Source organism: Artemia sp. Qi Xiang Cuo, chromosome 17 (assembly GCF_049724085.1).
Source record: "Artemia sp. Qi Xiang Cuo chromosome 17, ASM4972408v1, whole genome shotgun sequence".
NCBI lineage: Eukaryota > Metazoa > Arthropoda > Branchiopoda > Anostraca > Artemiidae > Artemia > Artemia sp. Qi Xiang Cuo.
This window is the reverse complement of record NC_142810.1, coordinates 27,042,877-27,187,055: the sequence shown is the minus strand read 5'-3', so window position 1 is coordinate 27,187,055 and position 144,179 is coordinate 27,042,877. Positions and strand designations below refer to the sequence as shown.

At 36.1% G+C, this 144,179-nt stretch overlaps 3 protein-coding genes across 3 annotated transcripts; 1 reads left to right on the top strand and 2 right to left on the bottom strand.

Annotated features, from left to right (window-relative positions):
- Positions 1-7,266: 7,266 nt before the first annotated feature.
- On the bottom strand, positions 7,267-15,732 carry LOC148942062 (uncharacterized). The gene is made up of 2 exons (XM_089103225.1): positions 15,596-15,732; positions 7,267-8,056 (listed from the first exon to the last, which is right to left on the bottom strand). Exons 1-2 carry the CDS (start codon positions 15,730-15,732, stop codon positions 7,267-7,269), a joined length of 927 nt encoding a protein of 308 aa, XP_088959351.1.
- A 13,860-nt stretch (positions 15,733-29,592) lies between these two features.
- On the top strand, positions 29,593-34,666 carry Atg12 (Autophagy-related 12). Its single transcript, XM_089103024.1, has 3 exons — positions 29,593-29,731; positions 32,287-32,423; positions 34,341-34,666. The coding sequence occupies exons 1-3, from the start codon at positions 29,635-29,637 to the stop codon at positions 34,461-34,463; spliced, it is 357 nt and encodes a 118-aa protein (XP_088959150.1). The 5' UTR covers positions 29,593-29,634; the 3' UTR covers positions 34,464-34,666.
- A 6,958-nt stretch (positions 34,667-41,624) lies between these two features.
- Dic1 (Dicarboxylate carrier 1) lies at positions 41,625-130,640 on the bottom strand. Its single transcript, XM_089103745.1, has 7 exons — positions 130,487-130,640; positions 96,466-96,621; positions 78,646-78,812; positions 67,786-67,993; positions 52,930-53,010; positions 44,817-44,873; positions 41,625-43,655 (listed from the first exon to the last, which is right to left on the bottom strand). Exons 1-7 carry the CDS (start codon positions 130,628-130,630, stop codon positions 43,554-43,556), a joined length of 915 nt encoding a protein of 304 aa, XP_088959871.1. The 5' UTR covers positions 130,631-130,640; the 3' UTR covers positions 41,625-43,553.
- Between the last annotated feature and the right edge of the window lie 13,539 nt (positions 130,641-144,179).

Genomic DNA, 144,179 nt, shown 5'->3' with positions numbered 1-144,179 from the left:
GAACCTCTATATTCTTATATTTTTAATACGTATATTAGAGGGTTCGCCCCCTATTCAATACCTTGCTCTTTTTAAGCTAAAGTTCGAATTTTGTTCCAATTCTTTGAAAATGACCCCTTAATCACAAATACCGTTAATTAGAATAAATAGCTCTTATGAAAGTACTAAATAATCTTCGACAAAGAACGAGGTATTGACTAGGGGATGAACCCAATCATATACGTAATGTTTTCTGTCGTTTTAATTTTTTATGTTGCTCCTTACTTTCAGTTAAAAAACTTGTTTTTTTACATATTATTTCTTATCTATTTTTAAATAATGCTGGGAAATCCGGCGCCCCCTTCATAGCAATGTCCCTTCTCCCATGAAAACTTCCTTCATGATAAAATCCTCCCACATAACCCCCGACCCACTCACCCCCCCCCCCACTACTAGAAAAAATCCCCTCTGAAAACGTCTGTATACTTCCCAATAACCAATACTATATGTTAACATTGGGTAAAGTTCATAGCTTTCAGCCCTCCCCCCGAGGACTTTAGGGGATTAAGTCATCTTAAAAGACGTAGTTATTATATTTTCAACCATGCTGAACAAAATGGCTATCTCAAAATTTTGATCGGGTGACTTTGGGAAAAAAATGAGTGTGGGAGGGGGCCTAGTTGCCCTTCATTTTTTTTGGTCACTGAAAAAGGTCACTAGAACTTTTAATTTCCGTTCGAATGAGCCCTCTCACGATATTCTAGGACCACTGGGTCGATACGATCACCCCTGGAGAAAAAAACAAAAAAAAAACAAACAAACAATTAGACACGCATCCGTGATCACGATATTCTAGGACCGCTGGGTCGATAAGATCACCCCTGGGAAAAAAAAACAAAAAAAAACAAACAAACAAACAAATAAACACGCATCCGTGATCATTCTTCTGAAAAAAAAAATGCAAAATTCCACATTTTTGTAGATAGGAGCTTGAAACCTCCGCAGTAGGGTTCTCTGATACGCTGAATATGATGGTGTGATTTTCATTAGGGTTCTAAAAATTTTAGGGGGTCTTTTCTCCTTTTTTCGAAAATCAGCCAAATTTTCTCAGGCACGTAAATTTTGATAGGGAGAACTGAACTTGATGAAACTTATATATTTGAAATCAGCATTAAAATTTGATTCTTTTGATGTATCTATTGGTATCAAAATTCCGTTTTCTACAGTTTCGGTTACCATTGAGCCGGGTCGCTCCTTACTTACAGTTCTATACCACGAACTGTTTGAAAACCAGAAATATTGAAACTATTATTTTCTTTTTCTTTGAAAAAGACTATGTCAATATAAAACGAACCGAAATTAAAATAAAAACTTTTCCCACAAAATAAATTTCAAAGAAAAAGTCAAGAATTCCATTAAACCAAAAATGAACAAAAACAGAATCAAATAATCTACCAAGCATACAACTACCACAAATCAGTATCAATAAATAAATAGAACCCAAAACGAATTGAAATTAAAATAAATAACAGAGTAAAGCTCAAAACGAGCAAAAATTAATAGGAGTTGGGCTCAAAACCCCTATGCTTTCAATAAGCCAGAATATAACTTGTACTTTACTAAAAAATTCTTTTAAATGTTTTCACTTTTATAACTTTAAGAAATCTAAAATTAATTAAGATTTTAAGGAATAAATATCAGCAGATGTACATTGAACTGACAATGTACATTTTTTCATTAAATTCATTTGAATTTTTTTCAGTAAAGTACAAATTATATTTCGGCTTTTGGAAAGTACAGGGGTTTTGAACCCTACTCATATTAATTTCTGCTCGTTTTGAGTTTGACTCTGTTATTTATTTTAATTTTTGTTCGTTTGGGTTTCAATTATTTGTTGATACTGATTTGGGGTAGTTGTATGCTTGGTAGATTATTTAATTCTGATTTTGTTCATTTTTGGTTGAATAGAGTTCTTTACTTTTTTTGAAAAACCCATTTTGCGGAAAAAGTTTTTTTTAATTAATACCATCAAAGGATAGGACCTTCCCTCAAGCTCATCTATCAACAGAATCAAACGCCTACTCATATTATATAAAACTGAGGACCAAAGGTGTTTGATAACGCAGGCGCTTCTCAATTATTAACCTGAGAGTGAAAAATTTGGTCGACACATCATCTACCTTTTTTAAAACCATACTGTTCTGCATTTTATGACTTTGTGTACAGCATCTCTCAGTCCAAAAAGTGTCATATTACTAAGTAATTTCCTACATACATAGACCAGACTAATGCCTCCATAATTACCAGATTTATTCTTATCACCTTTATTATACAGTAGTAGCAAATTACTTAGTAATATGCTACCCCTGTAGCATATTAAGGTTTTCGTAAATTAAGGTTTTCCCAAAATCGCTTGGCACTTCCCCTTTTTCTAAAATTATGTTCATAGTCTTCACTAACTTATTTTCTAACCTTAAAGTTTCTCAAATGATCCTCATTGGATGTTGTACTTTTATGTAAAACAATATTTGAAATTTTCGCAATTTGAAACATTGTGGTTGTGCAAAACATTGATTTTAAAAGCCAGTTACAATTTTAAAATAAAATTTACCGTTATGTAGATGTTTAAGGTGATTTCGAAGATAGTTAAAGTCATGGCCTCTATTGTGCTATTTGAGGGGTTATATTTCAAATTTCAAATTCATTTACTTCAAAAACAAGACAGCTCTTTTGGGCAAAGCCCAAATATGATGTCTCTTATTCATAATTAGCAAAATAAAGTTGTCTGATAAAACTTTGTCAGGATAATAAAATTATTGAGAATTATTGAGAAATATTGAGAGATTGAGAATAAAATTATCTGATAAAACTTCGTCAGGATAAAATAAACTAAACAATAAAAACACTAGAGATCATTATAATATTTAACAAAGCTTGACACAAAGCTATTACTGTAGCGCATGGTGTTACAGTGGACTGGGGTTAGTTTCGGAACCTTCAGAGCCACTTCCCTGGGGGGACGAGATCTTATAGGGACAAAAGGTGGGGAAACGAATGATCGGTAGATGGGATGTTGAAGGAGGGAGGAGCCAAATCTTTGGCATAATTTTTCTCGGCGGGAAGAAAGGGATTCAAGTTTAAATTCCTTGAGGCAAAAGGAGTAATGTAGAGGGGAACCACCATTAATGATTTGCAGTGATCTCTTCTGAACTCGTTCTATTTTATCAATTTCATCCTGGGTAAGGGCAAAGTGCCAAACCGGACAAGCATATTCAACTAAGGGGTGGATGAAAGTGTGAAATATTGTTTTCAGCTTGTCCTTAGGAACTCGAAATTTTTTCAATGTTTTAAGCATTTGGATTGCGCCGTTAGCTTTTTTTTTACAATTGTCTTTGTATTCTCCCGCCATGAGAGGTCAGAAGAAATCACCACACCAAGTAAAGTTATTTTATGGCTTATTAGCTTGGAAGCAATAGGAGGTTCGAAAGTCAGTAGAGTATTCTGAAGAAAAGAAAATGTTGTGACCAAGGCTTTGTCTTTATTCACGACCATATTTAGTTCCTCTGCCTATGACGTAACTTGGTTGAGAAACCAGCAGCATTGGTCTTTGAATCCTTATATACGATTTCCGTTAAGGACAAGTCGTCAACGTATTTCCATCTGTCCCCCAGCTTAGCAGCAATATCATTTATCATGAGGAGGAAGCCCAGCGGTCCGATCACAGTTCCTTGTGGAATTCCAGAAAAAACTAGTAGAGAAGTGGAAAATTGGTCTTTATGCTTCACAATTTGCTCACTATTTGTTAAGAAGCTCTTGATGATTTTAATAATAAAGCTGGGTATATTTTTTCCGCCATTTTTTGTAAAAGGATTTTGTGATCAACAAGGTCAAATGCTTTTCTGAAATCAATTGCAATTAAATTTATCCATTTTCCAGGTTCATCCAGGTGTTTTAAAATAAAATCAATTAAATTAACGAGGTAATGAATTGTCAAACACTTAGGGATGTTACCAAATTGCTTTCGATCAGTGACTAAAAATATCAAAAGATATTTTTTCAGCCATGCGGCAACAAAGCTTTCGTATATTCTGCTAAAAACTGACGTAACTGTGATCGGCCGGACACCAGAGAAATCATTAGCTGCTCCTTTCTTTGGAATGGGAGTAATAAACCCTTTCTTCCGTTTCTTTGGAAAATATCCTGTTTTTGTTATAGTATTGAAAATTATTTGAAGGGGAAATGATAATTCTTTAGCAAATGCTTCAATGAGAGCAACTGGAATGTCAAAAGGGGCAACAGAAGTTCTTTTTAACGAAGAGAGTTTACGGATTATAATTGCCGATGAAATATCAGCAATTAAATTATTATCTGAAGGAGTAGTTAAATTTACTGGAGGATACTCGGGTGGAAGAGGGGGGTAAGACTGAACAATTGTAGCCAAATGGGCATTTAAACCATTCGCGGTTTTCTCTAGAGGCTTCTCCTTCATGAAGTCAACTGGTTGAGAACTTTTGTCAGTCAGACTTTTTATTTTACTGAAAAACTGCGACGGTTTGGACTCCAAAAGATGGTCAACTTCATTTTCATAGTAATTTGCGTGTGCCTTTTTGATTTTCCATGTTATTTGGTTTGCCAACTGTTTTGCTTGGTTTACTTGACCTTTTCGTATTAGGTGCAATTTATGTTTTATCAGTTGCTTTATTTTTGAATTTACGTATGGTTTATCACTAGAACAGAATTTAGTCTTACGTTCGGGAAAGCACTCGAGAAATTTTGAATTTACCTTATTATGGAATTCTTCTACTTGGGAATCCAAGTCTTTAGCTGAAGAGACCACGACCCAGTTTTCTCCCGTTATCCAGTCACCAAATTGCAGCAGACCATGGTCAGTGATCGGCCTTGAAGAAACTTCGGTTACTGAATATTTAATTTTTACTTTTTCTAAGGGGTTCCACTGTAACATATAATGATAACTTCCACCAAGTGGTGCTAGTTTACTTGGATTCTGGTAATATTCCGAAAGATTTGTCAGGATTACATCCAGAGAAGTATTCCCCTTAGTTGTTAGACCTTGCAAGGGGAGATAAGGGTATTTTTTAGGCCTTTCGGATAAACATATTGTTTCAAAATTAAATCTTTAGTATGCATTGGACCTTAACGCCCAGTTTCACTTCTTTGATGAGTTTCAATTAAAAAAAAAATGATTTTCTTGTATTGTTTTTAGGAAATAGTGTATATTAGAGAACGGCTACAGGTGTGACCCCCCCTCAAGATTCTCATAAAAGGGAAAAGGGGTGTTTGTATGCAAACCCTTAACAGGGAAAACGTCACTGTCAGGGTAGTGATAGTAGCAATGCTCGAATTTAATCAGAAAAGGTTTTTGTTTATCCAGACCACACAGGCAAAAATAAGGATCTAGAAGATCAATAGAAACTTAGTTCGGCATGGAAATAACATATCCGAGCAACTACTTTTGGGAAATATTATGTATGACTACAAGGTTAAAATTTGATTTTAGCCCCTGATTTGTATAAAGATCTTCATTTAGGACGAATTTCTGGCCGGTTCCAGATGTTTATGGTGCTAAAAACAGTCATAAATTCCGAAAAAAACCTACATCTTTTTTCGACTGGAATAGTATGTTGACTTGACTTGACTTATGTCCCATCCATCCTGGAAGGTCGTTTTAGGGCCTCTTCTTTAACCAGTTCATTGATATATCTCCTGTAAGTGCTTCTGTTGTCGGCCAGGCGGCAGAGTTGTGGCAGGTTGTAGAGTGAGAAGTTTTCTTTCCATCTCTTCGGAGGGCGACCTCTGGGGCGAGAACCGTGTACTCGTCCATCGAAGGTTATCTACGGGAGAAGAGTGCTAGCAATGCGTTGGTTATGTCCAAGCCATTTGAGTTGTTGAAGTTTTATTTTGTCCAGTATTGTAAATTTGACTTTCAGATTATGGAGAAGCTTGGAGTTGGAGATTCTGTCGTGGTAGGTGATACCAGCGATGCGTCGTAGGGATTTGGTTTCAAAAGCAGCTAGGCGGTTTTAGCTAGGTCTGTTTTAAGCGTCCAGGATTCGCAGGCATAGATGGCGATCGGAATAATGAGGGAGTAGAAGAGTCTCGTTTTGAGAGTTGTTGTTAAGTTCTTATTCCTCTAGATGGGCATTAGGGCTTTAAACTGGAGTTCCCAAGTGTCAGGCGTATCTCGATGTCTTTGAGTTGGTTGTTATCAGAAGTAATGAAGCTCCCTAGGTATGTGAAGTCTTCAAACCACTCAATGGTATCTCCACCAAGCTGAAGGCTGAGATTTACCTGTGAATCGAACTTGCGTGAGCAAAGCATGGCTTTCGTTTTTGAGGTGTTGATGGCCATCCCGAAGAGGTTGGTGGACGAGTGAATGCTGTTAGCCTGAGATTGTAGATCTTGAAGGGACTCGGCTATTAGGTCTATGTCATCAGCATATGCAGATGATATAGAACATGATACGAGCTTCTTATACATGTCTTTGATCAGCGAGATCAGGTAGGATGGGGTGCCAAAGTGAAGAAGGATATGCCATAGACCTTCTCTCCATATCCAATCGAAAGCTTGTTTAAAGTCTCTGAAAAGGTTGTAGATGCTGCGGTCAAGTTTGCTATACCTTTCCTTGATCTGCGAACAGTGAATATCTGATCAATTGTTGATCTATTAGGTCGGAAGCCGGCTTGGTATTCCGAAATGACCATTGAGGAAATGGCTCGTATAGGCCCAAGTATGACTCTTGTGGGGATTTTTGCTGCGTTGCTGGTAAGACTTATTGAGCGGTAGTTGTCGCAGACAGCTTTAGAGAATTTTTTATGCAGGGGGATTATCATGGCTTTGCACCAGGGTGAGGGGAATTGACATTTTTCCCAAGCAGCTGTTGCAATTTTAAGGTAAAGGTCAAGGAGTGGTTTGCAGTTTACTTTCAGTAGTTCAGGCTGGATTCCATCGGGGCGGGCAACTTTGTTTGTTCTTAAGTCTTTGATAGCTGTTTCTATTTCAGAGTGAAGAGGGGGAGGACTTGGATCTATATGGGTTATGGGAAAAGTGTCGAGAATTGTTGTCTGGGTGGATGTCCAGATTCATTTTATTTTTAAAATGGTTTTTCCATCGAGAGCAGATTCCGTCTGTGGATTGTATTTGGTTTCCATGTTCGTCGGGAAGGGAACAGGCTTTGATGTACTTCTTTTTGGCCAATTCATGCACTCTTCTATACATGTAGTGGGGGTCTCCTTTCTTGAAGGCCGGTTTACTTTGATCACACATTTCTTAAATAAAAGCACGATGAGCACGTCTGATGGTTTTCTCAACAGCTCGTTTGAGTTGCTTGTATCGGTCCCTACTTTCTTTATCTTGCTTGTTCGTGAGTTGGCACTTTTCGTAACAGAGGGAGATGATCTCGTCTGTTATCCAAGGTTTTTGAATGTTTTTTTGGGTACCCAGTGTGGAATGAGTGACATCACATATGATATTTGTACTTCTAGTCACCAGTTTGTCAATATCTTCCTTAGACAGGATAGGTGGAGAGTTCGACGTGAGCTCCAAAATTTTTTCGGATAGAATGGTGATATAGGTCATACGTGTGTTCTCGTCTTTCAGTAGATCTACTCGAAATTCGGGGGTTTTCTTCGACAAATTTAATGCTTTTTTAAGTCTTGTTTTGAACCTAGACATGACAAGCGAGTGGTCGCTGTCAAAGTCACCATCAGCTAGCGTGACTGTGTTTAGGACGGACGTTTTCCAACGTCTAGAAACGAGGGTGTAGTCTATTAAGTTTTTATTTTTTCCATCCGGTGAGGTCCAGGATGTCTTACGGTGAGGTCTGTGCTTGAACAGTGTGTTTGTAATGACTAAATCGCTGTCTCTGCAGATTTCGATAAAGGGGTTCTCCTCTTCTGTTCTTTTTTCCATTTCCAAATTTGCCCATTCGTGTCCTGTGTGGTTGTTTCCAACGATGGCATTGAAGTCGCCAATGACAAAGATTATGTCCTTCTTAGGGACAAAATCAACTAGACTTTGAAGCTGGAGATAAAAGTTTTCAGACTCTTCGTCGTCTCTGCTGGAATCCGGAGCGTATACTTGGATAATTGTTGGTGGGTGAACCTTTCAGGCGGATCATAATGATTCGTTACGTGAGGGGGGTTAAGGAGATTAAGGATTTCCTGGCTTTATTAGACAGTAGGAAACCTACGCCTTGTTGATGTTTCCCATCATTACGTCCCGGAAGTAGAAGGAAAACATCTCCATGTTTCTCTTCACCAGTGACTGGAAGATGGGTTTCGGTGAGACCGATAACGTCCCAGCTGTACCGTGTTATCTCTTTTAGGAGTAGGTCTAGTTTTCCTTGTTTAGCGAGGGTTCTAGTGTTGATGGTACCTATTGACAAAGTTATTTTTGGAGAAACAATGGCCTCCAGGGTTGGAGTTGTCAACGTATATATATTCGCGCGATTCACGGTTGTCGAGTCGTCGGCTGCCCCGGACGCAGTAGCTCTTAACGCATTATCGTCGGTTACCCCGGATGCGGTAGCACTGGTTCTCATATTTGATCTCTTATTCATATTCATCATTAAAGTTAAAGAAGGGGTTTCTTGGCTGGCTTCGGACAGTGGTAAGCCACTCCTCTCTGTCCCTAGCAGGGGCCGACTGTATCTATTACCGATAGTGCGCCCTTTTGGTGTCCTGCAACACCAGCAATTTAACCCATTGCTGGGGGAAGATTTGTGACTGAAGGGACGTTTCCATACGCCGATGGGCCCTGCCCAGTGCACATTAGAGGGGTCATCCTCCTCCTCCGTCTGAATTTAAGGCTCCCAGACGAGGGTGCTCCAGGTATGTTTCAAGACCCCCAGAGACTCGGTCCTCCCTCGGTCCGCACCTCACTACCCATGAGGTACCCTACATATCTGCAGGGCGTTCCCATATCCACCACCTGGGGACGCTCTGAGTGGCCTGGGGGAGGCCTTTACTGAGAACTCAGTAGTTCCTTCAAGTCCTGTGGAAGCATATGTACTCCATTGAAGGGAAAAGAAAAACTAGGGTTTTGGAAAAAGAAAGTGAAATTAAATGTGTGATTCAATATTTTTCTAGATAGCACTGTATTTTGTCGACGATCTGCGTGTTGAGCTTCGCGCAAAACGTAGGAAAAAACTTGGGACGTGGTATAATTTTTTATTGTTTGCTACAGTTTTCGGATGAATTGTGGAAATTGTTCTTTTGATGTGTTAACAACACCCTTTCAGGGTTGCCACCGGTGATACTTTAGTGTCACTTTTTTTTAAATGGCACTTTTCGGGACGCCTGACACTATTAGGACACTTTTTAGCAAAAGTGGCACTTTTTTTTGCTAAGTAGCACTAATTTACAAAAAACGGATTTTTTCAGACAAAAAACCGGAAGAAAAACTGTCAATGTAGATATGTATGGATATCCTTTTTCTGTCAGTTAAGATTCTTATCTTAACTCCGCACGCGGCAATTATTGGATGCAAGAATCTTTCTGTGCGGTGAAAAACGTAAATTTGTTTGTCTCTATCTGTGTTTCAGAAATTTTTATATTCTTTTTCTTATCACTGATAAGCGAAGATCACCCACTGATCTTCGGTACGAAATACTTGGCAATGAAGAGAACAGAGAAAGACATTTAACTGCAATGTGGTGGAGAAGCCTTCAATTGTTTTCAGTTGTTTAGTTCAACTATTTTGTGTTGTTGCAATAATTTGTAGGCTCATAGACGATAAGTCAGTCAAGCGGTTTGCAATTCTTGAGTGGGTGCGAATTCAATTTTTATGTTTTATTAGTTGAGGGTTGACTACAATTCAAAGAAGAAAAGAGCAAGAAAAGCTAAGAGTGTATGTTTGCGCCACTATGTTAATAGCTGTTACTATGTTAACCAATCACTGGGCCAGTGACTGCTTAACTTTACTCGTCTTTTCATCGATTTCCGTGACTGGAGTTCTTGAAGCCCAGTGACTGAAAAGCTCACTGGCGACATCACACAACGACTCAGCAACGCAAAAACATCCACTGAGCTCACTGGTGTCCCACAAGAATATCTAGTGACCTCTTCAGTGACGCAAAAATGCGCTCTAGCATTTCCGTTCATATTTTTCATATTTTTTCTTTGAACTCTTGGCAATGGACAAATGAACAGTCATACATAACCATCATACTAAAAACAAAATTGATACCAAAACTTCCGTTATCTGAAATCCTATGCATCATTAGCAAAATCACAATCTAATTTCACTTTTTTTCTTACTTAAATTTATGTTACATCATTACATAAATTGAATTTGGACGCACTTCCTCCTTTTAGTTATTTCATTCCCACTAATTTTGGATTATAAATGAGCTTTCACGTTGATACTCTAAATTCTCGTTTTTTACTATAAGGGTGCTTTCATATTGATACTTAAAATACTAATTGACTGTTCCTATGCCCTAGTCCCTGGAGGCATCGTAAAGCAAAATTTACTGGGAGTTGCGAGAGTTCTCGTGAAACTCATTCTATTCAGATTGTGATAAACAGATTAGAAGATATAGCTGTCTTATTGTTTTTCCATTACTACTACTAACAACTCACCGCAGCACCAAGTCGCCTGAGGCCAACACAGCTACGCACGTTCCTCCTCCATCCCAATCTTTTCAAAGCCCCCCTTTTTACACCCCACCATGAAGTTCCCATTTCCTTTAAATCTTTCTTTATGACGTCCTCATACCCCTAACGAGGAAGACCTGCTTTCCGTTTAGACCTAGATGGTTGGCCGAAAAGAACAATCTTCGGCAATCTGTCCTAGGCCTTGTCTTCGGCAATATGTCCTGTCCTTCGGCCCTAGAGAGTGGTATTGAACCACATTTTTCATATAGCCTATTGTTTGAAATACAGTCAGTCAGCCGGGTACCCAGAACAATCCTTAAGCAATTTCTCTGGAAAACATCTAGCAAATCTTCATCTGCTTTTCGGACTGCCCATGCTTCAGAGCCATATTTGACCACTTTCACCTTTGTAGCTTCTAATATTCGAATCTTGGTTTGCAGACTTATCTTCCTATTCTTCCAAACTTTTTTTAACTGTAAAAAAACACCCTGAGCCTCGGCTATTCTACTTTTTACATCTTCACTGCTCCCACCATCTTTACTAATAATAATACCAAGGTATGTGAAACTGTCCACCTGATCAATCTTTTCATTACCTAACTTCACCTTTTCATCTTCACTTATTCCTAGCCTTAGTGACTTAGTCTTGTTAACATTAATTTTCAAACCTGTTCTAGTACCCTCAACTCGAAAAACCTCTAACACTTTATTCATTTTGTTCACACTGTCATCTCGGATGCTTAAATCATCAACATAATCTAAGTCCAGGAGGCTTTTTCCTCCCCATTCGATTCCGTGGTCTCTCATTGCCTTTCCTGTGCTCCTTAAGACAAAGTCCTTCAAAATAATCCATACAAAGGGGGATAGAACACAACCCTGCTTAACTTCTGATTTAATACGAAACCAACTACTAACCTCATTTCCTACCTTAACCGCAACTGTGTTATTCTCGTACATAGTACTAATCACTCTAGTGTATTTTTCTGGTATACCACACAAGGACAAAACCTTTACCAAAGCTCTTCTATCAACAGAAATGAACGCTTGCTCATAATCTATGAGACTGAGGACCAAAGGTGTTTGAAAACTCAGCCACTTCTCAATTATTAACCTAAGGGTGAAAATTTGGTCGACACATCCTCTACCTTTTCTAAAGCCACACAGTTCTTCTCTTAAAACTTTGTCTACGGCATCTCTCACTCAGTATCGTATCGCCAAATAAATTATTTGAAAGAGTTAGTGTCTGAACCACTATTAATTGGGTTTATCATAGGGTCATCAATAGCTACGATATCTTCAGCATTTTCGGAGAAAAGAAAAGTTTCAAGCACCTGAATACACTGTAATAATCCAGAAAAGCTGGAAAAGCTGGATGAAAAACACTCAATGTAGACGAGTACTGCTGTCCCTTTTTTTCCGTTTTCTCAAAAGAAAAAAAAAACTGAAGGTTTTTCCCCTTTTCTTTTTCCGTTCCTTTTTCACGCTATGAACAAAGACTGCTCAGAAAAAAAGAGAAGTAAGTACTCTGTGGGACGAGTTCCCATTTTACACAGTAAGCATCATTTGCGTTTGAGCGGGGTTTTTTAGGAGGGGGGCTGGACAATTGACAAGAGTGGAAGTGCTGCGCAAAGCCGGAAATCAGCACCGACTATGTAAAATAAAAATTTCTTTTTTATCGTTGATAGATGGCAATAGATTCGACATTTCATGTTGGAGAATTTAAAGATGCGGGAAACCACGCGAGGGTGATCCCAAGTGGATTGACCAATATTTCCAATTAGAAAATATTGTTGATATGAGTGCGAGCGACGCGAAGCGTCGCGAGCGATAATTTTTTTGAAAATGACTCTTTTTATACAAAATTGACACTATTTTGCCACCCAAAGTGGCACCAAAAAAATATGCCGAGTGGCAACCCTGCACCCTTTGCGCTGGTATTCAAAATGGTAAAGTGAGACACATTTTCTTCAATGGGTTGATACTAGATTTAATTCATCAGTTCTGTGTTTATAAAAGCAACTAGTTTAAATTACTTTAATACTACAGCAATTAAAAATCTTCAGAAGAAAACTCAACTGTAGCCTGACAAGATAAATGTAGGCCACAACTAGCAAAAACTCTAGACTATTTGGAAAGTCTTGGTTAAGCAGCATGTCTAGCAATCCCATGTCTAGAGACCTGTCTAGCCAGAATCCAATGTCTAGGCAACAACTGTTCACAAGTAAAATTTGGTGCTTAGCTAGACATGCTAGACAAGGCACTTGGCTAGACATTGAGTTCTAGACTGTAGAACTCAATGTCTAGGATTTTCAATTACAACCAATCAGAATGTGTCAAGTTCCACTATTTTCATCATTTTTGTGGTCAATATATACCAAATCATATTATTGAGTTAGGACTAAAGTGAATACACCATTTGATGCCTTTTTTTTATGCTGATTATGAATATAATAAGCATTTCTTTCGGAAATGAACTTCAGCCCCCCCCCCTATATATGCCAATTCAGGGTTAGGTTTGGTTTTGCCTATATAGGGGGGGGGGGGCTGAAAAGGCATCAAATGGTGTATTCACTTTATTTGAAATTCAATAATATGATTTGGTATATATTGACCATTTTTGTTTACATTTGTAAACTGAAATTTAATTTTTGTTTTCTTATTAATTGTTTTTTTCATTTTAGGCAAATATACAACACCAGACATAATAATGAAGCACACTAAGGCAATTGTTTTGCTTATCACATCCATTAGCTTGTGACAGTAAAAATAGCAATTATAATATTTGAAAGTTTTGCCCACATAAGCTCTGTTGATTGGCTAGAAATAACAATTTGAAACTAATTTGTAGTTTTAGCTAAGCATCAAATTTTACATGTGAACAGTCATTGCCTAGACATTGGCTTCTGGCTAGACATGGGATTCTAGCTAGACACGCTTGTGAATGCTGCTTTAGGAAATTAAATGGCAGCCTGCTCTGACATTTCAACCCCTTTTAATTTTTGCTGGAATAATCTTAGACTGTATTCAAAGCTAAAGTAAGATACTATAATAGTAGGTTAATGAAATTCTTAATTTATAGTATGTAAATTTTTTTCTATTAATCAGGTTTTCATATTCTCTTCCATTATTATTGATATAAAGTGCATCAACTGTGAAAAAATAAAGGGTAAAATTCTACTTTAGCTACATTTGGCTATCTTGGAAATGGGTTATGTTAGGAAAATGAAACTTTCAGGGATGGGTCTACAGGCTAAAGTATTGGTAAATTTTTTGCAGTTCATATTATTGATTTACAAATAAAGTAAATCTTGGCACAATAATTTAGCTAGGATGAAAGTGAAAATGTCATTTGACGCCTTTTTTTATGCTCTTTGGGGGCCCCAAAGGTATTTTATATGAATTATGAAAGAGCATAAAAAGCATCAAATGTTGTTTTCACCTTTGTCCTAGCTAAATTATATGGTCCACTGCAAATTTAACTTGAACTTTATACTCCTACCCCCCTAGTGCCTGTGCAAATATATACCCTGAATTGTTGACAGCAAAGTTTTGAATTGCAAAATTTGGCACTATTTTTGTCAACAGCATTTGAAAAACTTGAGATGGTAGGAAAATGGTTTGAATTGATATAAATAAGTATTTTTGGAATGTATTACTCTTAAAAAACTTGTTTATAAACTAATGATATGTTTTTAACCACTTTTCAATAACTTAACTAGTGTTGATAACTTCTTTGTGTGGTTACAAAATGAAACATCTTTGGGCCCCTTTAAGGGCTCAAGGTGCAATTTGTGACAGAAGTAATTATAGTACTATGAAAGAGCATAAAAAAGGCATCCAATGATATTTTCACTTTCATCCTAGCTAAATTATTGTGCCACCTGCAAATTTACCCACTTTTGTATATTATGTATTATGAATAAACACTTCTTTCTGTAGGTATTTGTAAAGACAATTTTGATGCTGTTTAGAGTTGGTGCCAACACTACTTCTTCAAGTAAGGAGTTCTAGGCTTTAACTGCTCTAACTGATCAGAAAGAAGATCTCTGTCTAGTTGATGCTGTTTGTTTCTGGATTTTTGAAGAATGATCCCTAGTATAGACACTAGACTGACTACAGAAGAATTTGTTGAACTTGGCTCTATCTAGGTCCTTTCTTGATATGAAAATCTGGATCAGGTCCCCTCTTTTTCTTCTATAGTTTAGGCTTGGTAGCTTCATTTGTTTCAAGCACTGTTCATGTGACATTTCTTTTACTCCAGGGAGTTGCTTGGTGGCATGTCTCTGCACCTTTTCAATTTTGATAGTGTTGCCAATGTATGAGGGGCCCCAGACTATATTTCCATACTCAATGGTTGGTCACGCAAGGGCTTTGTAGAGTATGGTGAAGGTTTTAGTGTCTAAATGCCTGATTTGACCAGCCTGCTTGCCTCATTTGCAAAGAGATCAGTGTGTTAGTGGAATTTTAGCCCCAAGTCTATAAAGATCCCCCAGTCTCTTTCACAATCTGTGTGTGAAATGATTAAGATGGTGTTTGTTTTGCTAATGTGAGGGTGTTATCGATGTTTTTGGCTTGGGTCCAATCCTTAATGTCATGTACTTTTTAGCATTGAAGCTTAACCCTAGGCTCTCATCATTACTAGTCAACTTGTTAATGTTGCTCTGCACGAAGGTTATATCTTCTTGTTTTGCCACTGGCCTGAAAAGCTTTTTGTTATCTGTAAAGAGCTTGACATGGCTGGTGATACCTTCAGTTATGTTATTTATGTAGAGGATGAAGAGTAGTGGCCCTATTACAATCCTCTGGACAGTGCACTTGGTACACTAGCTTTTGATGACAATGTGTCTTCCAGTTTAACAATCTGGCTATGATCAAGTAGCAAGGAAGATATCCACAAAATCATCTGCTTGCTTATACCAAAGGTACAAAGTTGTGAGAGCAGGGTGCTACAGGGGACTTTGTCAAAAGCCTTTTCTACATCAAACAGAACCACCAGAATACTTGTACTGTTGGTCAATACAATACTGTTGTCCACTTCCAGGAGCCAAAACTTCCAGGAGCTGATTTGTGCAGTTGCTTCTTGGCAAGAAGCCAAACTGTTCTGCGCTAATCACTTGATTTTCAGATATAGAATTCATAATCTTGTTGCAGACTAATTTTCCCATTAATCTTGGAGAGCAAAGTTAGGCTTATTAGCCTGTAGTTGAAGGCACTGCATTTGTCTCCCTTCTTATGTATGGGCAAAATATTAGCTTTTTTCCATTTAGCTGGGACTATACCATGCTGTAGGGATGTATCAAACAGGTGTGTAAGTGGCTCTGCAAGTTCTTCAGCAGCAATCTTCAGCCACCTGGCTGCTATACCATTGGGTCCAGGTGATTTGTTTGGATATATTCCCCTGAGTACTTTGAGCACATAACCTTGCCCAACCTTGGTTTCCTTCATCTGGGGTCGATTTTTTGGACTTACAGGGCTGTAAGTAGTAGTGCTGGCTTCTGGGGATTTGGTATTGTATACTTAGCTGAAGAACTGGCTCAGTACTTCTGCTTTTTCAGCCAGGGTGATGGCTATATTGCCATTTTCTTGCTTCAGGTGAGGGATTCCATTTCTACCTGTGAGCTTTTTGTTGATGTTTCCAAAAAAATTTTGGGTTGGTTTTTGCCTTGCCAGCAACGTACTGTTCCTGCTCCTTTTCAACTTTTCTGGATTCACTGCAGACTTTATTGCTAGCTTGTCGGTATGCTTTTCCGTTCTCCTTGCTCCTGAATTTTTTTAACTTCTTTAACTTCCTTTGTTTAATGTTAATCAGTTGCTTCATATTGGGGTCTAATTTTGGTAGAGTTTTGGGGACTGTTTTCTCACTAGTGACTGAGCAGGAAGCAACTGATGTTTTGATGATGTCAGTGACTAGTTGTAGCTAATTGTTTACATCATCTCCAAGCCTCATGCTTTCCCAGTCTACCCTTTACATCATGCTCTTGTACTTAGCTGCATTTAACCTGGTTATGGTTTTCTTTGTATATTTGTTGGGCTTTGCAGAGTTTAGTGTAATCTCTACTGATGTGCTGCAGTTGTCACTTCTCCCTAAGGGTGCTGTGACTGCTATTTCAATAATTGTCTCTGGCTGGATGGTTAGGAACAAATCAAGAATACTTTCTTTTTGGCCTCTCTGGAACATGTTGGCTCTTGGATTAATTGTGACAGGTGGCACTCATTTAGCACATCTTTAAAGAGACGGGTGTCCACATCTGCAGCAGTCCATGTTAATTCTTGCTCTTTCCAAATATAATAATCATTTTTGTTGGAAATGAATTTCACCCCCACCCCTATATATACCAATTCAGGGTATATATTTGCACATTGGGGGGAGGGGGTAAATTTTATTTTTGATGTAAATGAGAAAAAAGTTTAAACTTTACCCCCCCCCCCCCCCCCCCTAATATGCAAATATATAACCTAAATTGGTATATATAGGAATGTGGGAGTAAAATTCCTTTCTGACAAAATGATTATTATATTTAGAAAGAGCATAAAAAAAGGCATTGAGTGGTATGTTTACTTGAGTTGTAAGTCAATAATACGAACTGTGAAAATTTTAAAAAAGTATTTCCTAGGGAGGTATTTTGAAGTACCTACCTCCACTCTGGTAAATTTCTAGGTGGCACTATAATTTAGCTAAGATGAAAGTGAAAGCATAATTTGATGCCTTTTTTCAATACTTTTAGCAAGTTACAAACACAAATAACCTAGACTTGTTACAAAAGATATACAATTTATCAAGCAATGAGAAAGAACCAAACCAGAAATAGGCATACATATTATTAAGGTCTATAAGTTAACAGTTAATATATTTAGAAAGAGTGCTAGATAAATTTGTAGCTGACAATATAATTTAGCTAGGATCAGTGTTGGTACTAGCCAAAATGCTTGGGGGAGGGAAGCTAGAGATTTTACCAACTGGCGGGATAACCACAAGTTGGTAAAAACGCTGCATTTACCAACCAAGATTTAGATTTCAGTTCATACCATGTCCCTGTTTGAATGCTATTTCTTTAACCAAATGGAAAATTGTGGCACCATCTGTAAAATCATGGCAGGAGTCAGTAAAACTGCTGTGTTTACCAACCAAGTTTAAATTTTTTTTAGATAATGTGTTAACATTCTTGTGGTCTTTATTGAACTGAACAAAGAATTTTAGCAGTGTTGGAAAAATTGTGGCACTTTGCACCACAATTTTACCAACTTATTTTTTTTTTTACCAAGTGATCAAAAACATTGGGGGGCATCCCCCTTCCCCGTATGTGACGGGCCTGGCAAGGATGAAAGCGAATAATCTCTTGATGCATTTTTTATCCTCTTTCTTTATTCAGTAATTGGTTTTTGGGAAAAATATCCTTAAAGACCTTAATGAGGCCCCAAAGGGTGAAACAGCCAACGCTAATGAAAAGTTTAAAAACGTGTTTAAAAAAAACTGTCTAGTGAGAAAAAATTGCCATTAGCTCTTCAAGGATTATTGATCAGTGTTGGAATGTAATTATGTCTCTGTTACTTTAAACATCGATTTTCTTGCTGTGGGCCAACTTTTTAAATATCATTACTAAGGAGGAAACAAAGGGTATGCTGAACTCTAGTTTACTTAGCAAGTAGAAATTAGGGAATTATTAAATTTTAGAACACAAATGTGATACCATTCCGCTGCATAAATCCTAAATGCTAAAACCAAAATTCCAAACAGAAATGGCTAGTAAAAGTAGATGGCACTACTTTCTAAGATGAAACTTTTTTTCAATGCCAATAACTAGTATAGACAAAAAAAAGAAAATGAAGTATAACAAAGACAACAAGATAGTTTTCAGCCTGTAAAACAAGAAAAAAAAAGTTGCTTCTTCTTGGAGTCTCTCCACATTGACCATAGAAGTTGCTTCTTCTTGGAGTCTCTGCATCTTAAGCACTTTTAGATTTTAGTCTAATTTCAATTTAACCCTGATACCTGCTTGCTTGCCTGTCTGAATGAAGTTTACTTCTTAAAAGCACAAACATGGCTTGCAGAAACAAAAAATTGGCAGAACAACTTCAGATAGCCCTCTCTAACATAGACTATAAAACTCCACTTCAAATCTCACACTATAAGCTCTGGCTCAAGGATGGGTAAAAATCATCCTTTTTGGTCTTATTCAAGAATTGTATGCAGCTTTCCAAAATATAATATTATAGTCATGTCATCAGTCAGGCAAGAGTTCCACAGTTTCCAAAAAAACAGTGAACATTTAATCCATGCAGCTTTTTCCCATAAAACCATAGCTCACAGCATGGAAAAAATTTGAAGAGTTCCACAGTTTCCATAGAAACTGTGAAGGTTCATCCTGCTGCTTTCTCCCATTAAACCATTATTGGCATCATAGAGGAAAAAAAAAGAAGAAAAATCAGTAACCAGCTGTTGTACCAGTTACACACTTTCCATATTCTTCAAGAGTTCCACAGTTTCCATATTTTCTACATTTTTACAATTTTCTCTCATTAAAACATTATTTGCAGCATAGGGGGGAAAAAGGGATAAATGAGTAACTAGCTGTTGCACCAACTACACGCTTTCTATATTTTTGAAAAGTTTCACAGTTACCATAGAAACTATGAAGGTTAGATTCTTACAATTTTCTCCCATTAAACCATTATTTGCTGCATAGGGGAAAAAAAGGGACAAATCACTAACCAGTTGTTGCACCAGCTTCACACTTTCCACATTCTTGAAGAGTTCCTCAGTTTCCATAGAAACTGTGAAGGTCAGATTCTTGCAATATTCTCCCATCAAACCATTATTTGCAGCATAGGAAAAAAAGAAGACAAATCAGTAACCAGCTGTTGCACTAGCTACACACTTTCCATGTTTTTGAAGAGTTCCACAGTTTCCATAGAAACTGTGAAGGTTAGATTCTTGCAATTTTCTCCCATCAAACCATTATTTGCAGCATAGGAAAAAAAGAAGACAAATCAGTAACCAGCTGTTGCACTAGCTACACACTTTCCATGTTTTTGAAGAGTTCCACAGTTTCCATAGAAACTGTGAAGGTTAGATTCTTGCAATTTTCTCCCATTAAACCATTATTTGCAGCATAGGGGGAAAAGGGACAAATAACTAACCAGCAGTTGCTCCAGCTACAGACTTTCCATGTTTTTGAAGAGTTCCACAGTTTCCATAGAAACTGTGAAGGTTAGATTCTTGCAATTTTCTCCCATTAAACCATTATTTGCAGCATAGGGGGAAAAGGGACAAATAACTAACCAGCAGTTGCCCAGCTACAGACTTTCCATGTTTTTGAAGAGTTCCACAGTTTCCATAGAAACTGTGAAGGTTAGATTCTTGCATTTTTCTTCCATTAAACCATTATTTGCAGCATAGGGGGAAAAAAGGAACAAATCACTAACCAGTTGTTGCACCAGCTTCACACTTTCCACATTCTTGAAGAGTTCCTCAGTTTCCATAGAAACTGTGAAGGTCAGATTCTTGCAATTTTCTCCCATCAAACCATTATTTGCAGCATAGGAAAAAAAGAAGACAAATCAGTAACCGGCTGTTGCACTAGCTACACACTTTCCATGTTTTTGAAGAGTTCCACAGTTTCCATAGAAACTGTGAAGGTTAGATTCTTGCAATTTTCTCCCATTAAACCAGTATTTGCAGCATAGGAAAAAAAGAAGACAAATCAGTAACCAGCTGTTGCACTAGCTACACACTTTCCATGTTTTTGAAGAGTTCCTCAGTTTCCATAGAAACTGTGAAGGTCAGATTCTTGCAATTTTCTCCCATCAAACCATTATTTGCAGCATAGGAAAAAAAAAAGACAAATCAGTAACCGGCTGTTGCACTAGCTACACACTGTCCATGTTTTTGAAGAGTTCCACAGTTTCCATAGAAACTGTGAAGGTTAGATTCTTGCAATTTTCTCCCATTAAACCATTATTTGCAGCATAGGGGGAAAAGGGACAAATAACTAACCAGCAGTTGCGCCAGCTACAGACTTTCCATGTTTTTGAAGAGTTCCACAGTTTCCATAGAAACTGTGAAGGTTAGATTCTTGCAATTTTCTCCCATTAAACCATTATTTGCAGCATAGGGGGAAAAGGGACAAATAACTAACCAGCAGTTGCCCAGCTACAGACTTTCCATGTTTTTGAAGAGTTCCACAGTTTCCATAGAAACTGTGAAGGTTAGATTCTTGCATTTTTCTTCCATTAAACCATTATTTGCAGCATAGGGGGAAAAAAGGAACAAATCACTAACCAGTTGTTGCACCAGCTTCACACTTTCCACATTCTTGAAGAGTTCCTCAGTTTCCATAGAAACTGTGAAGGTCAGATTCTTGCAATTTTCTCCCATCAAACCATTATTTGCAGCATAGGAAAAAAAGAAGACAAATCAGTAACCGGCTGTTGCACTAGCTACACACTTTCCATGTTTTTGAAGAGTTCCACAGTTTCCATAGAAACTCTGAAGGTTAGATTCTTGCAATTTTCTCCCATTAAACCAGTATTTGCAGCATAGGAAAAAAAGAAGACAAATCAGTAACCAGCTGTTGCACTAGCTACACACTTTCCATGTTTTTGAAGAGTTCCACAGTTTCCATAGAAACTGTGAAGGTTAGATTCTTGCAATTTTCTCCCATTAAACCATTATTTGCAGCATAGGGGGAAAGGGGACAAATAACTAACCAGCAGTTGCGCCAGCTACAGACTTTCCATGTTTTTGAAGAGTTCCACAGTTTCCATAGAAACTCTGAAGGTTAGATTCTTGCAATTTTCTCCCATTAAACCATTATTTGCAGCATAGGGGGAAAAGGGACAAATAACTAACCAGTAGTTGCCCAGCTACAGACTTTCCATGTTTTTGAAGAGTTCCACAGTTTCCATAGAAACTGTGAAGGTTAGATTCTTGCATTTTTCTTCCATTAAACCATTATTTGCAGCATAGGGGGAAAAAAGGAACAAATCACTAACCAGTTGTTGCACCAGCTTCACACTTTCCACATTCTTGAAGAGTTCCTCAGTTTCCATAGAAACTGTGAAGGTCAGATTCTTGCAATTTTCTCCCATCAAACCATTATTTGCAGCATAGGAAAAAAAGAAGACAAATCAGTAACCGGCTGTTGCACTAGCTACACACTTTCCATGTTTTTGAAGAGTTCCACAGTTTCCATAGAAACTGTGAAGGTTAGATTCTTGCAATTTTCTCCCATTAAACCATTATTTGCAGCATAGGGGAAAAAAAGGAACAAATCACTAACCAGTTGTTGCACCAGCTACACACTTTCCATATTTTCGAAGAGTTCCACAGTTTCCATAGAAACTGTGAAGGTTAGATTCTTGCAATTTTCTCCCATTAAACCATTATTTGCAGCATAGGAAAAAAAAGAAGACAAATCAGTAACCAGCTGTTGCACTAGCTACACACTTTCCATATTTTCGAAGAGTTCCACAGTTTCCATAGAAACTGTGAAGGTTAGATTCTTGCAATTTTCTCCCATTAAACCATTATTTGCAGCATAGGGGGAAAAAAGGAACAAATCACTAACCAGCTGTTGCACCAGCTACACACTTTCCATATTTTCGAAGAGTTCCACAGTTTCAATAGAAACTGTGAAGGTTAGATTCTTACAATTTTCTCTCATTAAAACATTATTGGCAGCATAGGGGGAAAAAAGGGATGAATCAGTAACCAGCTGTTGTACCAGTTACACACTTTCTATATTTTCGAAGAGTTCCACAGTTTCCGTAGAAACTGTGAAGGTTAGATTCTTGCAATTTGCTTCCATTAAACTGTTATTTGCAGCATAGGAAAAAAAAGAAGACAAATCAGTAACCAGCTGTTGCACTAGCTACACACTTTCCATATTTTCGAAGAGTTCCACAGTTTCCATAGAAACTGTGAAGGTTAGATTCTTACAATTTTCTCTCATTAAAACATTATTGGCAGCATAGGGGGAAAAAAGAAGACAAATCAGTAACCAGCTGTTGCACTAGCTACACACTTTCCATATTTTCGAAGAGTTCCACAGTTTCCATAGGAACTGTGAAGGTTAGATTCTTACAATTTTGTCCCATTAAAACATTATTGGCAGCATAGGGGGGAAAAAGGGATGAATCAGTAACCAGCTGTTGTACCAGTTACACACTTTCTATATTTTCGAAGAGTTCCACAGTTTCCGTAGAAACTGTGAAGGTTAGATTCTTGCAATTTGCTTCCATTAAACTGGTATTTGCAGCATAGGAAAAAAAAGAAGACAAATCAGTAACCAGCTGTTGCACTAGCTACACACTTTCCATATTTTCGAAGAGTTCCACAGTTTCCATAAGAACTGTGAAGGTTAGATTCTTACAATTTTCTCTCATTAAAACATTATTTGCAGCATAGGGGGGAAAAAGGGATGAATCAGTAACCAGCTGTTGTACCAGTTACACACTTTCTATATTTTCGAAGAGTTCCACAGTTTCCATAGAAACTGTGAAGGTTAGATTCTTGCAATTTGCTTCCATTAAACTGTTATTTGCAGCATAGGAAAAAAAAGAAGACAAATCAGTAACCAGCTGTTGCACTAGCTACACACTTTCCATATTTTCGAAGAGTTCCACAGTTTCCATAGAAACTGTGAAGGTTAGATTCTTACAATTTTCTCTCATTAAAACAATATTGGCAGCATAGGGGGGGGGGGGAAAGGGATGAATCAGTAACCAGCTGTTGTACCAGTTACACACTTTCTATATTTTCGAAGAGTTCCACAGTTTCCGTAGAAACTGTGAAGGTTAGATTCTTGCAATTTGCTTCCATTAAACTGTTATTTGCAGCATAGGAAAAAAAGAAGACAAATCAGTAACCAGCTGTTGCACTAGCTACACACTTTCCATATTTTCGAAGAGTTCCACAGTTTCCATAGAAACTGTGAAGGTTAGATTCTTGCAATTTTCTCCCATTAAACCATTATTTGCAGCATAGGAAAAAAAGAAGACAAATCAGTAACCAGCTGTTGCACTAGCTACACACTTTCCATGTTTTTGAAGAGTTCCACAGTTTCCATAGAAACTGTGAAGGTTAGATTCTTGCAATTTTCTCCCATTAAACCATTATTTGCAGCATAGGGGGAAAAGGGACAAATAACTAACCAGCAGTTGCGCCAGATACAGACTTTCCATGTTTTTGAAGAGTTCCACAGTTTCCATAGAAACTCTGAAGGTTAGATTCTTGCAATTTTCTCCCATTAAACCATTATTTGCAGCATAGGGGGAAAAGGGACAAATAACTAACCAGCAGTTGCCCAGCTACAGACTTTCCATGTTTTTGAAGAGTTCCACAGTTTCCATAGAAACTGTGAAGGTTAGATTCTTGCATTTTTCTTCCATTAAACCATTATTTGCAGCATAGGGGGAAAAAAGGAACAAATCACTAACCAGTTGTTGCACCAGCTTCACACTTTCCACATTCTTGAAGAGTTCCTCAGTTTCCATAGAAACTGTGAAGGTCAGATTCTTGCAATTTTCTCCCATCCAACCATTATTTGCAGCATAGGAAAAAAAAAGACAAATCAGTAACCGGCTGTTGCACTAGCTACACACTTTCCATGTTTTTGAAGAGTTCCACAGTTTCCATAGAAACTGTGAAGGTTAGATTCTTGCAATTTTCTCCCATTAAACCATTATTTGCAGCATAGGGGGAAAAGGGACAAATAACTAACCAGCAGTTGCGCCAGCTACAGACTTTCCATGTTTTTAAAGAGTTCCACAGTTTCCATAGAAACTGTGAAGGTTAGATTCTTGCAATTTTCTCCCATTAAACCATTATTTGCAGCATAGGGGGAAAAAAGGAACAAATCACTAACCAGATGTTGCACCAGCTACACACTTTCCATATTTTCGAAGAGTTCCACAGTTTCCATAGAAACTGTGAAGGTTAGATTCTTGCAATTTTCTCCCATTAAACCATTATTTGCAGCATAGGAAAAAAAAGAAGACAAATCAGTAACCAGCTGTTGCACTAGCTACACACTTTCCATGTTTTTGAAGAGTTCCACAGTTTCCATAGAAACTGTGAAGGTTAGATTCTTGCAATTTTCTCCCATTAAACCATTATTTGCAGCATAGGGGGAAAAAAGGAACAAATCACTAACCAGCTGTTGCACAAGCTACACACTTTCCATATTTTCGAAGAGTTCCACAGTTTCCATAAAAACTGTGAAGGTTAGATTCTTACAATTTTCTCTCATTAAAACATTATTTGCAGCATAGGGGGAAAAAAGGGATGACTCAGTAACCAGCTGTTGTACCAGTTACACACTTACTATATTTTCGAAGAGTTCCACAGTTTCCGTAGAAACTGTGAAGGTTAGATTCTTGCAATTTGCTTCCATTAAACTGTTATTTGCAGCATAGGAAAAAAAGAAGACAAATCAGTAACCAGCTGTTGCACTAGCTACACACTTTCCATATTTTCGAAGAGTTCCACAGTTTCCATAGAAACTGTGAAGGTTAGATTCTTACAATTTTCTCTCATTAAAACATTATTGGCAGCATAGGGGGAAAAAGGGATGAATCAGTAACCAGCTGTTGTACCAGTTACACACTTTCTATATTTTCGAAGAGTTCCACAGTTTCCGTAGAAACTGTGAAGGTTAGATTCTTGCAATTTGCTTCCATTAAAATGTTATTTGCAGCATAGGAAAAAAAAAGAAGACAAATCAGTAACCAGCTGTTGCACTAGCTACACACTTTCCATATTTTCGAAGAGTTCCACAGTTTCCATAGAAACTGTGAAGGTTAGATTCTTACAATTTTCTCTCATTAAAACATTATTTGCAGCATAGGGGGGAAAAAGGGATGAATCAGTAACCAGCTGTTGTACCAGTTACACACTTTCGATATTTTCGAAGAGTTCCACAGTTTCCGTAGAAACTGTGAAGGTTAGATTCTTGCAATGTGCTTCCATTAAACTGTTATTTGCAGCATAGGAAAAAAAAGAAGACAAATCAGTAACCAGCTGTTGCACTAGCTACACACTTTCCATATTTTCGAAGAGTTCCACAGTTTCCATAAGAACTGTGAAGGTTAGATTCTTACAATTTTCTCTCATTAAAACATTATTGGTAGCATAGGGGGGAAAAAGGGATGAATCAGTAACCAGCTGTTGTACCAGTTACACACTTTCTATATTTTCGAAGAGTTCCACAGTTTCCGTAGAAACTGTGAAGGTTAGATTCTTGCAATTTGCTTCCATTAAACTGTTATTTGCAGCATAGGAAAAAAAAGAAGACAAATCAGTAACCAGCTGTTGCACTAGCTACACACTTTCCATATTTTCGAAAAGTTCCACAGTTTCCATAGAAACTGTGAAGGCTAGATTCTTACAATTTTCTCTCATTAAAACATTATTGGCAGCATAGGGGGGGGGGGGGGAAAGGGATGAATCAGTAACCAGCTGTTGTACCAGTTACACACTTTCTATATTTTCGAAGAGTTCCACAGTTTCCGTAGAAACTGTGAAGGTTAGATTCTTGCAATTTGCTTCCATTAAACTGTTATTTGCAGCATAGGAAAAAAAGAAGACAAATCAGTAACCAGCTGTTGCACTAGCTACACACTTTCCATATTTTCGAAGAGTTCCACAGTTTCCATAAGAACTGTGAAGGTTAGATTCTTACAATTTTCTCTCATTAAAACATTATTGGCAGCATAGGGGGGAAAAAGGGATGAATCAGTAACCAGCTGTTGTACCAGTTACACACTTTCTATATTTTCGAAGAGTTCCACAGTTTCCGTAGAAACTGTGAAGGTTAGATTCTTGCAATTTGCTTCCATTAAACTGTTATTTGCAGCATAGGAAAAAAAAAGAAGACAAATCAGTAACCAGCTGTTGCACTAGCTACACACTTTCCATATTTTCGAAGAGTTCCACAGTTTCCATAAAAACTGTGAAGGTTAGATTCTTACAATTTTCTCTCATTAAAACATTATTGGCAGCATAGGGGGGAAAAGGGGATGAATCAGTAACCAGCTGTTGTACCAGTTACACACTTTCTATATTTTCGAAGAGTTCCACAGTTTCCGTAGAAACTGTGAAGGTTAGATTCTTGCAATTTGCTTCCATTAAACTGTTATTTGCAGCATAGGACAAAAAAGAAGACAAATCAGTAACCAGCTGTTGCACTAGCTACACACATTCCATATTTTCGAAGAGTTCCACAGTTTCCATAGAAACTGTGAAGGTTAGATACTTACAATTTTCTCTCATTAAAACATTATTGGCAGCATAGGGGGGAAAAGGGACAAATCAGTTACCAGCTGTTGTATCAGTTACAGACTTTCCATATTTTCGAAGAGTTCCACAGTTTCCATAGAAACTGTGAAGGTTAGATTCTTGCAATTTTCTCCCATTAAACCATTATTCGCAGCATAGGGGGAAAAAAGGAACAAATCACTAACCAGCTGTTGCACCAGCTACACACTTTCCATATTTTCGAAGAGTTCCACAGTTTCAATAGAAACTGTTAAGGTTAGATTCTTACAATTTTCTCTCATTAAAACATTATTGGCAGCATAGGGGGAAAAAAGGGATGAATCAGTAACCAGCTGTTGTACCAGTTACACACTTTCTATATTTTCGAAGAGTTCCACAGTTTCCGTAGAAACTGTGAAGGTTAGATTCTTGCAATTTGCTTCCATTAAACTGTTATTTGCAGCATAGGAAAAAAAGAAGACAAATCAGTAACCAGCTGTTGCACTAGCTACACACTTTCCATATTTTCGAAGAGTTCCACAGTTTCCATAAAAACTGTGAAGGTTAGATTCTTACAATTTTCTCTCATTAAAACATTATTGGCAGCATAGGGGGGAAAAAGGGATGAATCAGTAACCAGCTGTTGTACCAGTTACACACTTTCTATATTTTCGAAGAGTTCCACAGTTTCCGTAGAAACTGTGAAGGTTAGATTCTTGCAATTTGCTTCCATTAAACTGTTATTTGCAGCATAGGAAAAAAAGAAGACAAATCAGTAACCAGCTGTTGCACTAGCTACACACTTTCCATATTTTCGAAGAGTTCCACAGTTTCCATAAAAACTGTGAAGGTTAGATTCTTACAATTTTCTCTCATTAAAACATTATTGGCAGCATAGGGGGGAAAAGGGGACAAATCAGTTACCAGCTGTTGTATCAGTTACAGACTTTCCATATTTTCGAAGAGTTCCACAGTTTCCATAGAAATTGTGAAGGTTAGATTCTTGGAATTTTCTCCCATTAAACCATTATTTGCAGCATAGGGGGGAAAAAGGGACAAATCACTTACCAGCTGTTGCACCAGCTACACAATTCCGATATTCTCGAAGAGTTCCACAGTTTCCATAGAAACTGTGAAGGTTAGATTCTTGCAATTTTCTCCCATCAAACCATTATTTGCAGCATAGGGGGAAAAAAGGACAAATCACTAACCAGCTGTTGCACCAGCTACACACTTTCCATATTTTCGAAGTGTTCCACAGTTTCCGTAGCAACTGTTAAGGTTAGATTCTTGCAATTTGCTCCCATTATACCATTATTTGCAGCATAAGAAAAAAAGAAGATAAATCAGTAACCAGCTGTTGCACTAGCTACACACTTACCATGTTTTTGAAGGGTTCCACAGTTTCCATAGAAACTGTGAACGTTAGATTCTTGTAATTTTCTCGCGATAAACCATTATTTGCTGCATAGGGGAAAAAGGAACAAATCCGTAAACAGCTGTTGCACCAGCTACACTTTCCATATTTTTGAAGAGGTCCAGAGTTTTATAGAAATTGTGAGGGTTAGATTCTTGCTACTTTCTCCCATTAAACCATAATTGGCAGCATAGAAAAAAAGAGGATAAATCAGTAATCAACTGTTGTACCAACAACCCAATCAAACTTTTTCAACAGGAATACTTTGGCAGAAAAGGAAAATGAAGCATAGCAATTAAAAACAAGGTAATTCACAGCTAGTGAAATAAAGAAGCAAAACGCAAATGATTTCAGCCAAAATCTCTACTCAGCTGTCCTTAGTGCAAGAAGGAGAATAAGAAGTACATGAAGTCCAAGGGGCAATATGAAAAGACAAACCTTAAAATTGCAAAATAATAGAGAAGAAGTCCCTTTTTAAGTAACTGTGAAAAGACCATAGTTGGTTTTCACTGTTGTACTCATCAAAGAATATTTACATAGAATCAAATAGGTTGACACATAATCATTCGAAATGTGACTGAAATATCCAGAGATTTCGTTATTGTTTTCACTGTCAAAGAAAAGAATTTGTCACTATTGAACTGTCATTTGTAAAATACATAATCAGAAAAGTTTTTTTCTGTTTTATTTTGCGTTATGAACGTTGATCCTTTTATGTTGCCTTGCTTTTATCCATGCTTTTTTTTGCACTGAGGATGACTGAGCAGAGATCCTAGCATAAATACTTACATTTTTCTCCTTTTTTCATTGGTTGTGAAGTATCTTGTTCCTCTTTATCATCCTTTATTTTTTTATCATCCTCTTTTTCAAATGCTTAGGCACTGTGGTGTCAAAAATCGTTTATGGCATTGTCTAAAAACTAGTAAGACTTGTAATTGGCAAAGGCTTTTTACGATTCTTTCAATAATACACTGCTGATGGGGTATAGAATATGGTGTGAAGAAAATTGTACAGTTAAAAGGCATTAGCAAAGGTAACATATTTGAAAAAGTAGTGTGAACAGTAGATGTTTTGAACAAAATGTTGATCCTTGCTTGCTTTCTAGGGTCTTCAGTGTTCACTTTGACACAAGTCAAAATATATATTCTGTGTTTTATGTTAGCTTAACGTTTGTTTTAAATCATTAACGTTTAATTTAAAATCATATGTTTGTTAGCATTAACGTTTGTTTTAAATGAACAATTGAACACCTGAGATTGTCTGACTTAAACTTTTGTGTACTGCATTGAGCCTTGATAGGAATCGATTTTTATCCTTTTTGTCTAGATAAGTTTTATCCTACTGGAAAGTGCCCTGGTGTGAGAAATCATGGAGGAGAGTCAGGTTCAAAATGGAACAAAAATTTCATCCTCAGCAACTGAAGAAGAAAGAACCTCAGCAGAAGAGGATAAAGGCAAAAGAAAAGGTAAAATTTTGTAGTGTATCCCAGAAGTCATAGAACAATGAAATAAGAAAAAAAGCATTAAAAGAGCAGAAGAAGAAAAAAAACAACACAAGAACTTTTGTCTTCTTTATTAAATTTAAAGGCGTTTCTTAATCATCTAATAATGAGTATGGCTCCAAACTGAAGATGAGTATTAGTAACACAGTTTTAAAAGTAATTCATCTAAGAGGAATGGTGGACCAAAATACAAAATATTGTGTCTCTGTGTCATTATTTCTTCTTTTTATTGGTGTACACATGGGGGTATGGGGCTGGTCTGTGGGACCAATCTGCATGTATGTCTCTAATCTTCTTCTCCAAGATTGTTGACATAGGATCAAATTGGTTAACAAATAAACTGCAGGGAGAATATGGCAACTTTTTCTCATAAATGGCTCTTCTTAAAACAAGAAGATAGTTGGATGAGAAGCTAATTACTCATGGAATTGTTTGGAATCTTAATATTTGACTATCAGAATCTGTTCTAATTCAGAAGATGAGATAATAAGATGGCAAAAATCTTAGTCACGGGTTTTAGATTTTTATACTTTTATTTATGCTGAAGTGGCACTATATTTCTTTTGAAAATAATCTTCCTTCGATGTGCTATGATTTAATCAATCAAACAATGCAAAAATTAAGGATTTTCTACGCTAAAAATTTTATCAACTGGAGAATAGTCAGTCGACTGGGTCTTGGTTTGTTTTTATAGTATTAGCTTCTGCCCACCATTGGTAAACTATCTTGGTGTTTTGTAATATTAAAAAAAAAAAAATCACCATGCCATAAATGCCAGCGAAGGGGGTAAATGGTGCTAAGCTTAATATCGACTGTCGCTTAATTTGCTATTTTCAGTGGTTTCAGGGGTCAACCTTGGTGGCTTTTAATGTGGCTACTGTAAGTTATATCTCGTTTTTGAATTCTATCTCAGTCTAATGGTAATCTGAATTGTTCTTTTGATCTTGTCTTCAAGTCTTGGAAGTTTCTTTGTATTGTAATTTGGTTATCGTCTCATAATTAGTTTCTTTGTACTCTTGTTCCTGAGTACCCTCTTCTCCTCCTTCTCAATTACAGTGTTCTTTTCTCTTTATAATTTATGTTTCTCCACATTTCTCTCTCTCCCTGTAATTTTATTTTAATTTGATGGGTTAGGTAGTTTCTATTTTTTTCTGTTTCCAACTATTTGTAGGGGGATTGATAATAATTTTAAATGCTATATTTGTCTGACTATAAAAAACTATCAATTTTCTTTTCAGATGCAGAAATCCAAAGAATAAATTGAAACTGAATTTCTAAAATATAGATTTTAAAAACAAAAATTATACATTAACAGCCAAAATATTTGAAGGAATAAAGAAAAGTAATTATCTCATATTATTTTATTAAATTGTACTGTATGTGCATGATATGAAAAGAAAAGAGACGCGGTGAGAATGGTTATGGGTTCAGTGTTGAATTTAGTCCTGCCTTCAGTGGGACCCCTTTAGGACTGTAAAATCGTATTTTGCAGTATTAGATTAAATTATAATGTAAGAGTAATTGAATAAAATGAAGAGACGTTATGAACAGAGCTGTACAGTAGATGTTGAGATTGGTATTAATATCACGCTAAAGGAGTAGGTCTCCTTTAGGGACAATAAATTATTTTATATTTAATGCTAACCTAAATTAGAATATATTAGTTCTTAATAAAAATAATAGAGACATTATGACTAGGACGATGGAGCCAATACTGAAATTAGTACTGATTTCTCACTAAACAAGTAGGACTATTTTAGGACTATAAATTATATTTTGAAGTATTATATTAATTTATAATCTATGTGTATTTACATGAAAAGAAAAGAGACATAATGACCACAGCTCTAGATTTGGAGAAAATGTCAATATTGATTCCCTGTTGAAGGAGCAAGACTTATTTGAAACTAAGAATTTGGAATAGGGAACGTAACCTGATATCTAGAAGTTAGTATACCCTAACTTGGGAGTCAGTAAAAAAAACTTCTTTAACAACTATTTTAATGTTTATACAAAATGTTTCGGATTCATTACCTCACCATTAATATTGCGTATATAAAAGCTTGTTACTTTTAATTCTCTAAAATATCTAAGTTCAAATTGGTGTTTAATGGATTTGGATTGTTATCCTTTTTTAGTCTCCATTAAATTCCTCATGATTATTTTGCTATTAGCTACTTTTCCACTGACAAACGGGTTTGTGAATCCATAATCTGGATTGTAAATTTGCACTATACTGACAGTCTGGATAATAAACATGTTGTTCTCTTGACGATTAGGACCATGAGCTAATAAACTAGATTATGAATCCGATAACTTGGTTTGAATAAAATTGTGGATTTTGTTGCTTTATGGGTTTGCAAAATTTTGCTTTTCCACATTTTGTAATTGGACAATTCAGTTTTGTAAATCGGTTTATACGTTTCGAGAATCTGGTTTATCAGGGTGAAAGGCGTATTGCCATCTTGGGAAGTAGTAAATTGATTCTCACGCCTGAGTAATGTTTTATGTGTTTATAGTTGAGATTTTGCTGAAGAGTGTGGGGGATACGCCATTGGTAAAGAAAAAAAAATGGATGGTTGAGCCAGATAGAACTATTGGATCAATTATTACTTTTGTGAAGAAACTTGTTTTCCAAGATCAGAATGAATCTTTGGTAAGTGTTGACAAAAGACCTCTTATTACTAGACTTCCAAGTTTTAATAAAATTACATTAATAAATTTGGGAGGATTTATGTCTCCCATGGGCAGACTAGTCGATCTCTGTATTAGTATTATCGAGCCCAAGTCTTTGCTAGGAACTGTTATCCCCCATAAGGTGTAATCTGTCAACAAAGAATGTTGTAACGTGTATTTTATGGTATTTGGGTGTTGTAGTCGTAGATGCCTTTATTCTCCCTTTACAGGGAGATAAACTCTGGCCCTAAGGTAATTAAACTTTGGTAGCTTGCCTTAGGCTATGACCGAACTAATGAAGCGTACCGACTGGGTATGTTCGAGGGGCTAAAGGTAGAACGTAGAGAGGTTGTCTAAAATACAATACTTTTATTCAATTAACATATAATAATTCCAGATATAGATATTCTACTGGGACTGGCTGTCCCAAGTAGACCACAAGTCTCAGAAACTACAATAATATCTAATAAGATACTTAGACACTTACAATGATAAGACAAGATTTTGATTTTCTGTAAAATTCTCTCAAAAATATGTTATTTCACTTTGCTTTGAATTGAAGAAAAAAAAAAAAAAAAACTGCAAGAGTAGCCATTCATTATATATATATATATATATATATATATATATATATATATATATATATATATATATATATATATATATATATATATATATATATATATATATATATATATATATATATATATATATATATATATATATATATATATATATATATATATATATATATATATATATATATATATATATATATATATATATATATATATATATATATATATATATATATATATATATATATATATATATATATATATATATATATATATATATATATATATATATATATATATATATATATATATATATATATATATATATATATATATATATATATACATACACACACACATACACATATACACATACACATATATATACACATATATATATATATATATATATATATATATATATATATATATATATATTATGACTCATTTAATCTATTGACCGTGAAGCAGCATATGCTGCTTTAATATTTTTTGTGTTGCTATTTATTCATTTTTTTAAATTCTTGTTTTGTGTCTTCTTTCTTCTTTGTGTCATGGCATGCTCATGTTAGCTCCAGCTATTGTAGTGACTAGAGCATATTCTATTCATTAGAGAGAGAGAGAGAGATATATATATATATATATATATATATATATATATATATATATATATATATATATATATATATATATATATATATATATATATATATATATATATATATATATATATATATATATATATATATATATATATATATATATATATATATATATATATATATATATATATATATATATATATATATATATATATATATATATATATATATATATATATATATATATATATATATATATATATATATATATATATATATATATATATATATATATAGGTTTTTGGATCAAATTGTACCTTGAAAGCACTTTTAGTTTTTCGTGTATTAATATGTTTTTTTGTTGTTTTTTGGGCAAAATTTCGAGAATAAAGCAAATAAAAATGGGAGTATCCCAGCTTGGCTTATACACAGGATTTTATTTCAAGGGGGAATGAAATCCAATATGTAATATGTACGGAAATAAAAGAAAAAATTGTAGGAACTTCCTGATTTAGAGGAGGAACGATCCTTTTCCCCCTTCCTTGTATACATGGAAATTGTATATATCAGGTCTTGAATCAGGGCCAATTTAATGTATGAAAATCAGCTTCTGAATCCTAAGGTACGCATAAACAATTTCTCTTTTTTTCTATCTGCTATTCTTTTTGTTGTGTATCCCCCTAGATGGATGTAAAATAGATATTATTTCTATTTCAGTATATTTATGTCAATCAATTCTTCGCTCCTGCACCAGACCAGATAATTTCAAATCTTCTCAATTGCTTTGGCGCTGACGGAAGACTTGTTTTACACTATAGTCGAAAGCCTGCTTGGGGATGAATAACTGATCTGAAGCTCACCAAAAATTCTTGTTAAACTTGTTAAGACTGGGAAAATTGTTAAACATCATGAGCATTTTAAAAGAAGTTGCTTATTTTCTGTCTTTACTATGGGCTGTTGCCGACCTCCTTATTCACTGTCGTTGAAGCTTTCCTTTTATAGATATTACTTTGAATAAATAAATGTTTTTGTGCATACAAAAAGCATAAGAATCTCATATGCTCTACACTTAGAACAGAAAAGAGATGAATTTGGTTTGCATGATCTACAGGACAACTTGCTAAATGTTCGTTCACAACGTAGGTTAAAAGCACGGCTTACTGTACCGTTGCAGCTTTTCGCGTCTAGAGTATTCAGCCAATGCAAATTAACTGTACGCGTACATAATAAACCCAATCATTTTAAAAATTCTGTTACAATATGTGATAAATATTAGCGTAAGGCAAGGCCGTATCCAGGAGGGGGGGGGAGGTGTGAACCCCTTGGCGAAATATTTATCCGATTCGTGAAAACGTAACAAAAATGAATACCGTATAAACAAATTTTTGATGCGCTTTTAAAAGTTTTTTCGGGTCTCGAGTATTCAGCCAAAGCAAATTAACTGTACACGTACTTCGATCTCATGAAAATATTTATTTAATCCCACGAGAGACCACAGAGACGTGTACACAAAATAAACCCAACCGTTTTAATAAGTCTGTTACAATATGTGATAAATATTAGCATGAGGCAGGGCTGTACCCAGGAGATGGTGTGAACCCCCTTCCCGAAATGTTTGTTCGACTCGTAAAAACGTAACAACAATGAATATAAACTTTTTTTGATGCGTTTTTAAAAGTTTTGTTTGTACCTCCCCCCCCCCCCAAAAAAAAAATCCTGAATACGGCCTAGACGTGAGAGTACTAGATAGGCTCATGAGTTTTCTTCAATAAAACAAAGACTAATATCTTTGTTTGTAGAACCAGTCTTTGTAGGTATGTAGAACCAAATCTCTCAAACACGCAAATTATTATAGGAGGAGGGTGTTCTGGAACCCAGTCCAACAAGGGGAAAGAGGATCGCCTTGCCCCATTTTCGAGATATTCTTCCCGAGTATAGGTGTGACTACGGAAATAGTAAATTCAGAGTTTTCGTACACATTTAATCTGTGTTCCCAGGATTTTCCTGATAAGTCTTATATTTAGGACTAAGCATGGGCACTGTTTCTGTTTTCTGTTCTGTTTTTAAAATACCTGTTTCTGTTCTGTTCATGCAAAAAACCAGAAACAGATGACCTGTTTTTATTTACCTGTTCTGTTCTGTTTTTATAATAGCTATTTCATCCTGTTCTGTTTCTGTTTTTTTCCTACCTGTTTTTCTTCTGTTTCTGATTTTATTTAAGTGATACGAGAATGAGATATTTGAGAATTTTGAACTTACAAATTGATCTTTAAATCATAATTTGAAATTGTGTAGAAGCGTGGTTACGTCTCATGCGATTTCTAGAATCGGAACGTAAGTAAAATGATGGAACTCAGTCTGTCAAGCGTATCAAATAGTGCTGCTTGATTGTTTCAGCTAGGCAGAGTTAGGGACTAGAATTCAGATGATAGTAGGTATTTGCGTAAGTGTTAGCAGTGGCGAATCCAGGGAGGACCTGGCTCCCCACTCCAAGATTTTTTCTGGCACCCTCATTCCTTACTTTTTTTCATTCTTTTTTTTAGAATAAATTTGTCAATTTCGTCAATTATTGGTACCTTTGTCACATTGGGTCCCTCCAAGATTTTGCTCATTGGTGGCCTTGTCACATTAGGCCTCGCCAGAGATTTTACTTTAGATTCCGCCCCTGAATGTTAGGACGGTAAAGGTGCAATTTAATTCCACTAAAACGACGTATTGCTTACAGTATATTATTCCATCAATTGAGCAGGAAAGTTGCACAGTTACTGTCCAGGAGAAGCAGGATACAAACAAATCACTTATTACTGTGTATTCTGGTTCTAGTGGCAGGGATAGGGCATGTGTCTCCTACATTACATGGGAAATAATTTGCACCTTTAGCCGCGAGAACTTTAATCTAACTGTTTTTATGAAATTTATGCTGCTAAATAACATTGACTTGCTACGATTACCGTGCTGACCTATACATGATAAATACTGATTATTAATTGGTAAAATTCTCTTAAATGCTTAGTAAGAGAGCAATGTAAATGTATTGAAGTCTTGTCCAGTAGAAATATATGTTTTTACAAATCTTTGTTGCATTAACATAAAAAGAAAGCCAAATATACTTTTTCTCATGTGACTAAAATCATCTCTAAAATCAATAGAAATCCTTTCAAGGAAAAGTCTAGAGTTGAAACTAGCTGATTTTCTAGAAGGGACAAATTCTTATAAAATGCTGATATATTTTTCTCATTTAGTAGGATACCAATCTTCCGGTGAACACAGTATTTTTTACCATACAGAAGAAAAAATTCAAAAAATTAACACTAAGCGGTGAATTATTTCATGTATCTGTCTCATAAATACCAATTATAGACAAGCTTATTCCCGTAAAAATTAATACTGAGCTTCAAATGGTCTAAGTTGTTATGAAACCGTAGTTGGGATATGTAATTTTGCTTTTATAAGCAGACAGATGCTTTGGCTTATTGTGCCAACAAAACTGCTCAGGAGGCAATTGGTCCCTTTCCCCTAGTTGTACCAGTGAGGTGAAGGAGGTCAGGTATTCGGGTGGAGGTGCAATTTTTAAAATAGTAGGCTACTGGAAGGTTCTTCTAATTTTGTAAAAAAAAAATCCTAAAATCAACCTTTGTGCTAAGAAAAGCATGATGTCATTTTCTGATGACGACTTGGATGTTCCAACTAAAACTTCTAAGCTATCTCTCTGGGTATCCCATTTGAAAAAGGAATCACAGAAAGTATCAGGTGCAATTTCTGCAAACTGTCTCTAAAGGCTAAGGGAGTCTCTACCACGACATTTATATACCATCTTAAAAGGAAGGATATAATTGATGTGCACAAAAATAAAGTATATGCGGCTGGTGCAGTAAATAACAATTTCTATATTGTGTATCGAATAGGTGAATTCCAGAAACAGTTGGTTACTTACAATTTTTCATAATTTCTTGAATGAAATCTCTTTATTGTGCATACAAGAGGTGAATTCAAAAAAGAGTTTGTTACTTACTTACAGTTTCTTCATAATTTCTTGAATAAAATTTTTATATTGTGTATTCATGAGGTGAATTCAATTTTATCATAATTTCTCGAATGAAATTTCTGTATTGTGTATCCAAGAGGTGAATTCAAAGAAAAGATTGTTACTTACTTACAACTTTTTCAAGCTATTTTACATTACAACTTTTTAAACCCAAACCAACTCAAAGAAATATATATCAAGTCAGGCTGCTGCCCTAAAGAAAGCTCGCAATAGCAAAGCAAGTGACACAGAGGATAATGAATTAGTGAAATATAGAATAAGAAGAGTAGACATACGACCATTCCTTATTTCTAATCAATCAAAACAAACTTCTCTATGGAAGCTCTGCTACAAAACCTTGTTTAAAGACAAATCGGCACTTACTGTGTGATAGGCCAGATCTGAAACAGCTTATTTAAAATACAACAGGGGGCTTGAAAGCACCATCCTGGGGAACTGTGCATCATCACATAAATGTTGCTGCAAAAAAAAAGTTAAACAGAAGGCTGGTGAAAATGATTCAGCCTGCTTTTCTGTTCCTTTTTCTGAAAACTACGGAAGTGAAGAAACTTTTGCGGAAGAACCTGATTAGATTGATGCAGTGTCTACGGAAGAGGGTGGCGAAAGTAATGGAGAAGAATAGTGGGGAGTTGGGAGTTTCTCAGAAAACGAGGTCGCATAATAGGCTATCCGATGACATGTTACACAGTTTATCTGGATCCTTCAACATTTGGAAGGTTTTCACTTGGGGGACGTTGTCTGGTCTTTCAGTCTTTGGCACCATTACTGTAGAATATATTAAGTAATGGTGCAGAGACTGCAAGAGACGCCACTCCAACTCGCGTTTGTACTGCTGAAGTCCTTGAGGCTATGGTAGAGTCCGATGGGGAAAGCTAATTCCAGTGGTTTTTGGATACAACAGGTCTCAAAATCGTAAGACGCTCCTGCAGTGTTAGCAGCTCTGCCGTAAATGCCTTAAGATCTTTTGAGGAGAAACTGCTAGTCTATTTTTTAAAGTGTTGTAGAGCTTTCCCGTAAGGTTTTTCTTCTTCATTAATTTACATAAATACAGTAGTGCAAATTTATATAAATCCTAGTGCAAAAGTGCAATTTTCTTATATTACACCTTTGAATTATTGTCAGATCCAGATTTTCTTAGGCGGGGGGGGGGGATCGACTAAGAAATAAAATTAGTATTATTGGATTTTGTGATTATAGCTAGTTATAGTTGAGGATGTCACTATCCTTTCTCCTTTGGGAATGGATTATGAAAACGAACCTACATAATCAAAAGCATGGCTACTCTTATTCTTAAAACAAAATTTTAAACAGTAACAATTTCTAAGATAGAGCAAGTGCATGCGTTGGAGAAAGTACTTTCTGCCGCAAAGCAACGGACATTTTAAAAATAGATTGTCAAAAGCTACAATTGTCGTTATATTTGCATCCCTTTCAAAACCTATTCAAGAGAAGAGAATTATTAAAGAAAGTATTATGTAGCAAAGAGTCTAAGTTCCTTTGAAATTCAGAATTTGAGAAATTTCACATTACTTATTTTCTTAAGAATGAATTTGGTGGAGGGCATAGAACAATATTTTGTAGCGCAAAGCACCGTAAAAATTTCCGAAGTACCCTTAAACCATTAATTTGTCTTTTGAAAAATGTTTACACAAATTGGCTTGGAAATAATTAATCTTAAGAGGCTGTTTTAAGCTGCAAAGTAACAATTTTTTTAATTGGCAGTAAGAAGTGTCATTTTCCCGTGCATTTTTCTTCTTTCTTACTTTTGTTTAAGATGACTTCCACACATCTGGATAGAGTAAGGGGGAGGGAAAGCATGGTCTGGAGGAGAAAATTTTCCCCTCCCAAATCAACTATATGCTCTGCTTAAATACTAATGACTTTGAGCTGACTGCGTAATTTCATGCTGAAAATAATTTTTTTTTCAATTGTCTCGAAGTCTCGAATAACTAGTATGTATTATAAATATAAAAGTGTATTTTAGGAACGGGAAAAGGGAAGAAAAATAACCATAAAGAAAAAATTATAGCTATATTTATGTGCGCAGATAACTTTTCGCCCCTGTATTAGAAAAACTGCTCTTTTTTGCGGAAAAAATGCTGCAAGAGTACTAGGTTTTCTCGAAAGTGTTACCGCCACAGAAAAGCACTACCCATTTCAAGTGTAGTTTTTGATCAGAAACAACTGTTTGAACAGCTGTTTTTTTTATCAAAAACAGCTGTTTTCTGTTTTTGGCAAAAAACAGATCAGGAACAGAAACAGGTCTTCTGTTTTTTGTTGACCTATTCTGTTTCTGTTCTGTTTTATTCAAGCCTTGTTTATTTTTTTTCTGTTTGTTCAAAAAACAGAACAGTGCCCATGCTTATTTAGGACCCCCCCCCCAAAAAAAAAAAATGACGCCATGATTATTTTTTGCAACACATGAAGAAGAACCGGCAGATCTGCTATCGTACTTTACCTCAGATCAGCTAATCATTTCTACGTCAGTTTTATTCAAACAAAGCTAAACAATATAACAAGTGATGCTTGTTGAAAGGCACAAAAGTTTAACAATAAGTCATAACAAAGCTTATCAACTAAATAATATCAGAGACGCACGAATAGCGCCATGCATTCAAATTGACCAACTCCATATTTTGTTTTAGATTTTAGACTCGAACAGCCTGAACAAGGATTACTACGCTGAAAAACCAAAAACAAAACAAAAAACACTTACTTTAGCCATTGATTGAAAAAAAAATATTCCAGGCCCATTTGACAATTTCCATAATAAATTCATCTGAATACATTCTTAATGCTCAATTAAAAAAGAAAGAAAACACAAATTATTTTTTAAAATAAGATCAAAACTAGCAATAACTTTATGAACACTTGTAAATTACTTAATGTTACATGAACTTGACAACTAAATCATTAGTTGTCAGTTCGACTTAATGTTGGCACTGATTCTTTTTAAAATTTATTAAAATTGGCATTCATCTGATTAATTATATCTCTGATCGTACAAGAACAGAAATAAATAAGAAGCAAAAAGCAGAAGAATAAACCAACCAAGAACTTTAAGATAGAAATCAATCCGTGTCCTCGAATAAGGGAACTCGATAGTTACAAAACACATATAAAACAACTAAACTAAGCAGCGACTTATAAAAGTATTTAGGCATCACAACCGTTTGTATTTTCTTATGCTAAAATGGTTCCACCTAACTTTCTAAAATCCTGTGATTTTTTTTTTGTAAAATTGGGCGTCTTTTTCTTTTTCAGAGATATCCATTTATATTGAAGAAATGATTTAAAAAAGAACTTCGAGGGCCCGGTGGCATCTTCATGGCGGCATCTAAATATTCAAAATGGCAATAATGATGCATATTTTAATTTTTTGGTGAAAATAAACTATGCTCAACATTTAGGTTTGATTAAAAAAGTCTTGTCATAGTAACAATTACTTCAAAATCAAGCTTTTAATCAGTTTTTAGTTTGTCAAACTATTTCTATCAAGTGCTTTCAACTTTGACAGGTGCATTATAAAAAAAATTATATATTATGACAATCCAACACATTTACTTCATTTCATTTTAGAATCGAATATATAATATTATGCTGTAAAGATTTTCGAGAACCCCAAGAAGTAAGACTGGATGCCCTTAAAGGCCATTTTTTTATACCCTCTAAGGTCAATAAATAGTAATAATAATAAACAAAATTTCAGGTATCGAATTTCAAAGACACACGCTGTTTTTAAGACACCCTGAAATTTATCGGCCTACACATTTATGTCAACAAATACTAAACTGTCAACAATATACTAATGTCAACAACATATACTAAAGCTGTCAACAACAAATACTTTATGTCAACAAATATATATATATATATATATATATATATATATATATATATATATATATATATATATATATATATATATATATATATATATATATATATATATATATATATATATATATATATATAGTTTTCGAGAAAGAGTATGTGCAAACTAAATGTCGCAACTTTAGTATATTTTTTCTTCCGAGCACACATTAAAACCCAGAAAAACAAATTGAAAAATATGTAACATCAATTTAACGCATATATGCATTTTTTGGAGGGGGTGGGGGAGGGGGGTATACAATCCGAAAATGTAGACAAAAATGGACAAAGTATTCGGAATTTACACAACTTTTGGGTGAATCGTAACAATCTCAAGATCTCAGGGACCTAGCCGAGTAGTAGGCGTGCTAGACTTGAAATCCTTTGTCCGCGAGGAGAGGTTCGAGTCCTGGTGTCACTGATTATTTGGTTTGGACCGGGGGCCAATAGCGTGACTGTAAGCTCAGCCAGAGTCGACCCAGCTCTAAATAGGTACCTGGAGAAATCTGGGGAAGGAAAACAAGAAGGGTGAGCGAATGCATAGGATGGTCCTTAACTCCCCATTTCACTTCCTGGCTAAAGGGCCATGAAACGGTGGGGATTCAGCATCACCGGTAGGGACTGTTAAGTCCCAGTGCCATATTCTTTACCCTACCCATTGCATACAACGTGAAATATCCTAAGTGAAAGGGTATTTATTCCTTAGAACATGTTGTGCACTACAGGCGATGGAAAAAATATATATTAACTCAAAATAGTTTTGCTAAAATAATTTTTAAAGTAAAAGTGAAAAATTTACTATAGTTTTAAGTAAGAATACTTTACTAGCTGTTTTTAATCCTTGCAAGGCTTAATTATGCTAGTCTACATCTTTCGCCTCAACCCCGACTTACGCTCTTTTTCGGAGCAGTTGTCCAGTTTGATCTTAGTAGGGACCAAATGGTGACTACCTATACTTAATTTTGCGAAACCTGCCGCACATTTGCCACATCAATTATGCTGATTTTCTTGCTCGCCCATCTTATGACCATTTTTGACAGATATTTGTGCAAATTTTCTTCACTAATTCGGTGCCAAAATCGAATAAAATATCAGTAATTGGTTGCTAAATAACAGAAATATAACCTAACACAAGCTTGTACTGGACAACGTGTACACTGTCTTTGAGCTTAAATGGCCCTTTCTTTATTCTTTCATATTTTGAAGGTTGAAGAATCAACTGAATATGGTTTTCCCAACAAAAAAGCCACAACTCATTAAAAAATACTATTTAAAATCAATCAGAAATAAGATGCATTTTATGCGGGTAAGATAGATGACAGAAATAGAATTCACATTGCCAACTGTCATATTTATTGAGATATGTCTTTTAAGCCTAGAAGGGCAATGTACTAAAACCTGAAATCACGTCAGTAATGCCCATGTCTACTAACACCATTAAAATACAGATTACCAAAAAACAAATTTCAAAAGATACAGCTTTTACGGCAAAGAAGGTAGTTTAACGGGACATGAAATTGCCTCATTTATTGTTGAAGACTGATTTTCAGGAATTCCTTATATTCTTACAATGTCAGGCAAGACAGGCTGGCCTATGTTGGGTCATTGAATAGTTCTCCCAATTTAGTTAAGTTTATCACATATTCATTTTTACAGTCTAATGTAATTTTTTTAAAGGTGTCAAATTAAAGTATGGAAAACCTTGCCAGCCTTATTAAAAGCTGAGTCTGTATGCAAGAAGTCAGCATAAATTTCTTAGATCACATACATTTTGGAAAGGTGCATGACCGTAACTATTTTCATGAAACTAAACTTTTTTTTGGCTCTACTCCGCCTTCAACTTTCCGCATATAAACAACCAATCTTGAAAAGCAACGTTTCCTAATTGCATATAAGGCAAGGCTCAGGCCTATTCAGACAGTTCACAGGAAATAAATTAGGCACACTAAAGCTAAAAACAACCACTAAATCTACCCTTCAAATAATACAACTAATTCCCAATAACGGAATGCTTATTTCTGCTGCAGTATTCCAAAGTTTAATCTAAGCTGCTCCAAGAATACAAAAGTCAGAATTGTATGTGGTCCTAGACGAACAAACGCAGGAACAAATCCCTAAAAAATAAAGATGAAAAAAAAGTTAAAAGTTTTCAATAAGCATAGTCGATAAAGATCATGCCCTGGGGAAAAAATTATTCGAGAACCTCCTTCCACACGTGTTTAGGGTAAGAACCCGTTCTCTGGAAAAAAAAAATCTTTCTTTGACATTAAAAGAAAAAATATTAGAGACAGGCGAATGAGACCTGTCTCTATTTCTATTTCGTTTATGAATAAATATTAGAATTTAATCATACAAGATTGAACCGATGGTGAACTATTGGCCATAGAATACAAGATTTAACTGTTTATAAAGCCATTAATTATAAAAATATAGACTAAGAATTAAAAACTTAATTGGTTTTGTGCATGCCAAAAAGAGATGGTAAAACACATACGTCCTGTGGATGGTTTATCTCCCAACCAAAGTTTTATTAAAAAATAAAAAAAGAATAGAGATATTAAATAGGTAAAAAAAAATATTCCTCGTCACAATGTGCACACACGCTCAGCCCCCTAAATTTATTCCCAAAAATCCTTCAAAATTCAACCATGTTTTTATATAGGTTAAAAAAAAAAAAAAAAAAAAAAAAATGATTTAAGGAAAATATTGGAGCAGTTGATCTTGAAGGAAAACTGAACGATGTTTTGACAGTGTGAAAGATGACCGACGTAGATTTAAAAATCTTGTCATTAGAAGTTAGTACTAGTAACCGTGTTTCTCCCGTGATATCTCACTTTAATGGTTTCTTGTGGATTCTATACAAGCTTTTCTTTTGCATTTTAGTTGGAATTTTCATGGATATTCTGTTTAACCCTTTAGGTTTTGGTGCAAAAGTAATTTTTAGGAAAAAAAATTATCCCCAGAGGAAACCTTTCGGAAAGTTTAAAATTCACTTGAAAATTCAGATGATTCAACAATCCAGACGAATACGGTACATTTAATGGATTTACGTTTTTAGTAATTTTTGTTTCTAGTGCGTGAATTTTTGGAGGATTTGTCTTGCGAATTTTCTTTTCTTGGGCTATTGGAAAGCCAGAAGAGGCATAAATATCTTATAATCCTTACGGTAATCTTAGTTACCTTGTATTTATTGTGAATAAAATGCTGTCTTAATTATTTGAATTAATACAATGCCAGTAGATTAGTAACATCAACAAGAAGAAATTGTAACAAACCTTGAAAAATCCAAGAGGCCCAAGTCTACCAGTGTATCGAACTATATGCCAGACTCCCTAAAAATTCAGAAAGAAATTAATAAATTTGAGCTCACCACATCAATACTTCAGACACATCAATAATCTATAGAGACGAAACGAATTATGCCGTTGAAAATAGAGCAATACTCTGCACAGTCAGTTTGATTTCTACTACAACTTATAATAAACAGCTGCGCCCGCGCCAAAACAGCTGCGCCCGCTCCTCCTCCAGCCCAATTTATTCGAAGCTTCAGTCTTAACCCCCCCCCCCCCTAAAGAAGTTATAATTTTCTTTAAATCCTTCCTTATGAAATCTCCCCACTCCATTCAGGGACAACCTGTTTTTCGTTTGGCCCCAGACGGATGAGCAAAAAGCACAATCTTTAGCAGTTTTTCATCCTTCGCGGTATAAGTATGTATGAACAGTGGCGAAAAGTCATATACTCTCCATTAAATATTTTTGACACACATCAATCTAGACCTCCCTTCATGACTCCACCTTCACGCACATGACAAATGTTTAGTGCAATACGACGGGGTTATGGGAAACTATTGCTGTGACGCAGACGGATTTCCGTTCCCTAGCCCTTTAATCCGTATTTTTTTCTGAAGAAACTTTTCGCTACTCATCATATATACTTATACTGTGGTCCTTCATCCCTAAAAAGTGTCCCAGCCATTTCAACCTTGATTTCATATTAGCCCTGAAAGGAAAATCGAATCACATTTTTGTAGAGCTTGTTGTTTGACATACAGTCGATCGAACGGAACCTAGAAATATCCGTAGATAGTTTGATATCAAGTGCTCAACACGTAAACAATCACAGAAGAATACTGAATTAGTGCTTTTCAATTATACAATTGTCAAAACAAATAAAAATCAGAAATGTACTTCCCTTGCCGATTTTTACCAATGATGAGCTAATGAAGTTCCTCATACGATTTCACAAAGTATAAATGGATGGAAAATTTTCAGAACAGTGTGAGAAGAGTTACTTTTTTCTATTTCTTTTTTTTAGAGTGATATCGTGAGGAAAATGAAATTCCGGGTACGAGATTTTCTTCCTCTAATTTGGCATTCGATTTGCAAAAAGAAAGAAAGAACAAAGATATTAAGGTAATAATCAATATTTTTTTTAAATATTTGTTCAGAAATTCTCGCGAAATAGATTACGTTTTACAATTAATTCCAATGAATGCATCACTGCCCTTGCTTCTTTTTTTTCCATTTATTTCCATTTGCATAGCTAGAGCGTTATTTAAAAGTTATCCAGAGCAGTCATTTAGGATGTGACTCATTTGGATCTGCATGCAGCAGATGTTGTATACAACAAAACATGTTACTGCAACTTTGCATCTGGCAAGAACCTCCCTTTGAAACATGCAGGAAGACTGACGACTCGAAAAAAGGAAGAGAGGTTGGAAAGTAAACATGAATCAAAAGCAAGCATAGGAAGAGGTGATGTAGTTTCTTGAAGCGAATGATGACAAACAGTTAACAGTTCGCGATTTGGAAAACATGATTAGCGAGTTTCTCGGTGATTCGGAAGAGCCTGTGTATAGCCAATTTTACATGAAGAAGCTCGCCAAGGAGAGGTTTGTTGATGGAGTAGTGATTGTAGAGGCCGGCGGTAAGGCTAGTGTTCTCACATTAAGGCCCACGGCTCATACTATACTGCGAAACTTTAACGCACAACCCAATAATAGCGACGAAAACCAGATGAAAATGAACAGTATTATTGCGGCTGCTGAGCTATTGAAGAGCGACATAAAATGTATCACTCAACATATGACTGAGTATGTTAAGACGGACAACCTGAAAAATCTCGAAGAAAATTTGAACTACCTGCCACAGACTCTGAAGTTCTTCCTGGAGAACTTGTCCGTGGACAAACATGCTAAAATGAAAATAGCTGCAATTGGTCAAAGCATCATGCAAGCCACTCAACCTAGGGCCATTAAATTTCCTCTTCCAGAATCGAAAATTCGATCTTCCAGAAAATTCAGAAAGAAATTAATAAATTTGAGCTCACCACATCAATACTTCAGACACATCAATAATCTATAGAGACGAAACGAATTATGCCGTTGAAAATAGAGCAATACTCTGCACAGTCAGTTTGATTTCTACTACAACTTATAATAAACAGCTGCGCCCGCGCCAAAACAGCTGCGCCCGCTCCTCCTCCAGCCCAATTTCTTCGAAGCTTCAGTCTTAACCCCCCCCCCCTAAAGAAGTTCTAATTTTCTTTAAATCCTTCCTTATGAAATCTCCCCACTCCATTCAGGGACAACCTGTTTTTCGTTTGGCCCCAGACGGATGAGCAAAAAGCACAATCTTTAGCAGTTTTTCATCCTTCGCGGTATAAGTATGTATGAACAGTGGCGAAAAGTCATATACTCTCCATTAAATATTTTTGACACACATCAATCTAGACCTCCCTTCATGACTCCACCTTCACGCACATGACAAATGTTTAGTGCAATACGACGGGGTTATGGGAAACTATTGCTGTGACGCAGACGGATTTCCGTTCCCTAGCCCTTTAATCCGTATTTTTTTCTGAAGAAACTTTTCGCTACTCATCATATATACTTATACTGTGGTCCTTCATCCCTAAAAAGTGTCCCAGCCATTTCAACCTTGATTTCATATTAGCCCTGAAAGGAAAATCGAATCACATTTTTGTAGAGCTTGTTGTTTGACATACAGTCGATCGAACGGAACCTAGAAATATCCGTAGATAGTTTGATATCAAGTGCTCAACACGTAAACAATCACAGAAGAATACTGAATTAGTGCTTTTCAATTATACAATTGTCAAAACAAATAAAAATCAGAAATGTACTTCCCTTGCCGATTTTTACCAATGATGAGCTAATGAAGTTCCTCATACGATTTCACAAAGTATAAATGGATGGAAAATTTTCAGAACAGTGTGAGAAGAGTTACTTTTTTCTATTTCTTTTTTTTAGAGTGATATCGTGAGGAAAATGAAATTCCGGGTACGAGATTTTCTTCCTCTAATTTGGCATTCGATTTGCAAAAAGAAAGAAAGAACAAAGATATTAAGGTAATAATCAATATTTTTTTTAAATATTTGTTCAGAAATTCTCGCGAAATAGATTACGTTTTACAATTAATTCCAATGAATGCATCACTGCCCTTGCTTCTTTTTTTTCCATTTATTTCCATTTGCATAGCTAGAGCGTTATTTAAAAGTTATCCAGAGCAGTCATTTAGGATGTGACTCATTTGGATCTGCATGCAGCAGATGTTGTATACCATAAAACATGTTACTGCAACTTTGCATCTGACAAGAGCCTCCTTTGAAACATGTAGGAAGACTGACGACTCGAAAAAAGGAAGGGTAGGAAAGTAAACATGAATCAAAAGCAAGCATATGAAGAGGTGATGCAGTTTCTTGAAGCGAATGATGACAAACAGTTAACAGTTCGCGATTTGGAAAACATGATTAGCGAGTTTCTCGGTGATTCGAAAGAACCTGTGTATAGCCAATTTTACATGAAGAAGCTCGTCAAGGAGAGGGTTGGTGATGGAGTAGTGATTGCAGAGACCGACGGTAAGGCTAGTATTGTCATATAAAGGCCCATGACTCATGCTATATTGCGAAACTTTAACGCACAACCCAATGACAGCGACGAAAACCAGAAGAAAATGAACAGTATTATTGCGGCTGCTGAGCTATTGAAGAGCGACATAAAATGTATCACTCAACATATGACTGAGTATGTTAAGACGGACAACCTGAAAAATCTCGAAGAAAATTTGAACTACCTGCCACAGACTCTGAAGTTCTTCCTGGAGAACTTGTCCGTGGACAAACATGCTAAAATGAAAATAGCTGCAATTGGTCAAAGCATCATGCAAGCCACTCAACCTAGGGCCATTAAATTTCCTCTTCCAGAATCGCCGGACTATTCCTAGGTTCAGTTTCTACAAAAGAAGACATCAGAAAAGTTGGAGAGAAGGCCATGCTTATCTCGCTTAAGGCTGCAGAAAATGAAACAAGTCTTGACCAGGTCCACTACAGGAAATTCCTTGAAAAAGTTGGAAGTTCTGGGAAGTATGTAGAGGGAAAAACGCTCGCACCAACAAGCGATGTTTGCAAGTATCATTCGCATCGAGCATACTTCCAAGTACAATCGTGGAAAAATGTTGAGTGTTGATTGAATCCTTTGGAGTATGGCTGGGTTGTGCGGAAAGGAGAATTACGAGTTGTGCATTCAGATTGATCACCGGCACCGCCTTCCCTTCTTTCAGTTTTTCACTGTAATTGCAAGAGCGAGTGTTCAACGCTGCGATGTTCTTGCAAAAAGTATGGATTAAAATGTGCTTGGGCTTGTGGCAATTGTAAAGGAACATACTGTTCTAACTGCGAAACACCTGGTGCCGGAAACCTTGAAGACGATGGTAGTGAAGAAGAAGACTAAATTTTTGAATAGCTTTGCCACTATCTAATGAATCTCTGTGTTACTGTGATTTTTATCTGCCTTATTTAATTGATCTCTGTGTTGCATTATATCCGAGTATATTGATCTCTTTTTTGGAACTAGTGTTTTGTCTCAGCAGTCTCAGCTAAGGGAAGATCTTTGACAGAATGTTTTTTTTTGTTGCTGCCAAATATCCCCTCCTCCTCCTCATTCTTACTCACTTTCACAAAACAGCTTTTCACAAAGCTTTAAGCCCCAAACAATTTTTTTGACTTTAAACATTTAGTTTCAAGTTCATCAGCACAAAAAGAGCGTAGAAATGAAATATATAATCACATTTGTTGGTATTTTCTCAATCAACATTTTTTGCCTCAGCCTCAAATTCAACCTAAAAAAACTCAAATTTGTGAAAGAACTAGAGCGGTAAGTTTTTTGGATTCGGAATCAGCACATATTTTTTGGTCGGGTAGTGAATGAATCTTTTGTATAGCAATTTGTTTGAGGTTGACCCTTTTTTTTCACAAATTTCCTAGAACCTCCTCCCCCCCACCCTCTCTCTCTCTCTCAACTCTTTCAGCGCTAAACAATTCTTTTTACTTTAAACATTTAATTTTATGTTCATCAGCAAAAAAATACTGTAGAAATGATATATCTAATCACATTTACTGGTATTTTACTCAATCAACAATTTTTGCCTCAACCTCAAAAAACTGAAATCTGTGAAAGAGCTAGAGCGGTAAGTTTTTCGGATTCGGAATCAACACATTTTTTTGGGTCGGGTAGTTAAAGAATCATTTGTATAGCAATTTATTTGAGGTTGACCCCTTTTTTTACAATTTTCCTAGACTTTGTAAAGCCACAAAAACCCGTTTTCAAGGTCATGAAAAAAAGAAAGAAAACATACAGTCAATAAGTCTCATTTCAAAACAAAAAATGCCCAAAAGAGACTGTTAAATGGATGAAGGTGTTACCATCACGAATTCAGAATAGCGCAAATTTTTGATTTACTCCTGGGTTTACTACTCTAAACTAAGGAGAGCTTTCTTAACATTATTCCTACTCCTGATTTAGCTTATAGAAATATTTTACATCGTTGCCATATATCTCGTTAGGCCATTATTCTGAATTAACATTATACTGTGATTATATGGTAATCGCTAATCATTCAAAGGGACCTGACTGAAGAGCATGAGAAACTTATTTGGTGCCTCAACATGGTTTCGAATGAATTAAAAATAACAGTCTGGTGTCACCTACCAGAACTAAGACAAAGAAAATAAGCTCAATTTTCATATACTAAAATTTGAATTTCAATTAAAATTACAATGTTATTTTAATTAACAGGAGATTCTGTAAAAGCAGGCAATTTTTATTAATTATAAAATAGTCAGGAGAAAATTAGCATGCCGAACAGTGTATCCAATTTCCTCCAAACATTGTGAAACTGTATTGTATTCTAAAATCATGATGATATTCTAAACATAAGTACATTACTATATTCTAAGCATATTTTAAAAACATATTCTTGGCTCTATATTCAGTTTTCCCCAAACATGTCATATAAGCAGGCAATTTTTTATTAATTATAAAATAGTCAAGAGAAAATTCGCATGCCGAACAGTGTATCCAATTTCCTCCAAACATTGTGAAACTGTATTGTTTTCTAAAATCATGATGATATTCTAAACATAAGTACATTACTATATTCTAAGCATATTTTAAAAACATATTCTTATCTCTATATTCAGTTTTCTCCAAACATGTCTTATAGCTATAGTCCGTAGAATAATTGTGCATATATTAAGATTTCAAAATATCAACTCGTCCATGCCATATAATAAACAATAATAATAATAACAAAATATAATAATAATAATAAAAATAATAATAAATCAGTCAAACGTAGCTTCCGAGCTTTGGGTGCGCACGTTTCACAACAACTCTTTACAATACCAACACAAAACCAACGTCCTCGCATAATTGTCACATATACCTCCACCAAGATTTGACCTATCAAATTTAGAGCTTTATGCTAAAGTGATGAAATATCTAACTTCAATATTTTTTTACATACACTTGATTGTCTCTATCAAGCTTTATCTGGAATACGTATTGAAATTGAATAGCAGTTGCAAACCAAGAATCGATTGAAGTGATGGTAAACCTCAAACCAGAGACATTGCCACAAGGAACATTGCTATGAAGGGGGCACCGGATTTCCCAGCATTGGTTAGAAAACGATCAGAAATTAAATAAAAAAAAACTTTTTTCAACTGAAAGTAAAGAGCAACATCAAAACTCAAAACGAATATAAATTATTACGTATATGATTGGGTTCGCCCCCAAGCCAATACCTCGCTCTTTCCGCTAAAGTTTTTTTTAGTACTTTCATAAGAGCTATTTGTTCTGATTGACGGTCTTTGTGATTAAGGGGTCATTCTTAAAGAATTGGAACAAAATTTGAACTTTAGAGTAAAGAGCGAGGTATTGACTACGGGGCGAACTCCCTAGTACACGTAATAAAAATATACTAACATAGAAGTTCGTTACGTAAGTAACGTATATTTATTACTAATAAAAATATTCGTAAATAAAATTAAACAACTTTCAAGAAAGCCATTTAACCAAAAAAAGTAAAATTAATATGCGAATTTCGTTTCAATTATTAATGCACTGTGAGGCAAAATCAAAACCTGCATTAATTCAAGAACGTTCAGAAATTAAATAAAAAAAAACAAGTTTTTTTTAAACTGAAAGTAAGGAGCGACATTAAAACTTAAAACGAACAGAAATTATTCCGTATATGAAAGGGGCTGTTGCCCCGATCTTTACGCTAAAGTTCGACTCTTTCTCACAACTTTATTTTTTAAAACAATAAAAAACTTTAGCGCAAAGAGCGAGGCATTGAGGAGGGGACAGCCCCTTTCATATACGGAATAATTTCTGTTCGTTTCAAGTTTTAATGTAGCTCCTTACTTTCAGTTTTTTTTTTATTTTATTTAATTTCTGAAAGTTTTATATTTTTAACACAAAGTTTGCCTAATTTCATCAAAGGTCAGTGCCCTTAGGAGGAAGGAGTGGAATTATCCCCCGAAAGACAACCCCCCCCCCCCGCCCCTACCGGGACACAGTTTAGAATACGGATGTATTTCTAGAACTTCTATATATCTGACTCAAGTACTTTCTAAGATAAAACGAATTCACCATCTAAGATTGTTGTCTAAATTTTCAACACTAAATAACCATAAGACATTACGCATTAAAATTAATTTTATTAAAGCTCCTTTTTCTGATCATAATAACTGGAAAGTGATTTATACTGAAATTATTTTGAAGCTTTTCTTCAGTTACGAATGGTTTTGATCTTTTCAAGTCTGAAAAAGACTTTCAATACAAAGTATAGCCTATCAGATTAGAGGCATAGACTTGATTGCAATAATAAGCCAAGAATTTGTTTTGATCTTTTCAAATCCGAAAGACTTTTTCAATTCAACTTGCCGCTGAAGTTTCAGATTAGATGTACGGCAATATCTATATTTTAAAGCAATAGGACATTTAATTGCAACTTCTAAATCCGGCCAGAAATTCAAGATGCGACAATTATGCAGGTCTCTGCCCATATATTTTCAAAACTTACCGTAAATTCACCCGGCTTGGCATTCATTGCCCTTGTTTTAACAACATCTAGTGGTTGAGTTATTGCAGTTGCAATTGTGCCCTAGAAAAGAAATATGTCACAGTAACAAACATACCCACATGCAATAAGAGGTCGAGCGTATGTGCAGTTTTCTAGACTGAGATTGGAATCAAAACTACTTTCTCACCATACGAGTAATACTACTACTACTACTAACAACTCACTGCAGCACCAAGCCACCTGAGACAAAAAGAGCCACGCACACTCCTCCATCCCAATCTATTCAAAGCCTCCCTCTTTACAGCATCCCAAGAAGTTCTCATTTCCCTTAAATCTTTACTTAATCCACTCTCGCCCCATTCGAGGACGACTTGCTTTTCGCTTGGCCCTAGACGGTTGGCCAACAATGACTATCTTTGGCAATCTGCCATTCTCTCCACAAGATTCACAATAAATATTTTGCTTCTGCATTCGAATTTCAAAGTTTAGAATCAGACTGTCAATTAAAATAACTGACAAATTCAAAGTTTCCGCTAAGCCTCTTCCCCTTAATTTCAATGAAAATTCATGCAAATCAAAACATTAGAACAACTTTTTGAGAAAATAGTAAAATCATACTCGTTTGTGATTTTTTGGATACAATTTTTACAGACGTTGTAAGTTCATACAGAAGATATATAATATAATGAGGATCAACAACGTTCACAAACAAGACCCAAACTCGTGGGCACCTTATGGTTTCCTACATGCTCCTATAATTTTATTTTTAATTAAATAGTTTTATGACGTTCAACTAATTCGATCCCCATCCCTCGGATATCAATTTGTTGGTACCTGTACGGTGGGAAACGGTTTCACAATTATCAAAAAGACAAAAATAAAACCAAGCAATCCATTAAGTCATCAGCTTTGATGACAAGTACAGGCAAGATTCGCTAAAAAAAGATCGTGCACTTTTACAAAAACTCAGCAAAAGTACAAAATAGATCAAACACAATCAAATACTACTACTACTAACAACAACTCACCGCAGTACTAAGCCGCCTGAGCAACACAGCTACGCAGGCTCCTCCTCCATCCCATTCTATTAAGAGCCTACCTCTTTACACCCTCCCAGGAAGTTCCCAGTTCCTTTAAATCTCTTTTATGACGTCCTCCCACCCCAGACGAGGACGACCTGCTTTCCCTTTAGCCCTAGACGGTTGGTCAAAAAGAACAATCTTCAGCAATCTATCATCCTTCATCCGCACAACGTGCCATAGCCACCTCAACCTTTCTTTCATTATAGCCCTAGAGAACGGTATTGAACCACACTTTCCTTACAGCCTACTGTTCGAAATACGATCAGTCAACCAGGTAGCCAGAACAATCCGTAAGCAATTTCAATGAAAAACATCTAGCAAATCTTCATCCGCTTTTCGGAGCGCCCATGCTTCAGAGCTATACCTGACCACTGTCATCACTATAGCTTCTAATATTCTAATCTTGGTTTGTAGACTTCTCTTCCTATTCTTCCAAACTTTTTTAACTGTAAAAAACAACCCTGAGCCTTGGGTATTCTACTCTTAACATCTTCATTGCCCCTACCGTCTTTACTAATGATACTACCAAGGTTACTGAAACTGCTCACCTGATCAACCTTTCATTACCCAACGTCCCCTTTTCATCTTCATTTATTCCTAGCCTTAGTGACTTCGTCTTCTTAACATTAATTTTCAAACCCATTCTAGTACCCTGAAATCGCAAAACCTCTAAAAGTTCATTCATTTTGCTAACACTATCATCTAGGATGCTTGAATCATCAGCATAATCTTAGTCCAGGAGACTTTTTCCTCCCAATTTGATTCCGTGGTCTCCTATTGCCTTTCCTGTGCTCCTTAAGACAAAGTCAGTCAAAATAATTCATATAAAGGGGGATAGAACACAACCCTGCTTAACTCCTGATTTAATGCAAAACCAGCTGCTAACCTTATTTCCTACCTTAACCCCAGCAGTGTTATTTTCATATGTTTCACTAATCACTTGAAGGTATTTGTCGGTTATGCCATACAAGGATAAGACCATCGATAAAAGTCATATGCCATTTAAACCAAACACTTTTCTGTAGTCTACAAAACTAAGGACTAAAGGTCTTTGATAATTAAGACATTTCTCAATTACTTACCTCAGAGGGAAAATTTGTCCGAAACATCCTCTACCTTTTCTAAAACCGCACTGTTCTTCTCTTAAAACTTCCAAACTAAACAAATAGCAATGGGCATGCAAAGAATATTGTAAATGATTTGAACTGTGTAAGGAGAAGAACAAGCACCACACAAGAAGTAGTGGAAGAACCACACACCCTTGAGTTATTCATGCCACCTTTACCTGATCATTGGGAGGCAAAGGATTTTTAAACGAAATAAAAGGAACTACCACATTTATAGTTAAAAAAAACCGTCTACAGAAGAATACCATTTTACTCATCCACCTAGAATAAAATATGAAACCTTCAGAGTTTAATTTGACCTAGTCCATAAAACACAGAGCTCAGAAAATGAAAAAAAGGGACATCAGTTTGGTTTTGATTTTAATGGAAAAATTACCTGGTGGGGAAAATAGGATGTATTTTTTTGATGCTTACCCATGTGACTGAACATCAAGCTCGATGGCGTAGTCTTTGTAAGTAGAAGAACCACATCCTGTTTAATAAAAATTGCATAAAATTTTATCTATGCCTCAAACAAGATCGCATAAGCAACTTTTATATTTATTCAGCAGATATTCGTAGATAAATTAGTTGGCCAAGAACTTTTGGTTCATAGCTTTGAAACTAATATTCATCTTTGCAAAAATATGGGAAAGACACAACACATAAGAAAACCGCAAGTCTAATAATGCGTCCTCAAGAATGCAAACTCCATAATTATGTTATGACTTGTGACGCCAATGTATTGTTTTGGTGTCAGCCGGTGGTATGACTTTATGTCTCAAAATTGAACTTCAAACGGACTAATGCGTTTTCAGGTACTCTTAATCATGAATTCTTCCAAGAAATCTCAATCTTATTCAGTAGCTTCGTGTCTTTGAATATTTTGGCTCTCCACAGTCTAGTAGCAATCATCCAAAAACCAATTATGTTGTTTCTTTTTTGGCTAAGAAAGCGTAAGTTTTCTAAGTGGACTTTGTTCACTGCAAAGAAGAGCAACTACAATTATACGTGGGATAAAATTTCCCTCAAATGTCCAATGACTGTGCTAGAAAGCAGCAAAATTTCCAAAGATTTTAAATATACTATAGGGCTTGTATTGTTCTTTAGTTTATCCCTATTTGTACGCTATACTGCAGTTACCTGTTTTTCTTTAAAGTATATAGGGGCTGAAACACGCAGGAAAGCATTAAATAACGTTTAATAGTTGCGGGGCGATTAGCAGTAGGCTAATCGAGGACAAAAACGCAAAATTTAATTAGAATACACAATTATAAGCAGATTACTACCAAAGCTACTGGAAAGCAAAAGTTGACGAGTCAGCTTAATTCATAAATAAATGGAAAGCAAGGCCCTGTAACAGAAAGATCTTCAGACAAAAACAAAATCGAACAAGAAAAAAAAGCAGAGGGGAAAACCAGAGAGAAATTACCAGAAAAGATAGGATTTTCTTTTGAAAATTTAAAAATTAAGGGATTCCGATTGCCTGAAAATATATTATAGGCCCCAATTCAAGAACCGATAAGCGCAAAAGTTGATTTCTAAAACTGTAGTAACTTAATAGTACAAGCTAGGATGGAGAATTTTTGTTCTATCTTGTTGGCTTGATACCAACTATTTGAAGTTGTTTTGCATTTTGTCCTATGCTTTTAATTTTCAAGCTTTTCAATCAGTTTTGGAAAATAACAAAATTAGCTCCTCCTCCTGCCAAAAAGTGTGAGCGCATCGTTATCAAGGAGAAGCCAGCCTTAGGTTATTGGTTTGGATAAAATGTCAAAAGCCCATAACCACTTTTCGATTGTGACTTCAAAAGAAATTTTGAAACTGGACAATTTTTTACCAATTCTTTATTACGTTTTCTGTCTTACTTTGTATGTAGCTCCTTCAATGGATTTATAAACACCCATTAGTCTAATTGATCCCAATGTTTCCAAGCAAATCCAGATCTGCTGTAAGTCTATTTTCAGAGGAAATAAATTGGGTACCCCCCACCCAAAAAAAAACAAACGATTTTGGTAAACCTCTTCCACTTTTTTTGGTAGATTTTCCGATTAATGTAATAAATATAAATATCTTTAGAATCCGAATTTTAGCTTGGAACCAAATATAACATTCACTTTGGTCGGAAATTACTTTACCCCTCCCCCTAATGTGCAAATATACGGACTGAACTTTCCGTAAGTCCCCCTTTTTTTAATTAATTTAAAAAACTTTCCACAAAATAAGTTTTTCAAAGAAAAATAAAGAACTCCATTAAACCAAAAATGAGCAAAACTAAAATCAATAAATAAGTGAAACTCAAATGAACAGAAATTACAATAAATAACCAAGTCAAACTCAAAACGAGCAGAAATTAACATGAGTAGGACTCAAAACAAATGAATGTGCATTGTCAGTTTAATATACATATACTGATATTTAGTAATCAAAATGTTAATATTATTTGACTTATTGAAGTTATAAAAATAAAGACATTTATATTTTTTCAGTAAAGTGTAAGTTATGTTCTGGCCTTGGGAAGGAATAGGGGTTTTGAGTCCAACTCATGTTAATTTCTGCTCGTTTTTAGTTTGACTCGGTTATTTATTGTAATTTTTTATTCGTTTTGGGTTTTATCTACTTATCGATGCTGATTTGTGGTAGTTTCACGCTTCGTATATTATTGATTTTATTTTTGCTCATTTTTGGTTTAATGGAGTTCTTTACTTTTCTTTTAAAAACTTGCTTTGTGGAAAAAGTTTTTTTTATTAATTTCTGTTCGTTTTACATCGACATAGTCTTTTCAGGGAAAAAGAAAATAACTCTTTAAATCTTTTCGTTTTTTAAGACTATATAGTTTGGCCTGCTATTTGTATGCTGTAGAAAAATTTTCAGCAATTTTTAACAACATACATCCTTTTAAAATCCGGACACAAATAGTAGTGTTTAATTTAGTTTCATACCTCCTCTAGTTGACCTGAAGTAGAAAACTTGATACAACTCGCAAAAAAAAATCTGTTTACTTTCTTTGATAGCTTGGATACACTTACGCCATTTTGATTTTGTAAAATTTTAAGATCAGAAGTAGCCCCGAAAGTTAGAACATAATAACCTCAGTCGTTCTTGTGATACTGCTGAGATGCCTTATTCGGAATCAGCATTAACACAGTGCATTTTGATTTAATCTTAAGGCAACATTTAGTTTTTAAACATAATGGGAAAATGGGAGGGTGAGACTGCGAGGGGGAATACCTGCCCTCCAATCATTTTTGTCTATTAAAAAGGGCATTAGCCCTTTCTATTTTCAATCTAATGAGCCCTTTTCGGAGGTCCTAAGACAACTCCTTCGATACGAAGTGCCCTGATCTAAAAAAAAAAAAAAAAAAAAAAAAAAAAAAAAAAAAAAAAAAAAAAAAAAGGAAAAACATAATAATACATTGTACCTACACGATCTTAACTATAAAAATGTCAAGCCTTCCAATCACTTTCAACTATTAAAAAGGGCGATAGCCCTTAAAATTTCCAATTGAATGAGCCCCTTTTGAGTTTCTATGACAACGCTTTCTATAAACACCTTATATGCCCCCAGGGCATAAATTACAATCCTTGCCCTGAGGGCTGTGGGGGGGGGGGGAGATTGTCATCCTCAAAAACCTAATTTCCAGAACTTTCAACTATGTTAAACAAAATTACTATCTCAAAATATTGATTGGATGTGTATGGGAAAATGGTGGGCGTGAGAGGGGCGTTAGTTGCTCTCCAATCACTTTCAACTATTAAAAAAGCCACTAGCCCTTTCAATTTCCAATCGAATGAGCCCTTTTGAAGTTTCTACGACAGCGTTTTCAATAAAAAACCTTATATGTCCCCAGGGCATAACTTACAACCCTTACCCTGAGGGCCGGGGGTGTCACCCTCAAAGACCTAATTTCCAGAACGTGAAATTGCGTTGAACAAAATTACTATCTCAGAATTGTTATTGAATACGTTTTGGAAAATGTTGGACGTGACAGGGGAGTTCGTTACCCTCTAATCACTTTCGAATATTTCAAGGGGCACTAGCCCTATCAATTTCCAATAGAATGAGCCATTTTTGAAGTTTCTACGACAACACTTTCTATAAAAACCTTATATGCCCAGGGCACGACCTTATATGCCCAGGGCTACAACACTTGACCTAAGGGCTGCGAGGGGGTTGTCATCCTCTAAGACATAATTTCCGGACCTTTCAACTACGTTGAACAAAATTGCTTTCAAAACTTTGATTGGAAGTGTTTGGGGAAATGGTGGGCATAAGAGAAGGGTGACTTGCCATCCAATCACTTTAAACTATTAAAAAGGGCAGCAGCCGTTTCAATTTCCAATCGAATGATTCCTTTTTGAAGTTTCTACGACAAAGCTTTCTATAAAAAAAAAACCTTATATGCCCCCAGGGCATAACTTACAACCCTTGCCCTGAGGTCTGTGAGGGGAGTGTCATCCTCAAAAACATAATTTCCAGACTTTTTAACTACGTCGAACAAAATGACTATCTAAAAATTTGATTGGATGTCTTTGGGGAAATCGTGGGTGTGAGAGGGGTTTTAGTTATCCTCCAATCGCTTTGGACTATTAAAAAGGGCACAAGCCCTTCTAATTTCCAATCGAACGAGCCCTTTTAGAATTTTCTATAGCATCACTATCAATAAAACCTTATATGCCCCCAGGGCACAGCTTACAACCCTTGCCCCGAGGATTCTGAGGGGGTTACCATCCTCGAAGACCTAATTTCTAAGACTTTTAACTACGTTGAACAAAATGGCTATCTAAAAATTTTGATTGGATGTGTTTGGGAAAATGGGTGGCGTGAAAAGGGGATTAGTAGCTCTCACATAACTTTTACCTCTTAAAGAGGGCGCTAGCCCTTTGAATTTCCAGTCGAAAGAGCTCTTTTTCAAGTTTTTACGACAAAGCTTTCAATAAAAACCTTATATGCCCCCAGGGCATAACATACAACCCTTACCCTGTGGGCGATGGAGGGAGTTTCATCCTCTTAGATATAATTTCCGGACCTTTCCACTACTTTGAACAAAAATGCCAGCTCAAAATTTTAATTGGGTGTGTTTGGATAAATGGTGGGCGTGGAAGGGGTGTTAGTTGCCTCCCAATCACTTTCGACTATTAAAAAGGGCACTTGCCATTTCAATTTCTAATCCAATGAATCCTTTTTGAAGTTTCTACGACAACGCTTTTTATAAAAAACCTTATATGCCCCCAGGGCATAACTTACAACCCTTGCCCTGAGGGCTGTGGGGGGGGGGATTGTCATCCTCAAAGACAAAATTTCCAGAACTTTCAACTACGTTGAACAAAATAGCTATTTAAAAATTTTGATTGGAAGTGTTTGGGGAAAAAGTGGTCGTGAGAGGGGGGTTAGTTGCTCCAATCAATTTCGACTATTAAAAAGGACACTAGCCCTTTCAGTTTCCAATTGAATGAGCCTTTTCCGAATTTTCTATGACAACATTTTCTGTAAAAATCTTATATGCCCCCAGGGCATAACTAACAATTTTAACCCTGGGGGCTCTGGGGGGGGGGGGAGGTGTCATCCTCAAATACCTAATTTCCAAAACTTTCATATACGTTGAACAAAATGGCTATCTCAAAATTTTGATTGGATGTGTTTGGGGAAATGGTGGGTGTGAAAGGGGTTTTAGTTATCCTCCAATCGTTTTGGACTATTAAAAAGGGCACAAGCCCTTCTAATTTCCAATTGAACGAGCCCTTTTTGAATTTTCTACAGCATCACTATCAATAAAACCTTATATGCCCCCAGGGCACAGCTTACAACCCTTGCCCCGAGGATTGAGAGGGGGTTACCATCCTCGAAGACCTAATTTCTAAGACTTTTAACTACGTTGAACAAAATGGCTATCTAAAAATTTTGATTGGATGTGTTTGGGAAAAAGGTGGGCGTGAGAGGGGGGTTAGTTGCCCTCAAATAACTTTCGACTATTAAAGAGGGCGCTAGCCCTTTGAATTTCCAATCGAATGAGCCCTTTTTCAAGTTTCTACGACAAAGCTTTCAATAAAAACCTTATATGCCCCCAGGGAGTAACATACAACCCTTACCCTGTGGGCGATGGAGGGAGTTTCATCCTCTTACATTTAATTTCCAGAACTTTCCACTACTTTGAAGAAAATTGCCATCTAAAAATTTCGATTGAATGTGTTTGAATAAATGGTGGGCGTGGAAGGGGTGTTAGTTGCCTTCCAATAACTTTCGACTATTAATAAGGGCACTTGCCATTTCAATTTCCAATCAAATGAGCCCTTTTTGAAGTTTCTGCGACAACGCTTTCTATAAAAAACCTTATATGCCCCCAGGGCATAACTTACAACCCTTGCCCTGAGGGCTGATCCTCAAAGACCTAACTTCCAGAACTTTCAACTACGTTGAACAAAATGGCTATTTCAAAACGTGTTTGGGGAAAAAGTGGACGTCAGACGGGGGTTAGTTGCTAAATCAATTTCGACTATTAAAGAGGGCACTAGCCCTTTCAATTTTCAATCGAATGAGCTTTTTTTGAAGTTTCTACGACAATACTTTGTATAAAAATCTTATATGACCCCAGGGCATAACTTACAACCCTTGCCCTGAGGCCTGTTGGGGAGTGTCCTCCTCTAAAACATAATTTCTATCTGGAAATCAACTACTTTGAACAAAATGACTATCTCAAAATTTTGATTGGATGTGTTTGGATAAATGGTGGTCGTGGAAGGGGTGTTAGTTGCCTTCAAATCACTTTGGACTGTTAAAAAGGGCATTAGCCACTTGAATTTCCAATCGAACAAACCTTTTCCGAATTTTCGACGACAACGCTTTTGATAAAAACCTTATATGCCCCCAGGGCATAATTTACAACCTTTACCCTGCGGGCTGCGGGGAAGGGTCCTCCTCAAAAACAAAATTTCTATCTGGAAATCAAATACGATGAACAAAGTGGCTATCTCAAAGTTTTACTGAATGTGTTTGGGAAAATGGTGGACGCAGATAGGGGTTTAGTTGCCTTCCAGCACTTGCTGAATATTAAAAAGGGCACTAGCATCAATAATGTCCAATCAAATAGGCCCTTTTCGAATTTTTTACGACAACTTGTTCAATACGAAGTGCTCTAGCCTAAAGAAAAAAAAAAATAGATAAACATTGTGCCAATATCGTTCTTTACTTAGGCAGTGCTATTGCACTGCCTATGATTGATTAAACAGTTTGTCAAAATAATGAAAAATTCACGGTATATATTCAATTCGGGGCATATAATTGCACCCTGGGGGGCGGGGACAAAGTTCATTTCCGACGCAAGTGAATGTCATATTTGGAATGTTTTGCAAAAAAAAAAAAAAAAAAAAAAAAAAAAAAAAAAAAAAAAAAAAGCTGATTTTCACTATTTGTCTAAATATGAAGAAAAATTTCCGAACCTAAAAGCAATAGGAAAAAGTAAAAAATACCCCCGTATAGCCAACGATAAGAAAATAAATTAATAAAAAAAAATCAAACGAATTTACTTTTTCGCATTAGGCTTCAAAATTTTGGGATTATCAGACTGTACAATAGAATAAAGTTGGAAAGCTCCTATTTAATTTAAAAAGAAAGATTGTAATAAAATTGGAGTAAATGAATGCCATACAACGTTAAGTCTATATCGTAGCCTTTGTATAATCATACAGTTCAATTCTGGTAGACCCGAATTCTATCTAAAGTTGATGTTAGACAAAGAGCAAATAACTCGAATTCAGAACGTTAGCAGCCAGGTTACGCAAAAGTAGAAGACCGTCTATATCATAGGCAGCGCAATCGCGCTGCCTAAGTACAGAATGATGTTGGCACAATGTATTTTTTTTTTGGTTTTAGACCAGGGCACTTCGTATCGAAGGATTAGTCGTAGAAACTTTGAAAAGGGCTCTTTCGATTAGAAATTGGAGTTGCTAGTGCCCATCTTAATGTTGAAAATGATTGAAGGGCAACTAACCCCCCCTCTCACGCCCACCTTTCCCTCAAACACATCCAATCAAAAATTTGAGATAGTCATTTTGTTCAACGTAGTTGAAAGTTCTAAAAATTAGGTCTTTGAGGATGACCCCCCGCCCAAAGCCCTCAGGGCAAGGTGTTATAAGTTATGCCCCGGGGGCATATAAGGTTTTTTTAAAGAAAGCGTTGTCGTAGAAACTTCAAAAGAGGCTCATTCGGTTGGAAATTGAAATGGCTAGTGCCATTTTTAATAGTCAAAAGTGATTGGAAGGCAACTAACCCCCCTCTCACGCCCACCACTTTCCCAAACACATACGATCAAAATTTTGAGACAGCCATTTTTTAAACGTAGTTGCAAGTTTTGGAAATTATGTCTTTGAGGATGACAACCCCACACAGCCCTCAGGGCAAGGGTTGTAAGTTGTGCCCTGGGGGCATACGAGGTTTTTACAGAAAGCGTTGTCGTAAAACTTCAAAAAGGGCTCATTTGATTAGAAATTGAAAGGGCTGGTGCCCTTTTTAATACTCGAAAGTGAATGGAGAGCAACTAACCCGCCCCTCCCCTCACGCCCACCATTTCCCCAAACACATTCAATTAAAATTTTGAGATGGCCATTTTGTTCAACGTATATGGAAGTTTTGGAAATTAGGTCTTTGAGGATGACACTCCCCCCAGAGTCCCCAGGGTTAAATTTGTTAGTTATGCCCTGGGGGCATATAAGATTTTTACAGAAAATGCCGTCATAGAAATTTCGGAAAAGGCTCATTCAATTGGAAGCTGAAAGGACTAGTGCCCTTTTTAATAGTTGAAAGTGAATGGAGAGTAACTAACCCCCCTCTCACACCCACCATTTCCCCAAATATATCCAACCAAAATTTTGAGATAACCATTTTTTTTCAACATAGTTGAAAGTTCTGGATATTATGTCTTAGAGGATGATCAACCCACCACATCCCTCAAGGCAAGGGTTGTAAGGTATTCCCCTGGGGGCATATACCGTTTTTTATAGAGCATTGTAATAGAAACCTTGAAATCCTCGAAGGGCCAGTGCCCTTTTTAATAGTCAAAAGTGATTGGAGGAAAACTAACGCCCCACTCACGCCCACCATTTCCCCAAAATCCTCCAATCAAAGTTTTTAGATAGCCATTTTGTTCAACTTAATTATAAAGTTTGGAAATTATGTTTATCAGGATGACACTCCCCCCACAGCCCTCACTGCAAGGGTTATAAGTTATGCCCTGGGGGCATATAAGGTTTTATAAAAAGCGCTGTCATAGGAATTTCAAAAAGGGCTCATTCGATTGGAAATTGAAAGCGCTAGTGCCCTATTTAATAGTCAAAAGTGATTGGAGGGCAACTAACACCCCTCTAAAGCCTACCATTTCCCCAAACACATCGAATCAAAATTTTGAGATAGACATTTTGTTCAACGCAGTTGAAAGTTCTAGAAATTTGGTCTTTGCCAGCGTTGTCGCAGAAACTTCTAGAAGGACTCATTCAATTGGGAATTGAGAGGCCTAGTGCCCTTAATAATAGTCAAAAGCGATGGGAGGGTGAATGTCCCCCCCCCATACCCATCATTTCCCCAAACACTCCCGATTAACATTTTGATATAGCAATTTTGTTGAACTTAGATAAAGGGTCCGGAGATTCTGTTTTTGAGTATGACAACCACCAACAGCCCTCAGGGCTAAGGCTGTATGTTGTAAAAACTTCAAACAGGGTTCATTTAATTCCATATTGAGAGTGCTAATACCCTTTTTAATAGTTGAAATTGATCAGAGGGAGAATCTCCCCCTAACGCCCATCATTTCCCAAAATATTCCCGATCAACGTTTTGATATGGCCATTGTTTTCAACGTAGTTGAAAGGTCTGGACATTATGTCTTTGAGGATGACAACCCCCCCCCCATAGCCCTCATGACAAGGGTCGTAAATTATGCCCTAGGGGCATATAACGTTTTTTATAGAAAGTCTCGTCGTAGAAGCTTCAAAAAGGGCTCATTCGATTGAAAATTGAGAGGACCAGTGCCCTTTTTTATTAGTCAAGAGTGATCAGAGGGCAAATGTCTCCCTCCACACCTATCATTTCCCCACAGACTTCAAAAATTTTTTTGATATAGCCATTTTGTTAAGCCTATCAGAAAGGTCTGGAAATTATGTCTTTGAGGATAACCAATCCCCCCAGCCCTTAGGGCAAGGGTTGTAAGTTATGCCCTGGGGACATACAGGTTTTATATAGAAAGTCAGGTATTATAAACTTCAAAGGGGGCTCATTGAAGTGGAAATCAGACGCTCTGGTGCTCTTTGTAAGAGTCACCGTAATCAGAGGGAAGCTACCCTCTCACCCCTAAACATACGTCGTATTGTCCTGGAATGCATATAATGGATAATTTGAGATAGCCATTCTATTCAAAATAGTCTAAATATCGTATGCAATGGCTTTTTAGGTTGAAACACCTCCCAGAGATGAAGGGCAAGGGCTGTAAGCTATTCCCAGGGGGTATTTAAGGTTTTTTTGGAAGGGGTGGTTTTTTAACTTCAGAAGATTCTCCGTCTTTCTCCCTGAAAAAGACTATGTCAATATAAAAAGAAAAGAAATTAATAAAAAAAACTTATTCCACAAAATAAGTTTTTCAAAAAAAAGTAAAGAACTCCATTAAACCAAAAATTAACAAAAATAAAATCAAATAATCTACCAAGCATACAACTACCATACATTAGTATCAATAAATAAATGAAACCCAAAACAAACAGAAATTAAGATAAGTCAAACTCAAAACGATCAGAAATTAATCTGAATAGGGTTCTAAACCCTATGCTTTCTAAAAGCCAGAGTATAATTTGTACTTTACTGAAAAAAATTCTTTCAAGTGTTTTCACTTATAACTTTTAGAAAACAAAAATTATTTAAGATTTTAAGGAATAAATATCATCATATGTATATTAAACTGACAATGCATATTTTTTCAGTAAATTCATTTCAATTTTTCTTTCAGTAAAGTACAAATTGTATTCTGGCTTTTAGAAAGCATATGGTTTAGAACCCTACTCAGATTAATTTCTTCTCGTTTTCAGTTTGAATTATTTTAATTTATGTTTGATTTGGGTTTCATTTATTTATTGATACTGATTTGTGGTGCTTGGTAGATTATTTAATTCTACTTTTGTTCATTTTTGGTTTAATGTAGTTCTTTACTTTTTTTTTATAAACTTATTTTGTATAAAAGCTTTTTTGATTAATTTTGTTAAATGATCCGACTTTTTGGATTAGTAACATGTTTTTAAGGTTCAAGGTACCTTTTAAACTTTGGACAAAGAAATCAAAGACGACCTTCTAGAATTATTATCTTCGGGAGTAGGGTGTAAAAGGAAGAAAAATATCAACAGGTTTCAGTCTGAAGAATGCGATTAGTCTGTATATAAGTATCACCCCCCCCCCCCCCCTGTGTGTTTATATCAGAGGTTTGCAACCAAGTAAACCTCATGCCTCAGGAAGTACTCAGGTCGCTCCTATTCTTACCTTACCACTCGAATAATACCACGATACCCCCGATTATTTTCGATTGCTAAAACGACTTCGACGTTTTTGGGGAAAAGACGACTTTGGGGGGAAAGGCATAGAGGGGAGGCTAGTTACCCTCCAATCTTTCTGGTCTCTTAAAGAGGACACTATAACCTTTAATTTCCATTCAAATGAGCCCCCTCCTGATGTTCTACCAATATTAGCTCGGTATGACCACCCCTGGAAAGAACAAAAAAAAAAAAAAAAAAAAAAAAAAAAAAAAATTTATATTTTTCCTGCCAAAAAGAATCCATAGAATTCCACATTTTTGTAGATGAGAGATTGAAACCTCTCAATAGGATCTCTTATACGCCAAATCTGATGGAGCGATTTTTAATAAGATTTCTTGACTTTTAAATGTTTCCCCCTTTTTCGAAAATCAGGCAATTTTTTCAGGCTCGTAGCTTTTAGGCAAGTTTTCTCAGGCTTGTAGCTTTTGAACAGTAACACTAAGCTTAACAATCTCACATATTTGGAATTAGCACAAAAAGCCAATTCTTTTCATGTAACTTTTGTTACCACAAATTCTGTTTTTTTTTAGAGTTTCGGTTGCTATTGTGCCGAGTCGCTCCTTACTTATAGTTCGTTACCACGAACTGTTTGATGGATAAAATAAACTGATAACAAAGCCTACAAAATTTAGCTAAGAGTTGAAGTCAGAACTGTGAGGTAAAATCGAATCACCATTGAAATCCCGAAAATTTTTAGACCATCCCATCACCAGTATTTATAAAGAATTCATGAAACAATTATTCAGAGGAATTTAGACACTTTCTTAGCACTAGAGTAGTGATGTGAAATGCATCCCAATATTTAGAATTAAAGGATAAAACAATTTTCAATAAGTTAAAGGTAATACTTGATATACTTGACATATTTTTAGTTTTCAAGTGACTATTTTCTTCTTATGCGTCATGATCGAGTACAGTCATTTTTGACAAGTTGTAGTCGTAGTAATTGCAGTATTTCAAAAAGAGAGTGTATTAGTAATTGCAGCATTTTAAAAAAAAAGTCTACCTTCAGCATCACGCATCAAAAGACAATAAACAAGTTACAAAATCAAACATAAAATAAACAACAGAGTAACGGGAAACGAAAAAGCTACAAAACTTACTGCTAGAAAACTGGATGCAAGATGGGTTTTTAAGCTGTCATCAAAGAAAGGTGTTTGCATCAATAGCATCTTAATTTGATCGTAAAAACCTAGTTGACCAACGGTAATGAAAACAGCACGAACAGTAGCGGTGCCGGCTCCTCGAAATAGTCCTGAAACTCCTTCATATCGAACTACTTTCCAAAGTCCATCTAATGCATGTTTATAACTATAAAGAAAAAAACTTACGTGACCAGTTTTCCAGTAAATGCTATTTCTGACACCGAAAATGAACCAGCAATTTTGTTACGAAAAACACAGAAACTCCATAAAACTCAAAATTTCAGTTAAAACCGAAGTCGGAAGCAGAAGATACAAATACCCTCTTTTTTCTATTGTAGAACACAAAACGGAAAACTGTACTGAAGATAATCTTTATGCTCGACAGAACTTCTACAAAATCTTAACCCACGATAAACAAATAACTAATTTATTTTTTGTCAAGCTTTAGTAGAATACAAACTTACAACAATATTAATACAGTACTTAATAAAATATACGCTTTGGCTTGTAACGTCATTTCCTTCGTCTTTGAAACACCGCATGCAAAGCTATAACATAAATATACTGCCGAGCAAAATTCAACTTCAAATATATCTAAAACGTTATTAAAGTACCAGAATTTCAATTCAAAATAATCTGGCTACAAGATGTAAAAAAGTTGCTTCCCAATATAATAGTGCTGAAATTCCAAAAATTGCCCACTTCTGTCCTCTCTAAAACTTGTCTCAGCCACTAGTTGAAACTTTAATAACTGCAACTGATCAATAGTTTTTAACTAGAACGATTTTTTTTATTGGCATTGATATCAGAGAATCGTTCAGGTAACGTTAATATTGAAACTGTAAATTACTTAAATGATAGAGTAAGTAACATTACTTATCAATTATATCTGAATTTATTTTCAGATACATTTTTCCACTAAATGCAAAGCGGTAACAAAATTTTTACTGAGTACTACTTCCGTTATCTGTTTATTGCGTTATACTTAAACAAAACTATCATACCTCCAAATGCGGTCCGATTGAAAGTATCCTGATGTCCAAAAATGGATTAGAGGTCTAACCTGCGCGAAATTTTGTTCTGAATCCGAATTTGCAGTCAGAATTGGCACCACACCACTAAATGTTTCCCAAATTACTCTTTCCTTTCTTATGTTAAGTTGCAAAGTTGCTTTTGTCACACCCAGAAACTATTCTAAGTCCGCATTTGGACTTGGAAACAGTTTAAAGCAGTGGCTTTTGATTTACTTTGAGAAACTCTAAAGTTCAGTGTCTCCCAATAATCTCTTTATGAAATACTGAAAAAGAAAAAACTTAAAAACTCCAAAATCTCTCCTGAAAAGCAGCGGTTTTGGACGTGGATATTTTCAATCGGAGCAGATTTGGAGGTAGGATAGTTTTATTACAGTGTATCGATTAGAAAACGCATTTGTTGAGGATAAAGAAACATCGAAAACAGCCCCTCCTATGCAGCCCTCAATTAGCTCCACTTCTTCATTTACAGGTGAACCTTCACAAACAAAATTCCTTCTTTTTTTACGTCCGAACCACTGTATAAAGATAATATAACAGTAAGTTTAAGGTTGATGATTTTTGGCACTTCATTCTCGGTGCATACAAACAACTCCTCCCACTTACTCTTTCACTAGCGGGTTAGTATGTATTGGTCAGTCACTAAAAAATGGTTCGAAATTGTGTTTTTCGTAACTGCAAAAGCAGAAAGAAACTTGGTGAGCCGGCGAAGCGGTTTGCAACTGTCCCATCTCACAGGTATTAGTTAATTTATAGACAAATTATGACTTAATCTATTATTTATATACAGTGGACTAAACTGATTGGTCTATGTAGGATTTCTAAACAGGGGGCGGGGGTTGATGAAATTTGTGAAAATAAGGAAATTTCTTGTCTTAACTTCTAATCAATCCTACAACAGAGAAAAAGCAGCAATTTCATACCGGAGAGGGATACACTAAGTGGCGGGAGTATTTGAAATTTGCCACAAAATGTTTTAACACAAAGGAGCAACCTAACAGTTTTAGCACAGATTATCTATTAGGTTTCATAATAGTCTGTGGTTTTAGATAGTAATATTACGCCATGGAGCGTCTAAACTTTTTCTTATTGATAAGGGAAAATGTTCCCTTTAATTTCCATTTTATTTTATTTTCCTTTTAATTTCCTTTAATTTTCCTTAAATTTTTCCTCGTTTATGCTCTTTTTTTGGGCCATTGTTTTGAGTTATTGTAGGCTTTTATTTCTACTGATATTATATATATATATGTATATATATATATATATATATATATATATATATATATATATATATATATATATATATCTATAAATAATTTCTAAGACCACACTGGCTAATCATGACAAAACGAAACAATAATAAAAAAAGAGAAAAACAAGGATTATACAAGCCAGTGAAACATATGAACTAAAATGCAAATATTTCGGTCAAGACCTCCACTTGACCGTCCTCAGTGCAAGATAATAACATCAAAATTACTAATAAAAATCCATGGATAATATAAAAACAATTTCAAACCTTGAAACGAAACTCAACTAAAATTTGAAGACCCTCTCCATGTAACGGTGAGAGGGTAACTGATTGAAAAAATACAGTACTGAATGGGAATTCAATTTTTTAATTTATACAGAGCATTTTTAAAAGCTAAACGCTTTCCGGGTAAAACATCATCAGAGATTAGGTTAGGTTGCAAAATGTGATTTTTTTTAATATTTAAGTAAAAACGATCAGAATTTATTAGTTCATTATAAATGGGGATTAAATAGGTTTCTCCCGTGTCTCTATTGAGAGCAACCTTTCGGTGAATGTACTTTTTTTATCTCAACTGCCTCCCTGAAAACTTGGATGAGGCCTTCAACAGGGGCAATAATGGAGGTATTTTCGAATAAAACGAAATGGTGCGGGTTGTCATACACATGCTGAGCCAAGGCGGAATCAAAAGTCTCAAGCCTTTGGCATAGCTCCATAGCTTTGTCGATTGAGCACCTGTGTTCCAACAATCTCTCCCCCAATTGCTTATGGGTTCTTCCAACATAGAAACAGCCGCAAGAAAATGGAACCCTATAAACACCACTGCCCAAATTAGGGCTCGTTTTATCTTTACCACTGTTAAAATAGTTCTGGATTTGATTATAATTTTTGAAGGTAACATTTAAGTTATGTTTTTTAAGTATTCTTTGCAATTTGTCACCTAATTTACGAAAATAGGGCAAAACAGTAAAAACTTTCTTATCACCCACTAAAGGGATGATATCCGTTGGAGGCTGTGGAGATGATAAATCTTTTTCTGCCTTTTTTTGTCTTTTTTCAATGATGGATTCCTGTAACTTAATGGGATATCCATTGCAAAACAAAATATCCTTCAGATAATTTAATTCTTGGATTATATGAGCCTTTGAACAAATTCTCATGATACAATCAATTACAGATATAACTAATCCTCTTTTTACACAAGGAGGGTGGTTGGAAGAGAAATGCAAATACCTATCATTATGTGTAGATTTTCTATAAATTGAATATTCAAGGCTGGGAGATTTGTTGAAGATTAAGACGTCTAAAAAAGGCAGTTTATGATTATCTTCTAGTTCCAAGGTGAACTGAAGGTTGGAATCGAAACTATTAAGATGAAGTAAAAAAGCGTTAAGTTCTATTTCTCCGTGATTCCAGACAGAGATCACATCATCGACAAACCGACCCCAGAACCGGGGTTTCAGATCAAAAGTATTTAAAGCAGATGTTTCAATAAATTCAATGCAAAAAGTGGTCAAAAAAGTTGAAAGGATTGTATCCATAGAAAGCCCATTTTTTTGGGTGAAAAATTGATTGCTGTACCGAAAATGTAAGGAATATTTGTTGCAATGACGAACAAGTCGTGTAATGGTTTCAATATCTAATGTTTTGTAATCCATCCGGTCAATATTATCTTCTAGTTTCTTTTGAAGAGCAAATTCACATTTTTTTTTTTTTTTTTATATCACATGATGTATACATCGAAATGCCATCAAAACTGGCCAAAATTGTGTCTTTTTTTATATCAAGGTTTTTTTAATTTTTAATTTTATATTTGGCTCAAGAGGTATTGTGGAAAATCCCGATTTACTTCGAGGGGAGGTTGTTAAGAATCTTCTTAACTTCACTCCTTATTCCTCAAATTCAGAAACTCGGGAAACACAAATTCTGGTAAATTTAAAAAGAGACCGATACATCATTATCACCAGGGCTGACAAAGGGAATAAAATTGTTATCCTTGATAAAATTTCATATAATAAAAAAGTTACGGATATTTTGTCCGACACTCACACTTATAAACGTATAGAGTCAGATCCCACCGACAAATTCACCCGTGAAGTACAAAAAGAGCTGTCAATTTTACAAAAAGAAATACTTGTTACTCCACAAACGTACAAAATGTTTTACCCTACAGAGGGCTCTGCTCCTAAATTCACTGGTTTCCTAAAAATTCACAAAGATGGAGTTTCTTTGAGCCCAATTGTGGCCTCTTATAGTTTGCCAGCTTCCAGACTGGGACAATGGTTATCCACAATTTGTCGTCCTCTTATGTTAACGTAAGCTTCTTACATTAAAAATTCAGTACACCTTGTGGAAAAATTAAAAAAACTTGATATAAAAAAAGACACAATTTTGGCCAGTTTTGATGCCATTTCAATGTATACATCATGTGATATAAAAAAATGTGAATTTGCCCTTCAAAAGAAACTAGAAGATAATATTGACCGGATGGATTACAAAACATTAGACATTGAAACATTATGCAACTTGTCCGCCTTTGCAATAGATATTCCTTATATTTTCGGTACAATAATCAATTTTTCACCCAAACAAATGGGCTCCCTATGGGTACAAGTCTTTCACCTTTTTTGGCCACTTTTTACATGGAATTTATTGAAACCTCCGCTTTAAATACTTTTGTTCTGAAACAACGATTTTGGGGCCGGTTTATCGTGGATGTGATCTCTGTCTGGAATCACGGAGAGATAGAACTTAACGCTTTTTTACTTCATCTTAATAGTTTCGATTCCAACCTTCAGTTCACCTTGGAACTAGAAGATAATCATAAACTGTCTTTTTTAGACGTCTTAATCTTCAACAAATCTCCCAGCCTTGAATATTCGATTTATAGAAAACCTACACATAATGATAGGTATTTGCATTTCTCTTCCAACCACCCTCCTTGTGTAAAAAGAGTAGTAGTTATATCTTTAGTTGATCGCATCATAAGAATTTGTTCAAAGGCTCATATAATCCCAAAATTAAATTATCTGAAGGACATTTTGTTTTGCAATGGATATCCCATCAAGTTGCTGGAATCCATCATAGAAAAAAGACAAAAAAAGGCAGAAAAAGATTTATCATCTCCACAGCCTCCAACGGATATCATTCCTTTAGTGGGTGATAAGAAAGTTTTTACTGTTTTGCCCTATTTTCGTAAATTAGGTGAAAAATTGCAAAGAATACTTAAAAAACATAACTTAAATGTTACCTTCAAAAATTCTAATAAACTCCAGAACTATTTTAACAGTGGTAAAGATAAAACGAGCCCTAATTTGGGCAGTGGTGTTTATAGGGTTCCATGTTCTTGCGGCTGTTTCTATGTTGGAAGAACCCATAAGAAATTGGGGGAGAGATTGTTGGAACACAGGTCCTCAATCGACAAAGCTATGGAGCTATGCCAAAGGCTTGAGACTTTTGATTCCGCCTTGGCTCAGCATGTGTATGACAACCCGCACCATTTCGTTTTATTTGAAAATACCTCCATTATTGCCCCTGTTGAAGGTCTCATCCAAGTTTTCAGGGAGGCAGTTGAGATAAAAAAGTACATTCACCGAAAGGTTGCTCTCAATAGAGACACGGGAGAAACCTATTTAAGCCCCATTTATAATGAACTAATAAATTCTGATCGTTTTTACTTAAATATTAAAAAAAAAATTACATTTTGCAACCTAACCTAATCTCTGATGATGTTTTACCCGGAAAGCGTTTAGCTTTTAAAAATGTTCTGTATAAATTAAAAAATTGAATTCCCATTCAGTACTGTATTTTTTCATTCAGTTACCCTCTCACCGTCACATGGAGAGGGTCTTCAAATTTTAGTTGAGTTTCGTTTCAAGGTTTGAAATTGTTTTTATAGTATCCATGGATTTTTATTAGTAATTTTGATGTTATTATCTTGCACTGAGGACGGTCAAGTGGAGGTCTTGGCCGAAATATTTGCATTTTAGTTCATATGTTTCACTGGCTTGTATAATCATTGTTTTTCTCTTTTTTTATTATTGTTTCGTTTTGATATATATCTATATATATCTATATATATATATATATATATATATATATATATATATATATATATATATATATATATATATATATATATATATATATATATATATATATATATATATATATATATATATATATATATATATATATATATATATAAAAACACAAACATATATATAAAAAAAAAAATACATACATACACACATATACATACATATATATATATATATATATATATATATATATATATATATATATATATATATATATATATATATATATATATATATATATATATATATATATATATATATATATATATATATATATATATATATATATATCGGTCAGGGTTTTTATAATGGGTGAGATAGGGAACGATCATACTGTCTATTATTTATAAACTGTGATGCGAACATAGCTATGTATACTAAGTTAAATAGCTATATACTTGAAGCATCCAAATACCAAAGCGCATTAGAAATCACCAAGCGTACATTGTGCTTATGTCATTTTCATTTAAATTTTTGTTCAGAATTGACGAAGGTTGAATAAAAGAAAGAATTATTCAGAATTGACAAGTTAAAGTCGCCAGAAATATTTGAATTTGAAATAAATGTGGAATCTGAAAATTGCTGTTTGTTTATAACTGAATCCTTGACCCTTCCCACACTTCACGGATGTTTCAAACTGATCACCGGGAATTTTTTTTGCGCTACAAATAGACAAAACCAATTATTTTCTAAAAATTTTTCGTTTTCATTAAGGTCCCTTGACCTCGTCTACATTTCCGTCTACAAGTTTTAAGTGATTAAAGAAAAACAGATCTTTGACCCATTTTGGCCATCAAGAAACGATGCAACGGATTTGATTAATGTTTTTTTTTTTTTCATCGGGGTCCCCTTGTCCCCTTCCACGGTAATTGCTGTAAATAGCCTTCGAAAAGTGAATATAATCCCCTTTGCGTACCCATGGACTTGCGGGAGGTCAGCTAATGCTTGAAACAACTTGATCGAAAAATTGGGCTGAATATGTCTTCTTGTGTTCGCCGACTAAAATAAGAGTTTGATGAATATACTAAACATAAAATAGAAATCTTGGGTATCATACTATCAACAAACATCATCATATTTCCAAAAAGGGGTGATTCCCCTCTTGTGAGTTTCACCCCCCCCCCCCAGAAAAATTTGGGGTAAATACTTTGAAACTTTTCAAACTTAATTCAAATAGACAGAGGAAAATGGAAAAGGGGATACCTATATGACTGATCTGAAGTTCCCCATGTGTTCGTTTTGTGATACAGCCGTATTCCCCTCCCTTCTTTGGGAAAAATCCTCTGACATTCCCTACCCTAAAGGTCAGACCTGCTTGCAACTATATTTAGGATTACATCAATATTTCAAAACACCCATGAGAAGATACATAAAATTGGCAACATATCTTTCATCAAGGAGGCACACTTGTGCCTCTAAAAAGAGGCGACCCACCACAATGTTAAGCGATTTCAGGTCCTAGAGGCCGCAGAGAGACGGCGGTGATCGCATTTTGTAGCCCAAGCTCAAACTAAGAAACCTGCAAAATTTCATTCTCCTCCGACTTTATCTTCATCAAGTAAACCGGGCTGGAAGTTTCGTCCCTCCCGCTACAACTCCCCTTTAACGTTGTTTGATTATACTGACACTAGAAAGTTAAGCTCTCCTCGGGCCCGGAAGCGTCTCCTCTAAATTTCAGCTCATTTCGATTCCACCTTTCGTTTTCAAAAAACCAAATATAGCCACTTAAAATTCATTTCTCTTTTTTTGTTATCCACGGCTAGAGGCCACAGTTGGCAACTGATCCGGGTGAATGAGGACTCATTCGAAGCAGAATTACCTGTTAGGGCCTTTTGATATTTTCCGACCGAAAAAATTATCCCCTGAATTTACAATTACGAAAAATCTCGTTTTCCTATAATAGCCCATGTTAACTTTTCCCACCACAACCCAACTTTAACGTTGTTTGATCGGGCTGAAATTTAGAGGACAACTTTTTCTGGGGCCTTGGAGCTTATCTTCAAAATTTCAGCTCAATCTGAACACTCCTTCCCTGTTTTCCAAAAACCAAATATCAAGTTTTATGGGGATTTGCTTGCTTTAAAAAATAGATTCACTTTACTAAAAAACAAGTATAATTGTGTCTGTTTAGTCCAGCGGTCAAGACTCCTGACTGTCAGGCGGAAAACCCGGGTTCGATTCACCGTCAGAGAAAATTTTTTATATAATGAATTTACAGTTTAAAAAAGAAACTCAGTTTCTTTTTTAAATAACTCCTGACACGATCGCAAACAGTTAGTCAAGCAATAATAAGTAATAAACTGTACAAAAACGTGCAGAAATTATTTGAAAAAAACTACGTTTTCTAAAGAGTTAAAGAGGCTGAGTTGCAAGGTCGAACCTTAAAACGTACAGGGTTAAGGAGGCACAGTTGGGGGGCTGCCGCCCCCCAAACCTCCGCTTTCGCAGCCTTTAAATAAAAAAAACAGTTTTTTAAAGTGAAAGTAAGGAGCGACATTAAATCTTAAAACGAACAAAAATTATTCCGTATATGAAAGGGGTTGTGCCCTCCTCAACGCCTCGCTCTTTACGCTAAAGTTTTTATTGTTTAAAAAAAAGAGTTGTGAGAAAGTCAAACTTTAGCGTAAAGAGCGAGGCGTTGAGGAGAGCACAGCCCCTTTCATATACGGAATAATTTCTGTTCGTTTTAAGATTTAATGTCGCTCCTTACTTTCAGTTTAAAAAACTTTTTTTATTTAAAGGCTGCGAAAGCGGGGTTTGGGGCGGCAGCCCCCCAACTGTGCCTCCTAATGCCTGTACGTTTTAAGGTTCGACCTTGTAACTCAGCCTCTTTAACTCTTTAGAAAACGTAGTTTTTTTCAAATAATAAACGAAAAAGAGTTTACAGTCTGCTCAAAACAGCCCATAGATACATATCCAAGTCTCTTGTACGAATTTATAAATATTGGACCCCTCCCCTCCAACAAAAAAATGAGATAGATTTACGTGATTTTTTTTATAAATTCCAATAATGTCTTATATTTTCTGTACACAACTCATAATCCATCCCCCTTTTCACATCTGCCCCCCCCCCCCAAAAAAAAAAAGAACAAATCGAATGAACGTACCCGACCACTTCCTTTCCCTAAGATATTCCCCAGTCCTTCTCTATATTTCCTAACTGTACTGTACCAATAAAATCGGCCATTATACGTATTTCTTCAGTAGTTTTGTATACAGCGGGATTAAATCGTGAATTAAAATAAATAAATAATAATGTATTCCAAGCACCTCTTACTTCGCACAAAAGAAAGAAAATATGAAAGATCGGTACGTCAAATCGTCTAGTTTTTGGGCTATCAGTATTTTGAGGAAATAATCTATTGCCTCGAATTCAGTTATGTGATTTATAATGTATGTAAATCCCAGCCAATCACTTTTGAAAAAAATTTAGTTAGTAGATTCAGGCTGACGAACTGTTGTCCGTTAGTCGCATTTGCGACTAACGGACAATTAGCCCCGGTAACAGACAACACAGCCCGAGAGCGGATCCAGGATTTTTGTTCGGGGGGGGGGGGGGGTACTAATTTTCGTCTCGGTTTTCGACTAATTTTTACTAAGGTTTTACTAATTTTCGACTCGGTCAAATTTTCGGGGGGGGGGGCAAACCGAGTACCCCCCCCCCCCTGGATACGGCCTTGACACAGCCCCCCATATTGCTATCGTGGCCATATGTCTCAAATTCGAATAAACAGTGGCGTGGAGTAGTGATTTCACTCATGAGAGAGCAATTTTCGTTGGCTGTCAGTGACGCTCTGACAAAAGGTTTAAAATACCAGTTTCACAATCGATAGCCTTAAGTCGATGGGAAACGCCTCTGATTAGCTGAAAGTGATGTCATACGATCATTTTCATCCAATCAAAGTCCATTAAAAGCTATCGTTGGTCCAAATCTGAGACAAATACTTGCCTTACAACGAATGCTCGTTGACAGTCCACAAACACACTGGTCCAAAATAGCGATACTGGGGGGAGGAGGGGGGTACGTTTTTTAAATGATACTGATACGTGTGGACCACGTTCGCCAACCCAAAATTTAACTAATATTGTGTTGTATTGTATACAAAGCTTTATAGTTGCCAATAAGAGGCCCGTTGTTCGATCTCACGAGCTGCAATGTTGGGCTAAAGGTTAAAGCTTCGTGAGAAGCTTTTCACAAAAGACCTGGCAAAAGATCGCTGTGGAAAGTACGCCATGAATGGCTCTGCAGGATCTTTATCCCGCTGTCCATTTTAGGAGCTTTGGATCTTTTCCAAGCGAAGTAGGGGTTTTCTATCACGTCTGAGGTCCAATGACACTTGAATGCTTATAATACGGATAGCATTAAAAAATATGAGGGATTAATGTGCGCCTGTAATTTCTTGAAAACCATCGAAAGGTTTGCAGCTTTACTTACTTACGACGCTGTTCCGGTGGTAGTTTGATGTCATTCTGCATCCGGACGTTGGTCATGTCTGCAGGAGTTCCGACAAAACCTCCACAAGCTCCAGCTAAGGCAGCTATACCGACTCGCTGATAGAAGGGGACGTATTGACCATCTTTTGACACTGCTTGCTTTGTCACCTTAAAAACTTAATTAGTTTAATTGGAGTTTTCTGTTTGAGCTTTTGATCCAAATGATTCAAGGTAAGCAAAATTAGGCAAACACCAATAAGACAAACGCCTTTTCTCATTTACAATTTTTAACTGTTGATACATGCACAACGGCCCCTTCGGCCAGACGAGGAAAAAAGGGTTTCAGTTGAGTATCTGGTACTTCCCAGTTTTTGGAATATCCACATAACGGTACTCTTTAACGAGTCCTATAGTCCTATAATCTTACTTAACAGTCTTCATTCAGTCATTGGACAGTTAACATCTTAAATAAAAAGTACATTTCACGGATTAACTGTTTACATTTGATAAATTACATCTCACGGATAACCTGTTTACCTGTGATAAACCTGGACAAGGAGCCTATTGTTTTTTGCATGGACTGAAAGAAACATGTTAAGCTAATATATGATTACACAAGTAACGAATGACCTTGAAAAAACTTTACCTTTATTTTGAAGATTGTGGTTATGCAATCATTCCGTTAGTATAGTTAATGAAGTGGGCTAGTAGTGGCCAGTGAAATGAACGAATAAATAATAACAAAATGTCACAGTAAATATGAAAATATAAAGAACTCTTGAACCGTGGGGCATATATTGACTGAAGATTGCCTTTTTTTGGAAATTTATTTTGCCGTTATCGTCCATTATAATGGGGAGAAAGAGAAATGATAAGAAAGTAAAAACTGATGGTGGTAATGAGAGTGGTGATAAATCAAATGAAAGACTAGCGTCAACCCCAAAATCTCTAACGGGGAAGAAAATGCCTTCGCCGGAAGATTCTATTCTGGATTCGAGTGGCCAATGCTTACGACAGGAATGTGAGAAAACAAATGCAGAAAATGTCGTAAGAATTTTGGAGCTGTAGGAAATCTTACAATCAGACGTAAAAGAAATTAGAGAGCCCCTTCATAGTGTGAAGACTGATGTGCAAAATATACAAAAAACTGCTCGTGAATTGGGAGAAAGATGCACGTGTGTGGAAAGTGATGCAAGAGAAACTAATAATCGGGTAGATAGTTTGAAGTCTAAGATGGAAAATCAGGATAAACTCGTGAATGATTTATTTACACAAGTTACATAATTAAAAAATCAGTCTCTTGTGTTGCAGCACACGGAAAGAAAAAACAACATATTGTTTTGGAATGTGAGGACTGACTGACTGTCAGATGCAAAAAATACCATTAAAAGAGTGCTGAATAAGGGATTAGAAATGGAAGTGAAGGATATTCTTCCATTTTCAGTGGTACATGAAGCGAGTGACTTTATCAAAATCAAAGTTACTGATTATAAGGACCGATACGGCATATTCAAAAATGCAAAGAAATTAAGAGGAAAGGACTTGCAGTTTGGAAAACCAGTTTTTATTAGTGATAATGTTAGTAGAGAGGTGCGCCAAATTAGAAAGGAATTGGTGGTGAAAAGAAAATATTTGATGGAGAGAGGTGTTGAGTGCTGGATACCACCCGTGGTACCGCCGGTTCTTTCTATTAAATCTGCAGGCAATGTTGAAAAGGTTTAATGGTTCAAAGCGTTAAAAATTTAAATAGCGATTTTTAGCTATTTATTTATTTTGTTTTGAAAATTATTTTTTTTTTTTTTTTTAGAGAATATATGAAAAGTTATTAATTATGAAGGTTATTAAATTTTGGTTTAATTATAAATGAAGTTGTGAGCCATATTAAGCCCACTGAATTTTATTTTGGGAGTTGATATACGTATACATATCCACCGGTTTGTTTATTTGTTTTGTTTAATTTTTGTTTCTTATGTCCGCTTTGACGGAATATATTTTGTTATTTTTTTTTTTGTATTTATCTAGGTCTACATATATGTTTAGTAGATAAAGATTTTTTTTGCCACCGCCACCCTCTACCATCACATACATTAACTTTTATTGATGATGGTTAGAGATATCGTTTTACCTCCTGGGAACAGCAGTGTCTTGCAACTTGAAAGTCGAAGGATTGATTTTTCAGCCAGTTTAATGAAAGAATAAATGTAAATTTAGATATTAATGCTTCTGATATTTTTACGAATGAACCATCAATGTATATTTTTACAGAAGGGACACTACCATTGCGTTGTGATAGGGACCATTTTGGCCTTAACATTTTTCATTTGAATTGTCAGTGAATGAGTTCAGCGCATAATTTTTTATCGGATTTAATAAATACTAATGTCTTCCAGGTGAGCTTTAACTGAAACGTGGTTAAAGGATAATAACTCGCAATTAATACATATCCCTGGTTATAATTTATATGTAAGGAATCGCAAGTGTTACCAACTTGGAGGCCTAGCAGCTTATATTCAGGCTGATTATAAGGTTTCAATAAGAGAAGATCTTACAATATATAGAGAGAAAGTTTGCGAGTGTTTTGTTTTACATATAACTAGAGAGAATTTGAATTTTTGTATTGTTGTAGTATATAGAACTCCACAGAGCCTGCTCCAAGACTTTATGGACCTATTTGAAGAACAATTAATGAAACTTCCAATTAACTCTATGCCATGTTTTATTATGGGGGATTTTAATATTGACCTTATACATAAGTCATCTGCAAGCACTGAATTTATTAATAAACGTTTATCTACTGGGTTTCATCCTTTTATAAATATCTCTACAAAAATTACGGGACCATCAGCCAAGCTTCTGGATAGTATCCTTCCTAATATACTCTTTAGTCATCCCGTAGTACCTATCAATGATGTATCTGACCACTTTGGAGTTTCTGCTAGCTTTATAACTGTCACGAAGGTGGTTAAAGGCAAAAAATCAAGGATTCCGGTGATCAGTAAAAGTGCGATGGTAAAACTTAAAAATGATATAGAAAAAGTGGATTGGTACGATGTTCTAGGCGATGTTCAGGACGCTAATTCAAAGTTTGTTTTATTTTATGAAAAGTTGCAGAGTTTGATAAGTCAAGTTGTCATATTGAAACCGTTTAATAGAAAGCACTCAAGTAAAAAACCTTGGATTAGTCCTGTGATTTTGAAGCAAATAAATGTAAGAGATAAAATGTTTAGAGCTCAAATAATTAACCCGACACAAGAAAATAAGCAATTATATAAAATTTATTGAAATAGGTTGAATACAATTTTAAGAAATGAAAAAAAGAAATATTTTGAGAAAAGTTTAAGGAGGTCGAAGGATGCCCCAAGAAAACCTGGGGACTAATAAAAGAAGTGATTGGATTAAAAATAAATAGTGTACCTGATGAATTAGTTAGTGTAATGGGAAAGACTTTGAATTCTGAAAAGGACATATGCAATGAATTTCAGAGTTATTTTTCGAATATTGGTCAGAATTTAGCTATGTCAGTTGTACCTGATCCTGATAGTGGTGATCCAACGTCCGAGTCCTTACTGAGGGACCCCATTGATGTGTCTCTTCCCCTTAGACTTCTAGCAGTTGATGAAATTAAAAAAACTATTTATGGGTTTCGTAGTAACTCATCTGGTAGCGACCATATTACTCTAAAAACACTTAAATGTATTTTTCCTGTTATAGCTGAAGTTTTATGTGGGTTAATTAATGAGTGTTATTTCCCGTGTTTTAGAGAAGTGTTTTAGTATTAGAATGATGAGTTTTTTGGAGGATCATAAGTTACTCGTAGAGACACAATTTGGGTTCCGTAGAAAAAGGACAACGGAACAGGCGATGATTTATTTTACAACTATTATTAATGATGTATTAGATAAAGGTTTCAAAATAGGTGCTATATTTTTAGATCTGATGAAAGCTTTCGACACTGTGGATCATGAACTACTTAAGAAGCGGGAAGAGTATGGTTTGAGGTGTAAATAATTAAATTTCTAATGAATTTCTTTCAGTAATCGTTATCAGTATGTCCAACTAAAAAATTCTTATTCCGAAAAAAAGTGTATTGTAGTAGGTATTTAACAAGGATCAGTTCTCTGTCCTATACTATTCTTGATATTTATAAATGATTTACCAAATTGTCTAAATAATTTTTGCTATAGAATAAATGAACTAACGGTAAACCCGACTAATGAAACAGTTTTACTTTTTGCTGATGACAAAACAACCATTAGCACAGCTAAGACAACGGAGCTGCTGCAGATTTCCATGAAGGAATCAGTTAATAGAATTACAGCATGGCTGAGGGTAAATAAATTAAGGATTAACATGGCTAAGTCTAACTTTATGATTTTCTCGCGATCATCAAACTTTTACCCATGGATAAAGGAATTAGATATACCCAATGGCGTTATAAAACGGACTGCGTCTTTTAAATACCTTGGGGTTGTAATAGATGAAACTCTATCTTTTAAGGAGCCTGTTACTTTAACTAGCAAAATTCTGGCAAGAAATCTCGGTATAATGAAGAAACTCCAACATTGTTTTCCCAAGTCAGTCCTTCGCCATCTTTATTTTTCTTTAATACACCCGTATATACTTTATTGTTCAAGTATTTGGCTCTCTACTTTTTCTTCTACCCTAAAACCAATAAGAGTTCTACAAAATCATGCAGTAAGAATCTTAGCCGGTATATCTCCACGTATGTCTGTTCGAGAAATTTACCCAACTTTAAAAATTTTGCCGGCTGCAGGCCTTCGTGAATTCTATGTGTTGTGGTTTATTTTTGGACTGCAGCAGGATGTTCAGCCTCGTTGTTTTGGTGATTTATTGTCCATTAGGTCTACTGTTTATTCTCATGATACAAGGGGTAGCGCGGACTTCTGTGTACCTGGAGGTATATCTTCCCGTGCATGTTTTTCTGTTCTTTATAGAGGTACGCGGAAATGGAATAGTTTGAATAGTGATATTAAGACTATTGGTGACCCCAATATTTTTAGAAAAATCATTAAGGAACTGCTTTTTGCTGAATATGAGTTTTGATTGATTAATTGATTTATTTATTGTGGGGGTTTTGTTGATATGATGTTCCCAGAGGATGTATAATATATGATATTATTTTGTATTGATTGTTTAGTGTGTTGGTATGAGTGGTGTCAGGGGCCAAGTATTCTTTGTTTTATGGATTTTGTTTTCTCTACCTCCCCCACGGACAAGCTTTGCTTTTTAGGGGAGGCAGAAATAATTTTTTGTTGATATGTTTTTTTCAATAAATCGTTCTTCTTCTTCTTAAAAAATAAACTACAGAAAAAATACGAGGATTTTAAGGACACTAATGACCGCTAGGATACTTAATCCCATGAAAAGCTCATCCGGGTCCATTTTGCCCCTTCCACACTCCAAACGCTCTAAACTGTATACATAAGTGACCTAGATATTGTCCCCATCCATTAGTAGGCTAGTCCTAATTGTACATATACCAGAGCATAATCAAACAAAAATATTAGTATTAAGGAGTATTTAACAGCTAATGACCATGACCACATGCTACTTACCATATATGAACACGGGGAAAGAGAAGCTACAGGGAATCAAGCCTCGGGCGGATCCAAAGGTCCCTCGCTTTCCAAGAAAATTTGGGAGAATAATCCACTATCGTATTTTCGCCCCTCCTTTCCAGCAAAAGTTCACCACTGACCCCCGTAAATCACGGACATGAGAGCAATTACGCTACAAATAGATCGCCAGAGCGGGTATCTACTTGATATTAATTTCTTCACCTACACTTATTCACCGCATAAATCTATCTGACGACTATCATTACTACCGTTCATGTAAACATCGCTGCGGAATTATATGGAAACTTGTTAAACTTGAATCATTTGTGGTTGTATTAATTTTTAACAAAAAGGAGAAGAAGAGGGGAGGGTCGAGCATTTAGGAGATCTTTCTTAGGAGTAAAGGTTTTAAATAAAGATTTTTACCCAGAGAAGTGTTGCAAGTTTACCAAATATTAAAATTTTTGGACTGTCTGCATATTTACAGTCTTCCAGGGTGATGACCCGAAATAAGAGCACAATCCACTCTGACCCCCTTGCTAGAAACCAATCCTCGAGGACAAAAAAATCATCAGCACCAACAAGCGTCTCAGAATAAAGCTGTAAAGTTTTCTATGGCTTTTAAATTCAATTTTCTAGGACTCGATTTTACAGAAACAAGAAAACAGAGCTTCATAGGTAAAAGCTACATTTAGGCCTATATATTTATAAATACACATGATCTAAGTAATTTTGTATTACTTTGATTTTGATTTTGTTGTTACTTGTGATGCTGTTATAAAAGCCATATCCCAATTTAAAAAGAAAGTGTCTAGTGGGATAGATAAGGTGAGCACTCTACACATCATTAATGGAAGTTATCGATTGGTGCGTCACCTCAGCCTTCTCATGCAAATGATATTTGTTACAGGTATTGTTCCATCCTCTTTCTGCATTGGTGATCTGACTCCGATTCCCTAAAAAGGGAAATCTGAGCTGCAATGTTCCTCTTTCCATCCCATCACCGTCTCTACTACGATATGCGAACTTTTCGAGCTTCTTTTTCTTGATAAGTTTAGACAGAAATGTTACGTCCCCCATATCAGTTCTCTTTTCAGGCTTATCTTGGCTGTTCTCATGCTCTTAAAGCAGTTTTTACTGGCCTCGCCGACGCTGAATCTTCGGGAGAAAGTATGATCCTCGCCGGGCATGACGTTAAACGTGCGTTCGATTCCTTAATTCATTCGTCCCTCCTTCTTCATATGGCGAGGCGAGGCGTAAACCCATCAGTTGTCCGTGTTCTCAGGGATTTATATAGGAATCTAAGAGTGCGTTTAAAACTTCCATCCCGTTTTCCCCTGCAATCGGCTCTTCATTAATCTCAATATAATTGCATTAATTATCGTGTGAGGCCAAAGTCTTCGAATCCCTCGAATGTGCTTGTGATTCCTCAGTACCCCGTCCTCGTTAAGAAAGGGGCTAGACAGGGAGCTATCACTTCCCCAACCCTGTTCAATAATAGTGTCCTGGAAGCTCAGGCAAAGTGTCTTCCTTCAAGCATTCTTGGTAGAATCGATATGTCTCTTATTTGTTATGCTGATGACATCTTGAATCCCAGCCGTACGATCCAGCGCATTGAACAGAATTTCGAAATCCTCAAAGATGAATATTCAAAAATCGGTCTGTCTTTTAATCCTGAGAAATCCTAAGTTACCCTTTTTAATTGGCGAAATCCCTCTACTTCTCTTCTAGATCTGGACGATTCTCTTGTTAAACCCGCAGACCATATTACATACCTGGGCCTTCAAATAGGCACATCTATAGGCCACACACGTCGTTTGCTGGTTTCTCACGTTGAGGGTAAAATTAGCATTTCTTACGCTGTAATCGTAAAAAGCAAACAACGTTTCAACCGTTACCTTCTAGCATGCCTTTACAACACCACAGCCCTTCCACATATGCTTTACATTGCTCCTTTCTGGAAATTCTTTACAGTTACAGATAAAAAGCACCTACGATCAATCTTCTTCAGATTTGCTAAATATCTTCTACATTTGCCTCCTTGAACAAGAAACCGTAAAATCATTCATTTGTATAAGTTAGCTGACGCTAATATTAGCATTAATAAATCTTTATCCCGTTTTCAAAGTAAGTTTAATCACCCATGGTCACCAATTTGTTCACAATAGTTTTTTTGTATTAATGTAATGTATGTAACGATTTTTTTTTTCTCTCTCTATTTTTTTTTGGTCATTTTAGTGATTATTCCGTATATGTACCTTTTTTGGACGGGTAATAAATGAATAATCTCTCTCCCGTTTCAAAAGAAACTTTTTTCATCCTTTCGTTAGCATCATTGTTCGTATTAATGTGATGAAGAGTTTTTTTTTGTCATGTATTTGAATTTTCAATGTGTGTTTGTGTCCTTCTTTTTCTTCTTTTTGTTTTCTTTAGCGATTACTCCGTCTACTGTACCTTCTGTACCTTTTTTGAAAGGCAATAAATGAACAATAATGATAAATAATTAATAAGCATATTGAAAGCCATACGAAATTACACCTTTCATAGGCAGCACAATAGCGCCGCCTAAGTAAATAGCAATGTGGGTATATTGTATTACTCATTTATTTTTCACTGTTTTATTAATTTTTGTTTTCTTTCTTCACCATGGCACATCGCATAGAAGGTGTTGTCATAGAAACTTCGGAAGGAGCTCGTTCGATTCGAAAATGAAAGTTCAAATTCCCTTTTTAAGAGCCAAAAGTTATTGGAGGGCAACAAGGCCCCCTTTCACGCCCATAGTTGAAAGGTCCAGTAACTATGTATATGGGGATGTAGGGAAGTAGAAAAGAATCAAAACACGCTGTGTAAATTCAGGTTGTCAAAAGGTCGTATCAGAAATATCTTAGGAATGCCTTGAAGTAAATCAATCAATCAATTTATTTAAAGAAAAAAGAGAAAAGATTACAGGTTATCAAAAGGGCACACTGGCAACATCATAACAACAGCTTATAGTATCAAGTGAAACTTCCAGGGGAAACTTTCCAGGGAAAAAACTAAGAGGAATATTCAACTGACCTAAAGACAATATGTGCATACTACTACTGTGACTACTGCTACAAGTAAGGCTAAGGGTATGAAAGGGGGAAATTTAAGGAAATATTGAGAGAAAAGTTGAACTGAATAAAAAAAAAAAAAAACACTGTGTGCATGCAGGTTGTCAAAAAGGAGTATCAGCAATATACTAGGAACGGCTTGGAGTATGAAGTTGAAACTTGCAGGGCTTGCTGTAGTGGATGTTGTAATAACCAAAAGGCAATAAGTACATGCTACTACTACTACTGCTACTATTATTACTATTGTTACAACTAAAATTGCTACTAAAACTAAGGGTATTAAGGTAAAAATTTCAGGGAATGCTGAAACAGCGTTGACCTAATTCAAAACACACACCGTGTATACAGGTTATCAAAAAGACTTATCAGCAATGCCCCATGAACTGTTTACCAAAATAAGTTGAACATTTCAGCGTATATTAAGGGGCATGTTGAAAAAAAAAATAAATAAAAGGTGCTATGTGCGTACTGCTACTAATGTTAATACTACTACTAAACTAAATCAAAACACACTGTGAGCATGCAAAATAGTCAAAAGGGCGTGCCAGCAGCAACTCAGGAACTGCTTAGATAATTAAGTTGAAACTTTCGCGTTATGCTGGAGCAGAATTTGAACTAAGCAAAAGGCACTATGTGCATACTACTACTACTACTACGATTCCTGCAACTAGTGAGGATAATGGTATTAAGGTGAAATTTTCAGGGAATGTTCAGGGGGAGCTTCAACTAAATCAAAACACACTATATGCATGCATGTTTTTGAAAAGGCGTATCAGCAATATCTCAGGAATGATCTATGGCTAGGGTTTACTATCACAATTACCACTACTACGACAATACGCTATGTAGATGCAGGTTATTAAAAGAGTGTTAAAAATAAACACCAGTATATATATATATATATATATTCACCTGACTATCCCTCTTCTGTTGAAGGCCCCTGGATGTACCGTCGTCGATTTTAATTGAATATCTTAATCAAAGTTGCTGTATTCTGTCAAATCGTAAATAATCTGAATTAGCCATGTAATGTACATATATAAATTGGCGCATCTTGGAAATTCATAGTCGTTATAGACAATAAAATCTACCGTCTCTTGTTGGAAATCTTATAATGTTCTGAGGCAAACAACAACAAGACAAATTGGGAAAACAAAAGTAATTATTATTATTATTATTTATTGGAAAACCCGTCATACAAAAAAGGAAAAGAAGGAGCAATAAGCAAAACAAAAAAAAAGCAATACACATAAACTTAGGAGTTATACATGTGGTTTGTAGTGACGAACGCTGGAGCTACGATCTAAATCACACTTAGAACAAATTACACAGAACGAGAAAGAAAAACACAATTATACACTGCTCTGTAGGTACGCTAAATTTTTCTTTTCTTTTTTTTTTAGGCTCCTAAATACTTAACAAAAATAAATAATATGAACATCATTGCATCAAGCCTTAATTGTTAAAAAAAAAAAAAAACAATCAAAAGTGAATTAAAAAAGATATACAGAAGATAATCATATTAACTAGTGTAAGTATGACAATAAACGGTAAAAACAGTTAAACGACACTTGCAACCGCTGGTCTTGAACTCAGATCATTCTCAACAAATGATTCATTTACTCTGATATACATAAATAACAGAAACAAGGAAATTATTTAATCACGGATCCTTTTACCACTTTACTTAAAGCAATATGCTTAAAAGAACCGATAATTAATAAACAACTCTATTATTAGTAAGATACGCAATATATTATCAAAAAAAAAATTGACACCAAAATTGAGAATAACCAGTGTCACTTAAATTGGACTCATAAGAAAAGAGACTAAATCATCAGTCAGTTTAAAAACTGCAACAATTACTTAGCGCGAAAACAAACACTTAAAAACACCAAAAAAAAAACAAAAAAAAACAAAAAAAAAAACAACAAATATATCTTAACTAATGGGCCAATACTGACGACCAGGGGTGATTCAACTTAATTAAACGGGAATTATAAGCACGAATTTGCTTTTCCACAGCTATAATGGGGTCAGCAATGGCGAAGTTTCTAATTAGATAAGAATTGCGCGTCCAAGAGGGAAAACGTAAAAGATATTTTGCGAATCGGAAGAAAACTGAACGAATTTTTGACTTGTCAGAAATTTTGAGCATTTTCCAAAACAGCGATATGCAAAGATAATCCGGTGGAGCAACAGATTTTAAAAGTTTCGATAGAAGATGGCGGTTGAACCGTAACTAATTAGTTACAAAAGAAGCATAAGATGACACAGCTCTATGCTCAATGTGAAAAAATAATAACTGTCACGTGCGCATTACTGGCAAACCGATGGGAAAACCAAGGTAGGTAATTTAACCTACTGGCTTAATCCTACTATTTCCCAGAGGAATATCCCTAGGCGACGCTTGCTTCCAATTGAAGGATACAACTTCGGGCCTTTTAGCATTGAACTGAAGACCTAGTTTTGCATACTCAGATTGTAGCATTGCGAAAATCTCGCTTATGCGCTGGATAGTGCGACTCACATTCAAAATGTCGTTTGCATAAGATACGAGAGATAAATCAAGACCAGCAAAGGTGAATAATATGGGAACAGCTGACTGCGCATCAAGAACTCCACTATTGAAGAGTGAAAGGGAAGAAACAGCACCTTGACAGGGTACCTTTTTCAACATTGACAAAAATATTAGGGGTTGGTGCGTAGACTTGAGAGCCGTCAACTGTAGCTAATGGGTGAAGTATTAGGCGAACTTTAAGGCAATAATAGATGTCTCGAAGGGCTCTGATATATGAGGGGCTCACTCCACGTTTTCCTGCATGGAGTAGCATAACGGCGTGAATTAGATAGTCAAACGCTTTACGAACATAATGCCCAGCCAACACGAGAGTTTCACCTGATGCAACAGCATCGATCAATGCGTTCGCGACAACCGACAAAGCGTGGGCACAACCGAGACCTGGCTGGAATCCAAATTGGTTAGGTGGAACATAGCATTTTGCGTTCAGTTGGTCAATGAACAGAAGTTCAAAAAGCTCACAGAAGGTAGTAGCCACTGTTATAGGGCGGAAGGAAGATCACTGGGTTGCGAGTTTACCTTTCTTTGGAATTGAAAAGTAGACTTAATATCGCTACCAGATAGCTCAAATTTCTGGTAAATTTTATATATATATATATATATATATATATATATATATATATATATATATATATATATATATATATATATATATCTGTATATAACTTATATAGGCCTAGTCAGTGAGTTATAAATATTTATAAATAGAAGGTTAAATATGTCAGTGAGTTATATACTTCTGCATATAACTTATACAGGCCTTGTCAGTGAATTATATTTATTTATGAGTAGTAGGTTAAATATGTCACTGAGTTATATATTTTTGTATATGATTTAGATAGGCATTGTCAGTGAGTTACACTTTGTTATAAGTAGTAGGTTGAATATGTCACTGAGTTATATATTTTTGTATATAACTTATATAGTCAGTGAGTTATATATATTTATAATTAATAGGTTAAATATGTCAGTGAGTTATATATTTCTGTATATAACTTATATATTCAGTGAGTTATATATATTTATAAGTAGTTTGCGTGTTTGGGTACCTCCATAGGAGGCACAGACCAAGGGGGGACCTTGTCCCTGGGGGTCCAAAATAGAATCTGGGACACCCTCGTCCGGGGTCACAAATACAGGCGGAGGATGAAGAAGGCCCCTCAAATGTACGCTCAAAAAGACCCACTGGTTTGTCCACAAGTCCCATGAGTTGCAATCCTTCTCCCAGTAATGGGTTAAATTGCATGGTGATGCAGAACATCATCGCAGGAGGATCCTCTATAGGAGGACAACCGTGGCAGGGCGTAAGATCCAGATCTATGGACAAAGGCCTCTGCAAAGGGTTGCCTCGACCTTTTGGGGGTACCTGCAAGACTGGGGACCTTGCGGTTAACTCTATTCCCACTTGGGAAGTGGCGCGCCTCAAGGAAATTATAGACCAGTAAACGACAAAGTATTTGGATAGGATCCTGATTAAAGAACAATTTTTCTGGGGTTTGTTTCGTCGTGTATTTATAGGCTGAAAAACCTCTTACTCGCTAATTTATCTATTATGGGTTGCCTCCCTATAGTAACATAGTATTTGTAGACATGAATATATAATGAGTCGGAGGTAATAGGCTTGAGAGTGTCTGTGCAGGATATCGACTCTTGTTGATAGAAGAGCATCGCCAAGTGCTGAAAACCCTGTTGTGACCAAGATGGGCCCAGGATTGCCCAAAGCCTCCATTCATGGAGGTCCCAGAGACTTCCTGCTGTCCGGTTCTGAGCTGGCTAAAGCACTTCGGTGTAGACTTGAGAAGATATGTGATCCCCGTCTTGCACTGGTATCCGGGATCATTGCTTTTCCTGAGGCAAAAATAACTTCAATGATTTAAAGAACATGAAAATTGGAAGTTGGAATGTTACGACATTAAAAAATGACCATCGTATCGACATTTTGACTGATGAATTCAGACGATTCGAACTGGATTTATTAGGAGTTTCAGAAACTCATATCCCAGGGGTAGAAAGTATGACATTAGGTGATATAGAATTTGTTTACTCAGGCAGGAAGGACGGGGTACATAGACAGGGAGTAGGGCTCATGATGAATAAGGAAGCTGCTAAGTCTTGTTTAGGCTGCGAAGGTATTAATAATAGAATACTAATTTCTTATTTTATGACTAGAAAGTTCAGGGTACCAGTTATAGTAGTATACGCCCTGTAGAACCAACTGACGGAGATACTAGGGACTCAGATGAATTTTACTTAAAGTTACAGGAGCAAATAGACAAGGTCCCAGGTAGAAATATGATATTATTACTGGGAGATTTTAATGCCCAGGTTTGTAGAAATATAGATATATGGCATCCTACCCTAGGTAAATTTGGTGTAGGAAAAGAAAACAGTAATGGATACAGACTTTTGCAATTTTGTAGGTATAACAATCTAGTTATAACCAATACGGTGTTTGGTCATAAGATTGCTCATAAGTCAACATGGTATTCACGTGATGGTAAGACAGCAAACCTTATTGATTATGTTATAGTAAACCGAAGACTGGCAGGATCAATACAAGATATTAGGGCATATAGGAGTGATGTTATTAATGTTAAAAGTAAAGATCACCATCTAGTAGTGTCAAGGGTTAATTTAAAGCCGAAATTTTGGAAGGGTAACTACCTCCCGGGAAGTTATGATGTTGGTAGACTCCAGGATGAGAATTTGGGAGAAACTTTCCAGGAACAGTTGAAAACTAAACTTGAGAGTTCAAAATTTGATAAAGTGGAAGACGGTTGGAATAATTTTAGAAAAATAATCTGTGCAGTTGCTGAAGGTGTATTAGGGAAGAAAGCTAGAACTGCAGCTAAGAATATCAGTGAAAAGGCTTTACGTTTAATAGAAAGGAGAAAGGACTTGTACAAGAATTATCTGAGTGATAGATCATATGAAAACAAAAGAAATGTAAAGAAAGTGAAGAAAGCATTAAAATATGAGCTAAGAAGGTGTGAAGCGGAGGCCATGGATAAAATTGCCAGGGACCTGGAATATTCAGCTAGACGGCATAATAGTAAAATTTTGAACTGGTATGTTAACAAATTGAGAGGGAGTAGTCAATCCGGACTTGGCCCAGTTAAAGATAGGAATGGGGTCGCAATTAGCGATAAGGAAAAAACTAAAGAGAGATGGACCGAATATTTTGAAAAATTTCTTAAGTGTGATAGAGTTACAGGAAAAAGTGCAGAAGAAAATGAAAAAGGTTGAAATCCCTTGGAATGTGAATGAAAATTTGTTTTGTGGGGAAGAATTAGCAGTGGTATCCAAATGGTTGAAAAATAATAAATCACCAGGTGCAGATAGTGCGGCAAAACAGTTTCTTAAATATGGTGGCTCTGAGGTTTGAAATAAGTTACTGAAGATTATGAATACGACTTTTTGAAAAAGGGGAAGTACCTAACGATTTTAGGAAAACCTTAATTAAGCCACTTTATAAGAAAGGTGATAAAAGTGAGTGTGGTAATCGAGGCATTAGTCTGGTCTCTGTAGGTAGTAAATTACTTAGTAATATGATACTTTTTAGACTGAGAGATGCCGTAGACAAAGTATTAAGAGAAGAACAGTGCGGTTTAGAGAAGGTAGAGGATGTGTCGACCAAATTTTCACTCTTAGGCTAATAATTGAGAAGTGCCTGAGTGTTCAAACACCTTTGGTCCTCAGTTTTATAGATTACAAGCAAGCGTTCAATTCTGTTGATAGAAGAGCTTTAGTAAAGGTTTTATCCTTGTATGGTATACCAGACAAATACATTAAAGTGATTAGTGCTATGTACGAGAATAACACTGCTGCGGTTAAGGTACGAAATGAGGTTAGCAGCTGGTTTTAGAAGTTAAGCAAGCAGGGCTGTGTTCTATCCCCCTTTATATGGATGATTTTGATGGACTTTGTTTTAAGGATCACAGGAAAGGCAATGGGAGACCACGGAATCAAATGAGGAGGAAAAAGTCTCCTGGACTTGGATTATGCTGATGATTTAAGCATCCTAGATGAAAGTGTGAGCAAAATGAATGAAGTTTTAGAGGTTTTACGAGTTCAGGGTCCTAGTATCGGTTCGAAAATTACTGTAAGGAAGACTAAATCACTAAGGCTAGGAATAAGAGAAGATGAAAAGGTGACGTTGGGTAAAGAAAAGATTTATCACGTGGACAGCGTCACTTACCTTGGTAGTATTAATAGTAAAGATGGTGGGAGCAGTGAAGATGTTAAAAATAGAATAGCCAAGGCTCAGGGTGTTTTTTCACAGTTAAAAAAAGTCTGGAAGAATAAGTCTGCTTACCAAGATTAGAATATTAGAAGCTACAGTGATGACAGTGGTCAAATATGGCTCTGAAGCATGGACGCTCCGAAAAGCGGATGCAGATTTGCTAGATGTTTTCCAGAGAAATTGCTTAAGGATTGTTCTGGGTACCCGGCTGACTGACCGTATTTCAAACAATAGGCTATACGAAAAATGTGGTTCAATACCGCTCTCCAGGGCTATAATGAAAGAAAGGTTGAGGTGGCTAGGGCACGTTGTGAGGATGAAGGATGACAGATTGCCGAAGATTGTTCTTTTCGGCCAACCATTGGCTAAACGGAAAGCAGGTCGTCCCCGTCTGGGGTGGGAGGACGTCATAAAGAAAGATTTAAAGGAAATGGGAACTTCGTGGGCGGGTGTAAAAAAGGGAGGCTTTGAATAGATTGGGGTGGAGGAGGATCGTGCGTAGCTATGTTGGCCTCAGGCGGCTTGGTGCTGCGGTGAGTTGTTAGTAGTAGTAGTATATATTAAACTGTCAATCTACATTTATTTGTTGTTTTTATTCATTAATCGTGGTTATGATGGTGTTTTTTTTTTCAATATTATGAGAAATAGAAACATTCAGCTTGAAATAAGGATTGTTTTCAGTAAAGGGCAAACTATGTTCTTGATGATGATTCATGGTAGTTTTACGCTTGGAAAATTATTTTACTTTATTTCTGCTCATTTTCGGTTTAACATGACTCTTTTATTTTCTTTGAAAACTTTGTCTATGGAATTGTTTTTATTAATCACCTTATAAAAGAGGTATTTGTTCCAAATAAGTCGTTATGGCAACATATGCGGAACTTACCATATATTTGTTTGGGACCTTAAACTATTTGATGCCACTATACTGTTTGTTACTAAAGTGTCTTAAACTATTTTTCAGTTTAACTTACCTAGGTAATGCCACTTTATACCTTATTTTTTGTGTTGTAGGTCATGCTTCAAAAAAGGGGTCAGTTCTTCTTTTTTCCCCATTTACGTAGCATGGGTGAAACACTTGGTTGGACTCAATCTTGACATTTGTCCATCATTTGAAAGTCAAGTGTTAAAACAGATGCAGTAAAAAAAAAAAAACTATTGAAATAAAAGTTTCATTAGTCCAGTTGATACAATTGAATACGTCACTTTTGATTATATTAGTGCAATACCGAATTATGCATCAACATTATGAGAAGGCCCAATCTCACAAACAAGTGCAATCCCTTTTTGTTACAAGGAGCATCATAATTTTCTAGTAAAATCTAAAAAAAAAGAAAAAATGAGCAACAAGAGACAAGTCGGACGACTGTGCCGTCTCTTAGCCGTTCTGGATTATATTGATAAATATTTGTACTTATGGGCCTTAGCGTTGAATGTTTAACAGAGCTGTGTCTTTTATGTTGTTTTATTTTGTTTTATTTTTAAAATAAACCCAATTGATTGATTGATCAGACAAACATTTTGCTGGGGGGATCTACCCCCTGGGGTAGGGGGACAATGGGGTCAATAAACTTGCCTGGTTGCGGAGCTTCGCGGATAGGATATAAGGTGAATATAAACTAATAGTCATATATGTTATTATTCCGAGATTTTTTTTTCTTTCTTTTAACCTTGAGTCTTTTTTTCTGTTTTGTTGATATTATCACAAATAAAAACACTTCAAAATGCATATTATTTGACAAAAACAGAAAAAAATATAAACATAATTAGAAAACCAAATTAAGGGTATTTTTCAGCCAGTGGAAAAGAAATATTTTGGCAAGGAAAAATATAAAAACAGATTTATTATAGATGGAAATGTAATTTTCTATTTTGCCCACTGGCTCAAAATATTCCCGTTTTGTTTCTTGTTTGTGTTTGACCATACTGTCCTTCTGCCATACCATATCATTGATTAAGTGAGCTGACGGAGTACTAATGCATTAATGCTGATAAAACATTACAAGTGCTTAGTAGCTTATTTATCTCAATTGCTAAAGTGGGAAAACAGTTCTGCTTTTCTTCCTTTTTGTTTTATTTTTCTTTTCATTTTTTTTAACAAAATAATTGCCTTTAACACATTATACTTACGGTGCCATTTTACAATATCAACTTTTAACCGCACTACGTTCTAGTTTTGAAAGGTGGGATGCGGTTGGCAAACTCAAGAGAGTGCCTTTTTAGGGTATTTCTACTTTAATTTGGAGATAATGCTTTTGGACGCCTTTGACCCCCTCCCCAATTTCAAACGAAAACAAGTCTACTAGAATAAAAAATTTCTTACTTCGTAAATGCCAAACCTTGTCAATGAGTATGTGAGCTGTCTGAGTATCGATGCCGACAAACCATTATAAAGAGCTAATATTCCTTGTTGTTTTACAATGTTAAAAGTTGACTTTACGATATTCACTTTCCCTTCTTGTTGCGTCTGGATGTGAACCTAAATGAAAATATTAGATTTATCAATAGAAGGTTATTATGCAAAAAATTAACAAATCTAGACTGCTCAGAACAGACGAGGGTGAAATCCCTTTTTTTCTGTTATTCCAACGTATCTCTGAGTTTCTCAGCCCTTGATAGATAATTAATATTTTATAAGTGCAGTAAATCTCCAGATACTGTGAACTTTGAGGGAGAGACCTGTTCCACCTTTCTCATCCGTAACTTCAAACTTTCTAAGAAGGTTCCTATGCAATAGAGGTGGGCCTTGTTCCTGTTTTTGGTTAAACAGGAATAGAAAAGGTAAGAAAATAGTAATTAAAAACGAAAAACAAACTAAAATAGTAAAAAGGGGAAGTTTGTTTATGTTTTTCCGCTTGTCTTTTATTTGTTACGAAATAGCAGAAACAACAATTTTTCCGTTTTTGCTGTTTTCCTGTCGTTTTTTTCTCAGTTTCTTTGCGTTTATGGGATGATACTATGAGAGTAAGGTGAGCATTTCTGGATATTAATTTAAAAACGCTTTTATGCCAATTCTTTGGTGCATTGTGTTTTCCTTGGCCTATAAACATAAGGTTGCGAATTTCTAGTCACTCAGAAAAACTTCTTTGGCCCTTTTGGGCCCCATTTTCCGGAAAACCATTTTCATTTCTTGTGCATTATGGTCCCTTTCAACCCAAACGTTTTAAGCTGATCAATCGAAAAGTTTTTAATCTTTTTCAGGCCCCGTCTTTTGGAACATTTGCCCTCCCCAGAATTTGCTTGTACATTATATTCCTCTTAGCCCAAAGACCTATGGCAGGAAGTCTCAGACTGATTATGGAAGAAACGATTTTAGCCCTTTCCAGCCCCATTTTGAGGCGAACCATTTTTTTTCGACATTGACTCATTCGCCCAAGGACTTTCAGATAAGAGTTTCAAGTTAATGAAAAAAAAAATATTGGCCCAATTTTGGGGCCCATACTCTCAACTTTTTTTGCTAATAGGTTCTACTTGGTTCAGGAACGTAAGAATGCAAGTTTTAAGGCTGTTCTAAAAAAAAAAAGTATTTGGCCCTTTTGTGGTCAGAATTTTAGAGAAACAATATATTTTTTTTAATATTCTTACTTCTTCATCACAGTTTTTTCGGCTAAAAGCAGGTGAAAATAATACCTTGTTTTTGCAAATCAGGGTTCCCTTGGCTCATGGACTTACGGCCCTAACTTTCAACCTTATTGGACACAAAAAAGCTTTTTAACAGAATTTTGAACTGCATAGCATTCCCCCATCTCAACAAAAACACTTGATCTTCTTCGCCTTGTGACTGACCCCGGAAAGCTTCAAACCAATCGGACAAGATAAACCTTTTTGACAACCTTAATACACAGAGTGTATTTTTACTTAGCTTAACATCCCCCTAAACATGCCTTGAAAGTTTTGAAATTGCAGATAAGCCCTTTTTACGACCTGGAGTTATTTAGTATTTTTTGATTTAGTCCAGCATCTCTAACAACATACCCTGAAATTTCTAACCTAATACTCTTACCTGCTCTTGGGATATTGTGCAGACGCCCTTTTGACAATCTGGATACATATAGTCTCTTTTGTTTTAGTTGTACATCCCCAAAAACTTTCCCTAAAAGTTTCAACTAAATAACCTATTCCATTCCTATGATATTTCATCTATACCATTTAAAAAACCTGGATGCACTTAAAATCATTTGATTTAGTTCAATAGTAGTAGTTTCAGAAGTAGCAGTCGTAGTCTGTCATAGTCGCAATCGCCGTAGTAGTAGTGGTAACCGTAACGGTCGCAGTCACAAGTAGTCGTAGTCAGAGTTGCAAGTACAAGCAGTCGCAAGTCAAAAGTAGTCAAAATCCCAGAGGTAGTCGCATTCGCAAGTTGTTGTAGTCCCAAGTACTCGCAGTAGTCACAGTCGTAGTGTCAAGTAGTCATATTCACAGTCACAAGCAGTCGCAGTTGCAAGTGATTGCACTCGTTAGTAGCCGCAGTCACAAATATTCGTAATCACAAGTGGTCACAAACACAATCATAGTAGTAGCAGTGGCAGTAGTAGCCGCTGGTAGTCAAAAGTAGTCACAAGTAGCAGTAGTCGCAAATGGCAGTAGTAGTAGCTGTTGCTACTACGTGGTAGCAGTAGCATAGTCATAAATGGTCACAGTAACTAGTCGCAAGTAGTCGCAGTCGTAAGTAGTAAGAGTCACAGCAGCAGCAGTAGTAGCCACCAGTAGTAGTAGTAGTGGAGGTTGTGGCGAGAAGTTATAATAGACGGAGGCAGTAGTGGTAGTCGCAAATAGTAGTAACAGAGACAAGTAGTAGTAGTAATCATAAGTAGTAATAGTAGTCACAACTGGTGATAGTAATAGTCATAAGTACTAGTAGTAAATAACAGTAGTATTAGTTTTTGAAAGTATGGTAGCAATGGCAATCACAAGTAGTGATTTTAGTGGCAAGTAATAGTAGTAGTCGTAAGTAGTATAGTGGTCGGAAGTAGCAGTAGTAATCGCAGGTGGTAGTAATAATCACAAATAGTAGTAGTAAGTGCAAGTAGTTTAAGTAGTAGCAATTAGCACTAGCAATAGCAAGTAGTAATAGTAGCTGCAACTAGTAGTAGTAATTACAAGTAAAGGCAGTAGTTGCAAGCAGTAGTAGTCACTAGTAGTTGCGATAGTTACAAGTAGTAGTAGTGTTCTAAAGTAGTAGTAGAAGTACTTGCAAGTAACAGTAGAACCACTGTGTAGCATAACTATGCACGTAGTGTATTTTGATAGGTTCCATATCCCCCACATTATAAAGTTTCTACTTATTACCCTCAGCCGTTCGTGACATAAGGCTGATTTGCCTTTTCGACAACATCCATGCACATAGTGTGCTTTGATTTTGTTCAACATCTCAATATTCCCTGAAAATTTCATCTTAATACCCCTAGTCATTTTGGAAACCCAGGGTCATACATCTTGCAAGTAGCACTAGCAGTTGCAATTAGCAGTAGTAGTCGCAAGCTGCAGCAGTAGTCACAAATAGTAGTAGTATTCGCAAATAGCAGTAGTAATAGCAGTTTGCCTTTCATTCAGACTATCTATCTAGGCGTTTTTTTCATTTCCAATTAGTCATGGCTCTCCACTTTTTCATCACAGTCCACACAGTTAATTTTAATTCAAAGATTTTAGAGGCAAACCATTCCTGAGATATGGCCAATCTGCCTTTTTCAACAGCCTCCATGCACATACTGCGCTTTGATTTAGTTCAGCATCTCAACATTCTCCGAAAATTTCGCCTTAATACCCTAGCCTTTTTGGAGACCCAGGATCAAACATGTTGCAAGTGGTACTAGTAGTTGCAATTAGCAGTAGTAGTTGCAAACTGTAGCAGTAGTCGCAAATAGTAGTAGTATTTGCAAGTAGCAGGGTAGCCATAGGTTCAAGTGAAAAAAAAAATAGGGACTTTGGGACCTCCTTTTAGTCGAAAATTGGACCTCTCTGGGGACCATTTTGGATGCAAAATGAACCCCAGAACTCAATTTTCAGAAAGCCTTTGAAAGAAAAAGCAGTTACACAACACCAAATGACACTTGACTAAGAAAACAAAGAGGAAATGATCATTTGCAGACATCTCTCCCTGATAAGAGGCCAAGTAATAATTAAGAGACAGGTGACCTGAGAATCACTATGTTACGGAAGGAGCTATTTTCTTATTTTTCTCTGAACACTTTACTTTCAAATACAAAATCAGATACAAAAATATGATGAAAGATTTTTTTTTTTTTTTGCACTGCCTTCTACCGGGACAGAGATGAGATCAGCAACTGTTTCTTTGACTCTAACTGCAAAAATCCTCGACAGAGTATTTGCTTAAGGACATATCGTGTGGACTCAGAGTAATGGTTCTGAACACGCAGCATGAACGAGCGTTTTAGAAGCTTGTCTATTGCCTCGAGACAGTCAACAATATCGTCACTCACAATTGTCTGTAGCAGTGGCATATAGTTCTTCTCATCTTAGAATGGCTGAAGCGTTAGTTCATCCCTAAGTTCTTTGTTGCTTCGGGTTTTAAATTCGTCCAGCCAATGTCAAAACCAGGAAATTCAGCTCCGTATAGAGTTCATTCACTAGAGACGCTTCCCATTGAAACTTTTCGGTGAAACGTGTGAAGAAGTTCGAACTATCAACAACAAACTAACACTCTGCATTCATGGTTGGTTATTTGATCAGTCAGATGATCTCTTTGTACGCATTTTATTTCATAATTATTTGAAAAAAACTACGTTTTCTAAAGAGTTAAAGAGGCTGAGTTACACGGTCGAACCTTAAAACGTACAGGGATTAGGAGGCACTGTTGGGGGGCTGCCGCCCCCCAAAACCCCCGCTTTCGCAGCCTTTAAATAAAAAAACAAAAAAAGTTTTGTAAACTGAAAGTAAGGAGCGACATTAAATCTTAAAACGAACAGAAATTATTCCGTATATGAAAGGGGCTGTGCCCTCCTCAACGCCTCGCTCTTTACGCTAAAGTTTGACTTTCCCACAACTCTTTTTTTTAAACAATAAAAACTTTAGCGTAAAGAGCGAGGCGTTGAGGAGGGCACAGCCTCTTTCATATACGGAATAATTCCTGTTCGTTTTAAGATTTAATGTCGCTCCTTACTTTCAGTTTAAAAAACTTTTTTTTATTTAAAGGCTGCTAAAGCGGGGGTTTGGGGGCGGCAGCCCCCCAACTGTGCCTCCTAATCCCTGTACGTTTTAAGGTTCGACCTTGTAACTCAGCCTCTTTAACTCTTTAGAAAACGTAGTTTTTTTCACATAATTTCTGCACGTTTTTGTACAGTTTATTACTTATTATTGCTTGATTAACTGTAAGCTGATCGTATCAGGAGTAAAAGTTCTGCCACCCCCAAAACCCCTCGCTCTTGAACATTCTTGTGTTAAGGCTTTTAATTCCTGAATACTCAAATCACGTCGTACAGGGTGCCTCCTAATCCCTGTACGTTTTAAGGTTCGAACTTGTGACTCAGCCTCTTTAACAGCCCCCCAACTGTGCCTCCTAATCCCTGTACGTTTTAAGGGTCGACCGTTGTAACTCAGCCTCTTTAACTCTTTAGAAAACGTAATTTTTTTCAAATAATTTAAGAAAGAAACTGTGTTTCTTTTTTAAAGTTTAAATTCAGTATATAAAAAATTTGCTCTGACGGTGAATAGAACCCGGGTTTTCCGCCTGACAGTCTGGAGTATCAATCGCTGGACTAAAGAGACACAATTGTAATTGTTTTTTAGTAAATAGAATCTATTTTCGACGCAAGCAAATTCCCACAAAACTTGATATTTGGTTTTTGGAAAACAGGGAAGAAGTAATCAGATTGAGCTAAAATTTCGAGGATAAGCTCCCAGGCCCCAGGAAAGCTTATCCTCTAAATTTCAGCCCGATCAGAAAACCTTAAAGGGGGGTTGTGGTGGGAAAAATTAACATGGGCTATTATAGGAAAACGAGGTTATTCGTAAATGTAAATTCGGGGGATAATTTTTTCGGTCTGAAAATATTAAAAGGCCCTAACAAGTCAAATTCTGCTTCGAATGAGTCCTCATTCACCCGGATCAGTTGCCAACTGTGGCCTGTAGGCGTGGATAATAAAAAAAAAAGAAACGATAATGAATTTTAAGTGGCTATATTTGGTTTTTTGAAAACAGGGACGGAGTGATCAGATTGAGCTGAAATTTCAAGGATAAGCTCCCGGGCCCTAGGAAAGCTTAACCTCTAAATTTCGGCCCAATCGGACAACGTTTAAGGGGGGCTGTGGTGGGAGGGTCGAAACTTCCGGCCAAGCTTACCCCATGAAGATAAAGTCGGAGGAGGATGAAATTTTGCAAGTTTCTTAGTTTGAGTTTGGGCTACAAAATGCGATTACCGCCGTCTCTCTGCGACCTCTAGGACCTGAAATCACTTAACATTGTGGTGGGTCGCCTCTTTATAGAGGCACAAGTGTGCCTGCTTGATACTAGGGTTTTCTTTGAAATATAGACAAAAATGTACTCCAACAGAGCTGGCATCTGTTCCCTTAGCCTCGAAGCGGCAGGTCTTATTATCCACCATCTGGTGGGTACGTCTTTCAAAAAGCGAGACTTAGTAATGCCAGTTTACTCTTGAATCTTCCCGTAGTCTTCTTGTCTAGCAGGCCAACCACTTAAAAATTAGTACACTTTGACAATTCTTGCAGATTTCCTGCAAACCTTTCCGAAAAGCGTTGTGCACCAAATGGATCTTGCAGATATCAATATCAAGGAGACCTTCGCTACTTGTCAATCCATGATTTTCACTGTCAATCAGTCGGAAGTATTTTGGTCACTCTCGGACCGTCAAAACTTAAATCTAGTAGTTTAAAGAGAGATTAACCACTCTCATCGTTCATCCTGACTATTCCTGACTTCCAAGTCTTCAGCTGTGGCATGTCCAATAAACACAGTTTTCTGATGTCTTTCTACCACTCGTTTCATCTTTTCAGACCAAAATCGGTTCGTTATTTGAAGCTCTTTCTTACTTTCTTAGTTTGTAGTTTCATCAAAATCGACAACAGAATAACTGTTGCCAACTTCAGCAAGGGTCGTTTTCTGGAAATGGGGTCCAAGAGCTTCGTTTAAAAAACAAGCGAAGTTAGTTCGCCTGAAGGAGAAGTTTTGACCACTTTATATCTGAACATTTTTTCAGATACATTCGCTATTCCGTCTGCGGATTTCCTAGAATAGTTAGACTCGATCGTCTTCAGAGCCCATGTAATTTTTGCAACTGTTGTTTGATCCCGCACTATATAAGCATCTAAGTGCATGGGCAGTTTTGTCAGTTCCCCACTCTCCAGGGAAGATGCTGTCAAGAGACAAAGCTGATTCGGCGTTAGTTTTATGGTAACATTCTTCTTATGTTCAGCAGTTCTGGCGTGCTGCAGTAAAGCATAGGATCCTTTATGACAGACAACTGATGCATTGCAAATAAAACAGTAGAAATAGAACAGATATATCTAAGACTGGAGACTCCTTCTTCCTGCAGGCTGGAAAGAGGGAAAAAGAAAACAGGTTTTACTAAAAGACCAATCCAATCTTACCGTTTTCCAACGATAGCCCTGTCAAATGTTCGATCTCCCAACAACAAGGCAGAGAATATGGAAGTTTTCCTAAGGAAACATGATATCGACATCATGTTCATGAGAGAAACATGAATCCCGTCTCCTACCTTGACCTTGATTGATGGGAATTCCTGCTAAATTTCCCCACTCTGCAGTGCATTGGGAGAGCCCGAGCCGCACAGTGGCGGTGTCGGTTTCTACTGCAAAGAAAACGTGCCTCATGGGATTCTAGATGTCGCAGTACCAAAGGACCATGGCACCGAAGTTTCGTGGCTGTGGACACGACCAAAATACCTACCTCGTCAAGTGTCGTCATTGATATACACCACAGTATATTTCCCACCAAGGGGACCATATCGGCGACAACTAGTGGAATACCTCCAACGAAGTTGAAACTTCAGCAGAACAAAATATCCATATACTGAAATCTTTCTTTGTGGGGAATTCAACGACCTGAAGCCAAACAGGATCGAAAGCTCTACAGCCTTCATCAAATAGTGGAGACACGGGGAGAAAAGACACGGGGAGAAAACATCCCTGACTTGATCTTTACTACACTTGGTGTGATTTGTACTTAGATCCTTTGGTGGAAGCACCACTCTTAACTAATGACCATGCAACAGCTATATTACGGCCGAAGTCAACAATGAAACCTACTAAACCAACCCAGTTCACCCATCGTCCACTTAAAGAAGAAGGTATAATTGGCTACAGAGAATGATTCAACTCAGTATGCTGGTTCCGCCTTTTCGAAAAAAAGACGCAAACAGCCCAATCGAACTCCTCTATGAACAAACGATTCGAGATTACGAACGATTCTTCCCTGAAAAAAGAGTTACAATTAGGGCACAAAATAAACCATGAGTTACTCCGACAATTAAAGCAGCAATGACAGAGCGAGACATGCTTTATAAGATAAAGCCACACTCTGACAAATATAAACGGAAGAGAAACATAGTAGTTAGACTACTAAAACGTATGTTTGGACAGACGTTTATAGCAAGCTAGACGTCTGTATGGACAGCAGATTTTTTCTAAGTTGTCAGTCAGTGACCGAAGAAAGTTCCACACAACTGTGCGGAAACTAAAGGGACAGTAGAAGTTTAAATCCATCCTGAGGGACCAGCAAGGAGAGAATATAACCGTAGAAGCAATTAATGCACACCTTTGAAGTATTTGCCGCCAACAGCCTCCCCTCAAGACCATACTACTGAATGGTCCGATCGAAACCATCCCTATTATCGTAGTTTCCCAGGTCCAAGAAAAACTCGAAAACCTAGACGTTAGGAAAGCCATGTACCCTAGTGAAATTCCTATAAGGCTGATACATGCATGCTCCTCCTTACTGGCTACACCATTGACTATTGTGTATAACCAGTGCCAACTGGAAGTCTTTTTCCCAAAAGGCATTTATCATACCAATTCCAATGCAAACATCACCAACCTCACCATCCGATCTCAGGCCCATCTCAAAGACCCTTCAAAAAGTCTTCAAAGATTTTACTTTACAATGGTTGCTAACAGAAATAGAACGCAAAATCGATCCAATACAGTTCGGTTTTTGTCGAAGACACAGTACAACTCGTTATCTGGTCAGATTACTTCATGATCTAATTGAACACCTAGAAAATCTAGTAAATTCTGAGGCCCTTGCTGAAATACTCATTTCTGATTTCGTGAAAGCTTTCGATCTGCTTGATCATGAGACTGTAATCAACGAAGCCCGTGCCCTGGAAGTCTCGCAGTTTCTCTTTGTACCATTGCAAGTTTCCTTTCTGGTCGTCAAGAGTACGTACAACTCGAAAACGGGGAAACATCCAGCTTCCAAGACATCACGTGTCAAGGTGCCCAAGGAAGCAAGTTAGATCACATCTTATTTGTTATAGTCATCAACCGACTGATGAGGCAACACAAACAGAGGTATAAGTTTGCAGATGATCTTTCGCTAAACCTGCGGCGTTTCCTGTCAGAAACACCCAATCAGCTCATACCTCTTGTTGGAGAGCTTCAACTTAAAGCTGACCAAGTGAAGCTCCAGATAAGCCTCTAGAAAAACTGTGTAATGCATGTCAGCTTCCTGAAGAAGAGCATAAATGAATCTGCACCTCTCCAAACAAAGAAATCAGTAAAAATACTTGGTATCCCATAAAGTGATGATCTCTCATTCGGAGATCACATCAGCCAGATCACAACAAGAGCAGCTGGTTTTCAAAAATCCTTTGCAAATCTAAGAAGGTTTGGAATAACAGAGCAACTCCTTTTTTCGTGCTATAAAACTTATGTAATGCCCGTAATGATGTACGGCTCACCTGTCTGGCACCCACCGCTTACAGAGAAGCACAGAAACGAGCTGGAAACATTTCAGAAGAGAGCCTGCAAAAGCTGACCAAGTGAAGCTCCAGATAAGCCTCCAGAAAAGCTGTATAATGCATGTCAGCTTCCTGAAGAAGAGCATAAATGAATCTGCGCCTCTCCAAACAAAGAAATCAGTAAAAATACTTGGACTTGGTATCACATTAGGTGACGATCTCTCGTTTGGTGATCACATCAGTCAGATCACAGCAACAGCAGTTGCTTTTCTAAAATCTTTTGCAAATCTAAGAAGGTTTGGAATGACTGAACAACTCCTTCTTTCGTGCGATAGAACTTATCTAATGCCCGTAATGATGTACGGCTGTCTTGTCTGGCACCCGCCGCTTACAGAGAAGCACAGAAACGAACTGGAAACAATTCAGAAGAGCCCCTGAAATAATTCTTGAAAACTTGAGCCAAATTAAGCTCCCAACCCTGGATGAACCAAGGCATGAAATGCTGATAAAGTTTGGAGCTGACATCCTGAAGTCCTCAGCACACAGATATATCCTGCCTCCGTTTACTTTAAAGACCCACGCACACAAAATAAGGTTGGCAACTCTGAAAGAGGGGGAAAATACTGTTGGAATGCCCGCCTACACACTCGACGAAAAGATTTTTAAACTCCTTTGTGCCCTACTACTTCACGTGTTACAACAACAGCGCCCTAAAGTAGAGGTGATGGTTCATCATTTGTGTTGTCTTTTTGTGCTTTTCGTTTTTTTTTGTGCTTAAATTGACAGTACCCATGCTATTTCAGTGTGATAAAGGGAACGAATAAAGATTAATATTATCATTATTAACTCCAGAGAAAAAGGGGGTCATTCCTTTTCGTTACTAGCCTGTCTGCTCTGTCCAGACGATAATGCTGTGGCCTATGTAACAATAGGTTTCATCTTTCTTTGACAAACCAAACCAGGCTCCAAGAATCTCAATCGAAACAAAAATACTGAAAACCGTATGCTCGCAGGTATTGGTAACCTTCAGGATACGAAGCTTTAAACCAAAGCAAGAAAAAGAGACTTTGGGATCTTTATAAATTTAAGGGATCATAAGGGACCTTCACTCGATTTTCGGGACTTTGTGGCAGCCCTGAAGTAGTAGTAGTAGTTGCAAGTATTAGTAGTTGTTAGAAGTAGTAGCAGTAGTCACAAGTAGTAGTAGTAGTAATCACAATGTAGTAAAACTATGTACATTGTGCCTTTTGGTTGATTCCATATCCCCCTCAATAAGCCCTGAAAGTTTTAACTTATTGCTCTCATCTGTTCCTGAGATACTGCTAATACGCCTTTTTGACAAACTACATGCATATAGTGTATCTTTGATATAGTTCAATATCCCCTCAACATTCCCCGAAAATTTCATTTCAATACCCATAGCCTTTATGGAGACGCAGGGTCAAAAATGTTGCAAGTGGTTTTAGTAGTTGCAAGGTTCTAGTAGTTTACCTGAAATAATACTGTCTACCACACTGAATTTCCAAATTATGCTCCCTTTTTGCACCTCCTCTACTTTTTTTTTCAATTTTTCAGTTAAACTAAACAGATCTTCTTGAAACGGGAATTGAACTCTGCTATCTCAGACTGAATTTTTAAATTACAGTTTTGTTTTAAAACTCTTTTTTCTCTTTTATTTTTTCTCAACTTTACAGTTAAAATGAACAAATCCTCTTCAAATGGGAATATGATTCAAGCATTGAGTTTCTCAAATTTAATCCTATACCCTCGAACTTTTCAAGGAAAAGCAGTACTTTCAACTTGTTTTCAACCTTGTCCAGCACAATTGGTGCTTCATTTCCAAAATCGAGGGGTTGGTTCTTTTCAATCCCATGAGCCTTATCTCTGTGCCTCTATATTGTCGCCTCAATTTGGCAGCACGAGGTTGAAGCCTGTCATTTTCTGGCATAAGTTGACAAGGAAAACCAGATTTTACAGAATTATTTGCATTCCAGACTGTGCATTCCAAATAATGATTCAGTTATTTTTGACTGAGTGGTTTCACTGCCCCATTTCACCTGCGGGTTGCTAAGCCTACCCCCTTGTCACCAAAGTCATATGTGTTAGACGGGTAGGCCTTCCTTATCCTCCCATTCTCCTACAGATTGCCACTCGCCCCCATTATCATGAAAATTATCATGAAATATATGAAAATTTTCATATCATGAAAAACCAATTTGAAACTGATTGCATTACTGCTAACCAAACACAACATTGCTACCCCACTAAATGACCAGAAATATATTTTAGTTCAATACATCAATGAATGTAAGATCCAATTTCTGAGTAAACACTGAAAACTAGACAAAATTTTATCTCGACATAATGTTGGCATTGCTTCTCTTCAAGACATTCACATGACCTCTGAAAATAACCTTGAAATTCCTGGTTACACCGTCTTCTAGAAGGATAGGTCAACTGAGCAAAAGGTGGTGGCGTGGCACTTCTAATGAAAACTTTAAAAAAGCCATTAAATCATGTAACATAATGTTCCTCGGTTTCAATAGAAAGTGTGATGAAGTTGGTTTGCGATTCTCAGTTCATGGTTGTGAGTACTTATAACAAACATGGTTGTATTGAGGCGGCTGAAATTTTCAAATACAACAGATAATAAAGCTTACTTTTATTACTTGTTAATAATGTTTACTATAATAATGTTTATTTGTTAATGAAAATATAAGAAAGTAAAGTAACAAAAAACCAACAAACACAAAAAAAGATTAAACACAGCACTTAAATACAGTTAAGCATCACCTTATAATTCTTAATGCAGCTTTTTATATGACGTTTTATATGACTTTTCATAAAAAACAGGACTTTGATACATTAAATATTCAATTTAATTTATTACTTCTTTCTAAGATTATTCAAGAAGAATATAGTTTCACTACAAATAAGAGTTTAAATACTGCCCCCTTCCTTAATTGTAAAAACGTAAAGCCTACTATGTCCTTGGTGCTTCACTGAAAACGAATTATATTACAAATATTTTCTTTTCCAGTTCTTACAGCATTGAAAATGAAAATAAAATTACATTGTAAAAATAACTTGAGCGAATTGATCTTCAACAATTAATATCATTATATATCAAACTTTCAATTTGATTTTGTTTATAGTTTCCAAGACTGTTCAAGGCACATATAGTTTTCAGTAAAGTGGTAATGACGCAGTAGGCAGAAGGAGTGAGAGAAGAAGGTGATGCCCAAACTCTTGTTTGTAGTGATTTTTGTTCGTTTCGAGCTAGATTTCCATATTCAATTTAAGTTTCACTCGTTTTAAGATTTACTTATTCGTTTATATAAGTACCTATTTTATGTTTGTTTGCATTGATTGTTTATTTAATTTTTGTTCATTTTGGGTTTGGGTTTCATTTATACTTCAATACCATTTATACTTTCATTAATACTTTAATACTAAGGGGTGGGCGGAGCTGGCTGTGCACAATCTTCCCGTGGTGGCCCTGTTTTCAATAATGTTAGTGCACAACTAAAAAAAAACAAACAATAAAACATCGAACCTTATTGCCTTCATGAACTTTAGTTTTCTATTGTCTGAAGTAACAGAAAAAAAAAATTAAAAAACTAAAATAACTTCCACTTGCGCTGCAAATGGGAATATATTAGGGGGTTGGGTTTATTACTAGGGGTGGGCGGGGCTGGCTGTACACAACCTTCCCGCGGCGGCCCTATTTTTATTAATCTAGTTCACAACTAAGAAAATAGCTAAAAAACCTCATTGCCTTTATGACCTTTAGTTTTCTATTGTCTACAGCTTAGTAACAGAAAAAAGTTAATTACAAAAAAACTAAAATAGCTTTACATAAGAGATAACCACTCACAAGCAGTAGGTTATATAGAGCTAACCTCCCATTCGCGCTGCAAATGGGAGGATATTAAGGGGTCGGATTTAATGCTAAGGGGTGTGTCATTTGAGTCCCTTCCAAAGTTTATACGACCATTCTCTTCCATAAAAACCTTATATGTCGCCGCAGCATAAGTTACAACCCATCCCCCAGGCTCTAGGCGGGGGTGACATATATTGACCCCGAAGTTCGAGGTATCTGCTCGTTGGACAACTTCAAACAAGCTAGCAATCTCAAAATTTTGATTGGATGCATTTGGGAAAAGGGTGTGTGTGGGAAGGGGGGGGGGGTAGATGCACTCTCATGCCTTTCGACTCATTAAAAGGTAACTAAACTTTCAATTTAAAATCAAATGAGCCCCTTCTGAAGTTTATACGACCTCTCCTTATAAAAACCTTGTATGCCCTGGGGCATAACTTAAAACACTTGCCCCAGAGCTCTGGGGTTTGTGTCAACATCGGAGTTTTTAGTATCTGATGTTTGAACTGTTTAAAAAAAATGGCTATGTGAAATTTTTCATCGGATGGGTTTGGGGATAAAAGGACGTGGGGTGGGGAGGGGGGTGTTGGCTAATTGCCCTTCGATCTCTTTTGACTCTTTAAAAGTGAGCTACAACTTTCAGTTTTCAATTAAATGAGCCTTCTCTGAAACTAAAACGCTCATTCCTTCTATAAGAACCATATTTGCTTACAACGCTTACCACCGGGCCCTGAGGGGTTGTGTCGACAGCAGATTTTTTTGTCTGACCTTTGAACTATTTTTAACAAAATAGTCATCTCAAAACTTTTATCGGAAGGGTTTGGGGAAAAAACGCATGGAGGGGAGAGGGGCTGGCCTCTGATCTTTTTTTACTTTGAAAAAGCGAAGAACTTTTAATTTCTATTCAAATGAGCACTCTCTGAAGTTTATACGCGCATTTCCTTCATTAAGAACCATATTTGCCACCAGGCATAACTCAAAACGCCTACCTCCGGGCCCTGGGGGGTTCTGTTGACAACGGATTTTTTGTTATCTGACCTTTGAACTATTTTTAACAAAATGATCGTCTCGAAATTTTTATCGGATGGGTTTGGGGAAAAAAGGCGCGAATGGGGGAGGGACTAGTTGCCCTCCGATCACTTTTGACTCTTGAGAATTGAACTAGAACTTTCAATTTCCAATCAATGAAGCCCTCTCTGAAGTTTATACAAGCATCTCTTCCACAAGAGCCATATATGCTCCTAGGACATAACTTACAACGCCTGCCCTCGGGTCCAGGGGGGCTGTGTCAAGATCAGAATTTTTATTATCTGACGTTTGAAATTTTGTTTCAAAATGGCTATCTCAAAGCTTTTATTGGATCGTTTTGGGGGAAATAGGATATGGGGGAGGGGAAATTATGCAATGTCCACAGATATGTTTTATCGAAAAAAAAATCCCTGAAATCGTTCGCTAGACCAAATTTCCCAGACTTTCACGAGCCTATAAACTGAAAACGATGCATGTACCTTAGTAAAGCAAAAGACGCTAAGTGGACCCAAGTTTTCAAATTATCAACGTCTCGAGAATAGCTTGGTGGGATTAAGATGTAAGTTTCAGGCAGTGTTGAGGGGAAGGGGGTCAAATGGATCCAAAATTTTGACTTGGGAAGAAAGAGAAGTACCGTAGTTCAGAAACCACCATGTATCCAGATCATCGACATAGCATATCTGCAATATCGTGGCAAGGGTTTTGGGGATGAAGTCAAAACTTTCAAGTACTGGTGGGGAGAGGAGGGAAGTGGGGCTTGAGGGATGAAGTCAAAACTTTCAGACACGTGTGGGGATAGGTGAAAAGTAGCGCAAGTATACTTCAAATCTTGTTCTGGGGGAAAGGACTAAACAATTGTTATCTTTCATCCACCAATATGCATTGTAAGTTACAACAGGGCTTGCAACCTATGCACATTTAAGTAGCAAAGTAAATAACAAACACTATGCGTGCCCCGGTTATCAAAATGGCGTATCTGACGATCTGGAAAACTTTGAGGACAGATGGGGGCACCAAGTTGAAACTTTCAGGGAGTGTTGAGAGGGGGGTAAATTGGACTTCAAAATTTGACACGGAGAAGGGGACAGACTTAAATCAAAAGTACGTTATGCGCACCCAGGTCATCAAAACAGCATACCTGCCATATCTTGGGAGGGACTTGGTGGATGGGGTTAAAAGTTCCTGGTACTGCTGGGTTTGGTGGGGCAAACAATTTTAAATTTTGTTTTCGGGGGAGTGAGGATGGGTTAAACAATTTCTATCTGATCCATCAAACTTTTTTGAAAATAAGCTCCTTTGGGATTTATAATCCTACAGGAGCAAGCAATCCCCAGCAAGAAAAATCAAACGACACTGTCTTGCCAGGTTATTAAAATGACGCTTCAGAAATATCTCGGGAATGGTAATGTTGAAACTCTCAAACAATGTTAAGGGGGGGGGGGGGTTACTATCAGTGAACATTGAATAACAACTTGGGGGAGAGGGTAGATTTAAATCAAAAGAGAATGTGCTCCTCTGGGTTATCAAAATACGATATCTTAGAAACGGCTCAGAAGTTGAGGTTGAACCTTTCAGGTACTTCAGAAGAAGGAAGCAGGGAGAGGCAGAGAGGAATTCAAATTTTGTGTCAGGAAGAGGTGCAAATACCTTTCTTCTCTGGTCAACTACAACGTTTTCAAACTATAGGACTTAGAATCTGTTTACGGTTAGATAGTAAGGTGAATCAAAAGACACTTTATGTTCCCCGGTTACCAAAATAGCGTTTCACAATCTTGGGAACGGCTTGGGAATTCAAGTCGAATATTATTTAATAATTCAATTATAAGCATAATCTTATTAATAAATCTGGCTTGTATTAATGAAAATATTAATCCCACGAATCGCTTATGATTTCGGTGATTTTGAGATGGGAGATTAGATTCCCCCTTTTTTGTTCATATTGTTTTGTTGGTATAATTCTTTTACTTTTTTCCCTTCTGTTCCTTCCTGGCTATACAGCCTTAAGGGGGAGACTAAAAAAAATTTTCAAACATGACTGTAGATTATGAACTGTTCTAACGAAAACTATTATTTTTTACATTTACGGTATTTTTACTCAAAAGACAAAAAAAAATGTATAATATAGAAATATTATTTTATAATTCAATTTATAAGCATAATCTTATGAGTAAACTTGACTTAAATTAATCAACACATGAATCCCCATGTATTAACCCCAAGCCTAGTAGGATTTGGGGGATTTTCGATGTGGGAGATTAGGTTAGGTTTAGGTTTCCCTTCTTTTGTTCCAATTGTTTTACTGGTATTTTTCTTCTATTTTTTCTCTCTGTTCCTTCCAGGCTATAGAGCATCATGGGGTTGTAAATTTATTGTTAAATAAATGAACTCTAAACTCTGAAATTTCTGAACACATCCATAATCCAGTAATATTTTAAGTCCACTAAAATCAAATAACATTTTCAAATTTTGGCAGCATTAAAATAGTCACTTATCAAAAAAAAAGAATGAAAATACACTAGGAATTTTATAAAAAAAAAGACAAACCTGTTAATCTAGTCTGCAATCAAATTTACTTAATTAAGAAAAGTAACTAATTCTTATGGCAAAAACTATTGAAACGGCTTAAACGAATGGCATCCTTAGTTTTCTTTTCTATCCACTTTGAGTTAAGGCTTCGTTCATTACTTGCACTTCTGGTCATTTTAAATCCAAAATTTGATTTTACTCCTGGTTACTCTAAAACGGGGAATAAAACTAAATTGGTCCGCTAGGTAGCGCTAACACCGACTAAGGTTTTTCGAGTTGAATGATCATGAATACTGTCGCAACTGGAATGACAAAATGTCGCCCTTGACGAATTGAAAATGTATACTCCCAAAGAAAATTTAATTTAGAACTTATTCTGAAATCAGAAACGCAATTATGAAGAAGCTGCAGAACTAAAATTATGATAAAAACAAAGAGAAAGAGAAAGAGAAAGAAAAATCTCAAGGTGAGGAAAACAAACGGGACTATGGCCGTAATTCCGTTCGTTTTATCATCCTGATATTTATCTTTCTCTTTGTTTTTGTCACGGCTGGCCAGTTCGGCTTTATATCTTTTAAAATTATGAACTTCACCAATTTTTTTTTCATATAGGCTACATACAAAGAAAATTTTAAATTACAGTTTCATTCCATTCCATAAAAATTATCAGAATCCTTCAGGAAAGTCTTGGAACCACAAAATTATAACAAATCCTGGGCCTTCTGTAACATTAATCAAGGGTTTGGGAATTAGAATTTTTCTGTGCACATTGGGCGGGCACAGAAGCAAAAATGTAATCCGGGGGACACATTTTTCGGCAGAAAAGATTTGTCAAAACAACCAAAAAACGGACAAAAGAAAAGCATGCAAAAAATCTCAGATGAATCGTGGATTTCAGAAGAGAAGGACGAATTTTTCAGACAGTACGAGCTTCTGAATCGGCGCAAAATCTCACGAATTTTACGGCATTTCTCACAATAAAAAAAAAGAAGTTTTTTCAACTGAAAGGAAGGAGCAACATTAAAACTTAAAACGAAAAGAAATTCTTCCGTATATGAAAGGGGCTGCCCCCTACTCAATACACCACTCTTTGCGATATCTTTTTTAGTACTTTTAAAAAACTTCTGATTCTAACTAAACGGCCCTTGCTTTTCAAAAGTCATTCTTGAAGAATTAGGACGAAAGGTCAAACTAGCGTAAAGAGCAGGGTACTGAGGAAAGGGCAGCCCTTTTCATATATAAAATAATTTCTGTTTGTTTTAAGTTTTAACATTGCCCTTTACTTTGAGTTGAAAACTTGTTTTTTTATTTAAATTCTGATCGTTTTCCAATTTATGCCAGCAAATCCGCCTCCATCTTCACAGAAAATTCCGCCCTCTGCCACAAATAATTCTTTATTTATTTTATTTCTGACTGTTTTTTCAAGACATGCCATAAATCACCCCTCCATATGTGGAATATATCCCTTATAATTTCCCCATGGAGAAGTTCTGCCACAGAGTAACCCCCTACCCCCCCCCCCTCCACAGAAATCTCCTCAAGAAAATTCCAACCTCGCTGAAACTTTACCCCTAACAATTCTCCTAGAACATCTCCACACGTAAAATTAAGCAACACAAAGAGAAAGAAAGATAAATGAAATACGAATTTCGTATATGAATTCTAGGAAATTCCTTGAGTAAAATTTCCCCTGGCAAGCTCGCCCCAGAAACTCCCCCTAACAATAAATTCTCACGGGTACAAAATCCTACCCTCCCCCCTCCCCCCAGAAAAATGTGTAAAAAATACAAAATTCCACATTTTTGCAGATTGGAGCTTGAAATCTCTATAGGGGTTCTTTGATACGCCGAATCTAATGGTGCAATTTCCAGTAAGGCCTTGACTTTTAGGGGATGTTTCCCCCTCCCTTTTTCGAAAAATGAGGCAGTATTTTTCAGGCTCTTAGTTTTTGAAGGGTATCATTAAACTTAATGAATCTTTTATATTTGGAATCAGCATAAAAAGTCAATTTTTTTGTGTAACTTTTGTTATCAAAATTATGTTTTTTAGATTTTCGGTTACTATTTGGCTGAGTCACTCCCTACTTACAGTTCGTTATCACGAACTGTTGGATGAAGCATACATTTCATATAATTAAACTCTGTTTGACTTTTATTGGATTTCTCCCTCCTCAAAAGGGACTCCTCTGTGAGAGCCTGGGATAGAGACCCTTATGTACACACCTAACTAATGCATGGATGGTCGGATATTGGATCGAAGAGACCGGCAAATACGCATAGCGAAGATCGTACACAGAAATGTATTTATTTTGCTTTGGGAAAGGGAGAAAGCAAAACATAAATAATAAGAAAACGCAAAAATCGGGGACTCATTTGGAAAACATCATAAATTATAGAGGCAATCACAAAAATTGCAAAAGAAGAATAAATTTCATAAAAATGTAGTTTATACATACACACACACACATACATATATATAATACACAAACACAGTTCAAATACTCCCCCATCCGTCATTTAAAATGTGTATATGATTTTTTGCAAGGGCAATTGTACCAAACTAGGTATCCTAAGAAAGTGGGAGAAGGGTCATGGTAAAAAAAATTACTACTTCGAATACCCTTTTTCAGTCGCAAAAGAGGTCTCAAAGGACCGTTATTGCTAAAAAATTAAAACTAGTAGAAATTAAATTAAAAAAGCCAGGTTTTTACATTATGGTATTGACAGTTGAAACCCAGAAAAAAACACTTACATAGCAACACTTTAACTTAAGAGTGAAGAAATTATCATAACTAGTAGGGTTCTGGCATTCCCTGCTCTTTATTTTAAGATCACAGAACAGTAAACAATATACAGTGTAATCTATTTGTAAAAAACATACCTGAAAATGAGATATTGTTAAAAGAGACTTTTTGTGTTCAATTCATCGCTTTCTTTAAAGCCAAAGTGTAAACAGGATGGGATTTAGGATCTGGCAGCCACCCCATCCCCGTTCTAAGGGAATATGTACAGGTTATAAATTAATCTTTATTCTATATTTTCAGGATTTATATAATAATTGCAAAGAACCCTATTTGTATAGAATTTTTGATAAATCTGCTTCATAACTCCCCTGAATTTCAACAAGAAACAAAAATATGTTGGTTAAAAAACGAATTAAATAAATTTATTATACACAATATACCAGGAAGTACAATAAAATTTTGACAAATATATATTCTGGTTAAAATGCTACATTTTCTTCCTAGTAGGACCACAAAACTCGAAATGGTAAAATAAAATCGAACTAATATTTCAAAACTTCTCTAGCTATTAACTAATTGCTATTCAAATTGTTCCAACAATTCCTATACTTGGGGCAATAAGAGGTAAGGGCAATAGAAGGTAAGATAAACTGTCACTAGATATTGCAGGAAAATTAACACATTTTCAAGATGATTTAAAGACCGTAACTGTCAATTCAGTTAACTATTCGCCACCTCCCTCAATATATAATACTGAGCCTCTCCTTATTAAAATCCCTCTAATCGTTTTCTTAACAATTTCAGCAGAAATCTCCCAGAAAATGTATTGTAAAAAATATATAGGAAGGTTGAACTGATGGTTAGCATGAAAACTGAGGACATCAGTGCTCCTAAGCTCATGGCACCCTGGGTAACTACTCAGAATTTCAAGACTTTGAGCTAGCCTTTCTTACACCTCCGACAAAATGAAAAATAATGTAAGAAGGAAAAACAGGGATAATTCCAACCAGTCACAATAATTCGTTTTTTTTTTTCACTGGCTAGAAGTATCCTTGTTTTCTCTTTTTTATATTTTTTTTACATTTTGTCATGCTTAGCCACTGTGGTCTTGAAAATTTTTTACACCTCCAATATATAGCATACAGCTCCTTGATATTAGTCACTCTAGATTATATCAAATTGCCTCCAATAAATCTATCTGATATATTAATTAAAGAAATTTTTCCACAAAATAAGCTCTTCAAAGAAAAGTAAAGAACTCCATTAAACATAAAATGAGCAAAAATAAAATCAAATAATCTACCAAGCGTGAAACTACCACAAATCAGCATCAATAAATAAATGAAACTCAAAACGAGCAAAAATTAACATACGGAGGGCTCAAAACCCCTATGCCTTCCCAAGGCCAGAACATAATTTGCACTTCACTGAAAAAATATAAATGATTTTACTTTTATAACTTTAATAAATCAAATAATATTAACATTTTGATTACTAAATATCAGTGTATATTAAACTGTATATTAAACTGACAATGCCCATTCATTAGTACTTTTTCAGTAAAGTGCAAATTATGTTCTGGCCTTGGGAAGGCATAGGGGTTTTGAGCCCTACTCATGTTAATTTCTGCTTATTTAAAGCTTGACTGAGTTATTTATCGTAATTTCTGTTTGTTTTATATTGACCTAGTCTTTTGTATGCTATTTGTATGCTGGAGAAAATTTTCAGCAATTTTTAATAAAATAAACTGTTTTAAAAAATCACGACACAAATAGTAGTGTTTAAAACTTTTTAGATTCATACCTCCTCTAGTTGACCTGAAATAGAAAACTTGATACCATTTGCAAAAAAAGACCTATTTACTTTCTTTGATAGCTTGGATACACTTACGCTATTTTGATTTGGTTAAATTTTCAGAGCAAAGGTGGCCCCAAAAGTTTGAGCATAACACCCTCAGACATTCTTGGGATGCTGCTGAGATGCCTTATTGAGGATTAGCATTAACACAGTGCATTTTGATTTAATCTTAAGGCAACATTTAGTTTTTAAACATAATGGGCAAATGGGAGGGGGACTAGTTGACCTCCATTAACTTCTGACTATTAAAAAGGCATTAGCCCTTTCTATATTCAATTGAATGAGCCCTTTTCGAAGTTCTTATGACAACTACTTTGATATGAAGTGCCTTGGTCTAGACAAAAAAAAAAAAAAAAAAAAAAAAAAATACATTGAACATTTTGTTCAACTACATTGAACAAAATGGTTATCGCAAAATTTTGATTGGATGTGTTTGGGGAAATGGTGGGCGTGAGAGGGCAGTTACTTGCCCTCCAATCACTTTTGACAATTAAAAAGGGCACTAACCATTTCAATTTCCAATCAAATGATTCATTTTGAATTTTCTACAACAAAGTTTTCAATAAAAAAAAACCTTATATGCCCCAGGGCATAACTTACAACCCTTGCCCTGAGGGCTGTCAGGGGGTTGTCATCCTCAAAAACATAATTTCCAGACTTTTTAGCTAAATTGAACAACATGGCTATCTCAGAATTTTGATTGGATTAGTTTGGGGAAATGGTGGATGTAAGAAGGGTGTTAGTTCTCCTATCACTTTTGACTATTAAAAAGGGCACAAGACTTTTCAATCGAATGAGCCCTTTTTGAAGTTTCTACAACATCACTATCTATAAAAACCTTATATGCCCTGAGGGCATAACTTACAACCCTTGCCCCAAGAGCTCTGAGGGGGTTATCATCCTCGAAGACTTAATTTCTAAAACTTTCAGCTATGTTAAAAAAATGGCCATCTAAAAAAATTTTGATTGGATTTGTTTGGGGAAAAGATGGGCGTGAGGGGGGGGGGGGGGTAATTGCCCTTAAATCAGTTTTGACTATTAAAAAGGGCACTAGCCCTTTGAATTTACAATCGAATGAGCCCCTTTTAAAGTTTCTAAAACAAAGTTTTCAAAAAAAACCTTAAATGCCCTCAGGGCATAACTTACAACCCTTACCCTGAGGGCTGTGGGGGCAGTTTCATCCTCAAAGATATAATTCCCGGACCTTTCAACCACTTTGAACAAAATGGCTATCTCAAAATTTTGATTGGATGTGTTTGGATAAATGGTGGGCATGGAAGGGGTTGTTCTTTGCCTTCCAATCACTATTGACTATTAAAAAGGGCACTAGCCATTTCAATTTCCAATCAAATGAGCTCTTTTCGAAGTTTCTAAGACAACTCCTTTGATACAAAGTGCCCTGGTCTAAAGCCAAAAAAAAAATAATAATAATAGGTTATAGATTGTGCCAACATTATTCTTTACTTAGGCAGCACAATTTCACTACCTATGATGTTTTTTTTAATCAACAATTCATTGCAATCCCTTAGGGTGAATGCCTCTCAAAGGTTAAGTATGCAGCTACCCATTACACAGCACATCACAAGATGGAAAACAATGAAGAAATATATTACTTAGGGCTATATCTGGGATCACAAAGGGGGGGGGGTACAAACAGAAATGTGACATTTGGAAAGAACACAAAGAAGGAAGCTAATAGTGCTACTTTTACTTTATTAACATCTTCCCCTCTGCAGGACCCCTAATATAGTCTGGTACCAAAAATACAATAAGTTAGAGGATTGTCCAAAAAGCAAATATTATATTGGAAACATTAAATAAGGAATCAAATTACTCTTTTTCTTTTATTGTGTTTCTTCCAGATCAGCTGTAACTCCTTGGTGTTACCTTTCTTTGGGTAAAATTCTAGTTGGGCAGCTGTGCAAAAGATAACATCTGAATAAAACAATAATAGGGTCATTACAATCCTGATCTTATGCTCTTAACAAATGTTGTATTTGCATTTCTGACAATGTATCCGACCTCCTGATAGGCCTGTATATATCCTTAAAGAAGATATTTCTTTGTTATTTTGAATCCCTTCATGCTTTGCATTTCTTGGTAAACAGGTTTCTTGACTAATCAATAGTGTTAAGCCTTTGATTGCAAATGAATTTAAGATGTGTTTCACATATAATACTATACAGAAAGGTGAATAACAATTGAAAAATAAATATGATAAGCTAATCTGACAAATAGAAACATTTTGAATGTTACATAATAAGAATTTTCACTGTTTTCTTTTAGGCTAGTTTTGTTTATATCCTACAGCTAAATCTTGGACCATTAGGGGGGGGGGGTGAATTGTCAGAAATGCAAATATGATATTTGGAAAGAGCAAAAAATAAGGAATCTAATGGTCTCTCTTATTTTATTCAGATGTTGTGTTAGCCTACAATTGGGGCTATTGAGAAGGAAACATTTATTCATTTATTTATTGGTACCAAAATACAGTAAGCTTTAACAAGCTTGTTGCACTAAACAATTATAAAAAAGTCTATGACAATGTTGATGACCAGTAACTAAAACATTCAGTAAACATACACACTGAAAACATAATAACTGAAACATACAGTAGCATACCAAACTAACTGAAACATATCTAATAATAATTGAAAAATACCAAAAAGTAAGCCTACAAAATAACTGAAAAACATACTGGTTACAAATCAGCTAATAGAAAAGTAAAAATATTCTCAAAATAGATTGTGATAAGACCTAGTGTAAGAATCTGTAGAGGCTAAACTACTTTTGAAAGACTGGACCATGGTACTTGCAACTATTACTAATGGAAGTGAATTCCAAGTCTTCCACACTTGGCTAGACAATTTTTTCTGTTTTGGCCTAATCTTTTCTATGCACATGGTGGATAAATTTTATGTTGGTGTTGACGGTTACTACTGTATTCTGTAAAAGTGAAAAAGTGAGTTGGATTGGTGTCATCAATGTTCCTAATAATGTGGAATGTATTTATTAGGCCAGCTCTATCATGTCAGAACTGAAGACTAGGCAACTGTAGATTCTGCATTCTCTGGTGGTAAGGTAGATGTATCATGTAAGGTATGAGTTTGGTGGCCCTACGTTACACTTTCTCAACCCTCTCTCTATCACTATTATTAAGAGAATACCATACTGATGAGCGACACTCAAGTATTGGATGTACAGTGGATACATAAAGTGAAATCAATGAATGAAGATTAAACTAAGAAAATGTATGCTTTAAATGTAGTAATTGGTAATTTGCCTTATGGGTGATGTCTGATACATGTTTATCCAATTTCAGACTTGAATCAAAGCAAACCCCAAGGTCTCCAACATATTCCACACTTGAAATTGATTTACCATCAAGAAATAAAGGTAATTTTGAGGGAGTCTACACAAATAGTGCACAGCATTGCTTTTGGTTTCATTAATGAACATAGAGTTTGTAGTACACCACCAGCACAAAGCAACCAAATCCTCTTGAAGTAAAGAAATTTCATGTTCACTCATGACAGACCTGTAGACTTTTATATCATCTGCAAACATTTTTAAGGTCGAATTCCTAACAACACCTGGCAAATCATTGATAAAAAGGCAGAAGATTACTGGCCCAAGACAACTGCCTTAAGGAACTCCACTTATTAAAGACATAGGTGATGACAGAGCATCACCTACTCTAATCTCTTGGGTTCTATTTGTAAGATAATCTGTTATCCATGCTTTAGTTTGTGGGCCAATACCATATAGTTGATATTTATTTATCAGAAGAGGGATGGAAATTTTGTCAAATGCTTTGGAAAAGTCAAGATAAAAACAATCAAACAAAATACTATCATCTGTCATCAACTGAAAATCATGAATCACCTCAAGAAGTTGTGTGTAACAAGATCATTGTTTACAGAATGCCATAAATTATTTTCCTCAAAATGTGCCTGGATTCTGCTCATCACAATTTTCTCAATTATATGGGAAAAGATTGATGTATTTGAAATTGGCCTGTAATTAATAAAATGGGACTTGGAACAATTCTTGTACAATGGCCTAATGATTGTTCTTTTCCAAGATGAAGGACACAACAATTTAATAAAACAGTTCCAACTTTGTAATGTTTTGAAGCTGAAAACAATCTTGTTGTACTTCATTTAAACAGAAGATCTATTTTGCAAGGTTCCATTACTATAACTCACAGATTTTTAAAGGTCATTCAAAGTTTTTGAAATCCTCTTTACCATTCATCCCATTTTCCCTTCATACTCTAAAATCTGGTTGATAATTTGAAATTTGAAAAGCCTTATTTTCCACGGGGGTATTTTTTTTCTGGGGGGGGGGGGAAGTGGAGATTTTCCGTAAGGGTATTTCCCGTGGGGGGGGGGGGGGTCGGGGGGATTTTCCGGCAGGTATTCGCCAAGAACCACAAATTTGATGGTATGAGTTTTATTAAAATCTTTCTTGAGGGGTTGTTTCCCCCTTTTACAAAACTCAGACAAATTTTTTAGACAGGGAAATTATCAACCAGATTTTAGAGTATGATTCCAGTTCAACACATTGCAACAAAATGGTCAGCTTAGATCAGTATAAGCAGGGGCACTGCAAGCAGGTTGCTGACCACTGCCCCGCCCTCTCCCTCCCCCTGCTATCAAATCCCCTTGCAGCTAACCTTTCCACCCTCAAAAGAAAATCTTTATAAAAGTTCCAGCCTTTTTTACATATTTTAAATCCCAGATGTAAAAAAGAAAAGCAAAATTTCTCAACATTATAGGATCAAGCTATTTGAATATGTTTTATGTGGTTACCCAACTCAAAATGTTAAGGGGTTTCCAAAAAAAAATCAAAATAAATGTAGATTATTTGGTAATTGTGCATTATAAATAACCCACCGCTATAGACTGTACAAGGAAACCAGACGAATGGGCCTTTGTTAGACAAATGGATTGCAAAGCGTGATTTCTTATTGTATTTGAAATATTTAAAATGTTGTTTTTTGGGTTTATGGAGGGAAAAAGGTACCTAGGTTAGGTTACATATTTAATATATGCTATGATTTACCCCCACCCCCTAATGTGCAAATATATAGCCCAAATTTGTTTCTAAACTATTATATTTTCATCCTATTTTATATTATTTCATAAGCATCAACCAAACTTAACTTCTTTTGTGTATAGTGGTGGGTTATTTATAATGCACAAGTAGGCCCACTGATTATTCTATAGTTAAATATTTACTTCTGCCCCCTCTCTCCCCCTCCCTAGTTACACTTCAATAATGTCTCGTAGCTTCAAGAATGAAGATTGCTACACTAAACTATTTGGAAAAAAATATTTGAATTGCTTTAAGAACAAATCAGGTTAGATATCGTTAATTGCCAAATTTTCTGTTACAGCATTTTAAAAATTAATTAGTAAATAATACCCATAAAAACAAATTGGGGTTATAAAGCTTTGATATATGTTTCATGAAATGGTGCATTCTTGAGGAGATTGAATATTTTTTTTTGAAATAGCGCTCTGCCAGATATCCTTCCATATGTCCTTCTCGTCTGCCACATTTGGGTATATTGTCTCAAACTTTCCGCCAGTGTCTTTTGATGTTTTGTGTGTGAGCACCTGTTGCAGGGTCAACAAAATTTATGCTGTGGTTGATGCATAAATGCTGATAGCCCTGGCTAGCCAGGCAATTGTAGGCCCTCACTGATAATTGTTGTCCCTGGCAGGATTCGGCTTTGGATAATTCCCAATAACATGGCACTACTTCTATCCAGCACAGAAACCATGATTGAATTACCAGTTCCTCACTCTATTCCACCAAATACCCAAGCACCTGCAACAATCAGACCACAATTATATTTACACTTCCCAAAATTGGCTTCATCTATCTCAACAATGACTCCTTCTCCTCCCAAAGTCGCAGAGTTTGAATGACATATGTATATACAAACCTCTCTGCAGAACTGGCTCCAATCCACAAAGTTTTTTTTTACAACAAGTAACACTGTTGATCATGAAATCCTCCCTTGGAGGAGGTATTTGAAGCCAAATCATCAAAAACCAGAAATTTTATAGCAGAGAAAGGTGTGAAAAAGCCATCCATGTTTTGTCATAGATCGATTTTGAAAAATTACATTTTACCTGAGAATATTCATGGCCACCTTGGATAGGTATAAGCCTAGACTTCTGGCAATGGAATGATTTCGAATCAAAATTATCAAGTATTTTGCAGTAGGTTGCATAGATTGCATCAAAACATGACCAATTGTAGACAGAGAAAAGCCAAGACAGATATATAGAACATCTTGACATGGGCAGTGAATGGAAATAAAAATCGTTTTTCATATTGGACACATAATTCTCAGGTTAGGTTTTGAAAAAGTAGAATTTTGGAAAATTTTGAGTTTGGGGCAAAGGGGGATTTCAAAAACATCTTCCCATGACATAAATTGTCCTCTAAAGTTGATTCTGATGTTTTTAGCACTCTATCTTTTAGTGCTTTAGAAATATTGTAAAAGCTTCTAAAGTAGAATTTTAGAAAATTTTTAGTTTGGGTGGAAAGGGGATTTCGAAAACATCTTCCCATGACATAATTTGTCCTCTGAAGTCGATTCTGATATTTATGGAACTCTATCTATTAGTGCTTTAGAAATATTTAAAAAGCTTCTAAAGTAGAATTTTGGAAAATTTTGAGTTTGGGGCAAAGGGGGATTTTAAAAACATCTTCTTATGACATAAATTGTCCTCTAAAGCTGATTCTAATGTTTGTAACACTATGTCTTAGCACTTTAGAAATATTTTAAAAAAGCTTCTAAAGTAGAATTTCAGAAAATTTTGAGTTTGGGGGGGGGCACGGGGGATTTCAAAAACCTCTTCCCGTGATATAACGTGTCCTCTAAAGTTGATTCTGATGTTTTTAACAGTCTATCATTTAGTGCTTTAGAAATATTTTAAAAGCTTCTAAAGTAGAATTTAAGAAAATTTTGAGTTTGGGTGGAAGGGGGATTTCGAAAACATATTCCCATAACATAATTTGTCCTCTAAAGTCAATTCTGATATTTGTAGCACTCTATTATTGCTTTAGAAATATTTAAAAAGCTTCTAAAGTAGAATTTTGGAAAATTTTGAGTTTGGGGCAAAGGGAGATTTCATAAACATCTTCCCATGACATAACTTGTCCTCTAAAGTTGATTCTGATGTTTGTAGTGCTCTGTATCTTACCTAGACCCCAGCACCATGCCAGCATATCAACCAAACACCACCAACAAGAGGCTTGGTTAACTGCTGCTGAAGTGTCACAACATTGCTGGCATGCCACTGGAAGAGGTGGTGGCATTTGATTGACTTTGAATTAATTTTGCAGCAATTCTTTATTGCATCAACTGCAAAGTCAAAGCTTTTCTTTTCTTGTGTGGTTTAAGTATTTTGATTTTTCTGATTAGAAATCAAGCAGGGCTTGCACTATTCCCAAATTTTTGGGGATTTTCCCAAAAATCTATGTGCCACCCCAAAAAAATTTGGTTTTGCTACTTTGCATATAAACCACACAGATATAATTGCAATATACACAGTTCTTCATATGCTGAAAAAAGGATTGTCTTTATGAGATTAAGTAATAAAAACAAGTTTTTTTTTAACTGAAAGTAAGGAGCAACATTAAAACTTAAGTCAAACATCAGTTATACCATATATGAAAGGGACTGTCCCCTCCTCCACACCTCGCTCTTTGAGTTACTTTAGCACAAAGAGCCAGGGGCTGAGGAGGGGACAGCCCCTTTCATATACAGAATAATTATTGTTCATTTTAAGTTTTAATGTTGCTCCTTACTTTCAGTTAATAAAACTTGTTTTTTATTTAATTTCTGAATGTTTTTCAACTAATGCTGGTTTGATTTTGGCTCCCAGTGCATGAAAATTAAAACACAAATGGCATATTAGTTTTGGCAGATTTATTCTGGATATGAAGGGTTGTCCCTCCTCAATACCTTGAAGCTGTTAGCAGCTTTAAAAAAGCTTCCTATTCTAATTAAAAAGCCCCTGTGTTTCAATTTTAGTAAACAGTTAAACTTTAGAGTAAAGAATAAGGTATTGAGGAGGGGCAATCCTTCATATATGGCATAATTTCTGTTTGTTTTTTGAATAATGCTAAATCTGGCTCACCCTCTATGAAATATACCCCTCCCTCTTACAGAACTCCTCCATTGAAATTTCATCCAATGTAAAGTGCACATCCCTGTCTCAAATTCCCTCCAGACAATTCTTTCCTCGCTGAGAATCCCCCCTCTCTGTAAAATTGCTTGTGAACAATTCACCCTGAAAAATTGTTCTTAGCATTTTTTCATTGGAATAAGACTTTAATCTCTATATTGGTTTCTTGGCCACTCCATAAATGCCCCCTTCCATGGAAATTATTTCTAGAAAACAAAATGAGCAGAAAAAAACCCTGGAACATCTCCATATAAAAAAGTTTGGCAAAGAGAATGTAAAACAATTAAAAATAATTTCATATAGTAATTCTGTTAATACCCCCCAGTGTAACATTTTCCCCCAGAATACTCACTCATCTGAAATTTCTCTCCCAAAGTAAAATTCTCCCCTTACAAATCCACCCCAGGCACAACTTCCCCCCTGGCTAAGATGCAGCTTTGCACATTTAAACATTTTATGGAGAGTCCGTAACTACAGGAAGTTCATGCTAGTGTTTTAATAAACCCAACAGAAACTTTATGAGTGCATGGACCTATAAAAATAAAAACATCTTCCCACAACATAATTTGTCCTCTAAAAACAATAAGGATTTTTTTACTGGCCTATCTCTTGTCAAATCCTTTCCCTAATTAATAAAATTTAAATGGCTTATCAACACAGAGCTGTCTTCTACCCCATGGCACCTGCATGCTACTGTTAAAGGGGTTATGATAAGCAAAGTTGTGACATTACAAACAGGTTCCATAACAATGTCAGAGGATTTTGGAATATATTTTAATGAACAAGGTTAAAAGCTGAAGCTGTGTAGGGTAAGCAGTGATTTATAATTATGATAGTAATATAGGATGAAATGTGAGCTAAAACAGCTTGTAATGTTCAGGAATTTACCATTATACAGAGGGGGGAGTGGAGGTAGGTACTTCAAAGTACCTTCCTGGGACACACCTTAGCATGTAGATCCATCCCTGAAAGTTTCATTTTCCTAACCCAATCCCTTTCCCTTTAAAAATATGTGAGTTATAGAAGTGAAACCTTGCAAAATAGATCTTCTGCTTAAATGAAGTACAACAAAATTGTTTTCAGCTTCACAACTTTGCTCAATCCAAATTTATAAAGTTTTAAAGATATGCAAATACATTTCCTAAATTTTGGAAATAATTTATATGTCTTAAAATTTTACTCAAATGACAAATTGCATTTTTCAGAACTAAAGCCAGAGAAAAAGAAACTGATAACTGAAAATTAATGTAGAATGTTATTTTGTCAAAATTTCAATAGATATAGACCTGTCATGTTGGCAAATTTCATGACCCTCTAGAGAGATAAGGAGTAGAGGTAGGTACTTCAAAATTCCTTTCTTGGACATACTTTAGTCTATAGACCTATCCCTGAAAGTTTCAGTTTCCTAACTTTACTCCTTCCCAAGATAGCCAAAATTAGCTAAAGTAGAATTTTACCGTGGTAAAATTCTACTTTAGATACTTTTACCGCTATTGGAAAGGGGTGAGGTTAGGAAAATGAAACTTTCAGGGATGGGTCTACAAGCTAAAATATGTCCTGGGAAGGTATTTTGAACTACTTATCTCTTTTCATTCTCCCTCTAGGCTAGAGGATCCTGAAATTTGCCTACATGACAAGTCTATACCTAGGCTATTGAAATTTTGACAAAACAACATTTTACCTTAATTTTCAGTTATAAAATTCTTTTTCTCTGGCTTTAGTTCTGAAAATGCAATTCCTGTTATTTCAGTAGTATAATAAGCCATATCAATGTTAATTTTCAAAATTTAGGAAATGTATTTGCATATCTTTAAACCTCTATAAATCAGGATTGAGCAAAGTTGTGAGGCTGAAAACAATTTTGTTGGACTTTTAATGGAAAACAATTTTAAGCAGAAGATCTATTTTACAAGGTTCAACTTTTATAACACACAGATTTTTAAAGGTCATCAAAGGTCAGGACCCTCTAGAGGGAGAAGGAGTGGAGGTAGGTACTTCAAAAGGTCAATATCTACCAAACCATATTATTGAGTTAGGACTAAAGTGAATACACCATTCAATGCTTTTTTTTATGCTGATTACAAATATAACAAGCATTTCTATTGGAAATGAATTTTAGCCCCCCCCCTATATATACCAATTCAGGGTTAGTTATAGCCTATACAGGGGGGGGGGGGGGCTGAAATTCATTTCTGATAGAAATACTTATTATATTCATAATCAGCATAAAAAAGGCATCAAATAGTGTATTCATTTTATTCATAACTCAATAATATTATTTGGTAGATATTCACCTGAACTTCAGCCCCCCCTATATAGGCCAACTCAGGGTTAGGTTAGAGTCAATATCTACCAAATCATATTATTGAGTTAGGAATAAAGTGAATACACCATTTTATGCCTTTTTTATGCTTATTATGAATATAATAACCATTTCTATCGGAAATGAATTTCAGCCCCCCCCCCGATATAGGCTATACCTAACCTAACCCTGAATTGGCATATATTGGGGGGGGCTGAAATTAATTTCGGATAGAAATGCTTATTATATTTGTAATCAGCATAAAAAAGGCATCAAATGGTGTAGGCCTATTCACTTTAGTCCTAACTCAATAATATAATTTGGTAGATATTGATCTAGGTTAGGTATAGCCTATATAGGGGGGGGGGCTGAAATTCATTTCTGATAGAAATGCTTATTATATTTGTAATCAGCCTAAAAAAAAGGTCAATATCTACCAAATCATATTGTTGAGTTAGGAATAAAGTGAATACACCATTCAATGCCTTTTTTTATGCTGATTACAAATATAATAAGCATTTCTATCGGAAATGAATTTCAGCCCCCCCCCCCGGTATAAGCTAATTCAGGATTAGGTCCGGTCTAGCCTATATAGGGGGGGGGGGCTGAAATTCATTTCTGATAGAAATGCTTATTATATTCGTAATCAGCATAAAAAAGGGCATCAAATGGTGTATCCACTTTAGTCCTAACTCAATAATAAGATTTCATATATATTGACCAAGGCATCAAATGGTGTATTCACTTTAGTCCTAACTCAATAATATGATTTGGTAGATATTGACCAAAATTCATTTCCAATAGAAATGCTTATTATATTTGTAATCACATAAAGTGAATACACCATTCAATGCCTTTTTTTATGCTGATTCAAATATAATAAGCATTTCTATCGGAAATTAATTTCAGCCCCCCCCCCCTATATAGGCTATACCTAACCTAACCCTGAATTGGCATATATAAGGGGGGGGGGCTGAAATTCATTTCCAATAGAAATGCTTATTATATTTGTAATCAGCATAAAAAGGCATTGGTCAATATATATGAAATCATATTATTGAGGACTAAAGTGAATACACCATTTTATGCCTTTTTTTATGCTGATTATGAATATAATAATCATTTATATTGCAAATGAATTTCACCCCCCCCCCCTCTATACATCACTTCAGGGTTAGGTTCGGTCTAGCCTCTCGAGGGGGGGGGGGCTTTAAGTCCTTTGCGTGATAACTGCTTATTATATTTGTAATAAGCATAAAAAAAGGCATCGAAGTGTGTATTCACTTTTTTCATAACTCAATAATATGATTTTGTAGATATTGACCATCTTCTTTTATGCTGATTACAAATATAATAATCATTTCAATCAGAAATGTGTTTAAGCCCCTCCCCCCTGTATAAGCCAATTAAGGGTTAGGTTAGGTATAGCCTATAGCGGGGGGGGGCTGAAATTCATTTCCAATAGAAATGCTTATTATATTCGTAATCAGCATAAAAAAAGGCATCAAATGGTGGATCCACTTTAGTCCTAACTCAAAAATATGATTTCATATATATTGACCAAGGCATCAAATGGTGTTTCACTTTAGTCCTAACTCAATAATATGATTTGGTAGATATTGACCAAAATTCATTTCCAATAGAAATGCTTATTATATTCATAATCAGCATAAAAAAAGACATCAAATGGTGTAGGCTATTCACTTTAGTCCTAACTCAATAATATGATTTGGTAGATATTGACCCCCAGTTTTCTCCAAAAGAGGCACTATAATAAAAGAGAGACTGTAGCCTGACCATTAATAGGCCTAGCCTACTTCAAGGACCATATAGACCATTCCCTTAGCCAAACGACTTCCCAAGAGAACAAAGAGCCCTTAGACTTTACGAAAAATACTTGCTTTTAATAAATCCAGGGGATGCGTAAAACAGGCAGCTCCAGCTGAACCCAAGCCTCCAAAGTACCAGCGACTTCTTCTATTCTCTGGGTTGGCCATGTGTTCAGAGTTTAAAAAAAAAAACAATCGTTTTGCCAGAGAGATCATAAGTTTCAGATAACTGGATTAAGATAGCGGCACTTGTAGACCGTAACTGTGCCAAAAACAGAATTTTCTACTAAGAAAATGAGCTGATTGCGCAGCTTGACCTCAATTCAAAGCCAAAGGCTTTGAGCCAAATATTTTAACTTAATTAAAGTCAATTTACATTTTTTAAAGCGTTCTGGGTAAATTTGAAGATACTTTCGTTACTGGATTATAAATCATGTGAACATACCGCTCGATACCTTTTTTATGCTCTTTCCGAATATAACAAGCATTTTTTTCTTCAATTCAATTTTAACCCTTTTACGGACCCTTCAAGGAGACATATTTTTCTATTCTTTTTTAACTATAAAAAAGGATTAAAATATAGGCTAAAAACTTACTATTTAATTATAACTCCATTTAGCTAAAGTTATGTAATCTACGGGCATTTATTCATTATGATCCAATCGAATAAACAATTTGACTTGACTTACTTGACTTAAGTCCCGTCCGTCTTTGGAGGTTGCCTTGGGGCCTCTTTTGTCGTAATGGCATGGACGTTTTTTCTGTATGTCCCAAGGTCTTTTGCTAGGCAAAAAAGGTTGGAAAGGTAATGAGACGCAAAGTTTTCCTTCCACCTCTTTGGGGGGCAATCAAGAGGGTGAGAACCATAAATTTAGTTTTCAAAGATGATTTTTAGGAGACTGGCTGACTGGTTTGTTTTACATGACCGAGAAAACAAAGTTGCTGGATTTGGATCTTTGGCCCACTGGGTGCTCTCTCCATTAAGTTTCCGGTTGGGGTTAATTGTATCCTGCAGCTTTCAAGAACCTCACATAGTCTTGGTTTTGGATGAATACATGGTTATTCCAACAGAGGTGACTTAAAAACTTTATAAACAACTACTTAAAGATCCTGAGGTATTTCGGCCATTACATCAATGTTGTCAGCACAATCTAGGTTGTTTGTCAGGGACACTCTTAATATATACGCCACAAGTTGTTTCCACCAGGGATAAAACTGCTGTGAAGAGGAGGTTAAATAATTGTAGGGACAAGATGTATCTTTGAAGGACTTTTGCGGACATTTGGAAGCTGTCAGTGAGACCTTCAATAGTCATGGCACGACTCTTAAATTTGCAGTACATATCCTTGATATGGCCGACTAAGTTTTTGTGGAATTCTGTAATCGAAGAAGATATGAGAGAGGCCTATTCTCCAAATTAGGTCAAATGCTTTTTTGAAGTCAGTGAAGAACTGGTATAGGTCACGGTCGTACTCCATATATTTCTCGAAAATTTGGCACAGGTTTAAAATTTGATCAGTAACCGAACTTCCAGGGTGGAAACTGGCTCAGTATTTGTGAATAACTGAGGAGGAAACGACTCTGATAGGTTGAAGTATTATACTTGTGAGAATTTTGGCGGTTTGACTGGTAAGTCTAATAGGGCGGTAATTATCACATATTTCTTTTGATGCCTTGTACAGTCGAACATTTGCGGCCTCATATCGAGAAGTCGGGAAATGCTGCTCTTGCCATGCAGCGGAAACGATCATTTTGAAAAGATCTATAAGCAGTTCACACTGGACCTCTATCAGTTCTGCTAATATTCCATTTGGTCTAGGGCTCTTATTTGTCTACAGCGCCCGGATGGCGTCTTCAACTTTAGAGCGGAGGGGAGTCTGAAAAAGGAGGACTGGGGTCTGAAACACTAACACGAAAGAGGTTAAGGATGTTAGGATTTGGAAGGATGTCAAAGATAGTACAATAGCGCTGCCTAAGTACAGAACGACGTTGGCAAAATGTGTTATTTTATTTTTTTTTTCTTGGTCTTAGACCAGGACACTTCGTATCAAAGGAGTTATCGTAGAAACTTCAAAAAGGGCTCATTCGGTTGGAAATTGGAGTGACTTGGGCACTTTTTAATAGTCGAAAGGGATTGGAAGGCAACTAACAACCCTTCAACGCCCACCATTTACCCAAACACATCCAATCAAAATTTTAAGATAGCCATTTTGTTCAGCGTAATTGTTTTTCAGATAGAAATTATGTTTTTGAGGAGGGCACTCCCCCATAGCCCTCAGAACAAGGGATGTAACTTATGCACTAGGCATATAAGGTTTTAATAGAAAGCGTCGTCATAGAAACTTAAAAAAATGTTCGCTCGATCGTAAATTCAAAGGACTAATTTCCTTTATAATAGTCAAAAGTAGTTGGAGGGAAACAAACCTCCCTCTCACGCACACCTTTTCCCCAAACACATCCAATCAAAATTTTGTGAATGCTATTTTGTTCAACCTAGTTGAAAGTTATGGCAATTATGTCTTTGAAGATGACACCCCCCCCCAAAGCCCTCAGGGAAGGATCGTAAGTTGTGCCCTTGGGGCATATAAGGCTTTTTTCATAGAAAGCGTTGTCGTAGGAACTTCAAAAAGGGATAATTTAATTGGAAATTAAAATTGCTAGTGCCCTTTTATATAGTCAAAAGTGATTGAAGGGCAACTAAAACCCCTTCCACGCCCTCCATTTATCCAAACACATCCAATCAAAATTTTGAGATAGCCATTTTGTTCAAATTAGTTGAAAGATCAGGGAACTATATCTAAGAGGATGACATTATCCCAGAGCCTTCACGGTAAGGGTTGTAAGCTGTACCCTGGGGGCATGTAAGGTTTTTATTGAAAGCTTTGTCGTGGAAACTTGAAAAAGGGCTCGTTCGATTGGAAATTCAAAGGGCTTGTGCCTTTTTTAATAGTCAAAGGTGATATGAGGGCAATCAACACCTCTCTCACACCCACCTTTTCCCTAAATACATCCAATCAAAATTTTTAGACAGCCATTCTATTCAACGTAGATTAAATTTTTAGAAATTAGGTATTTAAGGATGATAACCAACTCAGAGCCCTCAGGGCATGGGTTGTAAGTTATGCCCTGGGGGCATATAAGGTTTTTATAGATAGTGATGTTGTAGAAACTCCAAAAAGGTCTCATTCGATTGTATTTTAGAAGGGCTTGAGCCCTTTTTAACAGTCGAAAGTGATTGGAGTATAACTAACACCTCTCTCACCCCCACCATTTCCCCAAACACATCCAATCAAAATTTTGAGATAGTCATTTTGTTCAACGTAGTTGAAAGGCCTGGAGATTATGTCTTTAAGGATAACAACCCCCTCACAGCCCTAAGGTCAAGGATAGTAAGTTATGGCCTGGGGCATATAAGGTTTTATAGAACGCGTTGTCGTAGAAACTTCAAAAAAGGCTCATTCGACTGAAAATTGAAAGCATTAGTATTTTTTAATGGTCGGAAGTGATTGGAGGGCAACTAAACCCCCTATCGCGCCCATTATTTCCCCAAATACATCCAATCAAAATTTTGAGATGGCAATTTTCTTCAACGTAGTTGAAAATTCTTGAAATTGGGTCTTTTAGGATGACAACCCCCCCGCCCCCCCGCCCTCAGGGAAAGGGATGTAAGTTATACCCTTGGGGGATATAAGGGTTTTATCGAAAGCGTTGTCGTAGAAAAAGGGGTCATGCGATTGGAAATTGAAAGTACTAGTGCCTCTTTTAACAGTCGAAAATGATTGAAGAGCAACTAACGCCACTCTCAGGCCCACTTTTTCCCCAAACACATCCAATCAAAATTTGAGATTCCATTTTGTTTAACGTAGTTGAAAGTTCTGGAAATTAGGTCTTTAAGGATGACAACCCCCCTCACAGCCCTCAGGGCAATGATTGTAATTTATGCCCTGGGGGCATATAGGCTGTTCAAAGAAACTGTTGTCGTAGAAACTGAAAAAGGGCCCAAACTAGTTGAGATTGAAAGTGCTAGTGCCCTTTTTAATAGTCGAAAGTTAAGGCTTGACATTTTTATAGTAAAGATCGATGTGGGTATAATGTATTATCATTTTTTTCTTTTTTTTTGTTTAGACCAGGGCACTTCGTATCGAAGGAGTTGTCTTAGGAACTTCGAAAAGGGCTCATTTGATTGAAAATGGAAAGGTCTAATGCCCTTTTTTAATAGTCGAAAACGATTGTAGGGTAACTAGTCCGCCTCCCACATCCACCCTCCCATTTGCCCATTATGTTTAAAAACTAAATGTCGCCTTAATATTAAATCAAAATGCACTGTTTTAATGTATAGTCCCAATAAGGCATCTCAGCAGTATCCTAAGAATGACTTAGGTTATTAAGTTGAAACTTTCGGGGCTATTTCTGCTCTTAAAATATAACCAAATCAAAAAAGCATAAGTGTATCCAAGCTATCAAAGAAAGTAAACAGACTTGTTTTTTGTGAATGGTATCAAGTTTTCTATTCCAGTTCAACTAGAGGAGGTACGAAACTTAATAAAACACTATTATTTTTGTCCGGATTTTCAAAATGGTTTATTTTGTTAAAAATTGCTGAAATTTTTTCTCCAGCGTACGAATAGCAGGCCAAATTATAAAGTCTTAAAAAAAAGAAAAGATTTAAAGAATTATTTTCTTTTTTCCTGAAAAGTTTATGTCAATATAAAACGAACAGAAATTAATTAAAAAAACTTTTTCCACAAAACAAGTTATTCAAAGAAATTAAAAAACTCCATTAAAACTAAAATTTACTGAAAAAAATACAAATGAATATGTATTGTCGGTTTAATGTACATATACTGATATTTAGTAATCAAAATGTTAATATTATTTGATTTATTAAAGTTATAAAAGTAAAAGCATTTATATTTTTTCAGTAAAGTGCAATTATGTTCTGCCCTTGGGATGACGTAGGGGTTATGAGTCCTACTCATGCTAATTTTTGCTCGTTTTGAATTTGACTCAGTTATTTGTTGTAATTTCTGTTCGTTTTGGGTTTCATTTATTTATTGATGCTGATTTGTGGTAGTTTCACGCTTGGTAGATTATTTGATTTTATTTTTGCTCATTTTTGATCTAATGGAGTTCTTTACTTTTCTTTGAAAAACTTTTTTTGCGGAAACAGTTTTTTAATTAGTTAGGATTAAGATTTTCGTTGAAATACTCCATCCATCTTGAGCGGATGCCTTCTGTACTTTGTATATGGAAGCCACTTTTATCTAGTAGTGTGCAGGGATTGAGAATTTTCTTGCTTGCTAGCTTGCGAACTCTCTTGTGCATAAAGAGTGAGTCACCTTTCTTAAAATCACGCTGATATTGTTTGCATCTATCTTTTATGTAGGCATCATGGGTTTTAAGGATGGATTTTTCTACAGCGGAATCCAGCTGCTTATGCTTGACCCTGTTCTCTCTGTCTGACTTGATATTGTGTTTGCGCTTCTCAACACATAAAAAGGTAATTTTGTCGGTAATTCCAAGACTTTTTATTGTCAAATTTTGTTCCTAAAACAGAAATCGCGACGTCGCTGATGACTGTAAAGGAATGGGTGACCAGCTGTCAATGTCCTGATTCGATAGAATTAAAGGGGTATCTGAGAGAAGATCAAATATTTGGGCATACAGTTTCAAGATGTTGGTCTTACCCGGTTTGAGGGTCTTTGAAGAGATGGGTGTTGAAATGATTGGATGTCTTTCAGATTTGTGGGCAATTTAAGACGTACCTTCAGTGCAGACATGGCCAGGGAATGGTCTTTGTTAACATAGTACCAGAAAGGGTAAGAGTATCTAGCACGGACGATTTTCACCGCCTACTAACGAGCACGTAATAAATAAGATCACCGGTTTTTCCATCCGAGGAGATCCATGTCACCTTTCGGCTTTCCCTGTGTTGGAAGAAAGTGTTAGTAATGGTCATATCGTTATCTCTGCAGAACTGAACATGTTCTCCCCTCTTGTTAATTTGTCCAAGACCAAATCTACCCATGACATCCTCATTTCCAACAACAGCGATTCCAACAGTAGTCTTGAAGTCGCCAGTGACAAAGTCAAGGTTCTTTTTTGGAATTGCGTCCAGTAGGCTTTGCAGTTGAAGATAGAAATGTTCAGTTTCCACGTCTGGCCTATTGGAGTCAGGGACGTAGACTTGGATGACTGTGATGTTGATTGGTATTATATTCGTATCTTAGTCAGCCGTTCTGACACAGGTATCGTGAAAATCATGGATCTTCGTGCTCTACTATAGATCGTAATCTACTATCGTGCTCTAAGAGGATAAAAAGGACCAACCGCTTGCAAGCCTCACCTTTTAACTTGGAGTCCAACTTATTATATGACGTCAATATATCAGTTGCATTAAACTTTCGAATAATCTTACGGTTTCTATACCAACAAGGCAAATACAAAAGATATTTACAATACAGAAAATACAAAGCTCTAATATCCTGCATATCACTAGTATTAAAAAATGGACGCAACCCTGATAGAAAAAGAATGGACAATAGAGTTTAGCCAATGCCTTACAAGAATGTCGGCCGCGATTTGGGACAATTTTAGCATAACCTGCTTTAAGCTTATTCTTCATATTTGCAAGTGCCCTAGCACAGATAGCTGAAATAGAAGAGCAAATACTAATCCCGAGCCAAGGCAACGCAGGAGCCAGCTTAACTGCAAAAGAAATACAACTCAGATCACTACTTGGGTTTTGAGCATTGAAAACTAAATACTCACATTTTTCAGCATTAAGCACGAGGCTAATTGTTTCCAAAAGCTTAGAAACAAACTGGGTAGACTAAGCTAGGGTGAATTCTGAATGGCTAATAAGTAATAATCATCTGCATAAGCAATATATAATAAATTAGTTAGACCTGTAAAAAACGACGGAAAAATACGAGAAAGCACAGGGTATAAACAAGCCGTAAAAAGGTAAGGTGACAGAACCCCTCCCTGCCTAAGTCTAGACCGAACAGGGATGTTACCAAAAAAGATCTCTCCTGACCGAAGTCGAACAAATGAATTTGCATACCGAAAGTGAAGGACACAAATAACAGATGAATTCACTCCAAGCTGGGTAAGAGAATACCATAGTTGGCTGTGACAAACCTAGTCAAAAGCTTTTGAAATATCTAACGCACATAAATGAACTTAAGATCCACCTTTTTGTGCTTGAATTAAAAAAGAAATAAGAATTTGATGCGCATGTTGACATCCTATATTTGGTTTAAACCCAAATTGATTGGACACATAATCAACTTTTAGAAGAATTTCAGGAAGCAGAACATATTCAAAAGCTTTGCTCAGCGAACAGGTTACCGTAATAGGTCTATATGATGCGCAATTAGTCTGATCTTTTCCACGTTTAAGAATCGAAGTGACACTCCCTCACAAGAAAGAATCAGGCACCAAAGACGTACATAGACAAATTTGAAATAATGATTGTAAAAGACAAATCAATTCTTTCGAATCAATATGAAGGTGAAAAACACTAGTGCCATCAATATCATATGATTTAGATTTGAAATTCTTAATATAACGAATCACACGGTCAGCAGAAACGGGAGGCACATGGCCTAGGTAAATTTTCGCTGGTAATACATAAGGACAGAGACTAACAAACTTAGAGTGAACCGCATAATTCATAATATTAGAAATCTTATTATAATGATTAATCCAAGAGGTATTAGGGATCCGATCAGCATTAGGAGGCGAATCAAATTTCGCAACATTAATCACTTGTTTCCACTGACTAGATGTCTTTGGAAATTCCACACCATTGTACTTCACTTTACGAAGATAACGTTTAAACTCCAACTTTGTTTTCTGTTTAATGTCAAAAAGGTGGTCCCTCAACGGGTGGCCACACGCTACCCAAATTCTAAGCCACAATTTTGCCAGATTTTTCACAATTCTTAAATCAGGGTCAGATTTCCATATTGATCCTCTAGTCTCAAGCTTAAAATGACAAAGCGGGACAGCCACTTCTTCAGCTTTTTCCAGGCAGGAAACAATCTGGCTGTAATATATATATTGAGCTGAACTCGAGCTTGTGGGGATATTAAATAGAAAAAAACAAGTTTTTTAAACTGAAAGTAAGGAGCGACATTAAAACTTAAAACGAACAGAAATTATTCCGTATATGAAAGGGGCTGTCCCCTCCTCAACGCCTCACTCTTTGCGCTAAAGTTTTTTATTGTTTAAAAAAATAAAGTTGTGAGACAGAGTCAAACTTTAGTGTAAAGAGTGAGGCGTTGAGGAGGGGACAGCCCCTTTCATATACGGAATAATTTCTGTTCGTTTTAAGTTTTAATGTCGCTCCTTACTTTCAGTTTAAAAAACTTGTTTTTTTTATTTTATGATCGTTTTTTAGTTAATGCAGCTTTTATTTGCATAAAAATTTTACTTTTCTTTTGCTACATGGATGTCTTTACAAATTAACTTACGTAACTAACTTTTATATTCGTATATTTTTCTTCTGGCAAAAAATACAAAGTTGCAGATTTTTGCAGATATGAGCTTGAAACCTATGTAATAGGGTTTTTTGATACGCTGAATCTGACGGTGAGATTTTAATTAAAATTCTTTCACTTGTAAGGGATGTTTCCCCCCTCTTTAAAAAATCGAGTAAATTTTCTCAGGCTCGTAGCCTTTGATGAGTAATACTAAACTTAATAAAATTCATATATTTAGAATCAGCATTATAAGCCCATTCTTTTGATACCTTTATTGACATCAAAATTCCGTTTTTAAAAGTTTCGATTACTATTGAGCCGTATCGCTTGTTTTTTTATTGTTTGTTTTTATTACGTATATGTTATTATGTCTATGAGGGGGTTCTCCCCTTAGTCAATACCACGCTCTTTACGTTAAAAGGTAAAAAAAAATTGATTCACAAACCCCTGAATCACAAAGGCCGTTCAATTAGAATAGATAGCTCTTTTGAAAGCACTAAAAAAACTGTAGCGTAAAGAGCGAGGTATTGACTTGGGGAAGAACCCCCTCACATACGTTATAATTTCTGTTCGTTTTAAGTTCTAATGTTGCTTCTTACTTTCAGTTGAAAACACTTTTTTTTTTTTATGTAATTTCTGATCGTTTTTTAAATAATGCTTGGAAATCCGGCGCCCCCTTCATAGAAATGTCCCTTACCCCAAAGAAACATCCTCCACGGAAATATTCTCCAGAGTAACCCCCTCCTCTAGCCCCCCCCCCCAGAAAAAAATCCTTCCTGAAAATGTCTGTATACTTCCCAATAACCAATAAATAATGCTGGCAAGTCCGGCGCCCCCTTCATGGCAATTTCCCTTCCCCCATGAAAACTTCCTTCATGAACAGATCCTCCAACATAACCCCCAACCCACTCTTCCCTCCCACTACCAGAAAAAAAAACTCCTGAAAACTTCTGTATACTTCCCAATAACCAATACTATATGTTAACATTGGGTAAAGTTCATAACTTTTAGCCCTCCCCCTGGGGACTTCGGGGGATTAAGTCATCCTAAAAGACATATTTATCATATTTTCGACCATGCTGAACAAAATGGCTATCTCAAAATTTTGATCGGGTGACTTTGGGAAAAAAATAAGAGTGGGAGGGGGCCTAGTTGCCCTCCATTTTTTTGGTCACTTTAAAAGGGCACTAGAACTTTTAATTTCCGTTCCAATGAGCCCTCCCATGATATTCTAGGACCACTGGGTCGATACGATCACCCCTGGGGGAAAAAACAAACAAAAAAACAAATAAACACGCATCCGTGATCTTTCTTCTGGCAAAAAATGTAAAATTCCACATTTTTGTAGATAGGAGCTTGAAACCTCTACAGTAGGGTTCTCTGATACGCTGAATATGATGGTGTGATTTTCATTAAGGTTCTATAACCTTTTGGGGGTCTTTCCGCCTTTTTTCGAAAATCAGGCAAATTTTCTCAGGCGCGTAACTTTTGATGGGTAGCACTAAACTTGATTAAAGTTATATATTTCAATTCAGCATTAAAGTCTGATTCTTTTGATGTATCTATTGGTATCAAAAACCCGTTTTCTAGAGTTTCGGTTACCATTGAGCCGGGTCGCTCCTTACTTACAGTTCGTTACCACGAACTGTTTGATAACACTAGTATAGAGTGAATTAAATGGAACTTTAATCGTACATAAGAGAAGAGCAAGGGCTGATAGATATAGAGGCCAATCCGATTTATTCCAGTCTCTCTTGGTTATCCACTTTTTGTAATTAGTACATAAGGTCTGTTCAGCCCGAGTCGTATTATGGTGACAGTGGCTGAAAGGGGCAGATGGTCATAATCACGTTCACCCTGGTCAATGTGAATATCGCTAATGGAAACACCAGAAGAAACAACACAGTGATCAATATCAGATATTTAACCGCTACTATGTATATATGAATGGGATGCATCTTTATCCAAAACCCGATAGCCATTAGGTACCAAATCCAAAAATAAATCAGTCCGTGTTGATGTATAGTTTATATCACAGTTCATATCACCTTACAGGATTCAATACAATCCATTACTCTCAACACTAACAAATAGGGTCTTTCGTGATGCACATGCTTTAGCATACTTTGTTAGAGAAGAAAAGGATCTTTGGTCGCCAGGGAGGTATACATTAATAAAAACTAGGCTAGGAAAACAGATTGCAATGCAATAATCACATTCATGATAACACACAGGGGATAGTGGGACTAGTTTATGTTTTAATAGGCATATCAGCCCGCCAGAAGGTCTCCCAAAAGTTTTTCGGGCACTTCTAGCGAAAACCAAGTGTTCTTTACTCCTGCGAAGGGAGTTCAAACTCACTAAGGGCAAAATATGTTCTTCTAGAAAAAAAATTTTGAAATAAGATAGTTTCTGGTTCAAAGAATCATCCTTATCCTTCGTTCCGTTAATGTTATATGAGCATATATAATTGTTGTTTTTAACTCTTTTCTTTAGCCAAAAATAATAGAAAAATGTCGCATCCATAGGGGTCCAAAAAGAGCTTCAATTTTCGAGTAACCCTGGGCTCTCACATACAAGATTTTTAGGGGTAAAATTTTGATTAAAAAAATTGGACTCAAAATTCATATGTTGACACAGTAATTATTATAAGGGATCGCACTAGACAATTTATTTGCGCCCAATTTAAGATGAAATAATTAATGTAAATGAAAAAGTTAATATAAACAGCCTAAGTTTTCTACATATCCTTTGGTAAGTACATTTATTATCAAGCCTCTTCTTAACTGGGCATAGTCTGGGCAATATACAAAGGTTCACTGATTTTATAGATTAGCCATTATCTTTTTAAGCTGATATATTATCAATAATTAGACTATAACATCAATAAAGCCAATTTAAAAAAAACAGCATATCCTTTCAACTTTTTTAAATAACCTAGAGCAAGGTAACATGGGTAAGAAACAGGGTGCAAGTAGAGACCTCTGTTCCATTTCTATGGGTTTATGTTCCTTACCGGGCTATTTGCTTGATGCTCTACACCTTTTCAAAGAGAGTGAGTAGCCCCTCGCATCTAGGTAATACTTCTATGGAAGCTCTACACCTTTTCAAAGAGAGTGAGTAGCCCCTCACATCTAGGTAATACTTCTATGGAAGCTCTACACCTTTCAAAGAGAGTAATATGTCTGACCACGGCCAGGCACCTATTGATCCGACTAGTGATTGCATGATATGCCTTTACCATGGACATGCATCAGTTGATTCAAACGGTACAAGACTTGTCGGACATGTTTTTCTAGGTTCAATAGCCAAAACTAGAGATCGTCAAATTGCGTATTCAAAGGTGGTTTCTTTGTAAAGAATACTAGTTTTGGCCCGGAGGCCTTATAATCAAGTTTGTGTACTATAAATATAGAACAAATTGCTCTTTCTCTATCATTGGAATAATAGAACTTGTAATAAGCCTTTTAACAGTTAAATTTGTTTGTTTTTCTAATGGAGAACAGCAAAAGAATCGTGATAGTAAGTAAATATACATTACTCTTGAATTATCATAAAAATGTGTGATCTTTTTTCCTATAGTTTTCACGATATGTCTTTCAGATTTGGTGATTATAATTAAAATATGACGATATCCAAATGTGGGTTTTGCACTGAAAGCGAACTCCTATAATTACCTGACGCAAACCCTTCCTTTAAATCCATTCTGATTTGTATTCGAGACTTTTATCCTATAGTTACCTATTTAGGCCTACTATCTATCATCTGGGTTTCGCACTGAAAGCGAACTCCTGTAATTATCTGATGGAAACTGTCCCTTTAAATCCATTCTGATATGTAAAAGCCATTAGGTTTTCTCGGGTTATAATTGGAGTTACATATCAAGAGGGCCTGTTTAATCTAATAACTTAGTGTATGTGTTTTAATGTAATGGGTTATGCTATTGTAGAGTGGGTGAACAGCGCTCCACATTAATATTCTGAATAAATAACAAAAACGGACTAAATAATAAAAAATTGTGTTATTTTTTCTTTTATCGTATGTTGGGTTATGCTATTGTAGAGGGGGGTGAACAGCGCCCTTCGTCAATATTCTGAATAAATAACAAAAAACAGACTAAATAAAAAAATTTGTTAATTTTTCTTTTATCGTATGTTGGGTTATACTATTGTAGAGGGGGTGAACAGCGCCCCTCGTTAATATTCTGAATAAATAACAAAAAATGGACTAAATAATCAAAATTATTTTTTCTTTTCTTTTCATTATGCATTGTATTTAAAATATATTTGGCTTAGGCTCCACCTAGGACTGTCATTCTTTTTTTTATATGTGTCTTAGGATGATTTAAGCCTATAAGGCTACAAGTTACCTAGTGAAAAACTGAAATCGATTTTTATTTTCCAGGACGCTGACATTCAAACACCATATCAAAAGCGGTCGAAGATGGATGCTGGCTCAGTTAGCACTGACACGGACATAATCAGATCCATGGATAGTGTGATCTGCTTCAGACCCCGAACAGTTTCTACCGACCTACCTGTAATTTCCAAGGTAACCCCCATTTATCAGATAGCTTTCAACTATATAATGCACTCACAATTTTGCAAACGAAAAAGGGGTGAGGGCAAGTATTTAGTCAATATAATATGAGGATGGAAATTAAGTTTTGACGGGGATGAAAAATGGTACTTACTTAGTACCCGGTAAACATTTGACTAGACTTGAAATACTTCATGAAAAATAGGTTATTGCTTCTTACTGAGCTAATGGTACCTCCGCGACCGATATTTTTTCTATTTTACTTTATTGCTATTACCCCGAACGTTGCGTTGTACGTGCCATTACAACTAGTAAATATTTATCGGGCTTTTTTTCTGTTCAATTATTTTCAGTGTAATTAATAACATAAAAATAATGAAATATAAAATTGATTAAGCTCTATTTGGCTGCTGTATATGGGTGAGGGGTGAGGGCAAGTATTTAGTCAATATAATGTGAGGAGGGAAATTAAGTTTTGAGGGGGGATGAAAAAATGGTACTTATTTAGTACCCGGTAAACATATGACTAGACTTGAAGTGCTTCATGAAAAATAGGCTATTGCTTCTTACTGTGCTAATGGTACCTCCTCGACAGATATTTTTTTTATTTTACTTTATTGCTATTACCCCAAATGTCACAAAGTGTGTGCCATAGCAAGTAGTAAATATTTATCGGTTTTTTTTTTCTTCAATTATTTTCAGTGTAATTAATAACATAAAAATCATGAAATATAGAA

What these genes read in the sequence shown, in the direction of transcription:
- Dic1 (XM_089103745.1), bottom strand. Translation starts at nt 130,630, where the DNA reads ATGATCTCTCTGGCAAAACGATTGTTTTTTTTTTTAAACTCTGAACAC. An exon ending in CAAGGTTTGGCATTTACGAA is followed by an intron (nt 78,813 to 96,465) that starts GTAAGAAATTTT and finishes TAAGTTTTTAAG; the next exon opens with GTGACAAAGCAAGCAGTGTC. An exon ending in CCACCGGAACAGCGTCGTAA is followed by an intron (nt 67,994 to 78,645) that starts GTAAGTAAAGCT and finishes TTTTCTTTATAG; the next exon opens with TTATAAACATGCATTAGATG.
- Atg12 (XM_089103024.1), top strand. Translation starts at nt 29,635, where the DNA reads ATGGAGGAGAGTCAGGTTCAAAATGGAACAAAAATTTCATCCTCAGCA. An exon ending in GGATAAAGGCAAAAGAAAAG is followed by an intron (nt 29,732 to 32,286) that starts GTAAAATTTTGT and finishes ATGTGTTTATAG; the next exon opens with TTGAGATTTTGCTGAAGAGT. An exon ending in AAGATCAGAATGAATCTTTG is followed by an intron (nt 32,424 to 34,340) that starts GTAAGTGTTGAC and finishes TTTCTATTTCAG; the next exon opens with TATATTTATGTCAATCAATT.
- LOC148942062 (XM_089103225.1), bottom strand. Translation starts at nt 15,732, where the DNA reads ATGAATTCTATATCTGAAAATCAAGTGATTAGCGCAGAACAGTTTGGC. An exon ending in TGTATTGACCAACAGTACAA is followed by an intron (nt 8,057 to 15,595) that starts GTATTCTGGTGG and finishes TCCGGATTCCAG; the next exon opens with CAGAGACGACGAAGAGTCTG.